The sequence below is a fragment of the Delphinus delphis genome, chromosome 12, assembly GCF_949987515.2.
Source record: "Delphinus delphis chromosome 12, mDelDel1.2, whole genome shotgun sequence".
NCBI lineage: Eukaryota > Metazoa > Chordata > Mammalia > Artiodactyla > Delphinidae > Delphinus > Delphinus delphis.
The window spans coordinates 32,694,037-32,836,309 of record NC_082694.2 but is presented as its reverse complement, the minus strand read 5'-3'; the positions used below and the strand labels follow the sequence as shown (position 1 = coordinate 32,836,309).

Genomic DNA, 142,273 nt, shown 5'->3' with positions numbered 1-142,273 from the left:
GGTGGCGCAGTGGTTGAGAATCTGCCTGCTAATGCAGGCGACACGGGTTCGGGCCCTGGTCTGGGAGGATCCCACATGCCGCGGAGCGACTGGGCCCGTGAGCCACAACTGCTGAGCCTGCGCGTCTGGAGCCTGTGCTCCGCAACGGGAGAGGCCGCGATAGTGAGAGGCCCGCGCACCGCGATGAAGAGTGGCCTCCGCTTGCCACAACTAGAGAAAGCCCTCGCACAGAAACGAAGACCCAACGCAGCAAAAATAAATAAATTAATTTAAAAAATAAAAATAAAAAAAATTTAAAAGTACCTATGGTACTTTTTTAAAAAAAAAAGAATATAGTACAGCTGGCATGGTTGGTAAAGCCTATCCACGTGATAAAACAGGATGGTTAGGAAATAAAGCCACCACTGTGGATACACAAATGCACTGATTCTCAAACTTGCGTGTGCATCAGATTTACCGGGAAGGCTTGCTACAATACAGATCACTGCTCCCTCTCTCCTCCCCGCAGAATTTATGATTCAGCATGTCTGGAGTGGGGAGCTGAGAATTTTCATTTCTGGCAGGTTCCCAGGGGACACTGATACTGCTGGTTCCAGCCTGCATTCTGAGACTCACACAACTCATGGTATTTAACTGAACTCTGGCAATATATGCCGATCGTATTTTAACAGATATAAGTTCATTTGGTTTCAGGATGTAAATAACTTCTCTCCCTGATATTGATTACTATTAAAAATAATGGGGGAGATGTTTTCCGAAAGGCAAATCTTTTTGCCTATCTGAAAAGTTATTTAAAACCAGTCGAAAGACGTGAAGCTCAAACTGCTATCTGGGGACTCCCAGAGCATATATAAGCAGTCATGAAGAAAATGATACACACATTTAATGTTGAATGAGTTACTATTAAAAATCAACCTGTCTTGGGGCTTCCCTGGTGGTCAGTGGTTAGTACCCTACCCTTCCACAGGGGGCCCAAGTTCGATCCCTGGTGGTGGAACTAAGATCCCGCAAGCCACGTGACGTGGCCAAAAAAAAAAATTTTTTTTTTTAAATCAGCCTGTCTTTACCATTTAGCCTTGTCTGGACTAAATATTCCTGGGCTACAATATAACTCAGGCCTGAAATAGATTTTAAAAAGATGAATTACAGGGTTTCCCTGGTGGCGCAGTGGTTGAGAGTCCGCCTGCCGATGCAGGGGACACGGGTTCGTGCCCCGGTCCGGGAAGATCCCACATACCGTGGAGCGGCTGCGCACGTGAGCCATGGCCGCTGAGCCTGTGTGTCCGGAGCCTGTGCTCCGCAACCGGAGAGGCCACAACAGTGAGAGGCCCGCGTACCGCAAAAAAAAAAAAAAAAAAAAAAAGATGAATTACAAATCGAAACTGAAACTTGTTTTATTTCCCCATTTCCATCCCTGTTTATTCACTTCTCATCCTGATGGATCTTTCTTTTTCTGCCCTTTCTTTATTATTATTATTTTTTATTCAATGACTCTACTTTACTAAATACCTACAAATACTTTTTCTCTTTTTGTAGGGCCGCTAAGTACTTCATGTCAAGTGTAACAAGCAGGATCGACTGTACAAAGGAATCTATTCTAAATAGCCAGACTTAGTGGATTTGAACTAAATCCAGTGTGTTCTCTACGCGGCTCCAGATAATTTTTCCAAGCTAATGCTATTATGATGTCAAGTGGAAACGGCTCCCCTGACCCCACTTCATCTTATGAAATTATCACCCTCTGTCCTCATCTAATAATGGGTATAACACAGTTAAGTTTTCTGTGTTTAACCTACCCACTCATTCGAACAGGAATAGTGAAAAGTCATTGGGGCAGGGCTGAGCTATGAAAGAAATATCAATTCCTCGTGTTTAGAGGAGCCCAGAAATGATGTTGATTTGTCAGCGTGAGCTCTAGTGACTGCATTTTCCCATTATCAAAGCCAGCTCACAGAAGCTTAGTCTCTCCTGGGGGAGAGGAGTCACTGAAAATATAATACTTTATTGCTTTCACATATTTGATGTCTATACAGTGACTTGGTGGATTTTATGAGACTCACATTGATGTGATTTGTCAGACTCCAGACAGCTAACTCTTACAGAGCCATGTTGAAACCCAGGCATCTCAGTTTGCTGGAGACGGACGGGGTTCTCGGGATGCAGGACTTTGACTTTTAAAATGGGACAGTCCCAGGTGAACTGGGGCAAGTTGATCATCCTAATAGATCTAGCACATGCGGATGCTAAAGCGTCATTTCTGAAGGTTCAGATGCCTTCTACAGCGCTCTGAAGCCCCACCAGAGGAGATGGCATTCATGTGAAACCCAGAGCACTTGAATAAGGAAGGTAGTTTCTACCTCCTGACTGACCAACCTGAGGACTCTAGCATCACAGTGTCCTCCCAGAGGAGGTGGCTCCTGTCATCCTGTCACTACTTGTGGGTACACAGCTATTTCCTCACAAAGTTTTTAGCCATATTTTAGTCTGCCGTTGGTGCTTCTCACCAGAACCGATGGGGTCAGAACTTCAGCTCCCTCAGTTCTCCCTTGTAAGGTGAGGCTGATAATACCAAACACTTTAGGTTCGCTGTGAGAGTAATGAGGTGACGAATGAAAGCAGCTAGAAGCGTGCCTGGTGCACACGTGTCCTGCAAATGTGAGGTTCACCCTTCTTTGAGTTTCTACTGATACCCATAATGGAGAGGAAAATGAATCTTTTAGAAGAGGCAACCTCTAAATGATCATTTCCTAAAGCCTAGTATTTATTTTTGTCAGCCTCTTTCATCTTTTTTTTAAGTTTTCTTTTCAACAACTTTATTGGAGTATAATTGCTTTACAATGGTGTGTTAGTTTCTGCTGTATAACAAAGTGAATCAGCTATACATATACATATATCCCCATATCTCCTCCCTCTTGCGTCTCCCTCCCACCCTCCCTATGCCATTCCTCTAGGTGGACACAAAGCACCGAGCTGATCTCCCTGTGCTAAGCAGCTGCTTCCCACTAGCTATTTTACATTTGTTAGTGTATATATGTTCATGCCACTCTCTCGCTTCATCCCAGCTTACGCTTCCTCCTCCCCGTGTCCTCAAGTCCATTCTCTATGTCAGCCTCTTTCAATGGAAACATTCTGCGAGAATATTTTAACTAAACTTGTATATTGAAAAGGTGCTGGTTTACTATGGTAACATATTTTTTTCCATCCTACATACATAATCTGAAACAGACCCGAACAGAAGATACAACTTAGGGCACAGAAACCTTGAGATCACTGAGATGACCCAGATTGCACTTAAAGAGTTTGCCTCAAAGCATTAGACATAAGAGACACTCCCTGACTTATTTACTATGAACAATAAATTGGTGCAGTGGGTGGGAAGTTTTTAAAACACCTTTTTCCTATGAAAAATTTCAAACACGCACAAAAACACAATAGTACAATGGAGGGAGTTGTTTTAACATAGCTGAAGTTATATTGCAACACAGGGAGCAGAGTGATTAAAGGAAAATGTTTGAACCTAAGCTTATGCCTCCAGTAATGAAGTAATAATTTATTTAGTAGTCATAGGATTCTTTTTAAAGTGTCATATGGTACTCTCTCTCTCTTTTCTTTTTTTTTGTTTTGTTTTTTTGGGGCGAGGGTGGTAGTGTTTTTTGTATGATACTCTCTTAGCAGTGATTAGCGCAAACCACAGTAAAAAAACAAAACAAAACAAAAAAATTTTACCTCGTGACTCATACTTTATGTATGACCAAGAGAAAAGTTTTCTAAAAGAATCCTTACCATTTGCAATGAACTCTGATTCATTCACTTACTCCTCCATTTGTTCAGTATATGTTTGTAATGTTATATAAAATAGGTGGAATAACATCTGTTTAGAGAACAGGGATGTAGAAAAGAGAACAAATACCCCATTTGTCTCACTTGATCTCCTTTCTGAAGATCTAACTAAAATTATGCAGGAGACATAATTTCTTTTCTGCCATAGGAAGCCCACAAACCTGATGTTCATGTAGCCTGATTATTATAAAGGAAACTTTGAGTATTTTTCTTGAGAACTGGAGAACCTAGGCACATATGTGTCATTTAGATCCTGTGACCTGTCCTGGGTCAAAATGCATAATCCTAAAGGGACTGCAGAACTTCTGCCCCCAGGCAACAGCCTCCACTCCAGTGCTCTCTTATGCCCTCTCCTGGTGGATTTTCTGCAGCAAAGTATACATCCAGGCAGCTCAGAGTCCCAAATCCTAGACAATTAAACATATCCTTTGCTTAAGCAGTGGGCAGACTACTTGAACTTCCGTTCACCCTGGACCCAGCAGAAAAAAGAAAAGGAAAAGGATAAGGAAAAAAGAGAAGAAAACATTTGGCTATGTCTAGCTTTGGTAATTCCAATTAAATTAGAATTATTTCTCATCAACCCATCTACCACTTAGTCTCTTTTTCTTTTCTTTTCCTTTTGTTTCTTTTTCAAGAAATAAACACAAAATAGCGCATCAAAATAGCAATGACTAAGGGGTTGGGAAGAAGGAGCCCAAGTTTGATGTTGCTTTGTTTCTAACAGAATGAAAAAAAAATTCTAAACCCAAACCCTATAATTCAACCCAACTTGTCGTGACCCTCTGATTAAAGCATTTTTTAAAAATAACAGATAGACATAGAGATCTGCACTGAGATAAGGATGGTTAGCATAGATCAAAAGGAATTGTACATATGTCAGTTAGATTAAGTGACAGGATGTGGGGAAGCGGTGGGGTCCATATCCAGTTACTTCATGCAAGAGTACATTTGTTGAATGCAGGTACTCTAACGGGAGCCGCACATAGACGGAAACTGGGGAAATGAATGGAAGGCGACCTATAACGGTTAGAGTGTTTGTTCTAATACGGATCCAGGACCACATTTCTCCTAATTGGTAATATTACTGTAATGTTTTATAACTGTCTATCTTGCCCCGCCCAGGATAGTAAATTATCTTTGAAGCTTTCATCTGGCATTTCTGAGAGGTCAGCATTATGTGGTAAGTACTCTATAGCCCACATATATAAACTTAGTCATCAGATATAGACAGACTACTTCCCCAAGCCTAAGAGAAGGAAAAATATTTAAAATCCTCCCCCTCTCCACACACACACAAAGATTCCATCTATGGCATTTTAGGGAACAAAAGGGGCAAGTAATGTAGAAGAATGTCAATAGCAATGGATCCCGAAAAAGAAGAGTCAGGAGGCTTTATGGTGAGGTGGGGCTGGGAGATGAGAGGATGAGAAGGAGAAATAGTAAAATGGGAAAGTCACGCCGTGTTTATTTTTCTGACAGGGAAATTTGCAATAGAAGAGTGTTGCTAAAGAGTATAGTTAATGCCACGTATTTCTTTGGGATGCCATTCATACATTACATTTTATAATGAAGATGATCTTGGCTAACTGAGGCCAGGCTATAAATCAGAGAAGTTAGAAAGCCATGTTACAGAAATTCTGTGCAGCTTAACATAGGGGTTGCTTCCTTATTTAACTTAGTCACCAAAATCTAAAATTCTAGAGCTGGAAAAGACCTTCTCATTTACCTCCACCACGCTTAACTATTCCTCAGCTTAGTAATACTCAAATCGAATCGCCTTTTAGCTGAAACGATTCCACACCCTTGATAATCCAACAGGTCAGGACTAGAGTGAGGGGACTGAGGTCCTTGCCTGGGGCACAAAATTTAAGCGAGATGCCGCAAACCTCAGTAATCAAGATAGACAAGATTTTAACTTCCTCTACGCAAATCCCATCTCTGTTGGATCCTGTCTTTATTTAAAATTTTGATACACTGTTCATCATGGATTTTTTGCACTGATTTTTAAAAAATATTATTTATCTTGATTACTGAGGTTTTTGACACTCAAATTATGCACCCAGAGGCCAATGCTTCACTCACCCCACAGTAGTCCTGGACCTGTAAACCCATTCCACTACTTATATAACTCCAAGTTCAGAAATTTCTTTCTTACATCAAACCCAGAGTTTCTCAACTTCAACACTATTGACATTTCTGGCTCAGATAATTCTTCGTTGTGGGATTTTTTCCTGTGCATTGTAGGATGTTTAGTGGCATTCTGGGCCTCCACCCACTAGATGCTAGTAGCATCCTCCCTTTTCCGTCTCCTTACCATCATTGCCAAATCACCTCTGGTTGAAAGCCACTGATCTAAGCAAAGTCACCTCATTTCTTCCCGTTCTCAGGAGAGACAGAAAGCAGCTTTTCATCATCCTCTAAATAACAACCCCATGAAAGTCTTTGCTTTGTAGAGTGTGTGTTTAATTTACAACCTGATTAGAGTGACGATAATCATATTAGTGTGTCTAGACTTACGAAGGTCAAACCCCTGGCCTCTGCAAGGTTTATTCCTATCTTATATCTGACATCTCAGTAGACCACTTGGCCATCTGAAGCAGTAGCTTCTTCCAGAAGTTCAGAGATGCCTTGTAATTATAAACCCCTTTGTCAAACGGCAAATTCAACTCTCTCATTGCATTAGGCCAGAGAGATTCGTTACCCGGCAACCACATTTCACTCTCTTCAAAGTGAATTCCATCTTGGAATTTATCAGTAACTTTTTTGTAAGCTATCGTATCTTCTTCCATCTCAGAAGCTAAGCCTCTAATGAGTCAGATTACGTTAAATAATTCAGCAGTTCAACTTCCTCTGTGATCTCAGTTTTGTAAGTACTACAATTTGAGGAAGCCATTTTGCTTATAACAGCAGGAAAGATACGTAGTAATTTTCTTTCTTACTATTCAAAGGCCAAATTCATCACAACATTTTTAAAGCACAGAGTCAGACTTGGAAGTCAATTTACACTTGGAAGGTAAAAGTCCACTTCTGGACACCGGTTTTGTAACAACACGCTGAAAAATCCCGTAATCAGCCATGCACACTGCAACGTGAATCATAAATAGATCAATGAGCTAGAAATCATTCCCAATGATCCACCATCTTCCACCTTCACCCTCTACTCTGTTGAACTTTCATAAAATTCTGGGTCCATGTGTGTTTTTTCTTCCAGGTGGGAATGATGTATGTTGGAGTCAACCTACATTAAAGATAATGAGTCTATATATTATACCAGTCAGGGTTGTTGGCTGCAAGCAACAGAAACTAATTCTGGTTGATTAAGCAGAAAAAAAAGCATTCGTTGGTGACTTGTGAAATAGTTCCAGGACTTTCCAACGCGATTGGAACCAAGCAAGAAAAGGAAACCAGACGAGGGAAGCTTTGCCGCAGGTAGACCCCAGCCAAAAGACATCATCTAACCCACCTAGTAGGGAAACCACCACCACTGATCCACCATTGAAAACTGGAAGCCACAGATTGCCTGGCAACCACAGACACCGGACTTTAGATGATGCTCCTCCTGCTACCACCCCCGTGGCACCTCTGGATTCTCCACTGTCTCTGCCTCTTTAATGTCACCAACTCCCAATTCAGAGTCTCTAGCAGAGGCATCTGTTTAGTCAGGCCTGGGTCACCTGCCTGTATTCTAGCTGCAAGAGAGGATGGGACAATGTCTGGACTTTTCAGCTTCTAAAATAGGAGGCAGGTCGCCAAGGAAATGACAGGTGTCCATTAGAGGTGTGATAAAGGGAGGTGGTTAATAATAACAGATGAAGTTTTGGTCTCTGAAGTCGGACTATCTGTATTTGAATTTATGCTCTATTACTAGTTATGTGACCTTGGGCAAATTACTTAAACCTTTAATCATTTCTCTTTCCTTATGAGGATTAAATTAAACTATCCCTGTATGTACAGTATATGGTACATAGTAAGTAGTTCTATCTATCTGTATATGTGTGTGTGTGTATAGACACATATGTGTGTGTATGTGTGTGTATATGCCAGCATGCAACATTGATAACAGAGATAGAGTTCCTCCACCTCCGTTCCCTTTCCTCTTTTATAAACACCTACCAGATACTGAGACCGAACTTGCCTATCTTAGACTTTTCATTTAGTTTAATGCAGAACAAGGCAATTCAGTTTAACTTTGGTCTCCCCAGTTAAAGCATACGTGATCTAGCAGAGTGACACCAATGAAGGAATAATTATAATTCACCATATGCTATAGTAGCATGAAAATGAAATTTCAGAGAAGGATAGGATTAATTTTATCTGGGGAGCTAGAAAAATCATTATAGAAGGAACTTGCCTGGGAACATAATGAATGGGTAATAAGATTTTTCCAAAGAGTTGAGAGAGAAGGATTTCTACCAGGCAGCGAGAATACCCTCAGCACAGCTGTGTAAGTGCAGGGTGTGCCTGGGAATTGGGAAGAGTTCAGAAGGACAAAAGCAAGGAATTGATGGGAAGGTGGGAAAAGATGAACTGGGAAAGATAGACTGGGGCCAGATGGTCCAAACCCTCAGGGTCACACCAGAGTGGTATCTTTTCTTCTGCTAACACATATGCCAGCAAGACTGCTAAGAACTGATCAAAAGCCCCAGCAATGTGTCTCATCACTGCTACCAATATGTTAGGTCAATATTTATTCCTGGTAAGATTTTTAATTCATTATTCAGAAGTTCAACCTATCAACTGAAAAAAGATGCACAACTAAAAGTTGAGAATTATATTTTATTCAGCAGACTTGCTGAGGACTTAAGCTTGGGATACAGCCCCTCAGATAGCTCTGAGGGAATGTTCCAAAGAGGTAATGGAGGGACCAGGATATATTGGAGGTTTTGCAACAAAAAACGGGTGGTCAGAACATCAAAAATTAATTACTGTTAATTAAAGAGAAAGCAGATATCTCAAAGTAATGAACTTAGCACTTTTCTCTGTATGGGAAGATGCGAGAGTCTGGGCTCATTGAAATCATTCCTTTGATATGCACCTTAACTACCTAGGACCACTATCCTGCTTTTCTCCATCCTGAATCCCCTCAGGGTGGGTGCACAGTCGGGGCGGCTGCAGTGGTTGACAGTTTGATGGTTGTCCCATCCTTTGTTTACTGATATGGCAGGTGACATTTTTCGTCCACAAACCCCAGGGATTAAGGTTGGCTTAAGGGAGACAGGGGAACAGGCAAAGCTTGTCCCAGTTCTTCATTTTGTTAAGTCTTCCTGTCCCTCCTAACCTAGGTCCCCAAGGCCACCTGGAAGCCTCTGCCTGTACAGGACACCCAATGCTATACTGCCAGAGGTTTCAGGCTCTCGCTTGTGCTCCCAGCTCCACGTCCTGCCATTCTTCTTCCCCCACCACTCATCAGAGCCCCGATTTCTGTCCAGGACGAGATTGAGAATGGGCCAAACAGCTAAACCAGCCTCCACGGCAGCCCTGGTCCATGGCCATTCTTAGTAACACATTGTGCTCATCGCACAGGTCTCCCCAGAAACACCATGAACAGTTCTCCAACCTCAATTTCTGTTTGCTCCTAGACGTACATTTTCCCCAACCTCTCTTCCGTCCACCCCTGCCACAGTTAGAACAGATGCTCTCATCAGATAGAAGAACTTCTATCCACCACAAAATAAGGGTGCTCAAAAGAGGATTGCTCCAGAAAGTCTAAAGAGAGTGGCTGCTTCTTCGTTTCTCCTCAGGAAATAGAAGCAGCTTTGGGCTGGGCCTAAATCTGCTCTTTCCTTCTGCACCTAGAGTTTGGTCTCAACTTCTGCAACCCTATGAACCAACAGATCTGAGCCCAGGGGCTCCAGCCTCCGCAGGACTGGAAATGGAAGGGTTTGGCCCCTTGCTATGAACTGGGGCTTCAGCACACTGGTTGCAGAGCCGAGTGGGTTTCTTCCAGCTTTTGTTTCAGCTGCCAAGAGCCCGGGGGCTCATGACCTGGGAGAAGCTCAAGAATGTCAGGGAGGAGGGGTGAGTCCAGCAAAGGCAAGGAGGCCTGGGGCTGAGGGCCATCCCCAGAGCTCAGGCTGAGAGGCCTCTGTGCTGCGGGGCCAGTCTCTTTAGTAACCTATTCTGGTAAGACACGAGGGATGGATAAAAATGAGCCATTATACACGAGACAGATCCGTTCCTCCAGTGGCAATATATTTTCCTCACATGCTTTTCTCTTCACAGCAAGTAAATGCATGTGAAGCCAGTGACTCTGAAGTCGGTCATATTGAATTTACTCAGTTTTCCTCAAGTCTTCAAGCGTGAAGTGTTACAAACCTTCATATGTACACTGGGGAAAGAAAGGATGAAAAAAAAGCTCCAAGGCAAGGCCTAAGGAAAAGCCTGTGAAAGAAAATGGTAAGATAAAGCAACACAATTTCAAATCTTAATCTCTTGAAATGGTGCCTTGAAAGCCACACTTCCCACATTTCTGAGTGGAGCCTTCAAAACTCCGTGTCAAATCACGTTATAACCTTGCTTCTTATCTGTTTGTGAGAGATTTCAAGGGCCAGTAATTCCCCCAGATGTGGCAGAAAAGTTCACGGTAGAGATTTGCACACTTGACTAAGCTTCCTGCATTGCTTTTTGTGAGGACTGGTGAAGGAGAGAGATTTGTTCTCCCTTTCAGAACTAAATCATGCCACCGCCAAGGACACAGTCTCGAAGCCAACTCCCTTGGTCAGATACTCTCCAGGACAATGACTTAATACTATATACTCCCTGCTTTGGTCCAGCAAAACACGTAGCCTGGGAGAATGTCCCTGCATTTTTTTCTACCTCATTTTTTTCTTCTCAAGTAAAAACTAAGAGACAAGACCCCTCCAATGAGGGACGCCTTTGGGTGCCCTCTCCCCAGACACTCTCCTGTGATACCCCATCCCATAACCAGTGATGGCCTGGATATTTGGGTGCTGGCTGGAGGCTGCGGTGATGACAGTGCAGGGGGGCTTAGGAGAGAAGAGTCGCGGAAACACTAATAGCTGTGGAGAGAGGGTGTCACCTGCCATAGGAAGGGCGGGAGACAACTTATCTTGTCTTCTCCTCTACCCGCCTGGTCGCACTCTGACCGGCCTGAGGCTTCCACAGGAAGAGGCAGGCATGATGAGCTCTCAACAGCATCCTCAGGACCAGGGGTCCCAACACAAGCGTCAACTGGGGTCAGGCAGGTAATGTCAGTGAGTGACCCACCTCAGTCGGTGAGGTGTAAGGCTGTAAAGATGGCTGGAGTCTAGAAGAGAAAAGAAAAAAAAGAAACATCTACTGTGTTATTTGTTTGTTTGTTAAAATAAAGATAACTTTCTGAAACAAAACCAAAATTAGTGCTTCTTGGCAAACTAATATACTTTCTTGTAGGCATGACATTCATCATTCCCTTTTCCTCTTGACTGTCCAGAGGCTCAAAGCTATATTTTGTGCTTCTCTTTGATTTTTTGATTTTCCCTTTGATTTTTTTCCCTCTCCTTCCCATCCTCTTCCTCTCCCATACACACACACACACACACACACACACACACACACACACACACACACACCTGCTTGGTAGTCTGTAAAGATGTGACATAGATAACATAGGAGTAATACTGGTTAAGTATTTCAGAGTTCTTAATTCCTTTTTATTAAGCATTAATATATGCCAAGGTCCTGTTTTTTATTTTCTTCTGTTTTATGTATTTTCATGTAAAACTCTCTCCTGAATGTCCAGACAAAATAGAAAAGGCTGTTAGGTTAATTCTAAATTCTGGCTCTGCCAGTGAACTCCAAGGGATTCTAATTTTAAAAACATCCTGTTATCTTCATTTTCAGGACTTAAAGTATCTCCCTTTGGAAGCTTTTTCATTTTGTTGTTGTTGTTGTTGTTTTCTTTCAATCACTATCATCTCTGTCTGCAAGCCAAGATCATGAATAGAGATAATATATTTTAGGGAGGGGCCGTAGATCAAAAATTAATCTCTACCAAAGTTAATTCCTGCATAAATTAAGCTGAATGTGTTTTTCAACACCATAAATCCTGTGTAATAGGTATAAATAAAACGTGAACGTGGGTTTCCTTATTTATAACTTCATATCTATGACACTCCAGTGCAGAAAGGGCAAATTTGTTTTTTCTTTTTTAGAGCTGTGGCGCTAGCCATCTCAAAGGTGGTAGCAGACAGTGTAAAATTAGATTTCCTCTCTATGGCTCAAACAGCTAATAATCAGAAGCTCACAGAAAAATTTCCTCTGTGTACTTGTGCAATACCTCATGACCCTCCTCTCGGAACCAGCAAACCAGTAGAACTGCCAGGGATGATTTGAGAATGAGGTGGGAGAGAAACCAACATCTCTGGGGACTGGGAAGTTTGTTCTGCTCCATGAAGTCGGTGGCCAGGTTGTTGGCTTCAGGTTATTCTGGGACTGTAATTCAGTTCTTAGAGAATCTGTGAGGTAGGATGAAAATAGGGCGTCAGGATAACCCAGTTGATCATCCTGTGACCTGCAGGGGGCGCGCTAGTGCCTCATCCGCTTTACTTGGCCAGAACGCACACCCCACACCCCTCGACTGTCTGAATGTCCACTGCTAACAGTTTTTTTAAAAAATTTTTATAGAAATAGAGTTGATTTACAATGTTGTGCTAGTTTCAGATGTACGGCAAAGTGATTCAGTTATACATATATAAAAATATATATATTCTTTTTTTACATTCTATTCCATTATAAATTATTACAAGATATTGAGTATAGTTCCCTGTGCTATACAGTAGCTCCTTGTTAGTTACCTATTTTATATATAGCAGTGTGTATATTTTAATCTCAAACTCCTAATATAGCCCTCTTCCCTTTCCCCCTTGGTAACCATACGTTTGTTTTCTATAACGTATTTACAAAACATAAATAGACTCACAGACATAGAAAGGATCTGTTGATTAAGAAGAGAAATGTAGAGTGAAAAGCACTGCTAACAGTTTTGCCTGGGAAATTATGCTCTACCTACCCTCCCACCAAAGCCAGGGCAGCCCATAGCCAATGAGAGCACAAGACGCTCACCCCTTCTTCTCAATTCTGATTTGACGTTTATACTCCAGGACTGCGTTGTCCAACAGTAGCCATGACTCTTATGTAACTATTTACATTTTAATTTAATTTAATTAAAAACTGTATGTCAGTTACACCAGCCATATTTCAAATGCTCGATGGTCCTATGTAGATAGTGGTAACTGTACTGGATTGTGCCAATTACATAGAACATTCCCCTCAGTGCAGTAACTTCTACTGAACAGCACTGCTCCAGAGTCTACCCCTATGGATCCCACAAAGGCCCATCCTGCTTCCATATCTGACTTCCCTGCTTCCCTTGTATTTTTTTATTTCTTTTCTTTTTTTTTAATAGTTCACAGATTTTATTCTAACAGCTGTAATTATAGTGCTTGTTTGTCAAAATGAAAACTGAAAACAAGTATACAAAACAGTGGATTATTCATTGTGTATTGAAAGCCGTAAGAGGTTCCATGACGCCAAATAAACCAGTTGGGAGGTTTTCCCCAAGACAAAGTTTAACAGCTCCAGCTTCTTCGGTGTTTATCCAAATACAAAAGAAAAAAGTAGAGGTTATCGTTTTCGATGGCAAATCTGACGTTTGCAGGCTGAGGGAGTGAAAGCACATGTAGACAGGGGCTCCGAGGGGCTGGCGCTCAAGGATGACCACCCGCGCCCCTGCTGGTGAGACCCCAGAGCCCGGAGCAGGCAAGCAAGGGGACTGCAGGGCTCCCGCTCAAACCGGAGCGTTCAACCAACGTGCCCATGCTGACCCAAGAAAAGCCTGGGGTTCCTCCAAGGGGTCTGAGAGTGGTGGATGCAGCCTCCAGCCCATCTCCTGGGAGGCCATGTAAGCACAGATACAAACACAAATGCTGCGGTGTATGGGATGACCCGAGACAGAGCAAATCACAGGGACTCTACTGTGACCATGCAGAATGGATCATGGCTGGTTCTGCCCCGTTTCACGTTCCCAATGGGAAGCAGACCACTGGTGGACTCAGGCCATTACTGCAGAACCTACACTAGGCACATTGCTCCCTTCTGTGTGTTCAAGTCTTCTCCTTATCTTGTATTTGTAACTGTTTTTAAAAATGCACTGCGGGCTTCCCTGGTGGTGCAGTGGTTGAGAGTCCGCCTGCCGATACAGGGGACACGGGTTCGTGCCCTGGTCCGGGAAGATCCCACATGCCGCGGAGCGGCTGGGCCCGTGAGCCATGGCCGCTGAGCCTGCGCGTCCAGAGCCTGTGCTCCGCAACGGGAGAGGCCACAGCAGTGAGAGGCCCGCGTACCACACACACAAAAAAGTTATACAGTTCAATTCAGAGTAGCTGCATTTTTTTTTAATCAACGTGTAGTTGACTTACAATGTTGTGTTAGTTTCAGGTGTACAACAAAGTGATTCAGTTATACATACATATATATCTTTTCTTCTTCTTCAGATTTTTTCCCTTATAGGTTATTACAAAACATTAAGTATAGCTCCCCAGACGAGCCACTTTTCAAGTGCTTGCTGTCACCGTATTGGGTATTGCAGTTCCAACCATGGCCTTAACTTAAAATCTGTCCATCTGTCAGTATATCAGGAATGAGTTCCATGAACAAGGACAAATAAGTTTGTCTTCTGGGGCTTCATGTACAACTACTTGATCTCTAAAAACCCCTCAAGCTCTAAAATTCTTAAGCTCTGTGATGTCTGTTTCCAAAGTCTCCTCCAGCTGATTCAACCAGTGTGACCTACTGCCTATCAAACCAGCAAGATTTGAGGTAGTGAGCTATCCATTCGTGTGTGTGTTTGGGCCTGTGTGCAAAAGCTGGCCCGTTTTCAGATGGCATAGGCTGTCTGCAACTGGGAAAGGAGACTGGCCTGTGAAAAGAGTACAGTTTGGTTCATGGCTTTTAAAGATAATTAAATTAATTTTTAAATCATTTTTTAATTTAGTTTAAAAGCAGTGAGCTTTACCCATCTATGTGTAAAATTTAACTGTATATCCACACAACTATTAAGTAAATATATACATACACACAGGGATATTCATTGCAATAGTTTTTAATATAGCAAAATATTGGAAATTAATTTTGTCTACCCAAAGGTAGCTATTAAAAAAATAATAATAAGAGGCAGTTCTACAAACTAGTGGTTACCAGTGGGGAGGTGGGGAGGGGTAATATAGGAGTGGGGCAGTAGGAGGTACAAACTATTGGGTGTAAGATAAGCTATAAGGATGTATTGGACAACACAGAGACGATAGCCGATATTTTGTAATAACTGTAAATGGAGTGCAACCTTTAAAAATTGTATTAAAAATTGAACATGCATGAAAATAAAGCCATAAATCAACTAAAAAAAATGAGGCAGTTCTAGACTGAAGTGGAAAGATCCCCAAGAAATTTTATAAAGTGAAAAAAACTAGATGCAGTACAATGTATACTCTCACGTATAAGGGGAAAAGAAAATACACGCACATGTTGCAAGTGCATAGAACAGTTCTGGAAAGTTGCAAAATCAACTGGTAACAGTGAACAGGTGGATGTCTGTGAGGAGGGCAACTATATAGTTTCCTAAGGAATAGAAGAGGGGAGAGATTGACTCTTACTCTGCTGTATACTTTTTCATACACCTAAACTTTGTGCATATATTATCTACACAAAATAAAGTGCAAATGATTAATTTTAAGTGAGATTAGAAACAAAATAATTTAGAACAAGTGTTTCCAAACAATTAAACGTGTCCACCTTACAGAGGATTTTAAGGTCAAATAATATTGCTCACGTGGATGCCCTGCACAGACTGCCATGGAGTAGGTGTGAAATAGATCATCAATAAGCGTGAATTAAAACAAGAAAAATTACAGCTACCCTCATTTACATTAAATAGTGAATTCCTTTAAAACCTGTGGCTTTCCAACTGTCATGACACTATTTCTTTGGAAGGAGCGTGATGGGCTGGAAAAAAAGAAGCCGGTGGGATTAGGTGGGCTAGACTGGAATCCCACTCAGCCACTTCCTAGATGGGTCACTTTTGACAAGGTGTTTCACTTCCCTTTAAGCTCCACTCCACATTTGGGAGTGAGGCGGGGAGGGGGGGTGGGAAGTCTGCCAATTTGTAGATTAACCGATTCTGTGCATGGGTTTAAAAAGACAGAGCCACATACAGAAAATCTCACCCTCTCTTAGGAAAGCCAAATGGGACACACTTTAAATGTTCTCAACGTTGCCCAGATATATGCTGCATTCACTTCTCCCTCTTGCTTTCCCTTACTCTTCTCCAGTGGAGCTCCTTTGCCATCAATCAGGCATCCAGCCTGGGGATTTGTATCAGAACAGGACACTCCATCTGTATGATAACGGCTAGGTTTGTCCGTGGAAAGAAGGAAGAAGTAGATAAAGCAAGTGGGGTGAGACAAGGAGGGCAGTGCAGAACCACCAGTTATCTGGACAAGAAACTTCCTAGTCACCAGCCCAGGAGAAAAGAAATCTGGATAGGTGGATAGGACAGTAATGAACTCTCCTCCTGCAGAAAAGCGTAAAGGAAAGCCTCTGGATTCTCTTTTGCAAAAACATTTCATCTGGTTCCGGAGTATCTCCCCTGGGATTTACGATGGCCCTGGGTGTGGTCCCAGGTATGAGAAGCAACCTCACTGCAGAGGCTCTGCCTGTAGACTGGTCCATAAGGTCATGCAAATAAACATATTCTTCAAAGACTGTGGTCTGAGACCACACAAAATGCAAGGTGTTCGCAAATTGGAAATAACTTTAAACAGTCATATTAGTTACTTTTTTAAGAATCAGCTCAGTATGTTTTCAGGTGAAATATCTCTAAATTTAAAGCAATGGGCCCAATTTTTAAAAAATTGCAGTAAGACCTCCATTTTTAATGTGTTTCTCAGACTTGTGAACACCCTTCGGAATTTCTGGAATGTATTCACAGTAGTCCCCCACCTTATCCATGGTTTCTCTTTTTGAGGTTTCAGTTACCTCGGTCACCTGAGGTCTGGAAACGTTAAATGGAGAATCCCAGAAATAAACAATTCCTAAGTTTTAAATTGCATGCCATTCTGAGTAGCATGATGAAATCTCACACCATCCCTCCCCATCCTGCCCAGGGGTCCCCAACCACCAACATCATCTGCTCCTGATATGTAACCATCAACATCATCATGTCTTAATGATCCAGGATCACCCAAAGTCGATGATCCTCCTTGATGTATTTTTATGTTTTGTTTTGTTTTGTTTTTTTGCGGTACGCGGGCCTCTCACTGCTGTGGCCTCTCCCATTGCGGAGCACAGGCTCCGGACGCGCAGGCTCAGCGGCCATGGCTCATGGGCCCAGCCGTTCCGCGGCATGTGGGATCTTCCCGGACCGGAGCACGAACCCGTGTCCCCTGCATCGGCAGGCAGACTCTCAACCACTGTGCCACCAGGGAAGCCCCCGTGATGTATTTTTAGAAGGTCAGTAGTAGCCTAACGCTCCGTCACAATGCCTACATCATTCACCTCACTTTATCTCATCAAGCAAGCATTTTGTCATCTCACAACATCATGAAGTACAGTGAGTCCAGTACAATAAGATATTTTGAGAGACCACATTCACATAACTTTTATTACAGTATATTGTTATAATTGTCCTATTTTATTATTCGTTACTGTTTTAATCTCTAACTGTGCCTAATTTATAAATTAAACTTTATCATAGGTAGGCGTGTATGGGAAAAAACATGGTATAATATATATAGGGTTTGGTACTATCCATGGTCTCAAGCATCCACTAGATAAGGGGGGACGACTATATTACTTTTTTTTTTTTTTTTAGAATTGTGTTGAATTGTCAGGACACCCAGCTGGTGTCTGGAGCATTGCTTGGTGGTGTGGAGGAAACCTCTTCTCATGTTGGAATCGGTAACAATCCTTTTAGTAAATTAACAGTAAGTTTATCCTATAATTCCCAACTTTGCAGATATCCTATTGAACCACTTGGTTAAAAATGCAGACTCCTGTGCCGACTCCAGACCTACTGCAAGCGCGTTTCTGGGAGGGTAAAAATTTGCATCAGTAGCTGTCCTTCTCTCCCAGGTGATTCTTACATATACCCAGGTCTGAGAAAAGGACCCCTCTGGACGGGCTGCACAGGCTACTGCATAGCTGTCAGCTAAGACAGATTCTGAGGGCCGACCGCAGTCCATCACCTTTGATGGGACTCACAGCAGAACGGGCTAAGAGCACCAGCTCTGAAGTCAGATATGCTGGCCTGAATCTTGGCTCTACTGAAACCACACAACTCAGATGGCATTCGAACGCAGCCAGAACTCAGATTGGGACTCAAACCCACTGTCTTTTAATTCAGCCCCCAAACTTTTTGGCACCAGGGATTGGTTTCGTGGAAGACAATTTTTCCACAGATGGGGGGGGTGGGTGGGTTGGGAATAATGCGAGTGGTAATGCGAGCGATGGTTCAGGCGGTAATGCAAGCGATGGGGAGCGATGGGGGCAGGCAGATGAAGCTTTGCTTGCTCGTCTGCCGCTCACCTCCCGCTGGGCGGCGGGATCCCTAACAGGACTTGGACCAGCACCTGTCCTCGGCCCTGGGGTTGGGGACCCCAGGTGTGTAATTGAAATCACACACCTGGTCTTAGGACTTAAGAAGTTCAGGTTCTTTATGTCTCAGCGCGGAAAGAATTCAGCAAGAGGCAAAGTGATAGGTAAGAAGTAGATTTATTGAGAGATAAACGATCCATAGACAGAGTGTGGACCATCTCAAAAGGAGAGAGCGGCCCTGAAATAGGGGGTGGTTAGTTGTTTTATGGGCTGGGTAATTTCATAGACTAATAAGTGGGAGGATTATTCCAACTATGTTGGAGAAGGGGCAGAAATTTCCAGGAATTGGGCCACTGCCCACTTTTAGGCCTTTTATGGTCTGCCTCGGAACGTTCATAGCACCTGTTGATGGGGCATTTAACTAAGGTATTACAATGAGCATATAATGAAGCCAAAGGTCTATTGGAAGTCGAGTCTTCTGCATCTTGGGCCTAATCAGTTCTAACCAGATTTTGTCGTGTTGTCAATGGCTATGTCATCCTTTTCAAGGTTGTGCCCTGCCCCTTCCCTCCTGTCTCACTACAGTTAGTCCACTACATAAGAACCTTCAAGTTGCAAACTTTCAAAGATGCTAATGTGCATTCTTGTGTCCAATCATGGAAGTTAGTTCACGTATCTGGCGTACATTGTCACTTGTGTGCATCCTCGACAAGTGGGGTTGTGTTTTTGTGTACCTTCCTGTACAGTACTATATAGAGTACAGTAGTACAGTGTCTTTATTTCAAGCCCAGGATGTCGGGAAAGAAGCATAAAAGCACAAGTGATGTAGCTGGTACTGCTAAGAAGTGCCAGGTGTTGTACCACACTACTGTACTTTTTAAGGTACTGTAATGTAAGATTAAAAATGTTTTCTTTACTTTTTGTGTTTGTTTTTTATGTAGTATTTGTGTGAAAAGTATTATAAACCTATTACAGTACAGTACTACATAGCCGATTGTGTTTGTTGGGTACCTAGGCTAACATTGTTGGACATACGAACAAATTGGACTTATGAACTCGCTCTCGGAACAGAACTCGTTCGTATGTAGGGGACCTATTGTACCACTTTACAGCTGGGTGACCAAGAGCAAGCTACTTAGACGCTTAACCTTTGTTTCCTCATCTACCAGGTAGGGTTAATGATTGCACCTAACTCGTAGGGTTGTAAGGATGCCATCAAGGGAAGTGACGGTTAATTCTGTGTGTCAACTTGACTGGGTGACAGGATGTCCAAATAGCTGGTAAAACGTTATTTCTGGATGTGTCTGTGAGACTGTTTCTGGAAGAATTGGTAGGCTGAGTAAAAAAGGTCATCCTCACCAGTGCAGGTGGGCACCACCCAATCTGTTGACAGTCTGAATAGAACCAAAGGGCGGAGGGAAGGTCAACTTGCTTTTTCTGCTTGAGCTGGGATGTCCATCTTCTCCTGCCTTTAGACGTCAGTGCTCTTGGCTATTGGGCCTTTGGACTCAGACTGGGACTTTCACCATTGTCTCCCCCCTTTCTCAGGCCTTCGGGTTGGGACTGGAACTACCGCACCAGCTCTTCTGGGCTTCCAGCTTGCAGAGGGTAGATGGTGGGATTTTTCAGTCTCCATAATCATGTGACCCAACCCCTCATTCTAAATCTCTCTCTATCTCTATAGATCCTATTAGTTCGGTTCCTCTGGAGAACCCTGACTAATACAGACTTCAACATATCTTTTTTAGGGGGGCACAGATCAATCATTTATTACATGACACATGGCGACAGCCAGAGAAGATCAAAATCTGAGGAAGAGTTAGGAGCTGGAAGCCATGGACAGAGGACCAAGTCAGGCATCAGGCATCAGGCCGTGGATCGTACTTCCTGAAGTTAAGGGTTTGAAGGAGAGTGAAGGCGGTTAGATATGAGCTGCTATTTCTGTCTGTCTCCAGCCGAGGAAGCCAACTGCAATTCCAAAGAACACAAAGGGAAGCGCTCTAAAATGTGCCGCAAAATGCCCAGTTCCTGAGCCAGACGCTGTACTGGAGCTAAAAAAAGAAGAAAGTGGGGGCAGAGGGTGGCTTTGTACTTATTTTCCTCCAGTCCCAAGGGAACAGACAGTTTTAGCTGGAGACTTTTACTGCCGAGATTCTAGCAAGGTTTTTCAGAATGCCCCAGTCATCGGCACATCCATTATTGCTTGGGAATCCCAATTTCTTAGGCATTTTCCACAACCCATTCAGACTCCGTCAGCAACCAAATCCTCCTACAGGGATGTCTCTTGATTTAATTTCATCAGACCTGAATGACTTGGCTGGAGCCCTCAGGATGCTTCACTTAGACATTACGCATTCAGAGTGAACATCCAAAAACATTCTGACGCACAAGCCACATCTGCTGGGCATTAACACAAAGATTCTGGCCCTTCATACTTAGAATTGGCATCCATATACGTGCTTCTTGGCATCCATATACGTGCTTTTAAATGCTTTGTCGGACAAGCCTTGGCTATCGCTCATGCTGATGCTTGTGAGGGGGGCGTGGAGAGGAGAGGGTCTGGATGCTAGCATTAAAGCTGAGATGCACTGGGGTCCTAGAGGTGAAAATGAGTGGATTACACCCCGACACATGACCGTCGATGAACCTGATTGCACACAGTGACCAGAGGGAGGGAATATCCAGAAATAAAAGTAATAATAATAATTGCTCCTTACATTTTCTGAGCATTTACTAAGTGCTCTACAAGTATTATATAAGCCTCTCAGAGATAGGAACTTATTGCCCCCATTGTAAGGGTGAGAATACTGAGGCTTGAAGGAGCTAAGTGATTTACCCAAGGTCATACAACCAGTTAAGTAGCGGTGACTGAAACACAGACAATCTGACTTTGAAGCCAGCCCTACTCTCACTATTTTTTATTTTGTTCTATAATAATTGATACTTACACATACACACACACACACACACGCACACACATATATGGCACATATGTTACAAAGTGTAGTAGTGACGTAGATACTCATAAACCCACCATGCAACTTAAAAGATGTGTCATTACCAATATCTTTGAAGTGAGCCACATGTTTCCATATGTCCCATCTCCTGCCCACCCCCAGCAGAAACCACCATTCTGGGATTTTGTGTTTATCACTCTCTTTGTGTTGTAAAACAGCTTTTATCTAATAGGTATATATCCTTAAAATTAAGTTTAGTTTGGTTTTGAGCTTCAAAAATGGGGTTATATTATATACAATCTTCTGTGACTTGCCTTTTTTTACTCAACATTATGTTTCTAAATTTCATCCACATTTACTGGTTAGCTGCCCTTTCATCATTTCCACTGTTGGGCTCCGTTTGTTTAAATAGACCACAATTTTTTTTTGGATGAATAAGTGTTTTATTCACATTTTAAATTATAATTCACATTTAATTGCATGGAGAAACAAGGATCGTATATTGAGAAAGATAATTCAGGATAACCTGCTTGAAACTAATTTACTAAGTTCAACCTATAATCTCTATGCGATTTCTTTTTTTATTGAAGTATAGTTGATTTATAATGTTACTGCTATACAGCAAAGTGACTCAATTATACACACATATACATTCTTTTTTATATTCTTTTCCATTATGGTTTATGCCAGGATATTGAATATAGTTCCCTGTGCTATACAGTAGGCTCTTGTTGTTTAGACCACACTTTATTTATACATTCTTCTATCAAGGAACATTTGCATTGTTTCCAGTTTTTGCTGTTACAAACTATGCTGTTATGAACAATTTTGAACTTGTCATCAGGTACACATGTACAAGGATTTCTCTAGATATTGTAGGGCCAAATTATTTTCCAAAATATTTGCATCAAAATACACTCTTCAAGGAGTTCTTGTTTGTCCACATTTTCACCAGTGCTAGGTATCGTCAGTCTTCTTCTTAGTGTTTACTAAGTTGGTGGGTGTGTAAAATGGTGTCTCACTTGGTTTCAATTTGCATTTGTATCTTATTATTATTATAAATCATATTCAGACAATGTTTGTTTACATTTACCTCAATTTAGCCTTCAGGTTTACTAGGTATTTTTGCTCATCACTCCTGCTTATATTTCTGACCTTGCTACTGAGATAAATGTTGCTTCTTCTTGAATTATATCCTTTAGAAGTTCATGTTGTTAAGAGCCATTGGTTGTAAATCCTCTCATTCTTTGCTACTCTGAAGATGCCTCTATTTATTCCTTGTTCTTAAAAAAAAAAAAAATCTCCTGGAACACAATCCTATTTTGACAGTATGTTAACCAACTTGAAGATATTCTTCTATTGTTGTCTGTTTTCCTTTGTTATAATTGAGAAGTTTGCCATCAGCCAATTTGTCTTTACTTTGTGGGTGATCCTTTTTCTCTGGTTATTTTTGAGATCTTCTCTTAGGCTTTGGTATTTGGTAGAATCATACGGATATGTGTCTAGGTGTGGAAATTTTTATCCCGCTTGATACATGTTGGTCTAAACTCCACTTGATCATGGTGTATGATCCATTTAATGTGCTTTCGGATTCTGTTTGCTAGTATTTTGTTGAGGATTTTTGCACCTATGTTCATCAATGATATTGGCTTGTAGTTTTCTTTCTTTTTGATATCTTTGTCTGGTTTTGGTATCAGGGTGATGGTGGCCTCATAGAATGAGTTTGGGAGTGTTCCTCCCTCTGCTATATTTTGGAAGAGTTTGAGGAGGATAGGTATTAGCTCTTCTCTAAATGTTTGCTAAATTCGCCTGTGAAGCCTTCTGGTCCTGGGCTTTTGATTGTTGGAAGATTTTTAATCACAGTTTCAATTTCAGTGCTTCTGATTAGTCTGTTTATAATTTCTCTTTCTTCCTGGTTCAATCTCGGAAGGTTGTGCTTTTCTAAGAATTTGTCCATTTCTTACAAGTTTTCCATTTTATTGGCATATAGTTTCCTGTGGTAATCTCTCATGATTCCTTGTATTTCTGCAGGGTCAGTTGTTACTTCTCCTTTTTCATTTTTAATTCTGTTGGTTTGAGCCTTCTCCCTTTTTTTTCTTGATGATTCTGGCTAATGTTTATCAATTTTGTTTATCTTCTCAAAGAACCAGGTTTTAGTTTTATTCATCTTTGCTACTGTTTCCTTCACTTCTTTTTCATTTATTTCTGATCTGATCTTTAGATTTCTTTCCTTCTGCTAACTTTGGGATGTTTCTGTTCTTATTTCTCTAATTGCTTTAGGTGTAAGGATAGTTGTTTATTTGAGATTTTTCTTGTTTCTTGAGGTAGAATTGTATTGCTATAAACTTCCCTCTTAGAACTGCTTTTACTGCATCCCATAGGTTTTGGGTCATTGTGTTTTCATTGTCATTTGTTTCTAGGTATTTTTTGATTTCCTCTTTGATTTCTTCAGTAATCTCTTGATTATTTAGTAGTGTATTGTTTAGCCTCCAAGTGTTTGTATTTTTTACAGATTTTTTTCCTCTAATTGATATCTAGTGTCATAGTGTTGTTATTGGAAAAGATACTTGATACAATTTCAATTTTCTCAAATTTACCAAGGCTTGATTTGTGACCCAAGATATGATCTATCCTGGAAAACGTTCCATGAGAACTTGAGAAGAAACTGTATTCTGTTGTTTTTGGATGGAATGTCCTATAAATATCAATTAAGTCCACCTTGTTTAATGTGTCATTTAAAGCTTGTGTTTCCTTATTTATTTTCATTTTGGATGATCTGTCCATTGGTGAAAGTGGGGTGTTAAAGTCCCCTACTATTACTGTGTTACTGTCGATTTCACTGTTTATGGCTGTTAGCATTTGCCTTATGTATTGAGGAGCTCCTGTGTTGGGTGCATAAATATTTACAATTGTTATATCTTCTTGGATCGATCCCTTGATCATTATGTAGTGTCCTTCTTTGTCTCTTCTAATAGTCTTTATTTTAAAGTCTATTTTTTCTGATATGAGAATTGCTACTCCAGCTTTCTTTTGAGTTCCATTTGCATGGAGTATCTTTTTCCATCCTCTCACTTTCATTCTGTATGTGTCCCTAGGTCTGAAGTGGGTCTCTTGTCGACCACATATATATGGGTCTTGTTTTTATATCCATTCAGTCAGTCTATGTCTTTTGATTGGAGCATTTAATCCATTTACATTTAAGGTAATTATTGACATGTATGTTCCTATTACCATTTTCTTAATTGTTTTGGCTTTGTTTTTGTAGGTCTTTTCCTTCTCCTGTTCTTCCTGCGTAGAGAAGTTCCTTTAGCATTTGTTGTAAAGCTGGTTTGGTGATGCTGAATTCTCTTAACTTTTGCTTATCTGTAAAGATTTTAATTTCTCTGTCGAATCTGAATGAGATCCTTGCTGGGTAGAGTCATCCTGGTTGTAGGATTTTCCCTTTCATCACTTTAAATATGTCCTGCCAGTCCCTTCTGGCTTGCAGAGTTTCCGCTGAAAGATCAGCTGTTAACCTTATGGGGATTCCCTTGTATGTTATTTGCTGCTTTTCCCTTGTTGCTTTTAATATTTTTTCTTTGTATTTAATTTTGGATAGTTTGATTAATATGTGTTTCTCCATGGATTTTTCCTGTATGGGACTCTCTATGTTTCCTGGAATTGATCGACTATTTCCTTTCTCATGTTAGGGAAGTTTTCAACTATAATCTCTTCAAATATTTTCTCAGACCCTTTCTTTTTCTCTTCTTCTTCTGGGACCCCTATAATTCAAATGTTGGTGCATTTAATGGTGTCCCAGGGGTCTTTGAGACTGTCCTCAATTCTTTTCATTCTTTTTTCTTTATTCTGCTCTGTGGTAGTTATTTCCACTATTTTATCTTCCAGGTCACTTATCCGTTTTCTGCCTCAGTTATTCTGCTATTGATTCCTTCTAGAGAATTTTTAATTTCATTTATCGTGTTATCATTGTTTGTTTGCTCTTTAGTTCTTCTAGGTCCTTGTTAAACATTTCTTGTATTTTCTCCATTCTATTTCCAAGATTTTGGATCATCTTTACTATCATTACTCTGAATTATTTTTCAGGTAGACTGCCTATTTCCTCTTCATTTGTTAGGTCTGGTGGGTTTTTACCTTGCTCCTTCATCTGCTGCATATTTCTCTGTCTTCTCATTTTGCTTAACTTACTGTGTTTGGGGTCTCCTTTTCACAAGTTGCAGGTTCATAGTTCCCGTTGTTTTTTGTGTCTGCCTCCAGTGGGTGAGGTTGGTCCAGTGGCTTGTGTAGGCTTCCTGGTGGAGGGGACTGGTGCCTGTGTTCTGGTGGGTGGGGCTGGATCTTGTCTTTCTGGTGGGCAGGGCCACGTCCAGTGGTGTGTTTTGGGGTGTCTGTGAACTTAGTATGATTTTAGGCAGCCTCTCTGCTAATGGGTGGGGTTGTGTTCCTGTCTTGCTAGTTGATTAGCAAGGGGCGTCCAGCACTGGAGCTTGCCGGCCGTTGGGTGGAGCTGGGTCTTAGTGCTGAGATGGAGATCTCTGGGAGAGCCTTTGCAGTTTGATATTACATGGGGCCGGGAGGTCTCTGGTGGTCTAATGTGCTGAACTCAGCTCTCCCACTTCAGAGGCTCAGGCCTGACACCAGGCCGGAGCACCAAGACCCTGTCAGCCAGGCAGCTCAGAAGAAAATGGAGAAAAAAAGAAAGGAAAAAAAAATTTTTTTAAATTATTAAAATAAAATAATAATAAAAAGAAGAGAGCAACCAAACCAATAAACAAATCCACCAATGATAACAAGTGCTAAAATCTATACTAAGATAAACATAAGATTCAGAATCAGTCACAGACAGCACACCCCAAGTCTACAGTTGCTCCCAAGTCCACCACTTCAATACTGGGATGATTCGTTGTCTATTCAGGTATTCCACAGATGCAGGGTACATCAAGTTGATTGCGGGGATTTAATCCACTGCTTCTGAGGCTGCTGGGAGAAATATCCCTTTCTCTTCTTTGTCCGCACAGCTCCCGGGTTCAGCTTTGGGCCCCGCCTCTGCGTGTAGGTCGCCGGAGGGCGTCTGTTCTTCGCTCAGACAGGACGGGGTTAAAGGAGCCACTAATTCGGGAGCTCTGGCTCACTCAGCCCAGGGGAGGGAGGGACGCGGAGTGCGGGGCGGGCCTGCGGCGGCAGAGGCCGGCGTGACGTTGCACCAGCCTGAGGCGCGCCGTGCGTTCTCCCGGGGCACTTGTCCCTGGATCCGGGGACCCTGGCAGTGGCTGGCAGCACAGGCTCCCCGGAAGGGAGGTGTGGATAGTGACCTGTGCTCGCACACAGGCTTCTTGGTGGCGGCAGCAGCAGCCTTAGCGTCTCATGCCCGTCTCTGGGGCCCGCGCTTTTAGCCTCGGCTCGCGCCCGTCTCTGGAGCTCCTTTAAGCAGCGCTCTTAATCCCCTCTCCTCGCGCACCAGGAAATAAAGAGGGAAGAAAAAGTCTCTTGCCTCTTCGGCAGGTCCAGGCTTTTCCCGGACTCCCTCCCGGCCAGCCGTGGCGCACTAACCCCCTGCAGGCTGTGTTCACGCCGCCAACCCCAGTCCTCTCCCGGCGCTCCGACCGAAGCCCGAGCCTCAGCTCCCAGCCCCGCCCGCCCCGGCGGGTGAGCAGACAAGCCTCTCGGGCTGGTGAGTGCCGGTCGGCCCTGATCCTCTGTGCGGGAATCTCTCCGCTTTGCCCTCCGCACCCCTGTTGCTGTGCTCTCCTCCGCGTCCCTGAAGCTCCCCCCTCTGCCACCCGCAGTCTCCCCCCGCGAAGAGGCTGCCTAGTGTGTAGAAACCTTTCCTCCTTCACAGCTCCCTCCCACTGGTGCAGGTCCCATCCCTGTCCTTTGTCTCTGTTTATTCTTTTTTCTTTTGCCCTACCCAGGTACGTGGGGAGTTTCTTGCCTTTTGGGAGGTCTGAGGTCTTCTGCCAGCGTTCAGTAGGTGTTCTGTAGGAGTTGTTCCACAACTCCTGATGTGTTTGTGGGGAGGAAGGTAATCTCCGCGTCTTACTCCTCCGCCATCTTGAAGGTCCTCTCTCCCAGCAAATGTTTTTAAAGAGAACACGCATGCTCTTCATGCCCTTCCTTCCACCGTGACCTGGAGTGTGCATATCTGGAGCCCTAGCAGTTCTTAGATCATAAGAACAAGGGCCCTAACTGAGATCTCAGAGGATGCACTGACGGGCAGGAAGCAGGTCCCTGACAAATTTGTGTTAAACCTGCTCTGGATACCTGCTTCCTGACTTCTTTTACGTAAAAACAAATAAAACCATGTATGTTTAAGTCACTATGACTTTGGATTCTCTGCCAGGGGTGGCTAAATTTTGTCCTAAGTGACATAATCATTGCATCTTGTTTCCTTGTGTGTTTGGTAATTTCTTATTTTGATCTTTTTTTGGTTTTACATAATCTGTGGGAATCCTGAAAGCCTGAATTAATGACACCTTCCTCCAAAAAGGATTTGCATTTAGTTTTTCCTGGAGTCATGTGTCCTACCAACAGGGAATGGCTTTAAACTTCTTAATGAGGGCATGGGCCCTGGCAGCAGGCTCAGGGCTTAGCTTCCAATCCCTACGTTTGGGGCTGACACTGGCATTGATCCTCCAAGCCTTGCAGTTTGCTTCCCTCTCTTGATTCTAGTTTTAGCTCATTATGCATGTATGTGTATGTTCTATTATTTTGTTTTGTTGTCATTGGAAATTTCCCGCTGTTTCTTGTGAGAGTTCAATGTATTACAAAGCATGTTTCATCTGGATCTAATGCCATTGTAGCAGAATATTACATCAGGGCATCATTCTGCCAGCAGCATCCCAGTTTCACCCTTAAGATGTGCTGCAAAGGCTTCACATCTGCTTGGCCCACCCAACATTTGGGTGCAAATTTGGTCCAAGCAGAACTCTTCTGGAAGCTAGGTTAGTACCACTTTCTCTGACCACAGACTTGACTCTTTTATTTGTATCAGGAGTTCAGCTCAGTCATTAATTATGTTTTTTAGCATTTCTGACAGCTCTTTCAAATTACACAGGCTCATTTCTCTGTCTGCTAAGACTCTGATACATCTCCAGGAACATGTATAATAAAATGTTACTAATGGGATCATATACTTATTACAATATGTATAATATCCTGCAGCTTGCTTCTTGGTTTAAGAACATATCCTAGTCCATCTCAATACTTATGGTCGCCTCATGCTTCTTTCATAGATGCAATACTATTCCATCATATTACCAGTGTTTGAACAATTGGATAATCGATGGACATTTAGGTTGTTTCCAATTTTCTATTATAAATAGTGCTGTGCTGTAATAAACATGTGTGTGTGCGTACGTATGTGAGAGTCATCTGTAGAAAGGATTTCTAAGAATCAAATTTTTGGTTCAAAGAGTATGAATATTTCACATTTTGAGGGATGTCACCAATTTGTCTCCCTCCAAAACTGTGCTAATGTAATGGTGCTTGGGACAGAAACTACTAATGCCAACGCAGTGTCCATTTCCCCCTAATTCCTTAGTAAGAGATTCCCTTTTTCGTTTCAGAGTGGTGTTTTTGCCTAACTAAAAGCTGCATTTCACAGCCGCACTTTCGTTTAAGTGTGACCACGTGACTACCTTCTGGCCACGGAACTGTGAGTGCAAGTGTTTGTGTGGAACATTCTGGAATACTGCTTACTGGAAGTAATGCCGCTTTTGGCCCTTCTGCCTTTATTCCTCCTTCCAACATGCATGGTGGTTGGATGGCTAGCATCCCCCTAGCCATCTTGGACCATGAAGTGATGAGAATAGAAACCATGCACTAGGCATTGTGGAGAAGAAAGAAAGGAGGCAGAATCATGGAGCACCACCCTACAACCCTAGACTGCCTACATCTTGACTTCCATCGTATTGAGAATAAACCCAGGATCTTCTGGGTCTTTGTTACGTGCAACTGAATGCAATTCCTAGATGACACCTTTCCTTCCACACATTTAACCAATAAGCCAGTCTTTACTGAGTACTTGCTATGACGAGCCCAGTCATGTGCTGTGGATTACTATCACAGTGCCCTTGCCCATCCCCAAATTGGGCTGTCATTCTTGGAGGGGTAAGTGCCACCAGGTGTGTGGCCTTGTACATTGACTCCCCATCCTTTCTCCCTCAAAGGTGATCTCAATCCACAGGACTCACTGAGCAAACTTGACATTCTCATCTTTGGCGCAGATCACCTAAGGAAATCAGTCTATGGACGTGCACACACAGACACATACACACAGACACACACAGACACACACACACGCACACACACACACACACACACACACACCAGTGCATACAGAAAACCAAACAGCTTCTCGCAGGATCCACAAAACTTCCTTATCTTCCAGTCTCAGGAGTTTTCCAGAATAACCCTTCAGCACTCTTTAAGACAGGGGTCCTCAAGCCCCAGTACCAGTCCGCGGCCTGTTAGGAACAGGGCCACACAGCAGGAGGTGAGTGGCGGGCGAGCGAAGCTTCATCTGCCGCTCCCCCATCCCTTGCGTTACCGTCTGAACAAACCCTACCCTCCCACCACACACCCCAGCCCGGTCCGTGGAAAGATTGTCTTCCACGAAACTGGTCCCTGGTGCCAAAAAATGTCGGGGACCGCTGCTTTAAGAGACGTCCTGCCTGATGACTAATGTGACACGTCTACGGAATAAAAATGTGCAGAGTTAATAATTCACAACTACTATTGCATCAATGCAATTCTTGTTGGTTTGTCAATATGGACTTTTTCAATTAGACAGTTTTATTGCAGTGATGAATATCAACAGCACAATTAAGAGACTACTGTCCTAACTTAAGGTTGGCTTTGCCTAACAATCCGTATTTGCTATTGAATAAATGTGGTGTCTGTGGCCTTCCAAAGACTGAGGGGCCTTTATCAGCAGCGGAGCCTCTCCTGTCCCTGGTGAGGATCTGGCAGGAGTGACCTTGCCGCCAGGATCCTTCCTGACCGTTGTAGTGGCCCATCACCTCCCCTCCCTCCCGGGGTCTTCTCTACTCTACGTCAGGAGCCCCACCCTGCTGGCGACAGGTGTCACAGAGAGCGCCTGACAAGTAAGCTCTGAGTCCCAAACCAAATCTCACTTTTCCTGGTAAATAAAGACAGCAAATAAAATTCCTTTTCAATCTCCATGGGGTCCTATAGAACTCGTCAAATGGGAATTATGTGTGGCAAAAGCTCAGTCAAACCAAGGGGATCTCTGTTCTGAGTAATCATTCATCGTCACCTGAGTCATTTTGCCTGTTTGTAGGGGAAGGAACAGAAGTCTGGGGACCGAAGCTCACTGGCCTGGCTGGGCCTGGGCTCTCCTGAGCTAATTGGGATGGTCAGAGAGAAGGAGTGCTTCCATCTCATGACCCAGGCTGATAAAAGAAATGATCACATACTGAGGTCTGGGGAAGTCATTCTGGCTTAGCCACGAGTTAACTTGAATTTTATGTCAACAAAAACAGCCCGTTTGGGGTCTGTCAAGCATACGGTGTACATGTGCTTTAATTATTAAAGAAAAGGGCACATTGACCAGAAGTAAAGATGGTCCATGTTAAAAATAAAGATTAAATGCCTCCCTTCTGGGACACCAATGCTGGTACTCCTTCCGTGGTAAGACTTCCTTTCCAGGTGCCAAGGCCATATGGACCCACTGTGTACGTGCCGATGTGGTTTTTTTTTGTTGTTGTTGTTCTGTTTTGTTCTGTCTTTTTGAAACCTTGAAGGAATATATCCCTGACTTGTTCAATGTTCTTTGTTCTGACAACATAGAAAACTGTGCTGGAAGCCATATGCCTCTCCAGAGGACTTCCTCAGTCATCTGAGAGTTTGTCTCCCAGGCTATTGTCCTCCATTGGCTCAAATAAAACTTTCTATTCCTATTATAGATTGTTTATTGATTATTTTCATCAACAAGACCCAATCATAGGTCCACAGATTCTAAGCAACGTGAAGTTTGGTGTGGTTCCCACAGCAAAGTCAGGCTGCACCCTCAGAGAAGCAGGCCTGCAGCTGGGCGGCCGGGACCGCAGATGTGTGTAGAAGGCTGGGTCACAGTCTGCCCTGTGGACACCGAGCTCGGGCATCAGACCTGGGGGCGGCAGCCTTACAGAGACTGCTTAACCAGCTTCCACAAGCTGTAGGGTCACATCCCTGAAACAAGCCCTAGTGACTTCGCTTCTCTGATTGAACACCAACTGATACCCACCCCCAATCCCCCTAATAGAGTCCTCTTTAATATAAGTTATCTAGAGTCTATTTCTGTTGCTTGCAGCCCCCAAATCCCAAACCATACACATTGCATAATGCATGTGAAAATGTTTTCAAATTATAAAGCACTACATACATGCATGTTCCTGTTCCTTTTGCTAGTATAGACTGTGCTAGAAAGATGAAAACTCTAGGGTCAGACGGACAGATGCACATCTGAACTCTGCCAGGTAATACTTGGATGACTTTGGATGAAGATACTTACTCTTTCTGAGCCTGAGTTCCCCTTTGTAAGATGTGGGTGAAAGTCAGTAGTTAGCACGAGTATCCACGCATACAAGAAATTCCCAAGCTGTCTCTGGCTTAAAAAAGAAACAAGTTCATTTGTCTTCAGGCAGCAGTGAAAGTAAACAGGCTGGGGCAGGCCGTTGGCAGAGGGGGGTCTCCCCGGCCATCAGGCCCCAGGCTCCCCACATTCTAGGCTCTACCGTCTTCCTCAGGGTGCCCCCCTCCCCATGGTAGCCACATCTACCTGAAAGGGAGGCCGACAAGTGTAATCTTCATTATGTGTTGTAATAAAGACTGGGCTTCTGTTATTGAGGAAGGGGGAAATCGTGGGCACCGGCTGTCGTTAGGTGTGGTGGAAACCGGTGCCAGTGTACCCGTGAGGGGTAGTTTTCCTTCTCCCCTCCTGCCCTTACAGTGCTCCCTGCTCCCTTATGCTCCCACCAGAATCCCTCCCAAAGTCTCCCTTCACTCTGATAACAGTTTTTTTTTTTTTGGCGGTACATGGGCCTCTCGCTGTTGTGGCCTCTCCCGTTGCGGAGCACAGGCTCCAGACGCGCAGGCTCAGCGGCCATGGCTCACGGGCCCAGCCGCTCCGCTGCATGTGGGATCTTCCCGGACCAGGGCCCGAACCCATGTCCCCTGCATCGTCAGGCGGACTCTCAACCACTGCGCCACCAGGGAAGCCCTGATAACACCTTTTAACAGGACTTATATCCTTAAGTTAAAGGGGCAAAATTGATAGGAAAAAAAAAATGCACCAACAGCTTCCACCAATGTATCAAAGAGGTGAGGTTCAGAGTTTGGGTTCTAGAGATGGACAAACCATGTTTCCACTTCCTGCTTCCTGGCTGTGGGGCTTTGGGCAAACCTCCTAGCCTCTTGAAGACTTTCCCTCAATTGCCAACATCCACAACGACAGTGCTGACCTCAGAGTTCTGTGGTGAGGACTGAAGAATCTAATGCAGAAGGGGAGACACTTAGAATAGTGCACAGTAAATATCACCTGCTATGATTGTCAATATTACTATCTATATATGTTATCTCGGTCAAGTCTTTCTAGAAGCAAGCTAATGGTTTTCCCTCCTCGTTCACCCTTCACGGGCTTCTTCAGTTTCAGTAGCCTGAACAGTGAGAAAGAGAATGAGGCTTCTGACGTTTCTCCTAAGAAGCTTTACCGAGCAGATCTGGGAAATCCAGAGCAAGCCTGATGGCCCTTTGCAGATGAGTAGGGACTGTGGCCGCGAGCACTCCCGAGACTTCTGGGTACGTCCTCTTAGCCTGTGACCACCCCCCCCACAGGAGCTCAGCACCCCCTGGGCGGGTGTTAACATTTCCCCCCATCTATTGTTCCCGAGTCCATCGTTCAGAGCCACTGTTCTGTGGCTGTGAGGACCAGGCCAGCCCCACTCTTACTGCAGGCACAGGCTTCCTCGAGTGTGAATGTTATCTGTCACCAGATAACGGATGTGCTCAGCCCAGGTCAAACACTTGCTTATCTGCAGGCTGCTGAGCGCCAAGTCTCTGCTTCTGTTCCTCCAGGTCGTTTATTTGCTACCCTTATCGCCTCTGACCATGGTGTGGTTTGCACACCGGATCTCAGATTCTGGTTTGTGGCCTGAGAAGGTGCCCTGCTTCTAGGGAACTGGAGTGTGGAGCGGCCTCCTCGGGCAGCGCAGGGAGAAGAGCCCTGGGCCAGGGGTCAGGACACGCAGCACCCAGTCTGTCTCTAAATGATCGGATTGGGCTCAGCGGTCTCTGATGCTTCTTCCAGAGCCAATATGCTGATTTCCTACAAAAGGCCCAGCGTGAGCATTCTTAGGGCCTGTGGATGAGGAGTGTCGCCTGCCGTATCAGTAAACAACGGATGTTGCAGCCATCAAGCCCTCAGCCACCGCAGCTGCCCAGACTATGCACTCTGAGGGGATTCAGGATGGAGAAGGGCAGAATACTGGCCCTAGATACTTAAGGTGCGTGTCAAAGCAATGAGTTCAATAAGCCCAGACTCTTGCACCTTCCCATACAAAAAAAAGTGCTAACTTCATTAATTTGAGATGTCTGGTTTTCTTGAATTAACAGTAGCCTTTTTTTTTTTTTTTGCGGTACGCGGGCCTCTCACTGTTGTGGCCTCTCCCGTTGCGGAGCACAGGCTCCGGACGCGCAGGCTCAGCGGCCATGGCTCACGGGCCCAGCCGCTCCGCGGCATGTGGGATCTTCCCGGACCGGGGCACGAACCCGCGTCCCCTGCATCGGCAGGTGGACTCTCAACCACTGCGCCACCAGGAAAGCCCAACAGTAGCCTTTTGATGCTCCAACGACTGGTCTTTGTTGCAGAACTCCTGTGTATCCTGGCTACTTCCTTACCTCTCGGGGCAGAGTCCCTCAGAGCACGTGAGAGGCTGCCTCCTGGGCTTGAGTCCTCAGAAAGTCCGCCAAATAAAACATCATTCTCCAATTTTAGGTGGTGGGCTTTCTTTCAGTCAACAGGCCAAAGAAGAAAAGTTGAAGAAGATTTAAAATGAGGAGCAGGAAGTGGGAGTGTCTTCAGCCTCCTAGTGAGGGAAAACCGTGAGTTCCTCTTGACCGCACTGTGGATTTGATGTTGCTTGTTTTAGCTTGTGTGGTCCACGGCGCCGAAAGTGGGCAGCTGGAGGCCTCCCGCTCATCGACTTGTTCATTCGGAAATAGCTTGCAGGGAAATTCCCTGGCGGTCCAGTGGTTAGGATTTGGCGCTTTCACTGCCGTGAGCCCGGGTTCAATCCCTGGTTGGGGAACTAAGATCCCGTAAGCCACAAGATGTGGCAAAAAAAAAAAGAAAAGAAAGAAATAGCTTGTAAAAACAATGACTGTATCCCATGCAGATCCCAAACAAGGTGGGGGAAAATTCTAGAACGATTGCAGGAAGTTAAGTAATGGCATAAAGAACTCCTTACTTTAAGAAATACTTCACGTTACAAACAACTTACAGAATGAACTGGTGGGGGGTGGTCGAGGTATATACTATTTATTTACTTTATAAGATGATTCCTCACTTTATAAAAAGCCAGATGTCTCCTCTTGGAAGTCAGCTCTCATGGTGCACTAAAAGTACGGTTGACACTATAATAAAGCTAATTAGACAACTTTTGAGTAATAAACCCATTGTGTAAAACAAACATAGCCATGTTATGCAGTGTTATATATGAAGTGTTTTGGGGTTTTTTGTAATAAACACACTCACATTTGGGGGATAAATTTCTGTTAAGATAATGTCTTTCTCAAGGTCCAATGTGACTTGTGTGCCTACTGTGAATTGAACAGTGAAGATTTTTCAGGTGCATGTGAAGGCAAAATCCATTTTCTTCTGTGATGAAAGGTCTGCAATGCCCACCTTTTTCCACAAGGCGGAAGCGTGCAACAGGGTAGTTAGTTACAGCAAAGGCCTGGGGTTGGGAATGCACAGCCTTGGGCGAGAGTGCCTCCTTCCCCGAGGAAGACAATTCACTAAAAGTTGAGCAGAGGCAGATCTGATGCTGCCTTGGCAAACCGAAAGCCCAAAGTACAATATTTGCCAGGAAACTTTTGGCTGTTCTCCTGCAGAGAAAGGATGAAATCATTTTGTGTGATGGACATTCCTTAGACAGAAACAAATTATTTTTCCTATATAAATACAAAATTTGTCCATCTAAGTCATCAACAAATGTGATTTTAGGTAGATACCAATACACACTGAATCATAAACATATTGTTTTCGCTTCAAGTTTCTTTTGTGAATTTATAGAAATGCATGAGTTAAAATAATTCATTCATGTTCTAGTGCTTGTGTCTTTGGACAAGCCCTGGATGGAAAGAGTACTTAAGACTTGAAGTAAATTGTTAGTAAAAATAAATTCCCAAGGAAAGAAATTTAGGGTAGAAAATTAGAGTTTGGCTCTTTCGTTTTTTTTTAGAGGGAATTTCCCTTTCATATTTTTGTACTGGGCTGTACTTCCATTGAATGTATGTAAAGGATAATAAAATGATTCAACAGGTCAGGAAAACAAGTGATTCTACTGTATCTTGTCTATACCAGCTGAAGGAGAAACCAAAGGGCCTATTAGGTGCCAAGACCCAGATCTGGCCTAAAGCAACATGAATTGATCACTCCATAGTTCTCACTTCATGGGAGAACCTAGCCAGGGGGACTTTATGCTTGACTATGTGGCAGAATCCCATTTCCCTGTCTTCCTCGGTACCAGAGCTCCCAGCTGTCAGCTGAGTATATCACTGCAGAGAATAAAGTCTATGTTTCTCAGACTTACTCTGTAGGTGTAACCAAGCCATGGCCAGTGGGATGAAAGCAGAAGTGGTGTTCTTTAAAGTGGCAGAGCATTACTTTCCTGATGGTTGAAATGTGGATGTGATGGTTGGAGCCGGAGCAGCCACACTGGGTGTTGAGGAGAAAGGTGGATCATGAGGAGGGTGGAAAAACAGGAAGGAGAAACCCAGGTCTCTCATCATTATGGAGCCATCATAGCAGCCTGGACTGCCTACCTAGATTTTTATGAAAAAGAAAAATACAAATATTTTGTGTTCTTAGTTACCTGTAGCTGAACCTCTACATCAATAGAGGTATTTTGAGAAAACAGGTCACAGGTAAGATGGAATTTTTACTCATTTTGTCATTATTTCATAATTTTTATCACCAATCAACGCTTAATTGAACATTGTGTGAAGGACAATGCTGGTGACCTGGTGTTATCCTTAAGGATGGAGGTGGATCAGGACACCATAAGCAAAGGTCAGTTGCTAAAAAAAAATCCTTCAAGAAAATTGCTCCAGCACTACTGTATAAATGCTGCTATATGTGGTCACAGCCATAGCTGTGTTTTCCCTGGGAGCAGAGGTTGTGTTTATCCTGACTTTCTCTTTGTGATCTAAGAACACAAAGTCAAAAGACTGTTCCTCCCTTCAAGGCTGCTGTTTGATGCAAAACATGCAAAACCCATGGATACTGCATTAATAGCTGTGGCATTGTGAGGCCAAGATGCATCTGTTCCCTCTGTGCTGTTCTGATTAAGAACCACTTTTCTGGTTCTAGGTTGAGGATGGGCAGGTTATTTTCCCTCTAGATCCCTAAACAGTGTCACAGATTCTAAATAAATGAGTTCTCGTGCTGTCCCTTGTCCACGCTAGCCCCATAGGGAAGATGGAGTGGGGAGTCCATGGGCCAAAGGATTTCTCACCACTCCAGGGGTGTAACGTCAAGTGGGGCAGGGGACATCTTCTAGCAGCCTTGAGTCCTTAGCAGGCTGGGTGAGGGACAGGACTTCTGTCAGCAAGTCCCAACAGATCTGAGAGCGGCATGTGCCCAATGCCCAGGCGCTCTGAGGAGCAGGGTCAGGCCCTTATAGGGACTTATTATACGACTTAGAGGGCCTGCTGGGTCCAGCCTAGCTCTAAGGGAGAGCTCCGTGCAAACAGGGGCCTAGCAGCCTCATCTCATCCAGAGTAACACGGTGGGGCTGCACAACACGATGACATTCCAGGAGGAGGCTTCCTGGGCAGAAAGCAGCAACCAGTCCCTTTCAGACAGAGCTAAAAGCCAACGGCTCACTTATTTTCCAAACCAGCCATAGCATCTGAATGCAGATGGTGGTATTATACTCACGTTGCACCAGCCAGCTTTATAAAATCCAAAGCCTACATGCTTCACCTACTTCAGGGGACAATCTGGTGACCAAAGGAGAAACATTTCTCCATGAAGCAGCCCTTGCCTGGAAGGGCCTAGGCCCCATGGTGAGAATTATTCCTGGGGTTCCTTACCAAAACATTCCATAATTTACCACCCCACCTAGCAAAGTGCCACATGTTAACACAAAAGAAGAGTGGAGACAAACTTGCAGTAAGAATGTGCCCGATGTCCAAGGGACTCCCTGAAGACAACAGAGAGGCATGTTTTAAAGAAGTGTTCCATCACCAACAATTTGACAATATTATAAGAAAAAACACGAACATTAATGACTCAATTCAAAAATTTCTTCCTCTGAGTAGGAAGAAATTTGAGGAATACCATATGCAATTTATTTTGTATATATTTTCCTTTTAAAGGACGTACAATATAATGAAAAACACCTACATCTAAATAAGTTTAAAAGAACATTCAATGAATATAAAAGAAATGCTAAGCGATAAGAAAGCATTGTATCAGTTTCATTGGCAGTATTTTTCTCAGTGGTATAAGATAACCTCACAATCAATGACATCTTAGATTTAATGAAATTCAAGTGTTTATTGTTTTTGACTTAAGCTTCTCTACTTATATCACCAACTATAAGTGTTCTAAAAGAATTTCACAAATTTTTCATTTTTTCTTTGAAAATTAAAAACAAAACCCATCAGGGATAGGCTTTTTTAAAGTTCAATTTAATTTTTACTTTCATAATTATGTCCATAGTATTGCTCTATAAACACTTTGGGAATTTCTTTTAAAGTTTAATTTTCTGAATTTAATATTCCAAACAAGTGACTTTCCAAGAACTCCCGAAATCACATGAATTTTATGAATGTTTTAGGTGATTCTGTCTCTTGAAAGGGGGGCGGTGCTTAATTAAAGGGTGATGAATTCAATTCCTCTGAGCTTAGCTACAGACATGGTGGGCACTGGAGAAACAAAGTGACTTAAGAGGTACCTATTAAGCATTTATAAAGCAAAAAAAGGGACTGTGTTGGCTTTATTACTCCCGTTAAAAGAATCAAAACTTCTAGGGCTTCCCTGGTGGCGCAGTGGTTAAGAATCCACCTGCCAATGCAGGGGACACAGGTTTAATCCCTAGTCCGGGAAGATCCCACACGCCACGGAGCCACTAAGCCCATGAGCCACAACGGCTGAGCCTGCGTTCTAGAGCCCATGCTCTGCAACAAGAGAAGACACGGCAACGAGAAGCCCGTGCACTGCAACAAAGAGTAGCCCCCGCTCTCCGCAACTAGAGATAGCCCGCGCGTAGCAACGAAGACCCAACGCAGCCAAAAATAAAATAAATAAATTTATAAATAAAAAAAAGAATCAAAACTTCTACAGATTTCAAAAACAAAATTTATTCACAAAATATATTAGAAAGTTTGACAAAAAAACAAGGCTACAAAAGCCCCACAATCTTATACATCTCAAACAACATAACCACAATCAACAACCAGAAAGTCTCAGGAATTCAACTCCTGTTTTTTAAGTTAAAAAAGAGGTCTCTGTCAATCATAGTATTTCATTTTATGAGTTAAATGGTCGAGACCAATGGCCTAAATCTTGGCTGATCATGTCATTTTGGTATTTTATAAAGTAATGTTCTTTACAGAGATTTACTGACACTGAAATGTCTCAAAGTGTATTTATTTATGAAGGTTAATTCACAATAGTCTTACCAAGGCAAACTATTTTAAACCAAATTAAGTCACTGCTACGAAACTGTAAACTCTAAAATGCAACACAAGTATTACTACAGAATATGGAACTTTGGGGATGCAAAATGAATTTAAAATAATTAAATATAGAAAATTTTCAACTTTTTACTAGAAATAGAGGGGAAAGGAACAGAGTTGGCGCTGGAGACTCTGGTGCCCCCATGTGCAACAGCAAACCACCATCCAGTCCGGTCACTGGACACACCATGTGGCCTTCACCCGGAGGGATGCTGGCCCAGAGGTTTGCATCTGGGTCCTTTTTTCATCAGTCAAATCCCACTTTGTTCAATGAGAATCAGAGGATCCCAGAACGTAGTCTAAATTCTCTGAGTGTTGCTTTGGAAGGTTTCAAGTCCAAAGTCTTCAAATCAAATTTTGTTGAGTTTTGTAACAATCAGTACTCTTACCATTTGATCAAATGAACTACAGATGCACAGACCCCTCTTATCTGGACTCCAGTCCAAACTTGAAATGGGCTGGGTAGACAATGTAACATTCTGCAGAAGGCTGACCGAACCTGCAACTCCCATCTCTACACCCTCGGAATCTTTCTTTGACCGCTGAATTGGGTATTCGCTGAAAACAAGATCAAAGTGGTAAGAGGAGATAAGTCTTAGCATCCGTCATTTTATTCTTATACATATACTCCAATAACTATTTTTATTTCTCACTTGACTACTGGAACTGATAAATACTTAAGGCATCTTTCTAATAATGAGTTGTATGGAAATAAGGAGACAATATTTCAACCTCAATCCCAGCCCCCCAAAGTCTCATAAAGAAGCTTTCGATCTACTAAAAACGTTTAAACATCATTTCTGTTCAGCATGAGTAGGTATCTTTTCTTTTACTATGAAAGTCCTAGGTTGATCTAGCATTCTTTAATAAATTGACTTGGTGCTCTAGACGTCATTGCCTCAAAAAAGAAAACAGTGATTCCTAGAACATTTGATTTTCTATCAGCTGAAAATATAAATTTATAAAATGATAAGGGCTGAAGGGTAACAGCTCATAACTATGACTTGGTCTAGATTTGAGAGAGGGAAAAATGGAACACCCCTCCCCCATGGAGGGATACAGGGGTATTCCTCCTCAGAAGGTCTTTTAAAGCCTGTTAGGTATCAACTATGATACTACCTTTATTTCAAAAGTGCTAATAAAGACCAAGACTTTAAAAGGCATGAAGCAACTCAGAAGCAGAACAGAAACAGAAGTAGTGATAAGCAGATAACATTCTATTCTTTCTTCCTCACAGACCCTACACCTTCTTTTGATTTTTTTTTTTTTTTTTTTTTTTTTTTTTGCGGTACTTGGGCCTCTCACTGTCGTGGCCTCTCCCATTGCGGAGCACAGGCTCCAGACGCGCAGGCTCAGCGGCCATGGCTCACGGGCCCGGCCGCTCCGTGGCATGTGGGATCTTCCCGGACCGGGGCACGAACCCGTGTTCCCTGCATTGGCAGGCGGACTCTCAACCACTGCGCCACCAGGGAAGCCCCTTTTGATTTTTAAAAGGAATAACACATTCAGACGGATAAACAGGTTACAGAACATTTTTCATGTCTCTTGGCAGAGGCTGCAGTTATTTAGTATTTAAAAGATAACATCAAGATTTTTTTTCTAATCCTCCATATCATCTATTAAAGTTTTAAGAGCTCACTGAAAACTAACTGGAAACTGGCAGAAGGGCTCCTGTACAACCAGGGCTGCAAGAGAGATACACAGGTAAGTGGGAAGGGAAGAAAAGCGATCAGGTCAGGACCTGTGCCCCTGGGAGGGGACTCAGGAAAAGGGAGAATACACAGGCGGACGCCCGCCCTGGGGAGTGACTGATGAGAGCTACGGATCGGGCACCCCCAGTCCCCAGATCCTACGTTGGGGAGACCAGCCCCCTTGGCTGGTTGGAGGGCCGCTGGGAACAACAGGAAGGCTGTCAGAAGCCCAGGTTCTGTTCGTGAGGAGTGTCCACATGCTGGCTTGCCCCCAAGGCAGGGCGGAAAGGTCTGCCCTAGTGGCTGCTGGATTTCCCACAACTGCCTTGGCGTGTGCCCCAGCCCAAGACAAGCGAACACACCAGCCCCACTGACTCCACGGCACAGCACGGCACAGGATCTGGGGCAGCTATGATCAGGGAAAAGACTCGATCTTGGAACTCAGAGGCGAGCGCCCCAGGGCGGAGGCCGGTGGGGCAGCAGTGCCTCTTGCTGGCTCTTCACTCAAGCAGCACACCAGAAGCAGCCTGTACCTCTGATGGCGGCCGCTGCCCCACACAGCTCACCCCTCCCGACACAGGCCAAGAGTCTACACAGGCCCCTCCCGCCCTGCAGTGTGGCTCCACAACAGCGTGGGGCAGAGGGAGCTGGGGACAGTGCTCAGCTGTGAGGGACAAAGGGGACTTGCACCCGTGGATACACCTGAACAGAGCAAGGGAAAACAACTGTGGGCGCCTACACAGGCAGCGCATTAGAGACAGCTTGGACCCTGGTCCGTGGCCAACACAAGCCGAGAGTCCGCACGGGCCGCACCTGCTTCAGCACCTTCCCACTCCAGGGCAAGGGTGCCGGTGGAGGAAAAAACACACTTAAAGAGCATAAAGCTAGCTTGGGCCGACCCTCCTGGCTTCTGTTCCAGCAACTTGGGATCAGATCCCTACCCTGATAGGGCAACAATGGCCACTGAACAGAGGGGACATCCCACCTCATACGTGGCTCCAGCTCTAGCCCCTCCATCTCCAGCTACATCTCCGACCAGGGTGATAGCTGCCAGCACACCCCAAAGATGTAACTTGCGTCCACGTCAAATCCAGCTCTCTCACCAAAGAGCCTCCCATATGAGAACACCCCTTTAAGACTTAAATAAGTAACTACTTCAACTAAATTCATAGAGGCAGAGAAAGTTAAGCAAAATGAAAAGGCGGAGGAACTGCACTCAACTGAAAAGGCAAGAGAAAACCCCTGAAAAAATAAATAATGAAACAAATAATTTACCAGATAAAGAATTCAAAGCACTAGTAATAAAAATGTTAACTGAATTAGGGAAAAGAATAGATGTACAGTGAAAATTTTAACAAAGAACTAGAAAACATAAAAAGACCCAATCAGGGACTTCCCTGGTGGCACAGTGGTTAAGAATCCACCTGCCAATGCAGGGGACACGGGTTTGATCCCTGGTCCGGGAAGATCCCACATGCCGTGCAGCAACTAAGCCCGTGAGCCACAACTACTGAACCTGCGCTCTACAGTCCGTGCTCCGCAACAAGAGAAGCCACCGCAATGAGAAGCCTGTGCGCAGCAACAAAGGCGCAATGCAGCAAAAAAAAAAAAAAAAGACCCAATCAGAAATTAAGAACTCAATAGGTGAAAAAAAAAAATACAAGAAGGAATGAATAGCAGTAAGTGATACAAAAGAACACATAAATGATCTGGAAAATAGGATAATGAAAATCACCCAATTAGAAGAGCAAAAAGAAAAACAAATCTTAAAAAATGAAAACAGGGACTTCCCTGGTGGCACAGTGGTTAAGAATCCGCTTGCCAATGCAGGGGACACGGGTTCAAGCCCTGGTCCGGGAAGATCCCACATGCCACGGAGCAACTAAGCCCATGCGCCACAACTACTAAGCCTGTGCTCTAGAGCCCATGAGCCACAACTACTGAAGCCCGCATGCCTAGAGCCCATGCTCCGCAACAAGAGAAGCCACCGCAACGAGAAGCCCGTGCACCGCAACAAAGAGTAGCCCCCGCTCACCACAACTAGAGAAAGCCCACGTGCAGCAATGAAGACCCAATGCAGCCAAAAATAAATAAATAAAATAAATAAATTTATTTAAAATAAATGAAAACAGTTTAAGAGATCTCTGGGATAACATTAAGTATACAAACATTCTAAAGGCAGCAAGAGAAAAACAAAAAGCCATATACAAGGGAATCCCCATAAGGCTATCAGCTAATTTTTCTGCAGAAACTTTGCAGGTCAGAAGGGAGTGGCATGATATATTCAAAGTTCTGCAAGGGAAAATTCTGCAACCTAGGATACTCTACCCAGCAAGATTATCATTTAGAATAGAAGGAGAGATAAAAAAACTTCTCAGACAAGGAAAAACTAAAAGAGTTCAATACTAAATCTACCTTAAAAGAAATGTTAAAGGGTCTTTTCTAAGTGGAAAAGAAGAAAGAATCTATAGGAAAGAGAAAAGCCCACTGGAAAAGGCAAATATATAGTAAGGGCTGACGCTCAAACGCAATGACAAGGCTTTTCCTGGAGACCAATTAGGGTCCTCATGCTCTGTGTCCATTCTATCATAGTGATGTTACCTGAACTTGGGCAAGTCAATTATCAGGAACCGAAAATAAGAATTTCAACCCTCTTCCTTTCTTCTAGAGGTACTGCTCTAATGGCTGAATTATAATATTTCACAAAAGCCTTTGGTCAAAGTTTTCCTATTTTTTAAAAAAACTAGCAAAAAGCATGATTTCAAATATATGAAAAGAATTGTTCATAAGCTACTCTAATATATGGAAGATGTCACTAAAATACATATTTGGTGTGTCAAAAGAATGTTAATATTTACAAAGTATAAAATAAGTATATGAGTAAAAAAAAGGCTTAGAGAGTAATGCTTATGTAATACCATGAAATTTAAAATCATATCAAAATGAACCAAGTCAAAGGAGGAAAAACAGACAAAAAGTTTAATCGAATCCTACTTTACACCCACAAGTAACTTAAAAAGGAGCACTGTGCACTGGTAGGAACTTACTACTTCCAGAGGTGCAGGCTGCCGGCGCCTCCCGCTGTCAGGAAGAGCTCTCTGTTCTGTGGTAGGTGTCGGACCTGCCACACAGTCGATTTATGAGCCTGAACAGAATGAGAGGCACACAAGTGGTTTATAAGTTTATATGATAAAGAAAGACTATCCTACACAGAGAACAGATTTGTGGTTGCCAAGGAAGAAGAGGGGTGAGGGAGGGATGGATTGGGAGCTTGGGATTAGCAGATGCAAACTATTATATACAGGATGGTAAACAACAAGGTCCTACTTGTATTGCGCAGGGAACTATATTCAATATCCTGTGATAAACCATAATGGAAAAGAATGTGAAAAATAATGTATACATATGTTAACTGAATCACCTTGCTGTACAGCAGAAATTAACACAACATTGTAAATCAACTACACTTCAATAAAATAGAGGAAAAAAAGACCATCCTAGAAGAGAAGCCTGTAAAAAAAAAAGATTTTTACCTCTATCACTTCAACAACAATTTCAACAGCTTCTATCACTTCAATTATAGTTACTATTATAAAAGTTAACTATTTTCTGGCACTTCTCTTTATAATGGCTACAGAGAGTTACAGGGGCTCATCAGGAATTAGGAAAAGAACCATTCCTCTTTACTGCTTTACAAAACAAAGTTCTGCTGGATTAAAAAGAAAGATTATCAGATTAAAAGTCTTAACATTTAACCTTATAGTATCATACAAATTACACAAATAATTTAAATATCTCTAGCTCACTCTAAGGAGGAAAAAAGCCTCAAAATACAAAGAAATACTTCTTCCTAAAGGGAAAGAAAGGATAGATTGAACTTCTTTTTAATAGACTTTATTTTTTTAGAGCAGTTTTATGGTCACAGCAAAACTGAGTGGAAAGTACTGAGAGTTCCCATAAACAGAATGAATTTTAATGTAAAGCTCTCAGAGTCTTACCTTCAATTTACACTATTTGACTTGTCTAGTCTTCAAAATAAGTACCGGGAGGACTTATAGACGGTGTTTATGGTTATAATAAGCCCAGGCCTTTATCAGTCATATTAAACAAAAGGATAGAAATGGCAACTGGATGAAGGTTAACAGCTTGTAAATCAATCCTAATAATGCTACATTCACTGTGGAGAATTTAACAAGACAGGGAGAGGGAGAGAGAGAGAGGGAAGGAGGGAGGAAGGAAAGACTTCTGCTTTACAGAAGCAATGAGACCAGCCAACTTGAGCTAAGCCACACATAAGACACTTTGCATTTTAGTTGATGATCAGTCTTGACATTTGATTTTAATAGTCTTTTAAGAGAATTACCATTAGCAGAGAAAAACACATATCTCAAAATGCACACTTTAAGTGTGTGAGAGTCCTCAAGTGATTAGGTTCAAGCTGTTAAACCTTAATTTGTTTTGTAGCTTAAACTTCTCTTTTTCTCCTGGAAGTTGATAAAAAGCAAAAAGAGGGGAAATGACTTGTTAAAATATACCAGTCATGTATTTGACAGATTTAGCAATTACTGGATTAACTAAACGTAACAAAAAAATTTTGGAGACACACTATAATTTCCCGTTAATGAGAAATGTGTTGCACTCGTATTTGGAACAATTTAGTAAGTGCTTTATGTTGTGGACAGATACTTCTGAAATGACAAAGGCAAACAATATTATAGTGTATAGTTAGTTATCTTAAGAATATAGTTCATCAGGCAGTAACAGTAACTTACATGCAATAATAATTATTTTAATAATGAAATAAGACAAAATAGGAAGGTCTGGGAAGTACTACTGACTCCACGACATAGGGAAAGGGAGCAAGGGAGTGAATTTTTATTTCCTGAGCAACTTACATATTTTAATCTTATGGAAACTACAAATCTATAACTGATTTTTCTTTATTTTTATATTCAAGAAAGCTCAGAGTGACATTTCCAACCCATCTCTTGCAAATGACAGGATGTTTCAGCACGAATTTTATGCAATGCCCTTACTCCAGACATCAACTTCAGTTTTTTAAACCAGTGTTTTCCATTTGTGCAGCTTTCTTCATCAATTTTTCTAATGTTGTAATACCAAATGTTTCCCTCTAAGCTACCTAAAATACTATTGGGAACAAGGCAAAGTATGCATATATGTATGTATGAATAAATAAATTTGTATTTACATTGCTACTATGTACCAATCACAGTGATTTGCACTTTAAATAATCTCATTTAATATATCAAACTGGAATATAAAAATAAAATGTGATGAAATGACATAATGTATATATGTTGATATACTTTGCAAAGTATATAATTAGTATTGAATATATATTGGCATATACCTAAAAGTATATAATTAGGTATTAATACAAATATATATTTATTAGGAAACACCAGGCTAGGTTTTGTTGACCAAATTCCTAAACCAGCTAGTTTTCTTGCGATTGCTCCTAAACTACAAAATAAGAGTCATTACCAACTGAGGCCTTTATTATAATCAAGAAGTCTAGCAGAGAGTGGCACAACACTGTAAATCAACTACACTTCAATAATAATTAAAAAAAAGGCTAAAATTGACAAACTTTAGAAAAGTACTCTTTGCACAGAAAAGCTTGTCAAGATCCTGCAATATATTAAAAATAGCTCCCTTCATATAAAAACCTGGAAGGAACTTGGTGACTAATTCTATTTATCGTCTAAAACAAGCTATAGCGAATATTCCTCTTCATAGAAAGACATTTCCCTCGTATTTACCTTTTCTGAAACAGAAGCAAAACCTTTGGTTGGATGCTGTGTTCTCATGTCAAAAACATGAAACTTTCCTTCCAGAGACGTAGCTACTAACTTATTCATACTTATGTCTTTTCTGTCAAACTCCAAGCTACATACCTGAAAATAGAGAATATTTATTAGTGATCATTCTTTAATAATGATTAATTCAAGAGGTTCTTTCAAACTAAGTAAAACAACTTTAACATTATCAGTTCATGTGAAAGCATTTTAAACAATCACTTTATCTTTGAATCCATATATCAAATACTTGTAACTATAAAAATTTCTTCTTGGTTAATAAGATCCACAAAATCATCTAGGGTACCCTGTTCTCGTGGGTACATTTGAAAAGCCATAATTTAGCTTTTTACTGTTATTATGTAATTATTTTATAAAGTTAAGTCAAGGCTGACTAGAGAAAACAGGAGGGAACCACATTCTTCACTAAAGATGTACAACCTGGGAACCAAAAACCAGAAAGTACTTGGGAGGCTATTACAAGTTCAAGCTTCCTGATGTTAGCAGAAGGCCTCTTACTAGGTCATTTTAATACCACACTGCATGGTCCACAGGAGTCCACAGATGGACCACAGGCGTAGTGACTCACCTGGTACATCACACCACATCTGGGTGTGTGTTCACTTTCTGATGAGAGCATCCCTGATTTTTATCAGACCCTCCAAGGTTAAGCCCCAAAAGGTTAAAACCATACATGCACAGAGGGGTTTTACTGAAATGAGTTATTAGAGGAGCTTTCCTTTTGTAGTAGTTCAGGGTGGGTAAAAACACATTCAGAGAATCTGGGAAGAATCCAAATGTACATTACCCCATTTTTTATATTTGCCTCCCACCGTAAAGACATATTTCTGAGATCAAACAGCTTGATATCTCCGTTGTCATAGCCAGCACACACTACACGTTCCTCTTGATTGTAAGCACTGCCTGGAAATCAAAACACAACATTTCAGACCTTCATAAATGCTCATATGAAGACTGCTAAAAAAAAACTTACGAAACTACACAGATAACTTGTATCAAATCAGGTGAAGAAATCACATTAGGTAGAATCTCATTTTATTAACCCTGACAGGACATCAAGATTATTAATTTGGTATCTAATATTGTTTACAAGAAAGAGCTCATTCATTGAGATTGTACACTCAAGGGATACATAAAAGTGTTTATTGGATTTCAAATTCTCTCTATTCTCTATTTGCAAAGACTAACAGTTCAAATGGTAGTAGGATTTGGTAGAATAAATACAGCTAGGCTTCCATTGCTTTCTTTGGCAGTAACTATATTTGGATGCCAATAGAAACTACTTTAAACTTATTTATATTTTGCAAAATGTTGTTCTGGTGTTATCTCGTCTTTGCAAGGAAACCTCAGATAAGCTGTGGTGCACTGTGATGTATTTTTAGTTGTATGGATGACTGCACCCAAAGTAAATCTATAATCTGCAGTGAAACACATCCTGCTCGGATCCAGGGATTTTTTTTTCCAGAGTACCTCTTGCTGAGGAAAATGTGTTAGGTGAGAGGGAAGCCCCTGTTAACTGTGCCAGGCTCTGTGGGCATCTTAACCCAATGCCTTTGTTCTCTGCTGCTTGCAACTCCCTTTTTCTTATAAACTCCAGCCCTGCATTTCCACTGTAGGCTCCACCGAGATGACACGACAGCATCTGAAACTCATGATGTCTAAAACTGACCTCACCATCTTCCTTTACAAACCATCATATCCTCTGTGGCACTTCTTCAATTAATAACATCATTCACCCTACATTCAGCCTCAAAATTCAGTCACCTCGGAAATAATCCTTCCCCTTGTTCCTCATCTCAAAAAACCTGCCAAATTTTATTTCTTTTGCCACAATATTATCTTCTGAATCGACCCGCTCTGCTCCCTTCTTATTGCATCTAACCTACGTGTTTCCTGGAATATTGCAAAGAGCTTCGGAACTCATATTCCCTCTGCCACTCACCTCTCTCCCCTACATGACACAAGTTCAGTTTTCCTAAAGCTCTGATCACATCTCATCCTTGCAAAAGCCTCCAAAGGTTTACCACTACCTCCAGACCATCGAAACACCTCTGGCCATGGCCCTGTGCCATCTTTAAGGCTATTCCTACCACCATTCCTTCTCTGTACTTTCCTCCCAATGCTTGCAATCCCCTCCCAATTTCAGTGGTTCAAATGCTACATATCCTTGGTCTGAGGTTAGTATGTTCTTCCTCTCCAGTTATCACTCCCTTGGGATTCCTTCTGCATTTATCCATGCTTCTGTGACCTTTTATCACTCCTACCTCATACTATAATTAATGTAGATAGCATGCCCTCTTTATTAAAATTACAAACTTCTTGAGGCAAGAATATGAGTCTGTTTCACCTTTGTATGACCACAGCTATGCACATACTTGGCATTTACAAAAACAAACAAAAAATGGTCAAATCAATGGATAAATGTTCTTTCTTTAAATTTAATGTCCTACATTTAAAATGGAACTTACGTCCCTTAGATCAATGATAAAAAGCCTTTAATGGACCCAAAGTTAATTACTTTTTAATTACTACATATATTTTTATATGATGATTCTAAACACTAACTCTGAAATTTCTGCACAAGTGTGCATGTCTTCAGTTTATATTATTGCTTGTAATATATATACACACAGAGTAATTTTAATATACACACACAATGAAATCTCCTCTCAATTTCAGTGGTAATTTATTTTTAAAATCGGAAATCTAAAACTTTCCTCTGATTAAATAACAATTCAATTTAAAAATAACATAAAAAGCTAAACAGTTCACATATATCATTTAATCTCACTTTTATGTCTGTTAACTACACTGGATTATATAAGAAAATAAAGGTTTAAAATGAAATATGGCCCATATCCTTTCTTCCTTTTTTTTTTTAAATCTTTGGCTGCACTGTGTGGCATGTAGGATCTTAGTTCATGGACCAGGGGATCAAACCTGTGCCCCCTGCACTGGGAGGGCAGAGTCTTAACCACGGGACCACCAGAGAAGTCCCGGCCCATATCCTTTAGTAGCAAAAATGATTGTAATTTTGGTGCTCAGTAAGAGATACAAGGGCAAACATCAATTAGTCCTACAAGATCAATATTCATTTTAAGTATATTACTAGAGGAACATGGCTAACAACTTTATAAGAAATAATTCTGTAATGGCATAACTATTTTCTAGAAAATAAACATACTCTGTACATAGTAAAATGTAGGATTTGTTAGGTTACCATTCGCATCTGAGGCTCTACTTAGTTTCACTAATGGCATTTGGTTCTAAACTAGGTCAATATTATCAAGTTAAACAGAAGTACACAATAATAGCAAATATTTTTGAGCACTTAATATCTAAGCACTTTACATGTACTAACTGAATCCTCACAACAACACTATTATTTGTTACTTGCATTTTATAAATGAAGCAAGCAAAAAACAGAGAAGCTTGATAACCTGCCCCAGGACACACAACCAATAAATAGCACAGTGAGGATTCAAACCTAGGCCCCAGAGGCTGCCATTAAACACCATGTCTATTTGCCTCAATAAACTGTCAGATAATCCACAAAACAGACTATAAAGAGACTATTAGGACTTTCTTGAAGCACTGTCCTTTTTACCATCTGATACTTCAAATGCAAGGGTACTTTAGTAATTTACCAAATGCCACCGTCCAACAGTCTCTCTTGTTTTCTCCTTGTACAGGTTCCATATTAGCAACAGGATCATCTTTTTGCCTTGGGTCCCACACCTTCACGGTTCCTGACATTAAAAAAAGTGAGTTGGCAAAATTCAATAGTGAATGATGACATTTCCTTCTGCATTCTCTTCATACGGCTTCCTATGTACATGAAGATATTATAGATGTTATAGTATCTGAAAAATATTCACATTCTCTGACTTCCAATTGGGCAAGTTGCACTTAATATCAGAGATATAACCCACATGTTACTGCCTGATTTGGTTTCCGATTAATAGATACACACAAAAGCCAACAACTGTTCCTAAGTCATCATCAACAAGGTATGATTGACAAGGCAAACACAAATGTTATGTAATTCAAATCATGTCTTACTTTCTTGGTTTAAGACTAAAACAAATGTAGTATTTATTTAGAATAAAGCCGGCGTCATTTTAATGCTTTTTCCTTACTACTCATATAATCATTGCCATTTTTCTTATGCAGATGAATAAAGTAATTTTTACGTCTACGATTTCTTATTTGGAGTTTTAGAATACCATTTCATATACAATTAAGTTTAATTTCCCCGTGGCAATAAAGAAGAAAGAAGGAGTTAATAAAAGTAACAAATAATTCTTCTCAATTTAATTTCAACTCCCTCATTTTAATGCAAATTACACGATAACTAACTAGCTAGTGTCACTAACTTTGAGAAACACAAAGACATAATAAAGTGGCTAAAAGGCGTAAGTGAGAACAGGAAAAGGGTAAAAAAATTATTAAAAAAGGATACTAAATCCAGGAAAAGGGAAGATATTCCACTAGACTTATCAGGGATAAAATAAAGTTGGTCATTAAAAAGGCTGCTTCAAGGAGAAATAAATTTCCTACAAATGTGATGAGTTACATCATTCTACAGGGTTCATACAAATTGATAACATTTATATTAAGTCTGTAACAGTTAAATGAGAAAAGAACACAAATAGACAATTCACAAAGCAAAATTAACTAATAAACAAATATAGAAAGAAGTTAACACAAGTCGGAATGGAATACCATTTTATCTCTAAAATTAGGGGGGAAAAAAGGAAATCAATGCTGGTAGGGTAGACTGGAAATCTACCTCATCTACTGTAGCTGATAAGGTAAACAGGTACTTTGGAAAGTTTGACAATTTTTTTAAATCATAAAGTATGATTATTCCAAAAGAGCTATATACATGATAATCTTTTCTTCATTATTTTAAAGTCACTCTCCCAAAATAAACAAAAACTTAAAGCAAATCGAATGCTCATTAACAGGGGCATGGCTAAGGACACTGTGACACATCCACAGGATGGAATATTATGAAGTCATTAAAATGATAATTATGAAAACCACATGGAAACAGCAATATTTACCTAAGGACAAAACATTAAATAAATAAGATACAAAATCGTATTTACACTGATAATACATGTAAAATTGTATCTATGACTGGAAAGGAAAACAAATCTAATAGTTATGCTGGTGTAGCAGACTGTTATTTTTCCTTCTATATTCCACACTGTTTCTATGATTGGAAAAAAAATACCTGATTTCTAAAACACAGCTGCTCTTGAGAAACTATTAGAAAATTAAATTCCACTTTTCTTTGGAAACAATTTCCTCATGGTCTTGAGCAGCCACTAAAAAACTAGCTGAACCAACTAAGGTACCAAATCACTTACATATCCCTTGTGAAGCAACAAAAATTCTGACTCTGTTACATTCAGAACAGCTCAGGACACCGAAAGACCTTCCCTTGTTCGTCACTGCAGGCGGGAAAAGCAGAGTTGGAGCTCTTGGAGCTTTCTACAATGCTCAGCGGAAAGACCACAGAACTGCAGTGTTCAAGCAGCTGTCAATATGACCATTTTCACAAGTACTAATTCTGCTTTGCAAAGAAAGAAAAAAGCTGCCACCCACAGTATATCATCAGCTGCCTCAAAAACCTGTAGAGACATTTTAAATCCTCAAGGTTCAGAGGAAACTATGGTTGTTAATAGTTGAACTAGCTCAAAACTAAAATAGTAAGTGCTATGCCTCTAACTTGAAATACCCCCGAAGTCTGAAACAACTGAGGGATATGCAATCAAACCTGCCTATCAAAAAAGTAGAATGTTAGGTTTAGGGGATCAAGGATTGAGGAAGATTTCCACATAGAATATACTGTTGCACAGAGACTTACCTAAAAATAAAAAAAGTAAAATACACAGCATATTCTGACTTACCGTCTCGGCTGCCGGTCACAATTTCAGGTGCCCCTTCCCCGATTCCGAGTCCACCTACACCATCTATAGTATTTATAATTTCTTTATGGCCCTGTACAGAATATACTGGGATCTCTGGAGCTTCCAAATTCCTAAACAACAGAACACAGCTTCTTACTTACACATGCCCCAAATGTTTAGTATACTACTCAAATTTAAGAATGCATGCCATATTGAGATTTTTGTTTAAAAATAAGGGTTTTGCAGTTAAGGTAATTTACACACTTACGTCCACATTTTCCTCTCCACTTTAGCTTCTTTCAAGGCCTCAATGAGAGTTGTCATCATTCAACTTGGAATTCTAAATCCTGAGCCCACTTTCCTCAGTGGTCCTCAAAGATGATCGATCTAGGACCTCTGCACATGAATTACCACGTATGCTTGTTAATAAATGCAGATTCACGGGCTCCTCCCCAGACATAACGAATAAGTATCTCTGGGATGGGGCCCCAAATCTGCTGACTTTCTGGTACACTGAGGTCTGATAATCACTGCTTTAAATACAGAGTAAATGCAAAGTGATTTAGAATATTTCCAAAGTAGTCTTGGTAGTTTGATCTTGGGATCTTCTGAGAGATTAAAATATGAGCAGTGTTTACTTTGTATACCTTTCTTCCTTAATAATATATTATTTTCTCACTGAGTTCCACACTGATTTTCAACTAGTTATGTTTTTCAGTTTATCATCATGCTGGTCACAATAAATATTACAGTCAAACTGGATGAAGTTTGTCTAATTCTAGGTTAGTTACGTGAAGGGAATGCAGGAAAGTACCCACTCCTATGTGTGTCTGAAGACTACACTACAGGGCTGGGTGAGTGGCTGAAGTAGGTTATGCTAATACACCCTTCTCTTGCCTCCCAGCCCTTGCCCCCCCTCTTCTGCTTTTCTACTGGAGCCTCCTTCCACATTTCTTTTTAACAAGTCAGTTTTTAACAACTTATATTTCTTCTTTTTTAATGAACGTAGCTCTTCATGACACGTAATCCCAATTTATTACTGGGCCCAGATTTATCAGTAAAATCTTGCAAATCAAAATTTGAGAAGTTCAACCTAGTTTAGAGTTGATGTTTATCTTTGTGGCGTAATTGTGAAAGCATCAAGAGACTAAACAGGACTGAGGTTCTATTTAAAAGAACTGTTTCCACAGACTTTGAAACATCACTTCTTTTAACATGAAATTATGACTCACCAATGAAAATAAAGCAGTAATACGTGCACTAGACTAGGAAGCTCTATTAGGGAGATAGTCAACCGTTATATTTGTTGCATATTCTTGTGTTGAAATATATTTATTTTAAAAAATAATACTCAGACTGGTCTCTCTCCCAAGTTCTTTGAAAGTTTATGACAGAGCAGGTAAAAACTAATGCATTCTAATAAATGCTAACTTAATTATTAAGTAGTTAAAGCAAGGGGAATTAAAATAGCTTCATTCTATGTTATATTATGACTCTAAGACAGATAAATATATCAATGTAATTTAATTACAAATAGCAAATTCTAAGTTAGAATCAAGAAAGGTCAGAATAGAAAACATAATGTAGGGAAGACAGCTCCTCTAGAACATTACTGTATACTTTACATGATTAAGAGATATTGCTGAAAAGTAATTACAGAGGAATTTCAATTTATTCAACTCTAATTTAAATATGAGGAAATAACTCTAGGTAAAACACGAAAATTAAAAGCACTTGGGGGATCTCCCTGGTTGCGCAGTGGTTGAGAATCCACCTGCCAATGCAGGGGACACGGGTTCGAGCCCTGGTCTGGGAAGATCCCACATGCCGCAGAGCAACTAAGCCCGAGTGCCGCAACTACTGAGCCTGCGTACCTAGAGCCAGTGCTCCGCAACGAGAGAAGCCAACTTAATGAGAAGCCCGTGCACCGCAACGAAGAGCAGCCCCCCGTCTGCCTCAACTAGAGAAAGCCTGCGCACAGCAACAAACACCCAATGCAGCCAAAAATAAATACATTTATTAAAAAAAGAACATTACAAAAGCATTTGGCACACTTGTGATTTTGCTCATTCGAAACAGGTTTATCTTGATTTACTCAACAGATGTGTTCCTAAAAACTTGTACTCAGCTAAAGCATTAAAAGAAAAAGTTTTAATGAATTGAGAGTTCTATGTTAAAAAATTAAAACATACAAAAATACAGTGTTTCATTCTGTAATGCCAAGTATCTTTTAAAAATGTAAATGATATCTAATGTTTTAGTGTTATACACGAGCATTTTTATATACTGTATCCTTCATGGTGGAGGGGAAGAGCCCTTTATTTACAAATATGGATCTTAAATGCTAGCACCAAACAGCACGTGTGGAAATAAATATTAAAAACATTATCTGAAATAGCTAAAGAAAAATAGGTTAGTATTTTAAAATGGATATTGAACATGAAATCTAAAAATATATATGAGGTAACTGTCATATTCTCATAAATAGTTAAAATTTAACAAAAAACATTTCAAAGTTAGAATTCTTTCAGAGGAAGAGTAACACAACTATCAAAAAAATTGCTTATCTCATGTCTTAACACTGATGAAATAATCTTACCATATATGAAGGTTTCCAGCAAAATCTCCAGTAGCTAAGTATCTCTGCTGTAAAGATGTGGCACCAAATGTTCCACATTTAATGGGTTTGGCCTTTTCAATCTTGATGTAAGGGAAAGAGAGAGGATATATTATTTATGTAAGCAGCTATCCATAATCCACGATATTTATGGCTCTATTATGGGAATTAAATAAGGCACAATAAAAAAGGCAATTAAAACGTTTTCTGATTTAAAAAAATGATCATGCTTTTCCTTTAGTCATTTTTGTATAGTTTAAAAGTACAAGCAGACCTCAGAGATATTGCAAGTTCGGTTCCAGAACACCACAATGAAGCAAATGTTGCAATAAAGCAGGTCACATGACTTTTTAAGTTTCTCAGTGCATGTAAAAGTTATGTTTATTCTATACTGTAGCCGTGCAACAGCATTATGTCTAAAAAGACAATGTACATACCTTAAATAAAAAATACTTTATTGCTAAAAAATGCTAACCACTTTCTTTGCTCATCCATTAAGAAGCAACTCCTTATCCATTAATGTTCTCTCATAAGATTGCAGCAATTCAGTCACATCTTCAGGCTCCATTTCTAATTCTAGTTCTCTTGCTATTTCCACCACAACTGCAATTACTTCCTCCACTGAAGTCCTGAACCCCTCAAGGTCATCCATGAGGGTTGGAATCAACTTCTTTCAAACTCCTGTCCATGTTGAAATTCTGACCTCTTTCCATGAATCACTAACGTTCTTAATGGCATTTAGAATGGTGAATCCTTTCCAGAAGGTTTTCAATTTACTTTGTCCAGATCCATCAGAGGAATCATTAGCTATGGCAGCTATAGCCTTACGAAATGTATTTCTTAAATAATAAGACTTGAAAGTTGGAATTACTCCTTAATCCATGGGCTGCAAAATGGATGTTGTACCAGCAGGCATGAAAATAATGTTAACCTCATGGGTACATCTCTATCAGAGCTCTTGGGTGACCAGGTGAATTGTCAATGAGCAGTAGTATTTTGAAAGGCATTTTTTTCCTGAGCAGTAGGTCTCAACAGTGGGCTTAAAATACTCAGTAAAATATGTTGTAAACAGATGTGCTGTTATCCAGGCTTTATTATCCCATTTATAAAGCACAGCCAGAATAGATTTAGCATAATTCTCAAAGGCACTACGATTTTCAGAATGGTCAATGAGCACTGGCTTAAAATTAGAGTCACCAGCTGTATTAGCCCCTAACAAGAAAGTCAGCTTGTCCTCTGAAGCCAGGCATTGCCTTCTTCTTTCTAGCTATGCAAGTCCTACTTGGCACCTTTTTCCAATAGAATGCTGCTTCATCTGCACTGAAAATCTGTTGTTTAGTGTGCCCTCCCTCATGAATTATCTCAGCTAGACCTTCTGGATAACTTGCTGTAGATTCTACATCAGCACTAGCTGCTTCATCTTGTACTTTTATGTTATGGAGACATTCGTGTGTTCACCGGAGAACTTTTAACTTCCTTCGAGGACTTTTCCTTTGCGTTCACAACTTGGCTAACTGTTTGGTGAAAGAGGCCCAGCTTTTGGCCTATATCGGCTTTCAACATGCCTTCCTCCCTGAGCTTAAACATTCTTAGTTTTTGATTTAAAGTGAGAGACCTATGACTCTTCCTTTCACCTGAACACTTAGAGGCCGTTGAGGGGCTAATTTCAATATTGTTGTGTCTCAGGGAATAAGGAGCCCAAGGAGAAGGAGAGGGAGAGGGACGGGGAAAGGCCAGTCAGTGGAGCAGTCAGAACACATACAACATTTACCAATTAAGTCTGCAGTCTTGTCGGGGTGTGATTCGTGGCACCCCAAAACAATTACAACAGTAACATCAAAGATCACTGATCACAGATCACCAGAACAAATATATTGTGAGAATTACCAAAATGTGACACAGACACAAAGTGAGCAAGTGCTATTGGAAAAATGGCGTCGATAGACTTGGTCAACACAGGGTTACCAAAACCCCGCAATTTGTAAAAAATGTAGTATCTGCGAATGCAATAAAGAGAAGTGCAATAAAAGGAGGTATGCCTGTATGTCCAAAGGATGAGTTTTGCCTTTCCTCTCACCTCGCTAATGAGACATTCAAATGCTGGCACCTCTAACACCTTCACTGGTTTGCAAATATGCAGATTTCAGCATTTAATGTGGTATTCTTCTTTAAGATCCTCAAAGAATAAGGACAAAATGAAGGTATTATTCTTTCCAAGTGACTAAAGAAACAAAAATGCTTATGCGTCTCTTATAGTTTTCCCTGAAAAACCCTATAAACTGAGAATGGTTATGTCCTCTGAGACCCCTTCAGCACACAGAGATTTGTATACCTGTGTGCACCAAAGGCACTGCTATCAGCATGGATTAGCCAATCTTTTGAGGTTTCTTTAATTTGAAAGGCTATTGGGAGTTCCCTGGCAGTCCAGGGGTTAGGACTCTGCGCTTTCACTGCCGAGGGCCCGGGTCCAAACCCTGGTGGAGGAAGTAAGATTCTACAAGCCACACAGTGCGACCAAAAAACAAAAACAAAACTATTGCTCCAAGTATTATATATAACAATTGACCCTTGAACGGCACAGGAGTTAATCCACATATAACTTATAGTCAGCCCTCTGTATCCGAGGTTCCTCTGCAACCGTGGATTCAACCAGCCTTGAACTGTGTAGTACTGTAGTATTTACTCTTAAAAAATACCTGAGTATAAGTGACCCGTGCAGTTCAAACCCATGCTGTACAAGGATCAACTGTAATCACATCAGTAAAACAACCACATGCAAACTCCACCTGCCCAAGTCACTGAATCAGTCAGTCTCTCTTGGAGTCTACCTGTCCGGCTGCCTTGGCCCCCGGAAACTCTAGGCAATATGGAATTGAGGGCTGCCCCACACCACACTCTAGATGTATAATAGCACCTTCCACTTACTGTCAGCCTCAACAGGGCAAAACAATTTCTCTTAGTTTCTTACAATCTTTTTTTTTAATTTTTAATTAATTTATTTTAATTTTTTTATTCCTAACATTCACAGAAGTAATACGTGTTCCCTATAGAAATTCAAACAAAACTGTGGAATCTAGAAAAATGGTACAGATGAACCGGTTTGCAAGGCAGAAATAGAGACACAGATGTAGAGAACAAACATGGACACCAAGGGGGGAAAGCGAGCAAGGGGGAGATGGGAGATTGGGATTGACATATATACACTACTATGTATAAAATAGATAACTGATAAGAACCTGGTATATAAAATAAATAAATAAATAAAATAAAAAAAAATTCAAACAAAACCAAAGACTGAAGGATGAAAAGTGAGTTTCCCTTCGACATGCCTCAGAAGTAATCCCCATTCTTCTAGACCCTTTTCTACACATTGACAACCACATATGGATTTGTTTTAATATGCAGAGGGTCATAATATAGTGTTCGTTAACTTGATGTTTTTTCACTTAGCAGTATATCCGGATGAACTTTTTTCCCCTCCACAGAGTTCCCCAGTTTCTAGGGCACCTCCTCTTGTAACCCTTCAGTTGCTGAGCCCATCTTCAACGCCCCACCCCACCAGGGTGGGTCCGATTCACATACTTTGTGAAAATAATTTCCCCGCCACTTTCAATGTTTGGTTGGGCATTTCCACATAAGATATACATAGCAATTTTCAAAGAAGAAAATAAAATTCACGTAACACAAACTATAACTGAACTTTTCCTTCATGATTCAAAAGACATCAACATATGCTCCAGGGCTTTGGAAACTCCCACCTTGCTGAGCTTTATCACTGTTTGGGATCTGGATAAATTAGCAGTTACTATGTAGCCTGGTCTAAAATAAAGCATTCACAGCCTCCTTGGAATTGTCCAGTAAACTTTGATTAAATTGTGTTTAATCAGTCGCCTATAATAACACGGTTATAAAAGACCGTATTGATGAGAAGCACAAAACCACAGAATGTTATTTTTCTCCTTTTTAATATAGGTGGTCCAAGAGAGCATCAGTTATTCACTACACCAGAAAACTGATATTCATTTATTTCAGCTATTTTTCCAATTTTATGAAAAACCTATCTCACAATGGGGCAGCATGGAGATCAAAATCTTGTCAATTTAACAAAGCAGACAGTTTCCAACTCCAAATCACTTATGTTCTCCTCACCATCCCCTCCCCCAAATAAAAGTACCTGAAATAACATATTAATAGTGATATAGCGGACTTCCCTAGTGGCGCAGTGGTTAAGAATCTGCCTGCCAATGCAGGGGACACAGGTTTGATCCCTAGTCCGGGAAGATCCCACATGCTGCAGAGCAACTAAGCCTGTGCGCCACAACTACTGAGCCTGCGCTCTACAGCCCGTGAGCCACAACTACTGAGCCCACGTGCCACAACTACTGAAGCCCATTGCCTAGAGCCCGTGCTCCGCCACAAGAGAAGCCACCGCAATGAGAAGCCCACGCACCGCAATAAAGAGTAGCCCCCGCTCACCGCAACTAGAGAAAGCCGGCACGTAACAATGAAGAGCCAACACAGCCAAAAATAATTTTTTTAAAAAAGGAAAGCTTTGCTTGAAAAAAAAAAAGTAGTGATATAGCTAATCATTCTTAATTAATTAATTAATCACTGTAGCTAATCACCTAATCACACTATTAGAACACACTTTTTTTTGGCTAAACTAATTCAGACTTCCAACTGAGGCCAACTGATAAAATAGCTACCCACCCCTTCCTCCCATTTGTCTCCCCCAGCACCAAGTCACTGATAATGGCTCCCATGATCTAAGGCAGAGGGTGAAGACAGGCCTCTCAGGCAAGAAACAGGTGGGCCCTGATGGACAGGAATATGCTTCCAGGGATTCGGGTATTAAGAGCTGCAGGAGGGCTTGCACCATACACTGATATAACTCTCTGGGAAAATTCTTCCCCAAGTAGCCCTGGGAAGACTGGTCACCCATTTTCGTCTCTTCCACCAGCTAGAGCATTCTGCTTCCTGTAATTCCACTGCTATCCCCGGGAGCCTCTGATCGGATCTCTATTCTTCTTAGGCCATGGAACAGATAAAAGCTGACCCCTACTTTTCAGTCCCTACAGTAAGCACACAGTTCTAAGAGTTTACTGCTGCTAATAAAAAATTGGGAAGCAAAAGCTTTCCTGTTATGGCTTTACCTAACTTTTGCCTTTAGGCCCTTTGGAATAGAGAAACCATGCAACTGGAACCACTGATCTTCCAGTACCAACATAAATTCTCTTTCTCTCTCTCTCTCTCTCTCTCTCTCACACACACACAGCTAATGGATATGTTTTACTCAAATTTACGTTTTCTTCAGTAACTTTTTTAGCTTGTCTATTAGGAAATACTAGCTAATAAAAACCAATAAGAAAACCTGGAAATGAGGATTAAAAATTTTATGTATGGTTACTTCTTGTGATCTAAAGATCAGAGTATGTATAATACAGTCAGATTTTTCTACTGGGAAAACCCTTCCTTGTGCAGAGATGGAACTGATTATTGCAATATTTCATGGTGTTCTAAAAACAGCACCATAATGTCCAGATGTTCTGACACCTGAACACATCTGAGAATTCCTACCTTAGGAGAAACCAAACTGGGAACCATTCCATTACATGATGGGCCCTATACTAGTTTCACATTTGTCATCGCAGATTCTAAAAGTGGGTTTTATTGCAAATACAATGAATGAAATGAAACAACATGTATCTACATTTAGAGGCACAGACTCACAAGAGTAGTACAAAGGCCTGTGGTATATAAAATGTACAAAGCCCTTTGAAGTCTGACCTTGCCTGTCTCTTTGACCTCATTTCCTGTTTCTCCCCTTCCACACTCCAGCCACACGTGCGGCTTTTTGTTCTTCAGATTCACTGAAGTCATTTCTACCTCAGGGAATTTGCATTTACTGTTCCCACTGCCCCGACTGCTCTTCCCTCAGGTCATCATGTCCTCTCCCAACTCAGATTTCAGTTTAAATGTTACCACCTCTAAGAGGCCTTCCCTACCCTTCCAAATCTGAAGTGAAACCCCCAAATCACTATCACTTGCCCTCTTTAATCTTCATTTCACTTATCAACAAAATTCTTGTATTCATTCAATTACCTATCTCCTCCCTTTCTAGAATGAGTACCAGGGGAATGGGGCCGTGCCCAACTTGTTCAACATGTAGATGGTGCTCAACATTTGTTAAATGAAAGTATAAATGAACATGGATTAATCGCTCAGTCCTAGCGCTGGGGAGAGAGAAACCACTGCCAGAGGTCATGTTCCTATTTCTCCCACCATGTTTTCACCGGACAGACTGTACAGTTTCCGGTGTTGTTTATATGCAATAATGAAAATGGCATCCATACAGGGAACACTAATGTATCAGACACTATTCTGGATGCTCTTCTGTACTAGACCATCCTTTCTCTTTCTAACACATGCAACTGCAAACTAAGTGTTTGAGACACCCCTTTCCAGATGAGGGACAGGCTTGGAGGACTAAGTGACTTGCCCAAGGTCCCCAGAGCCAAGTAGATTCCAAGCTCCTTCTACTAAACTACGTTGTCTCCAGGCCTGTATGTAAATCAATTAAATAAACATTTTCTTATGTAGTCCCCATTCTGTCAACCTGAGTCATCAGAAGTACCAAAGAAATGTTCCAATCCTGAACTAGACTGGTGAAGTAAATGAGGCCTGAATTAAACCTACTTTCAGATTTGTGTCCTTTGGTTTTACCTTCATTCATGTCTTTATTTTTTTTTACATCTTTATTGGAGTATAATTGCTTTACAATGGTGTGTTAGTTTCTGCTTTATAACAAAGTGAATCAGTTATACATATACATATGTTCCCATATCTCTTCCCTCTTGCGTCTCCCTCCCTCCCACCCTCCCTATCCCACCCCTCCAGGCGATCACAAAGCACTGAGCTGACCTCCCTGTGCTATGCGGCTGCTTCCCCCTAGCTATCTACCTTACGTTTGGTAGTGTATACATGTCTTTATAAAATACAAATATATGGTATTCATGCTTCCCTGATTCATCCTTAAATCAAATCTCTTTTATCCTTGTATACTTATATCAAAGATTTATAGGTACTAGTGGTCTGTTCTGCAAGAATCAAATTAAACTCAAAATATAGAAAGCTACTGAAAAATAAACTCAAATGTATAAGCATCTTGTCATCTGCACTGCAGCGAGGGCTGCACTTTGCTCAGAAAGGCTGAGCTATGCTGGCAAGTGGACTTAAAAAAGCAGAGGTGTTTGCTCTTTCCTTAGACATTCATGGAAATCATAATAGTAGCTAAATTAAGAGGACACTGGAATGAAGCTAATTTTTTTTATAGTTCATAAAAGGGCCCCCTCCCTGTCCCTGTTAAATCTTTTACCTTTGGAAAAGGAAAGATGCAAAGAATTCAGCAAACACTTAAAACTTTTCTTGTTGGAAAACTGGGTAAAAAAAATAAAGATCTATTTTGCGAAATTTGTCCCACAAAGAAAATTAGTATATATTAACTTTTGCCATATGATACTGAAAATGACCATCAGTGATGAGCATATTTGACCTAGCTGTTGGTTCTCTTTGCTCTAATAAGTTAACCTGACTAAGGAAGCCCAGGATCCATAATTCCCAGCAGAGCTATTTTTGTTCTGTCTGTGGGTGGGTCTAGTACAGCTTGTCAGTGTCTCCTCCGCCACATCCTGGCACCACTTAATTAACGTTAAAAGGTTTAGTCACCCAAATGTTAACAAGCAGTGAACTCTGCTGCACAGGGACTAAAAAAGCAGAACTTTATTAGCCTATTACTAATTTTTAAAGTGTAACTAACCCCAACTGTGATTCCACTTTGCAGGGCCACCCCTAGTCCTTTGGGCCAATTAGAAAAACAGGTGCCCGCTATGGGCTAAGGGAAGTCTCACACACGCAAGGCTTGATGAGAGACAGAGATGGATTACAGCTCTCTCTTGAACCCTTGGCCAGACACCTGTGTGCACTTCAACAAACTGCTTAACCATATATGAAGGCCCTGCCTTCACTCCCTATCTATCTGCTTAGTAACAAGATAAGGAGGCACCAACAAATACCCATTTGCTTCCTTCATTTTATCTTGGACAAGACTTGAATTCTACAAGGATATAATCAAGTATGGTTCCTAATATTTTAACAAATAATTCATCTAGCCCAATGATAGTCAACCCTAGTACTTATTAGAATCACCTGGTGGAAGTTTAAAAAATACCGATGCAAAAAAAACAAAACAAAAAATCGATGTCCAGGACTCACTCTAGTCTAGAGGCGAGAGTCCCAGTGCATCAGAATTTCTAGGGGTGGGACCAAGGCACGAATATTTTAAAACACACAGACACACACAGACACACACACACACACACACACACACACACACACACACACACACACACACACACCACAATAGCAGCAATACACATTCGGGTGATCCTGATGCACAGTAAGAGTTGAGAATCACTGAGATTGTATTTAACATATATTCTTTCCACTGCATCATCACAGCTAAATACAATGTAAGCTCTCAAATTTGTTTGTGCATTTGTTTTATCCTCTCTTTAGACAGTAGGTTCTTTAGGAGGAGGGACTCACCTTTCAAATATCTTTGGTTCTTCTTTAGCGTAGTACCTTGAAATGACAGGTTCTCAATGGACAGTTTATGGTAGAAAAAGAGAAGAGCCAAAGGATATAGGCAAAAATATAAAAAGTGGTTACTCCTAGTGTTGAGATGGGTGACATTACTTTTCTCCTTTTTCCTATCTATATTTTTGGTATATTCTATCATGAACACACATTACTTTCATTAAAAAGCAAAGTTATTAAAAAAAAAACCTGCTAGAATCTTCCAGAATCTCTAGAATAGACAAAGAGCACTGTTTCTCTTTACATAACAAGTGTATTCCTGAAATGTACCCAAGTCATACAGCCTTATAAAAAGAAGTCAGCAGTCTATAGATACTCTCTGGTTAAGCTTTGACTAGTATTTGTTCCTAATAATTCACTTTTCTTTCTGCAATTCCAATGTTTCCTATTTGTTCCAACTCCTGACCCCAAGTGATTAATGATCATCAATAAACCAATATTTAAATGTCCCAAGTTATATTTTTTTACAGACATAAATTTACTCATTCTTTTAACAAGTAATTTATTGAGCGGCTGCTTCTTACATAACACATTAAAGAAAGAACTACTGTCCTTACTCTCCGGGAGCTTACAATCTAATTAGAGATACATGGGATAGAATGATATATTTCTGGCACAGATAATAAGTACCATAGGAATGCAATGTAAAGAAAAGTTACTTTGTGTTGACTGGGGACTAAGTGATGAACAACATAAGGAAAGGTAGAAAAGAACAAGCCATGTTTAGGAGTAGAGTGCCTGGCTAGAGAAGACAAACTGAACAAGAAAAGTGGCATTCATAGAAATTTAAAGTGGGATGAGCCTTATGTACCTTCGAATGTAATCCTTCCTATTGCAAGTGTATTCACCCTTTACCTACCAGTTTAAGCCCTAAAAGCCGTAACTCCTCCAAGCAGATTCTCTCCATAGCTTTTGGTCCCTGGAGTTACAGACTTCCCTGCAGTCTATTAGGACTCTAAACATCTGAGTATGACTGATCTTTTTTTTTTTTTCAGGCAACCCAAATAAAGACATTTAAAAAACTGTAAACAGGTATAAAAGTGTTATTTAATATAGTTATTCTCCAATTCTTTCACTAGTAATCTTTTACAAAACTTGTAAACCTGATCGTGCCACACCCTGCTTAAAGCCCTTCAGTGATGTCCCATTTTTCTTACAAAGAAAGGCATAAATCTTTTAAATGACCTACAGCTCTTGCAATGTCTGGTCCCTGCTTACTACTCTTTTTGTTTCTGAAGGAGATAAATGTGTCACCTATCGCTGAGCTGCTTCCTCTGGAGCTATCCTCTACTCCTAATTTGGCCTAGTTAGCTTCTACTCAACCCAAATCTGTTTTTTTGTTTTTGCTTACTCTCAAAGAACCGTGTTCCTTTAGGTTAGAGAATTCATCTCGGTTTGTGTTTTATGTATCATTGGTTTGATTCTTTAACTGATTCTCTCTCTCACTAGAAAATAAAGTCCATGATATCGGGGACGTTGTCATTTACATGCCTGGGAATACCAGGCAATCAGCTGATACTTGTTGAATGAATAATTGTTGTTAGATTGTCTCCTCCGATTACATAGCAGGCAGTCCAGTGCCTGCTTTGGCTCTGCTTGTCTGAAAAAGCATTTTACTAACTTGTACCTATTAAGAGACTCTCGACAAACAACTGCGCGCTGCCCAGAAAGGCCTCGAATTTAAACAGGAAGTCGTTACGTCACTTCCACGGGCCTCGCGCTAGACTGGGCGAGTGGCTCTGGGGTGGCTGGAGGAAGGGACCCGCGGCGCGCGGATGAACTAGCCCGACGAGAATTCAAGTCTCCAACCAAAGCGTTTTGCCTGTGAAGCATTCCTCAATCTCGGTCAGCTTAGCTTCTCCCGCGCAGCTCGAGCGGAGCTCTGGGGGGACGCTGAGCAAACGCTTTGGCCAAAAGGAATACAGACTCCCCCCCCCCGACCCCCAAGATCCGCACTCTCCCCCCAACGGCAGTCCCAGATCTTGGAACTGGGCAGTCTCGAGCCGGCACCTACCTCCCGAAGCAGCTTTAGGTCCCCCTGCTGGATCTCATACAGCTGAATGACGCCGGTGCCGCGTGCGAAGTTGCCCATGGTCACAAATTTGGCGCTGCAGGGCACCCACTTACAGTCAAACACCGTGTAATTGAGGCCCTTCTGGATATGGGTGATGATCTGAGGCTTCTCGAAGGCCGACATGGTCCAGCCGATTGATTTCGCCTCCGCCAACAGGCACACTGCCGACAAACCCTGACAAAACACTAACCTGGAAACCAGACTCCAAACGTCAAGAATAGTTTGTCCCTCCCGCTTGCCGTACGCGCCCGCAGACGCCCTAGCAAGTTGGTTTTAGGTGTCTCAGATAATGCCGGATGCTCTACTGAAGGCACAGAAGATTTTTCTTCACCAACAACACAGACTTGTTTATGCCTTTACCTTTTACCTTTAGTACATATACAGGTTAGATATTACAAAAATTTTGGCTGCGAGCGGCGGGGCAGAGGGCGACCATAAGAATCAGTCATATTTTAGGACAGCCCTTCCCCCTGCCCAACAAACACACACAAACTCCTGCTCCAGGTCCCCTGCCTGGGACTTCTTAGGAAAGGGGGCGGAGCCCTAGGGCTGGTTGGCGAAGGCTGGGTCCTGCGAGGCGCGCCTGCGCTGTGCAGCCCAGCACGTGTTCGAGCAGCAAGCTTCCGCTGGAGTTTCTTGAGGATGCAAACCGAGATGGAGGCACAGAGTCCCTTGGCCGAGGCCGGCTTCACCCAGGTCACCCGAAAAGGTGGCCGGCGGGCGAAGAAACGGCAGGCTGAGCAGCTGTCCGCACCGGAGGAGGGCGAGGACGCGTCCCGCATGGACACCGAGGAGGCCCGGCCTGCCAAGAGGCCCGTCTTCCCGCCCCTCTCCGGGGACGGGTTTCTGGTACTGGCGGGGACCGAGGGACAGGAACGGGGCAGGGGCCAGAGGCGGGTCAGGACGGTGGCCTCTGGGTGATGTTGAAGCTTCTTCTGGCATGAAGCTCTTAGAGAGGTGACTCTCCTGATGTTTAATTCGTCCAGTTAAAGGGGTGTTCTTGATAACCAGCTGTTGTTTCATATCTCCACCCACCCCCTATTCCTCCAGACAACTCCTGAGTTGTGTTTTCTTGTATCATAGGGTGGGAAAGAAGAAACCAGAAAAATTCCAGTCCCAGCTAACAGATATACTCCCTTAAAAGAGAACTGGATGAAGATATTTACACCTATTGTGGAGCATTTGGGACTTCAGATACGCTTTAACTTGAAATCGAGGAATATAGAAATCAGGGTGAGGATAATGTTAACTTTTTTCAAATATACTGCGGTTTCTCTTTTCTACGGGGATGAAAAGGTATGAATAGACTTTCCTTAATGAGGCTTATTTTGAATGATTTTCTTCCAGTTTTCTAATATATTTTAGTGTTTGAACCTCTCAAATGCCTTCAAAATTTGCATACAACACAATTATTAGTTGAACTCATAAGTTCGGTCTGAAATCATACTAAAATACCAGCTGTGTCTTAGAAGACTTTTAATAATGTTCTGTTTTAATTGAGAAAAGGCTTAGTAAAGAGGTTGTCATGTTTCAGAAGTATTTAAATAAGCAACCAAAGTATTTGCTGCAGTACAGGTGCTATATATTTTAGTGGTATTTTTTTGAAAAAAAAAAGTATTAAGTGTAAATTATGTATAAGTGTGTTTATTTACTTTTTCATTTGTTCATTCCATGATGTCAGTCTAGGAGTTAGACAAAAGTAGTAAACTTTGGGGTATTTTGGTTTTTTGTTTTTAATTATTTATTTATTTATATTTGGCTGTGTTGGGTCTTCGTTGCTGCATGCAGACTTTCTCTAGTTGCAACGAGCGGGGACTACTCTTCGTTGCAGTGCGCGGGCTTGTCACTGCGGTGGCTTCTCTTGTTGGGGAGCACGGGCTGTAGGCGCGCCGGCTTCAGTAGTTGTGGTGCATGGGCTCAGTAGTTGTGGCACACAGGCTTAGTTGCTGCGCGGCATGTGGGATCTTCCCAGACCAGGGCTCGAACCCGTGTCCCCTGCACTGGCAGGCAGATTCCTAACCACTGTGCCATCAGGGAAGCCGGGGGGGGGTTCAGGGTGCCAATTTTGTATCAAAATCAGTGACCAAAAGTAATTATATCTTCCTTTTTAACGATTCATTATCAGGACTGGTATAGACTCATCTCTGTTGAAGGACTAGAATAATGGAATAAAGCAGGGAGGCACTGGTCTAAATAGTTGGCAAAGTTTAAAATACAGAACTTGACAGTAGAATTCCTCTTTGTTCCCATTGGCACTTTCATTCAGGTTTGTATGGCTTTCTGCCAAAACCTCTTGTTTGCTTATAAGTGTCCTTTACCTCATTGCTTTAAACCTCCTTTCACCACTCCATCCTCTATGCCAGAGCCAGATTAATTTTCTCAGACCACACTGGTTTTATTGATATCTTGGTATCTTCAGTAATTCTGAAAGATAAAAGTTTTTGACTGAATTTGCCTTTCAAGTAGAAGTCTCATTCCCAAGTTCTCTCACCATCTCTTTGAACATTTTTCTGTCCGTCATTATGGATGGATTTGCTCTCTGAAGGCCCTCTCCTCCCTACTCCCTTTTTCTTCCTCAGTTTCATCATCTTTCAGGGTCTAGCTCAAGTTCTTTCTCCTTTACCGTCAGTCCATTTTTCAGTCTTGTCTTCAGGGCCTAAACGTTTATTGTGCTTAACTGTCTTATGAATTGCAGCACCATCAATTTGGATTCCACTGACATTTGTTGATACTGCTTTGTGCCAGACACATAGCAGTGGTTTGGCAGGCACTACGTCATTTTGGTCTTCAGGACAGCCCTATGAGGTAGATGACATACCCCATCTAACAGATGTGAGGAAACTTGCCAAGGAGTTTCTTGGCCAAGGTCATCAGTGCTAGTAGGGACTCTTCCATTCCAACCTCCTTATTTTACAAATGAGAAAACTTAAGACCTAGAGCATTCATGGGACTTGCCTAAAGTCACATATAGAATTGCGACTGGGATCTAGTTTTATATGTGCCATTACACAACCCTGTATGGCTTCAAATTTGTCAAGTATGTGCTCTCCTCAACTCAATTGTGAGTCTGTGTGGGGGAGGAGAAATGATGGTTTTGGAATCAGATCTGTGTTCAAATCTTATTTTTTTACTTTTTGGTACTTGAGTTTCCTCAAATACAAAAGTATTTATCTTACTTAAATTTAGGTTGACACGAAGATTAGGGCTATAGTGTGTCAAGCACCTTTGTAGTACACATCATTTACAGGGATGGGCATTTTATGAATAGCACCTGTATCTGTGATTATGGAATAAACTCTTTGAGGGCAGGATCCCCTGCTTAAACCATTCTTGGTAATTAGTACTAGAGTTGTGGCTTTGGGAAAGAAAAATCAGCACAGGAATGATGGTTGAAGTCGGGAGATTAGATCAGGACTCCCAGGGAGACTGCATTGAAGGAGAAGAGAAGAGGACCAGCTTGGGTGGGATGGGCCGAGGATGGAGGTCCTTCAGAATGGGAGCCATTGGAGGAATCTTGCTGGTAACTCCAGAGTCAGATCAGCCTTGGAGTACAGTAAGTCATTTGACAGTCTTTGGGGGGCACTGCCCAGTTATGGAGTTAGCAAAGTTTTGTTTTGAAAATTAAACACGGTACTTACCAAAAACTGGGTCATAGAGAATATATTGGGGAAGGGTGGTAGTGAAGGAAATTATAATAATTGGAAAGGTCAGTCCTAGTAGTTTGTTAGAATATTATCTTTTTCATTCCGAGCTATAATTTGTGCTCCATAGCCACACCTTTTTTTTTTTTTTTTTTTTTAACAGACTTGTAAAGAAACCAAAGATGTTAGCGCTCTGACAAAAGCAGCTGATTTTGTGAAAGCCTTTCTTCTTGGGTTTCAGGTAGAGGTGAGTGATTTCATGATATCTGAAATGGGGGCTCGGAAAATACGCCATATGACTGTTTTGATGGATTTGGGCTTTTTTATGTTTTGTTTTTTAATTTGAGTGTTGTAGTTCTACAATTTATGAGAGTTAGCTTAACACTCATTCGCAGGTGCCTGAATGGAAGAGCTTCACAGTGTGTATTTCTGTATTGTAGGACGCACTTGCCCTCATTAGGTTGGATGACCTCTTCCTAGAGTCTTTTGAAATTACAGATGGTGAGTGTTTGGTGGTCTTTTCATATGAACTACTGGATGGTACTTTTCTGTTGCTTTGTCTTGTACCTGAGTCTCAGCTTTCCAGTCACATCAGTTGAGTTGTGTTATTAGCAGCTTTTCAAAAATGTGTTTTATGTCTTTCAGTAGGGAAATTTGGCTAATGATTAAACTTCCCATGGAAGTGGGTGATGCTGGGATGGCTTCCCTCCTGAGGTCTTGCTTTTCTCATTTAGTTAAGCCCTTAAAGGGAGACCACCTGTCGAGGGCAATAGGAAGAATCGCTGGCAAAGGAGGAAAAACCAAATTCACCATCGAGAACGTGACACGGACGCGGATAGTTCTGGCTGATGTGTAAGTATGTGATCTTGAGAAAATTATTGTCATAATTTATAGTTGGTCGTTTGCTGGTTTCAGGAAGTGATAAAGATTGTATTTTACATATAACGTAGCCACTAAATCTTTGTCAGGATATGGTTCTGGATGAATAGTTACCTACTTTGAAAACAGATTTCGTTGAGAAAATCTTAGATATTATAGCTTTTTTCTCAATTAGTAATGAAGGAAATGTTTAGGATCACTGTTAAAAGAAATTATATGACAGGTGAAGATTGAAATAGTATCTCAGGAGAATCTATTAAATCAGTAGAGGAGAGCAAGGAGTAGGTGTGTTGAATGCCATCGTGAGACTTTCCTTTAAAAAAGAAAAACATAAATGGATATACACACACATGCACGTCTATATAAAGGCCTTTCATAAAAGGAAGGTGACCATTGCACATTGTGGGAAAAACTAGAGAGCAGTTATATGTGAACATCAATAAGATGATACAGGCTTAAAATAAGGGTGCAGGAAGTCAAGCTGGGATTACCCTTCCCTGCCGGAGGTTGAAGCCGCTCTGTTGCCAGTTTGGGGTTACTGGCAGATGGCGCAGAGATTATATAATGCCGTGAAGTTGGGAAACGAAGCAGTTGACTGAGAGGAGGAGGGACCTGCCTACTGCTAAATCCAGAAATAATTTTATTTAAAATCATCTCATCTTTGCTCTGAACCAAAGTACTCACCATTATTTTCGAATCTGAATTTTAGACTATTTTTTATACTGTAAATAGAAAACTGTTAACACTATATTGGTGGCCCTGTTTACCTGAAGACAGGTGTGTTATAATTTTGACCTTTTATGACTTAAGCCTGGAGTTGGGACCACGGAGCCATGGGAAAAACTCTTTTGAACTAGAAATTTCAAAAATTGAAATGTTTACCACACTTTAAAATATCATAAACAGCCCTAAAAGTTTTTGTTAATTTAGAAATTTTAAAATGTAACTGATTTGCTAGTCCAATTATGGTTAACGCATCATATTAAGTTTATAATTTATAAATGTATCAGTGTATTTCTAAGGGTTAACTTAAAATTTACTCATTGAACTAATTTTTTAAACAGCTGTATTACAGTGTGGTTTACATACAATTAAAGTCACCTGTTTTAGGTATATAATTCAATGGGTTTTTGGCAAATACTCTGCAGTCCTGTGATCCCACTGTGCTCATTTCCATCAACCCAAAAGTTCCTTGTGCATCTTTGCGGCCCCTCCCAATTCCCAGGCAATCACTCATCTCATTTCTGTCACTATGGTTTTGCCTTTTCTCGAAATTCATATGGGTGGAAATACACAATATGTAGTCTTTGATATATGGCTTCTTTTAATTAGCATGTTGTTTCAAGTTTCTCCATTTTGTTGGGGGTTAGTAGTAGGTTTTTTTTCAGTGCCAACTACTGGCAAAGAAATGTACTGTCTTGCAGTTTTTGCTGTAAATAGGCTAATTGGAATCCACATGTTCAACAATTTATATTAGTTGTGATGCAGCCATAAGATGGACTGTTATGTACCCATAAATGTTATTTTTGATGAGATGCTGAAAACCTGGCAAAGATCACAGTAGGATGTGAACAAAATATAAAACTGAAAACCATTTGTTCCAGATACATTCAGGATATCAAATGGGAAAGAATGTGACCTATATGTCCTGGGACCTGTATGCCATTCCAACCACTGCCCCATTGCTTTGGTTGTTTTAGCAGCAAAACTACTCACACTGTATGTATCCTTGCTTCTGTATCTCCTCATCTTTCATGCTGTACTTCACAGAATTTTGTTTTTATCGAAGTTACACATACACATACTTTAAAATAATTCCTCCTGTCTGCTTCCATTTCCCCCTCCTCTGAGGGAGGAAATTTCAAGTCTTCAAGTTCAGCTAGCTGACTTGTAAAAATTATTTTTCCTCTGTATTTCCAAATATCTTTGTATAGCAGCTTAATTTTTCCCCCTCAGATTCACTGTTGCTTTTCTCCTGTGAAAGATGAAGATTCCTCTTTTGGACTTCCCCACCTCCGCCCACATGCTCAACCTTTCCAGCGCTCCCGTTTGCTTGCCCCTCCCTTTACACTGTGGGTTTGGTTCGACTCAAGCTCAGTATTACCTGAGCATGAAATCGGTGCTCAGGGTATTAACAGCTGAGCCAGGTGGTGTACTGTGGTTACTTTATCTGTCCTCTGCAACTTTGTTGTCACATGAAGAAATAATTCTTATGTTTCTGTGTGCTTTCTCAATATTTCAGTGTACTAATTGAATAGAAAGCCATACATTGTCTGTATCTCCGCTTGGTGGACTCAGATGCATCAGACATTTTAGAAATCTCTCCTGGAACCTTCTGTTCCAGAAGCACTGCTACCCTCTGCCTGGCACACAGTTGCCATCCCGGCTCCTTCTTTCACCATTGCCCCTTTGGTGTTTGAATCCCTTGGTTCTTGGATTCTTTGTCCTGCGTCCTCCTTGTTTTGGTGGTAGGTAGTCCTGGAGCTCGCTTAGCACAGGAAGGACATTTTGTGAGACCTGGTTGGGAAGATGTCTTCTATTCTGGCCGAGTATACAAATCTGTTGTAAATCATTCTCATTCAGAATTCCTTCCTGCAACTTCATCTTCTAATCCTTCTATTCAGTTTTCTTAACATCCTGTTGTCAATTCATGAGTGCCTGAAAATTGCTTTTCTAATCTCACTGGTTTGGGGGTTTATTTTGGTTTGTTTTTCTTCTTTTCTCCCTAGAGTTTCTGTTTCTGTACTGCTTTATTCCGCTTGCTGGTTGTGCCTTCTACTCTTTTGCACTGGGTGCTTTCCTCGGATTCTGGTTCCTCAGTGTGGGCGTCATATGTTAAGGGTGGGGCCGTAAGGAGCAGACTAGAAACCTGGGCTCGGGATGCCTGTGGGTGGGCTAGGGGCGGGGGGCTGGTGGCCTGTAGGCTTCACTTAGGATGATTGCCAGCCTGTTTCTTTGGGGAAGCCCCGATGTCAGTATCTTTAGTCTTTCCCAATGAGCAGGCCAGGCTCCCCAGAGAAGTATTCTCCAGTCTCTCTGCTGACAGACTCTGGGAGCCCAGTCACGAAGACAGTTGGAAGTCTCGCGGCTCATCGTGCAGACGTTTGCTTGACATTGCCCCTGTTTTCGTCATGGTGCTCCTACTTCCACTGTGCCTCATGCCCCTGGTCCAGCCCCCAGGGCTTTCACCTTCTGCAGTGAGCAGCCCCACCCCTTAATTTTACCAGAGTTACAGAGGGGTAGTAAGGTGGTTGCCTGGTTGCCCGGAGTGGGGAAGGAAACCTGGGGATCATCCTGAACAGACTTAACTGATTCTCTTGTTTTTAGCCTCGTTTTTACCCCAATTTCAGAAATGCCTGAGCCTTTGGAAGGGAGAGGGTTCTGTTTGACGTCCCCCCTGAAGATTTTGGTGTCAGTTTACTAAGTTTACTGATATTTTGGAAGATGGGCTCAGAAAAGCAAAATGCTATGTTCTCAGTCTAATTCGAACTATTTGGCAAGGAATGCCCAGTAAAAAGGTCTGGATGATCTCCAGAGAGTAGTGAAGAAATTTAGAGAATCTTAAATCTTTTTTCTTTCTTTTAATTTATTTTTATTTATTTATATTTGGCTATGTTGGGTCTTCGTTGCCGCGTGCAGGCTTTCTCTAGGTGCAGCAAACGGGCTTCTCATTGCGGTGGCTTCTCTTGTTGTGGAGCACGGGCTTTAGGCACATGGGCTTAGTAGTTGTGGCTCGTGGGCTCTAGAGCGCAGGAGTTGTGGCGCACAGGCTTAGTTGCTCTGCAGCATGTGGGATCCTCCCGGAGCAGGGCTCGAACCCATGTTCCCTGCAGTGGCAGGCGAATTCTTAACCACTGCGCCACCAGGGAAGTCCCAAAATAATCTTCAGAAAGCTTTGCAGTTAAAATACAAATATGTTTTAACTAAGTACAGTATTACCTGCATCTGGGTACTTTAATATTCCCAGCTCTGCCAGTGCGTCATCTCGGACAGGTGTTTTGATTTCTCACTAACTTGTTTCCTCGTATGTAAAGTGGGAATAGCTTCTGCCTGATAAAGCTCATGCAAGGATTAAATGAGAACATGGATGTAAAGCCCTAGCGTATTGGAGAGCACTCAGTGGATAGGAGCCATTATTCACCAAGGGTCTTAAAGAACTGAGTTGTTTTTTAATTTTTTATGTCTTTCCCTCATAATTTTTTACTGGGATGTAATGCACTTATCATTCCCCTTCAGAGTGGTTTTCGGTATACTTACAGAGTTGTGCGGCCATCACCACCACCTTTATTTAGGCATGTGTATCTATCATGAGTTTCCGGAGTTTCTGGATCATGGGACTTCGTTAAGGAAATGCTTTTTGTTGCTAACCTGTCTCACTTTATCTCTTGCAGGAAAGTTCACATCCTTGGTTCTTTCCAAAACATCAAGATGGCAAGAACTGCTATCTGCAACCTCATCCTGGGTAACAGCAGTTTCTTCCTATGTTGTCTTCTCTGAAGGAAAAGAACAGGGAATTTAGGAACTCAGATCCCATTTGCAGGTCACTTTAGGGTCAGGGTGATGATAAAGGTAGCAAGCAGAAACTCTTGGGGGCTGGCAAATGTGGGCCCAGAGAGAAAGCAGGAATCTTTTTGCTTGGATTCCATCTGCAAACCCGAGAGAAAGGGTTTATTGGATGACATTGCTTACATCGTCACTGCGTCCCCTGATGAGGTGCGCTAGGGAGCCCTTCCAGAATAGCAGGCAGCATTGTTTTAGGTTCAGCCAAAGGGGAGCTGCTGAGCAGCATCAGTCAGTCATCTTAATCGATTGACTTAGTCCCATTTTCAAACCACACTTGCGGTCAGAGCCATGGGTGGTAGCGCGTGCTCGAGAAATGTGTGGGATCCACCGCGGTGGCTGCTTTTCGAAACGTTTTGACAACTCGGAGTCTTTGGCTGTTAGGATTTAAAATGTGCTTTGGAGAATATTTATGTGGTTTCCTTTATGGTTCTTTTGTCGATTTAAGGTAGATCCAGCGGAAAATGTCCCTGTCCTTTGTAGAGTTGCAGACCATTTTCCACGTAGCATCTATATGTATACGTGTGGATAATCTTTTTTATTTTCTCCTGCAGGAAATCCTCCATCAAAGGTTTATGGCAATATCCGTGCTGTGGCTAGCAGAGCGGCAGACCGATTCTGATTTCAAATGAGAGACTTTTTACCTTGTCTTTGAATTCTAGAGAAAATGCCTTTCCCCTCTACAAGTGGTCACCAGACACCATGTGAAGAACTTTTCAGTCGTGGATACCATTATTTATACGAGCACATTAAGTATAATTTATTTTTTCCGTTTTAAATCACATATCGATTTGCATAGTTTATAATCCTCTCATTTGGAGGGAAACTTATTTAAAAAAACAGTTCTATATTAGCTTCCAAGTTTTTTGTTTATAAATTTATAAAAAGTTATTTCTTCTCTATGAGTTGTAATTAAAAGAATTATCTCAGAAAACCTCTCTTGACTTGTGACCCTTAATACTGGATGGTGTGTGAATATTTTAGACCCAGGTCATAGCAGCAGTTTGGATATACTCTGTGGACCAAGGAAGGCTAATATTTGTACCTATTTTTGCAGTTTGTAAAATTAAAGATTACATCACAAGGTTGATGTGAGGAAGTTGTTTTATTTTTTAAATAAGTGTTTAATGAAAGCAGTCAGACCTTACCAGTGTTTGGGTGTACTACTTCTAAGTAGTAAAGGTGAAATATGATAAAAGAATATTTTTACCCCTAAGAAAACTACTATATTCTGCAAATGTAATAGATTGTTTTAACAGGTGTCTGCCTAAATGTTCTGATTTATATTATGCATTTTTTTAATGAAAGGAACCTACTTCATTAAACTGATGTTATTCTCTTGTACATTTCTGCAACCCTTGACCAAAACTTTAATGATAGGAGTATTAGAAAGTACATGTAAGAACTAGAAAAAGTGTTGTTTTAAAGTATTGCTATTAAGCTTTCTATTAGTTACATGTGCCACTATCCCAAACTATTTTGTACATTGCATTGGGATTAGATATACTTAATATTACAGTGGGAATCCAGTGGGAAATTGCTGGAAATGTCCCAGCAGTAATTTTTTTATCCTTTGGCAACACAACAGCATGGAGAGTGTATGTGTATGTTGATATCATTTTACTCACATCCTTTTGAAAAGGAATTTGTCGGGACTGCCTCATTCTGGAGCCTGCAAAGGCTTCAGGAGGTACTTGCCTACCCGCCACGCTTTGTCCGGGAAGTTATATGCAAAATTGTGAGTGCTTAGGGTGTACTTTTCTAAGGAATGGGTCCACAGTTTTAATCAGGTTTCCAAAGCGCTTGGCTGAGATGAACCATCGCTACGTAACCATAAACATTTTGTGCTGATTCTTAAAGAGCATCATTTTGATTGGAAAAACACGGGTTTTCTATGTTAAAGTGAAGTAATCTTCTGGTATTTACTTCCTTTTGAAGATTTCTTACGTAGTTAGAACTATCAGTAATATAAGAGCAAATATATTTCTTGGGCAGTTGCTAAAATTTGGGATACTGAACTTTTACCGTCTTGAGTTTTGGGCCTCTCCCTGGGCAAACATCCCCCAACCCCCAGGGAATCAGCACTGCTTGGGGCTTGAAAGGGAAACAAAATGTTAGAGGAAACCCAGCTAATTCCTGGAATGGAATAATGAAGAAAAAATAGAGGTAATAAATCTGACTATATCACAGTGGTAGTTGCAGTGGGAGTTGATCTTGACCTGGATCAAATCACTTCTTCAAATTCTTCTCTAAGGCCTGGACATGAAATCTAATAACCAAAAACCTCAGCGATGCTTATCCGTATTTCTGTGGCGTCTGTCATGCTAACCTGTGATTATTTTAGTGTCTGCCTCCCACCCTAAAGCCTCCGATCTTTAGATTCTCAGTATCTAGTACAATTTCGGACACATCATGTAACAGTTTATTAACATATTAATTGCTACTTGGCTGGGGAATGGGCATGAAAGAGGAGTATTTTCTTAGATATTCAGTGGCCGGTAAGGGAAGAGAACTTGTTTCCTCCTAGTCGTTCCAGAAGATTTGGACTCCAATTCTCATCCTATCTAGAGAAGAAAGCTCATGTTCATTGAGCATCTGGGAAAGAGACCTGATTTTCCTGATTCCAGAACCATGGGACAGCATGCTTAATGTTAGATTATTGAGTACACGGTGACAGTGTACATAACCATCCTACAGCTTGCAAAATGCTTGGATTATACAAATGTTAATTACTCATTTGGTGAAAGAAATCATTCAGAGACACCAGTAATCTGAAGGAGGTTTGGGAGAGCAAGGACTCGCTAATTTGATCTGGCTAGCTGATAAATTTATAATGCCCAAGGTTAGTAAAAGGTGGAAGTGGCAGTGGACTTTAGCTTAAAATGTGAGCTAATTTAATGAGCGATTTTTGAGCATGTGGGAATTTCTGAAGACTAAGAATTGTTTGAAGAACTTCCCTGGTGGTGCAGTGGTTAAGAATCCGCCTGCCAATGCAGGGGACACCGGTTCGAGCCCTGGTCCGGGAAGAGCCCACATGCCGCACAGCAACTAAGCCAGTGCGCCACAGCCACTGAGCCTGTGCTGTAGAGCCCGTGCGCCACAACTACTGAAGCCCGCACGCCTAGAGCCCATGCTCCGCAGTAAGAGAAGCCTGCACACCGCAGCTAGAGAGAGCCCACGTGCAGCAGCGAAGACCCAATGCAGACAAAACAAAAATCCATTCTATAAAACAAAAATTGTTTCAAGACATATATGAGCTTGAACAGCATTTCTTTCTAAGTCCTGGAAAGTATCCAGAAAGATTTCTACCATCTTGTCTACTCTTTCTTTTAAACTGTGGTAAAATAGACATGATTCACCATTCTAGCCATTTTGAACTGTACCGCTCAGTGACACTAAGTACGTTCTCATGCAACCATCATCCACCATTTCCAGAACTTTTATCTTCCCCATCTGACAGTGTACCCATTCAACACTAACTCTACCTCCCCCTCCTCCTGGCCCTTGGGAACCACCATTCTACTTTCTGTCTCTATGAGCTTGACAACTCCAGGAACTTATATAAAACACACAGTATTGGGCTTCCCTGGTGGCACAGTGGTTGAGAGTCCGCCTGCCGATGCAGGGGACACGGGTTCGTGGCCCGGTCCGGGAAGATCCCACATGCCGCGGAGCGGCTGGGCCCGTGAGCCATGGCCGCTGAGCCTGCGCGTCTGGAGCCTGTGTTCCGCAACGGGAAAGGCCACAACAGTGAGGCCCGCGTACCGCAAAAACCCCCCCAAAAAACAGTATTTGTTCTTTTGTGACCGGCTCTTTTTTCTTAGCATGTCTTCAAAGTTCATGTGTGTTACAGCATGTGTCAAAATTTCCTTTTATGGCTGAGTAACATCCCATTGTATGTATATACCACATTTTGATTATCCATCTGTCATGGATGTTTTGGTTGCTTTCAAGTTTTGGCTACTGTGAATAATGCCGCTATGAACACGGGTGTGCCGACACTTCTAGTCCCTACTGTCACTTCTCTTGGGCAAGTATCCAGAAGTGGAATTTCTGGGTCATATGGTAAATCTGTGTTTAATTTGAGGAACCATTATACCATTTTTCCACAATGACTACACCATTTGATATCCACACCAGCAATGCACAACAAGCCTTCCAGCTGCTTCATATCCTTACCAACACTTTTATTTGGCTGATGGCAGTGCTGACGGGCCTGAAGTGGTATCTTGTTTTAGTTTGCATCTCCATAATGACTAGTGATACTGAGCATCTTTTCACGTGGTGGTGGCAATTTGTGTATCCTTCTGGAGAAATATCTCTTCACGTCCTTTTGCCCACTTTTTAATCAGGTGGTTTTTGAGTCGTAGTCTTGACATATTCTAGATAGCAATCTCTTAGCAGATACACGATTTACAAATGTTTTCTCCCATTCTGTGCATTGCTGTTTCACTTCGTCATCTTTTCTACTCTTAAGACCATTAGAACTAGGTAAAGAAAGGGAGACCTAGGGTTTAAAATGTTAACTATTGGTTTAGGCCTAACTAACCTATACTCCTAGTTCAAAGAGCCAAGGAATCCAGTGCACAGTATCTCATAACTAGTGCATGCCTGACAATATGGGTGTTTTGGGTATAAAACACCGAGAGCCCATAATTCACGTGGGCCAGGTACATCATTTCCCGTCACAAGAACCTCAAGTGCTTATTACAGCGCAGGCATGGCGTGGGAACCCTCCAGAGTTGCTGAATGAATAAAAGTCTCAAAATTATACTAATGCTTACCTTTTATGAAGTGAGAAAGTAGTGGATAGAATTTAACATCACAACCTGTAGAAACAAGGTGTCTCCTATTACCTAATTCATTGATTACGTATTCATTAAACACTAAGAACTAGGCAGAATCTAGACAACCAGGTCTATCAGTGAACAAGGGACAGAAATCCCTGCCCTTGGGGAGCTTTCATTCGTGTCATTTCCATAACCGGGGAAGACAAATACAAAATGCTTAAGTGAATCATGTCAGAAGAGGTTAAATGCTATGGAAGAAAACAGTGGGGTAAAGGAGAGTCAGGTGTATTAGTGTGTTTAAATGGTGGCCAGGAGAGTTCCTGTTGAACCAGGACACGGCTGAAACCCTTGGAAGCATTCCCTGTGGGTAGCCTGGGGGGTGAAGAGACGGTGCACAGGCCTACAGAGGAAGCACGCCAAAGGCTTGGGGAAGCACGGAGGCAAAGGAGGCTGGAAGCAGAGGGAGGGTGACACACCGGGTTCTGCAGGTCACTGTGATGACTTGTGTTTTCACCCAGTGACAGAGCAGACTTACTTATGGCTCATAGTCAAAGATCAAATGTCAACTTACTAGAGTTTTTAAAAAATCTGAAAGAGTGAAAAAAGACTATCCAACGGCCGGGAAAGCCTGAAGACCACTGTGAATACACTCAATCAAGTTTCAAATATTTTATTTTCTTATTCATACAGTATGAAGTTTTCTAAAGATCCCACAACATGATGTTTCATGCAGAAGAAAAACTAAACATTCAACATAAACCATCCCTCCCCACCCACCCACGCACGCTAAAAAAAAAAAAAAAGAAAAAGGAAAAGAAAAAACCCTCAGTCCCCAGTAAGGAAATAATGTTTGCACTATTTTTCTGTAATGCCAGCCAAGATATGCACAAGCAAGAGAAATAGAAAGCATTTGCTAAAATATCTGTAACAAATACTTATGTACAAAAAATTCACAAAAGACTAGTTCCCCCCCTTGAAGCAGAGCACATGGCAGTTGACACTGGAACAGATCAAACCACTGGCTGGGATTATAAGCCACGTACTGATCCAGAGGAAGAAAGTTACATGTAGTGGAGATTTTCAGTTTGAACATTAACATTTCCAAAGTTTGGCAACATTATGTTTTAAAATTATGCAAATTATGTAAACAAGAGGTACATACTTTAAATCGATCTACATGCAAAACTCCATGTCATGCAAGGACACCAAGCACCGGGATTTCTCTCACAGACAGAGCCCATGGCGTGCAGCACTCAGCTGAAGGAACAGCGATGGCAGGCGGGTGTGCCCAAATTAAGATTCTTTCCTCTTGATTCAACCTGCCTTTTCCCACTCATGATTATAAAACCAGTTTTCTAGAAAAACTATATAGGGAAAGACTACAGTCCTACAAAGCTAACCAGAATGTCTTCTTCCAGCCAATAGTACCTTTGCAGAAAAGGGAAGGGATAATATCAAGTGGTGGAACATGGTAAACTACTTTTATATCACACAAATTTATTAAGTTACCTGTTACGTATGTGGGCAAATCAAGAACACCATTATGCACTCTCTATGCCTTGTGGTAAAGAAATTTAAGAGGTATAAGTTTGGATATAATTTTGCTCTTCTGTGGCATATAGATGAGTAAGGTTTCTCCCATGTAAGTCATAAATAAGTATATGTGGGTGTAGAGATACACACATGCACATTAAATATCACCAGTTTTAGATTAGCTGCAAGTCTTTTGAAACAGAGAAAGGAAATTTATGGTTTAAACGTAAGCTTAATGACAATTTACCACCCATGTAATGAAACAAATAAACGGATAGCCTAAGCAGTTACATGATTATTTCAGGAACTCTTCAATAAGTCATGTCCGAGATAAATCAGGATTGCCTCAGATAGCTTCTGTCCTTTGCGAATAAAATCACAACAAACTGACACTTACTCAGGGACATCTAGTGAATGTAATGGCTCCTAGTTATGAAGTAACAGAATGAGGTGGCCATAAGCTCTGTGCTGTTGCTATATGAACACAAGAGCAGCAGCGCTGAACTATACTTTCTGCTCAAGCAGAGACGTCGTCAAAGCTGCGCAGCAATGAGACACAGTCCCTGGAAATATATCACAGGTATAAATAAAGTTACAAACTCCTTTGTTACAAAAATGTAATCAAGGTAAATAATAAGATGTTAACAAATGCTTTGTCAATCTCTCAAAAGAGAAAGGGCAGGACAAGGAAAATAGCTGGCCTAACACCTGGCTCAAATTGTACAATCTTCAATCTATATATAAAACTGTGTGAAATAAAAGTAAGGATGTTGAATGTTCTGCTTGGCACTTTTGTACTCTATCATTTTGCTTCTGAATCAAGTATATTAAATTAAAGCCAACCTACTACACATATAGAAAGCTACATATATCTATATATAAATATTTACATATGTATATATAGATACTTTCTTGTTATAAAAGATGAAGAAAAATAAATTAAAAAGCCAACCCCTTCCCTTTCTTCACCACATTGATATGCTCTTTTCATGCTGCTGTCCTTCAGCTTTAAAGTGCTACACTGAGTTATTGAGAGAATAAGAGTTCAATAACACTTAGTTGGCTTCATGAGGCTCATGTTGGAAAATGTGGCTTCACAGAGAAAAATACTTCCATTTAAATACACAGAGAGCATTGCTGGACGTCTTGAGCAGATCTTCAGAGATGGAGAAGAAAGCAAAAGTGTTGGGTGGTACTCTTTACAGAAGAGTCACACGTCTACCACCATCTTTTTGTGAATATCGAGGCCGCCTACAACCTGCAACAGAGAGAACAAATCAAACTTGACCAGGTTCGACGGACTCCCTTGTACTAGTCTAACCACTTACCAAAACTACAGCTTAAAAAACATACTACTTTAGCCATTTCCAGAAGCTGTTGTTTTTAAAAACCTGCATTGCCTTTTGTTAGAACTTTCGTGGCTTCCTTCTCCTAGGATAACATTTTCTTGTGTTCTAGCACTAGGGCTGGCAAATTTTTCTGTAAAGGGCTAGGCAGTAAATATTTCAAGCTCTGTAGGCCATGTATAGTTTCTCTTGAATTCTCTTCTCCCATTTTTTTTTTTTAAACACCACTTTAAAATGAAAAAACTTTTTTAGTTCAAAAACATACAAAACAGGCCACATGCAGGATTTGGCCCACTCTTTCGTCTGTCGTTTCGACATGGCCTTTAGTAGTTTAATATTAAATGATAACCAGATGTTACCATAAAAACTGTCAGAAACCAAATGCAGGCTTCACTGTCAGTCTGTTCTACAATATATCAAAAAGTAATAAATGAATAAAATTTTCTGCACATTACTTTCAAATACTTGTCAATACAAGTCAAATACTTGTAAAGTTGTTACAGACACCTCAGTGAATACTGACATGGCCATGTGAAGTGCAATTACCTGTATTATTATTTGGGGCATAAGTTTTATTAAGTATAACCTGTATAAAGAAAGTAAACCATAAATGTTCACAGCCTGATGAATTTTCAGAGCGAACACCCAAGTAAACAGCAGCCAGGGAGGGCATCACTGGGGCTCTTCCGTGGCCCCCTTCCCGCACTGGCCACCTCCCTCCTCCCAAGCCACCGCCCGCCAGAGGTGGTCACTATCATGATTTAACACCATAGGTTACTCTGGTCTGCTTTTATACATTTTATAAATGAAATCTTTTGTGTCTGGCTTGTTTCACTCAGCGTTGTTTGTGAGATTCATCCATGTTGTTCTGCATAGCTACATCTGTATTATTTTTAAACCTTAAAAATTTTTTTTTGAAAAAGAAAGCTTAAACAGCCAGCTAGTTCTACAACTTCTGTTATGAAAACAGCAGTTTGCTATCCTGCCCTCAAATTTCTTTTTACTTAGAGGCAATCATTTAGAATTTTCAGCTGATTCTCAGTATTTACCTATAGGTGTCCAAATAACACCCCTACATTGCTTTTTCTTGGATTCAAAGTTTTAGGCATCATCCACTGACTTCCCACCACAGAAGATGAAGATTATACTTTCACACACACCTCTCCCTTCTGTCTCCTACCACATATACTTCCCACCTCTCCCACGCTTCAAAAAATTGTATCTTTTTTTTGATTAGGCAGAAATTCAGCATTTTATTTATGACTATATAGAATACTACTTACAGCAGAAGAGAATTGTGTACTATAGTTACTTTTTCTTTCCTGCACATTTGTTTTGCTACAGTTAATAACTGATCTTTTTCTTTGCCAGGTGTTCTATGTATTTATCATTAATTCAACCCTAAACTTTGTTCTAAACGCACTTAAATATATTATGTAATTCTATCAATTTTACTGTCTTGAAATCACTCCCAGAGCTTTCCAACCTGCTCCCATCCAGGCCTGTCATCTATGGATCCTCCTTCACCATCATCCTAGAGATTTCCTTCTTTCATGTTGGACCTTCTGCTTCCTGGATCCCACATTGTCTTCTTTTTTTGATTTATAACCTTTTTATAGTGGGAGCACATCCTCTAGTAGTTTCCCAGAAAGGGAGGCCTTGCATACCTAAAATGTCTTTATTTCCACCACCTAGTTTGAGTTTACTGAGAGTTCTCACTTGAAAATAACTGTCCCTCAAAATTGTGAAGGCAATGCTTCCATTGCCTTCCAGTTGCCAACTCTGCTGAGAAATTTGCCACCATTATGATTCTTTGTATGACACCCTTCCCCTACCCCTCTACTTTAGCTCTTTGGAAGTTTGTAGAACCATCTGTTTGTTTTAAAATTTCATGACAATGTGCCTAGGCCCACATTTTTATATACTATGCTGGGTACTCAGTAAGTCTTTTTGGTCAAAGAAGCTCATTACTTTTGATTCTGACATATTTTCTTGATTCATTTTTGACATTTCCTTCCTTGCATTTTCTTTCTGGACCCCTAGCATCTGGGTGTTAGACCTCCTAGAATCTACTTCAAAGTTTAAATGTCCGAGAGCTCTTTTATATATTCTCCAATTTTTGTTTCAAAAATCCAATATATTATATCCCTGAGGATAACCATGACAGATTTTTGTTCTACTTTGAAAGTTGTCACTGGCCTTGCATAGCCTGCTTCTCCAAGCTTCTTTTTCAGGTGTTATCTCATCTCTATAATCCATTTTAGAGGCTTTCCTTGAATGTCTGGTGATCCATGGCTCTCTGCTCCTGTGGAAAGGGCACTAGAGCCTCCACATACAAAGTGGGGCTGTTGACTGTGGCCTGCGCTTTGAGTGATCAGTTAAGACCATTTCTGGAGATCAGATTTCCCAAAGAGGGCTGTCCCACCTCTTGCCTGGAGGGTACAAGTCTAGCTGCCAGGGACTCAGGTTAGGGAACTGAGCCTTTCAGGGATTCCACCTTATAAACCAAGTTGCTTCTCAGCTTTCCAAGTTTCTAGCTTAGAATTTTTACTCCTGTCTGCTAAACCAATTAACCATTCAACTTTATAAGTTGCCAAATCTAGTTAACTATCCTCTCTGCTATTCACTTGGTCCTTGTGGGTTTATAACCTTTTGTTTTTAACCCATTTAATTTCAGTGGAGGTTTGAGAGGAAGCAAAAGTAAATAGATGTGTTCAGTCCACCAACTTTAATCCTGTCACTAATCATTTATAATATTTGTGCATGGTAAAGTATTCTGAAAATGTTAAAGTAGGTATGTAGTATGTGATCTTATTTAAAATAACTTCCTTGGGACTTCCCTGGTGGCTCAGTGGTTAAGAATCCGCCTGCCAATACAGGGGACACAAATTCAAGCCCTGGTTCGGGAAGATCCCACATGCCATGGAGCAATTAAGCCCATGCACCACAACTACTGAGCCTGCGCTCTAGAGCCCATGAGCCACAACTACTGAGCCTATGTACCACAACTACTGAAGCCCATGCGCCTAGAACCCATGCTCCGCAACAAGAGAAGCCACTGCAATGAGAAGCCCATGCACCACAATGAAGAGTAGACCCCGCTCGTCGCAACTAGAGAAAGCCCATGGACAGCAATGAAGACCCAATGCAGCCATACATACATACATACATACATACATAAACTGTCTTTCTCTTTCACTGTTATAGCTTAAGAAATCAGAATAAAGAAAAATCAATGAAGCCAAAGTTAAGAGCTTGATAAATGTTCCAAAAAGTTGGCTTAATACACAAAACATTTTTCTTCATTCCTGAACTATGCCCTCCAAAAACACAAGTAAAGGCAATTTATCACAAAATGCTGAAAAACAAACTCAAAGCTTAGCTTATGTCTTCAGTGTAAATAGTACCATTTCTATACCTAGGGATGTATTTTAATTTCCTTTCACTGGTAAGTGATTTACATGCAAGTTTTAGTTTATATTTACTAAATGCAAGTAGTCTTCACTTATATACATCCTTTCCATTAACACTCCAGTCAAGAGTTTCCCTTTTTTGTTTTGTTCCCTCAAGTCTTGGAATTATTTTTTTTTCCTTCTTTCGAAAACTGGCTGCTACCTATGATGCCACTACCAGCATGGTCTCAGGTCGCACACAATGCGATGTCCGTCCACGGGAGTCCTTCAGCAAGTACTGGCAACAGTGAAGGAGGAAGGACTTCCCTGGTGGCGCAGTGGTTAAGAATCCACCTGCTAATGCAGGGGACACGGGTTAGAGTCCTGGTCTGGGAAGATCCCATATGCCGCGGAGCAACTAAGCCCATGCACCACAACTACTCAGCCTTCGCTCTAGAGCCCATGAGGCACAACTACTGAAGCCCAAGTGCCTAGAGCCTGCACTCGGCAACAAGAGAAGTCACCGCAATGAGAAGCTCATGCACCGCAACAAAGAGTAGCCCCCGCTCGCTGCATCTGGAGAAAGCCCGTGCACAGCAACAAAAACTCAACGCAGCCAAAAATAAGTTAATTAATTTATTAAAAAACAGTGAGGGAGGAGACACAACGGAGGGACAGGACACAGAGCAGTACCACCTGGCACGGGTTCCAAATCTCAAGGCTCAAGCCTATCTAATCTCTTCCAAAAAGACCTCGAGTGTTCTTTAAACTAGAGCACCACCCTACTTTTTGAAACAAAATGCAAAGATAGTATTCCCTTGAGATGAAGAAAGATCCTTAAAGGATCACGTGAACTTCTACTTAAATGCTGAAGTAGATACTTAAGTCCTTATATAACACACAAAGTAATTTGTTTTCCCTGGTGTCATCTAAGTAAAAAATGAGAAGAGGAAAGTCTTTTATAGAAAGATTTCCCAGTCATGACTGAAATTTTTCAAAACCTTTTCTTTGTTATCTTTGCCTTTCCTTTGCATTGCTCAGTATCTCTAGCTTACAGTTAAAACTGCTTTTAACACATCAAAAAGTTAGTATCTTTGCTTTAGGGGCAGGAGTAAAGAAGAGAAGTAGTAAACTGGAAGCTAAGCCGTTGCCCCAGTTTCCACCTAGAGCTAGTTGTCGAGGCCTTCCCACAACTGTAGCCCCTGCCTCTGTGGAGCCCTTGCCCCAGCGTACAAGGACTACCCATCAGTAGCTTAGAAAAATAAAATCACCCTTTTACAAGGCCTAGCTGCTGAGTTTAAGATGGACAGGGACTCCATTTCTGTTGTCCTCATGAAACCAAGCCTCTGGATTCCTAGCTGAAACTCATGAACTCATATTTCCCACAAAAGTATTTTCAAACAACCTAGCTGTTCATTTGGGAGGCTACCAATAATAAGTAAAAGTTACTAGTACCATTCTTGTGGCATTTTATCAGACAATCACTGAGAATAAAATCAGTAACACTTACAACAAAGAACATTTCAAAACCTTGAATATGGAGCAATTAGGCAAAATCAAAAGTAGAAATGTCTAGGGCAAAATAAAGGAATTCTCTATTAAGTGGTATTAAAAATGTTTTCATGAAGTGTAACTAATGAATGTACTTACAGCACAGAATTCTTCAAAGGATATTCTTCCATCTCCATCCTTATCTGCATTTATTATGGTTTTGTCCACGATTTGCTGTAACTGTGTATCTTTCAGATTGTTCCCCACCATCATCTTCAGCACCTGGAAGAGTTCCCCATTGGAAATATAGCCATCTTTATCCATGTCATAGATACGGAAAGCAACTAAAAAGAGAGTAAGGAAAATCAATGGCAAAATCAAAGGCAATCACAAACGAATACTTTCAATGAGAGAGAGAACAATAAGCTGCCAAACAATTAGAATTCTACTCTGAGGACAGCTCCTTCCTACACAGAGATGTCTCTAGGTGAAAATGGTTAAGAGTATATGGGCTATGGGACTTCCCTGGTGGTCCAGTGGTTAAGACTTCACCTTCCAATGCAGGCGGTGGGTTTGATCCCTGGTCAGGGAGCTAAGATCTCACATGCCTCATGGCCAAAAAACCAAAACATAAAACAGAAGCAACAAATTCAATAAAGACTTTAAAAATGGTCCACATTGGGCTTCCCTGAATCCGCCTGCCAGTGCAGGAGACACGGGTTCGAGCCCTGGTCCTGGAAGATCCCACATGCCGTGGAGCAGCTAAGCTCGTGCACCACAACTACTGAGTCTGCGTTCTACAGCCCGCGAGCCACAACTACTGAGCCTGTGTGTCACAACTACTGAAGCCTGCGTGCTAGAGCCTGTGCTCCGCAACAAGAGAAGCCACCACAACGAGAAGCCCATGCAGTGCAACAAAGAGTAGCCCCCGCTCGCCGCAACTAGAGAAAGCCCACGCACAGCAACGAAGACCCAATGCAGCCAAAAAATCAAAAAAAAAAAAAAAAAAAAAAAAAGGTCTACATTGAAAAAATCTTAAAAAAAAAAAAGTGTATATGAGCCATGGAATCAAGACTGCTTTGGCCAATTAGTGTAGCCTAGTGGTAAGTTATTTACCCTTCCTAAGCTTCATTTTCTGCACATATTTAATTGGGGCTAATAATAGTTCTAACCTCTCAGGTTCTTTACAGTACCGAATGAGATAATATACAATCAAAGACAGCAAATGCTATTACTATTATTCTCATTTGTATCAAAAAGAGTTCGTTTGCAAAGGATGTTTGCATATAGCCTGCACCTCAGAGAACTGTTATAAATACAACATCTCTCTAGTTAAGAGCTGAATGTTTTAAAAAGATATCAGATGTTCCCTATGATAGAGGCAGCCTATGTAAACCAAAATAGTGGACTTCTGGCTAAATAATTCTGAATACAACGAGTGTAAATAAAGTTAACCTAATCATATTAGAGCATTTCTTCTCACTTTCATGCCAACATTTTATAATAACTATAAATGGAATATAATCTTTAAAATTGTGAATCACTATATTGTACACTTGTAACTTATAAAACACTGTACATCAACTATACTTCAATTAAAAAAAAATCTCTTATCTAAGACATGTAATTCATATGGCTGTAGAAGGAAATTCTATTTTCCTTCTATCCAACTAAAAGCAACAATGACACATCATTAAAAAATGCAAACTGCAAATGTCCAGAAAGGATTTTCTCCAGAATGTAAAATTTTTGTTATGTTTACTAAGGATCTAGAATAAAAGACATCTTTTAGAATATTTTAAAAGGAGGTTATAATGCAGTATGGGGTAGTGGTCTTAAGAGGGAGAATGAACTCAGTGAAGAGAAATACTTACACCTCAACTTCTGTTCCTTATCTCCTTTGACACTGAACTGAGAGACTCCCTCAATGAACTCTGAATAAGAATAAAATATGTTTACAAATCAGAAGTCTCAATTTTTTACAAAGAAAAACAACACATACCCACACACACACACACACACACACACACACAAACCCCTACGTGCTGACAAAAAGATATTTTCTTGCTGCAAAAGAAAATATTACTAGCTGTGTTTAAAACTGAAAAAGCCAAATTTGAAACTTCGTAACAAACGAGGTTCTATATATATACATTTTAATCTGAACCTTGAGTTCTCTAAAGTCAAATCAATTTAAACAAATATTTACTTACGCTACAGAGCATAACACTCAAAAAAAACCCCATATTCTTTAAGCTATTTAACTCTTTTTTCTTAGAATATGACAAAAGGAGGCTTTAAAAAAATTTACATTGTTTGGCAGGAAAAAAAAAAATTTTGGATTTCTGGCTCCAAAATTCAGAATCATTTAAATAAACTGTTGGATGTTTCATTAACAAATGGTCATTTTTCTTCACTGCCTGCTAAACACTAAATCATAACCAGTTTTAAAGCCCTTCACTTCTAATCCAATTCCTCAAACTAAAATAACAAAATCTGTTGATTCCCTGGTGAAATGAAATGTTTATTTACTTTAAAGTGTAGAATCAAATGGTTAATATTAGCAAAAGCGCTACTGTCTTCGTAAAATCTTAGATTAACTAAATTAATCCTTTCTATGATAATACTCATATCCTTATTACTTCAGCTTACTTTTTATTGCTGACTTAGTATTAAGTCTCATTCTTTTATAAAAGGTTTTAAAAATGTAGCTTCTAATATTGTAAGTTTCCCTAAAGTGAGACTAATTTTCGAACAGCAAAAGAAATTCTAAATCCCATTTTTCAGATTACCTTAAAGGGCAATTTGATCATTTATGACCCCAAAAGTAAAAGATCTTATTAGCCCATTAAGGTTCATATATCAGACTTTGAGGTTTTAATGTAATCTATCTTTATAAGAAAACCAGTAATACACATTCAAGAAAAACTAAATTTTTCAGACATTTTTGTACACAGAGCTGTAAGATGCTATTCACAGATTATCTAACTGGTAGTTTAAAAAAAAACTACTTCCTTACCTTTAAAGTCTACTTCTCCATTCCCATCTGTGTCAAATATATCTATTACTCGCTGTACTAAGGGATTCTGTTGTAACTCAGGCAGAGACATGAACTCTTCCACACTCAAAGAACCAGAATTGTCCAAATCGAGCTTCTTAAATCTCTTTCCTAGCCTTTTAATTTCATCAGCATCAACTAAAAGCAAACAAAAAGAGGCAGCAAGATTTAACAAACGATTTTGTGATAATTATAGGAAAAAAATTCACCACTTATCCAAGAGTTTAATTTCCAATTTAAAGAGTTGCATATACGATTGACTAATTTCTTATAACAAAGAAAATATATCATAAAATTTTTTTTGTTACCCTTTTGTTTGTCTGCACCTGCCATAACATACAACCAACTGTATGCTGAGTAAGATATTACAAGATTAACAATGCTAAGCTGATCATGGAAGTCACGTGGTTTTACCAGGCAGACTAAATCAATCTCTATGTACCAGGCACTCTAATTTTCACTTATCTTGTAAAATTTTAATTTAGTTTATTTCTAGCAGTTCGTGGTTCAAAATTTGAACATGGTTTGAACACAGTTCAATATTCAAAGCCTCCCTCCAACGTTGCCAGCTTCTTGAATATTCTTCTAAAGATATTCTTTGCAAATATGAGCAAAGAAAACCCAGCATTTTTAGATTTTAATCCTTTAATTAAATTTTTAAGAAAAAATTTTATAAAGGTTAAATTTTTAAAGGTTACTATCCGTTTACAGTTATTACCAATATCCTAAAAATCAGGCCCAGATCTTTTCAAAACAGATCAAACCCGCCTTGGCAGCACCATCAAGTGCTTCAGCTTTGCACTTCGTACAAGCTAAATATAAAGAATTCCAACTTTTGGCACCAACTTTCATCAAAGATTTTTTTCTGCTACTTGGGATCATACTCCCTTAAAACAGATGAACAAGGAAAAACAAACAAACCTCACCCTTTTGACTCATCTTGTGACTCAGAGATACTGTTTTTCATATGTTTTGCCAAGCTGAAACTCATGTTATTTTTCCACTTTTTGTAAGGATACCTTTGGGAGGATTATCTTTTTTAGTAGTTGGAAGTGCCTACATATTCAATTTACATTATATTATACAAAGTATTGTAATAGTTAATCGTATAGTCATACATATATGTATGTCTCTAAAATTTAAGATATTAAAAACTTAGATATTTTAGTCTGAGTTTATAATATAGGTATATATTATAATAATATAGGTATTACTATGGAATGTTTACATGGAAAACAGCAAATTAAATTGTTGAGACCATACCCAGATCACTGCACCCTTGAATATACTCAGGAATAAATGTGAAATCTAGATGGTTTCCTATTTTAACAAGTGATTTCAAGAATCTTATTAATATTACCACATAAAATAATTAAGAAGTTGCCTTTAGAGAGCTCATGTTGCTACAGTAAGTTTAAATAAATATTTCCAACTGGACATATTAACGCTAGAGAGTATATAATATTAATAGAGATAGAAAGGTTGCTTATTCATTCATCATCTTCTCAGATGAAGAAACATTAACCACCTCTCTTTATTATACATATATTTTTTATCATTTAGAAAAAAAGAATGTAAGAGATTCCCAACAGTAGCAAAGAGATGCAGGCCTCTGGCTCTTCAAGCACTGTTATTACTATACACACACACCAAGCTGCTACTCCACTGTTAGGTGATTTTGAGGTTTCTCAGCATGAAAAGGAAAAGGAATAAGCAGAATGGTAGAAAAATAGATTTTCCTCAAATTTTAGCCAATTCTCCAAATTTGTAAAACAGTAATAAGTAGCAACAAGACTACTCCTTCAGGAAATTCTTTTAATAGCCACTTTATAAATAATTTATTACCTATTAGTCCATAAACAATTTAAAACAAAATAAAGCAAGTCTTATCAAATCCTCCTAGTGATAATCGTATCTTCAAAGAAACAACTAAATGCAATGTGGGATCCTGAATAGAATTCTGGAAAAGAAAAACTTTCCAGTGTCACAATTTCTTTTTTCACTAAAATATACAGTTTAACAGTACTGTAAAAATGTTAATTTCTTGATTTTGATAATGATAATTGCACTTCAAGTCTGTGAGATGTTACCATCAGAGGAAGCTTGGGTGAGTGATATTTGGGAACTCTATGATTTTCGCCACATTTTTGTAATTTTTCCTTAAGCCTCCTCCTATTTGTAACAACTCTTAATTTTTCTCCTTGTGTTTCATGACTTTGAAACTTCTGATCCAGTATTTTGTAAAATATCCCTCAGAGTGAGTTGCTGATGTTTTTTTCATGATTAGAATGCTTTGGGGCAAGAATACCATAGAAATGATATGTCCTTCGCAGTGCATCATTATCAAGGGGTTCATGTCAACATGTCTTTTCACTAGTGATGCTAATTTTGATCACTTGGCCAAGGTGGTTTCTGCCAGATTTCTCCACTATAAATCTACAATCTTTCCCTCTGTATTAAAATATATTGGGAGGGGGTTTCCCTGGTGGCGCAGTGGTTGAGAGTCCGCCTGCCGATGCAGGGGACACGGGTTCGTGCCCCGGTCCGGGAAGATCCCACGTGCCGGGGAGCGGCTGGGCCCGTGAGCCATGGCCGCTGAGCCTGCGTGTCCAGAGCCTGTGCTCCACAACGGGAGAGGCCGCAACAGTGAAAGGCCCGCGTACCGCAAAAAAAAAAAAAAAAAAAAAAAAAATTGGTGGGGGAATACTCTGAGACTATTCAAATATCCTACTTTCTCCTCAAACTCTGATCTAATTGGAGCATCATCTAGGTAGGTCTTGTTTACAAAATTTTATTACTGTGGTATTGCCTAATAATGATTTTCTTTTTCCCTCATTATTAACTGGACTGTTCCTGTCAAAAAACAAAACAAAACAAACCTGTCCCCTTTCCCTATTTGTTTGTTTATTCAATTATTCGTATCAGCATGGATTCATGGGTACTTATTTTATCCTATGGGTTAAAATCCAATGTCACATTACCTGTTAACCAAATTATTCCAGCTTTCTTCTTTAGGTACTACCTCAAGCTGGCTCCTGTGTGACTTTTCAACAATCCCCAATTTGAGCATTTCCTTATTTTCTGGCACCATAAAATGTTCCATTCTCATCCTGACTATGTATTTAAGAAGATATGCCCCAATCTCGTTTGTATGGCAGGATATTTAGAACTATGCTATAGAATGAAAACTATAGATCCCTAATAAGGGATCTTAGAGGTACTGTGGAAAGAGCCCTCAGATATGATAAAATTACCTATGGAGAAACATGTGTTTTTTTTTTTTTAATTTATTTTTATTTCTGGCTGCTTTGGGTCTTCGTTGCCGCACGTGTGGGCTTTCTCTAGTTGTGGCGAGCGGGGGCTACTCTTGTTGCGGTGCGCAGGCTTCCCATTGCGGTGGCTTCTCTTGTTGCGGAGCACAGGCTCTAGGTGCGCGGGCTTCAGCATTTGTGGTGTGTGGGCTTCAGCATTTGTGGTGCGTGGGCTCAGTAATTGTGGCTCGTGGGCTCTAGAGCGCAAGCTCAGTAGTTGTGGCACACGGGCTTAGCTGTTGCACGGCATGTGGGATCTTCCCGGACCAGGGCTCGAACCCGTATCCCCTGCATTGGCAGGAGGATTCTTAACCACTGTACCACCAGAAGCCCCGAGAAACATGTATTGAATAACCTTGTAAAGACTAGCACAAGAATGAAGCCTTATAGTGTTGTCGATAGAAGCTATTGGGTAGTTTTTCAACATAAAGATTAATTTAAAAGTTTTAAAGTCTTCTGTAAAATTCATCTTCTACAAAAGTAATGACTGTATTTCCAATGTTATCCCAAATAAGAAATCAAAACCACTAGGGGGCGCAGATAAAACCTTCATAAGCAGCTCCAAAAAACTGCCTAATTTTATAACAACCTTGTGATTACCCTAGCAGTCTAGTATTTATATTCTACACAGAATACTTTAACAGAACAAAGCAAAGAAAGCTCCCTATTAATACTGAAAGAGAATCAAAAGGGCATATTATGAAAAATGGACATTTGTGCTGTGTCTTTTCCTTACAAATGAAAAACTTTCATCCACTTTAAAAGGTCTAGGTTCTAGAGGTATATCATAATTTTCTAATGCAAGAGGCAACACATGCTCTTGGTGTTTCTAGATTAAAATTATGACACACTTAAAAATTATTAATTATCAAATATACAAGAGCTACACATCAGCACCAACAAAAGAATTATCAAGTTGTAATCAAAACGCTAAAAAGAAATTTTAAACCAACTTTGGGAAATAACTGATATTCCAAAAACGCATTATTAAATATACAATTCTACAGGTTTTGACAAACATATACACCTACGTAAGCAGCACTGCAATCAAGACAGAAGCACATTTCTATCATCCCAAAATGTTTCCTAAGGTCCTTTCCAGTCAATCACAAACACACCGCACCCCCTCCCCACCACAACCCTAGGCAACCACTGTCCTGCTTTCTGTAACTAAATTCTGTCTAGAATTTCACATAAATGGGATCATAGATACGTACTCTTGTGTCCATCTTCCTTTTCTCGTTAAGTTTTTGACACTAATCCAAGTTGTTTCATATGTCAGTAGCTTCTTCCTTTTTATGGCACAGTAGTATATATATAGTCCATTGTACGGATATACTACAATCAGTTTATGCATTCATCTGTTAACAGACATTCCTATTGTTTCGTTTGGGACTATTAGGAATAAAGATTCTAAGAATATTATACTTAAATCTTTTTGTAAACAAATGTTTTCCTGGAATTCCTGGGTCATAGGGTAAGCATACATTTGACTTTCAGAAACTGTTAAAAAGTTTTCCAAAGTGGTGTACCATTTTACACTCCCACTGGCAATATCTGAGAATTCCAGGAGCTCTACACCTCCTTGCCAACTCGTGAAATTGTGAGTCTTTCTAAGTTTAGCCACTCTGCTGGGTGGCAGCACTATGCAATTATAGTTTCAGCCTGCGTTCCTCTGAGGATTAATTATCTTGAGCATCTTTTTCATGTGATTATTGGCAGCTGATATATCTTCATTTAAGTGACTTCAAATATTTTACCCTTTTAAAAGGTGGGCTGTCTTTAAAAAGTTGTCTGATTCTCTCTTTATACTGATTAGTGCAAGTCCTTTGTCAGGTGTAGGCATTTCAAGTATCTTCTCCCAGCTTATAAGCTGCCTTTAAGGAGCAAAAACCTTCAATTTTGATGAAACCCATTTTTTTCTTTTATGATTCATGTTTTACAAATAAACTAAAAATCCTTGCCTATGGTGGTCGTGAAGATTTTCTCTGATGTTTTCTTCTAGAAGTTCCATAGTTGTGGCTTTTATGTTTAAATTTTTGACCCATGTTTTTTGTACAAGTAAGGGTAAACTTTTATTCCAGTTATTTTGTTCAAAAGGCTCCCCTTACACTGGTACCTTTGATGTTTTTGTCAAAAATCAGTTAACTGTATAAAGTAACATGTTGTACACCTTAAATTTACACAATGTTACATGTCAAATATCCAATTAAAAAAAATTTTTTTAATCAATCAATGGACTGCCCTGGTGGCGCAGTGGTTAAGAATCCACCCGCCAATGCAGGCGACACGGGTTCAAGCCCTGGTCCAGGAAGATCCCACATGCTGTGGAGCAACTAAGTCCATGCGCCATAGCTAGTGAGCCTGCGCTCTAGAGCCCGTGTGCCACAGCTACTGAAGCCTGCACGCCTAGAGCCTGTGCTCCACAACAAGAGAAGCCACCGCAATGAGAAACCTGTGCACTGCAACGAAGAGTAGCCCCCGCTTGCAACAACAAGGACCCAACACAGCCAAAAATAAATAATTAATTAAAGAAAAAAATGTTTTTATCGAGTATAGCTGAATAAAAGACTAGAGTTATTTTAAAAAAAAATCAATCGAATACACACACATGGGTTTATACCCTCTACTCTGTTCTACTGATTTATTTATCTTATGCTAATACCACAGTTTTATGTTTTAGTCTTTAAATCAGGGAACACTGTCCTCACACTTCGTTGTTCTTTTTCAAAATTGTGCCAGCTCTTCTAAGACCTGGGTTTTCCCATATAGAATTAACAATTATTTGGTAATTTTTATTAAAACCCTGCTGAAAGTGATTGGGATTGTCTTGAATCTACAGATCAATCTGAGTAGAACTGATACCTTAACAGTATCAAAGTCTTCCAATCTATGAATATGGTACCTCCCTCCATTTACTTAGGTCTTTTTAAGTTTCTCTCAGTGACGTTTCATAGATCGGTGTATAGATCTTACATATATTTGGTTAAATTTACACTTGAATATCCCAATGTTTTTATTCTATTATAAATGGTATCTTTGTCAATTTCTTTTTTTTTTTCAATTGTTCACTGCTGTTATAGAGAGATTCCACTGCTTTTTGTATATTGCCCTTGTATCCTACAATCTTGCTAATAAGTTCACTTCTTATTTCTAGGAACAGGATTTACTACATACACAACCATGTCATCTGAGAATAAAGACAGCTTTACTCCTTCCTTTCCAATCTGAACGTATTACGTTTCTTCTACTGGACTTAATGTACTGGCTAGAACTTCTAGTACAGTTTTGACTACTATTGGTCAGAGTGAAAAACTACTTTTTTCCCCATGGAAAGCATTCAGTCTTTCATCATTAAATAAGTGTGATGTTAGCTATAGGTTTTTGGTAGGTGCCCTTTATCAGGTTGATATAGTTCCCTTCTGTTCCTAATTTGCCAAAACTATTAATCATGAGTGGCTACTGAACTCTGTCAAACAAATGCTTTGCTACAACTATTAAGAAGATGTTTTTTCTCTTTTATTACATCAATATAGTGAATTACATTAATTGATATTTCTAGATAAAATCGTACTCCTGGGATAAACTCCACTTGACCATGCTTTACTGTCCTTTTTACATATAGTTGGATTTGACTTACAAATATTTAAGGATTTTTACACATATGTTCATGGTGAATACTGGTCTACAGTTTTCTATAATGTCTTTGGTACTGCTATTGGTATAACGCTAGCTTCTATTTTCTTAAGGATTCTTTATTTTTTTCCATTAAATGTTTGCTAGAATTTACCAGTAAAGCCATCTAAGCCCTGGAGTTTTCTTTGTGGGAAAGAATTCAATTTTATTAATAGATATAATGCTATTAAGATTTTCTATTTCCTTTTGTGTCAGTTTTAGGAACAGGCATACCTTGAAGATATCGCAGGTTTGGTTCTAGACCACTGCAAAATAGCAAGTCACATGAATTTTTTGGTTTCCCAATGCGTATAAAAGTTATGTTTACACTATACTGTAGTCTATTACGTATGCAACAGCATTGTCTAAAAAAAACAATGTACATACCTTAATTTAAAGGTAAATTAAATTATGCTAAGTTTAATTAATAAATTATGCTAAAAATGCTAACCACCATCTGAGCCTTCAGCAAGTCGTAACAGAAACATCAAAGGGGCTTCCCTGGTGGCGCAGTGGTTGAGAGTCCACCTGCCGATGCAGGGGACACAGGTTCGTGCCCCAGTCCAGGAAGATCCCACGTGCCATGGAGCGGATGGGCCTGTGAGCCATGGCCACTGAGCCTGTGCATCTGGAGCCTGTGCTCCGCAACGGGAGAGGCCACAACAGTGAGAGGCCCGCGTACCGCAAAAAAAAAAAAAAAAAAAAAAAAAAAGAAACATCAAAGATCACTGATCACAGATCACCATAACAAATATGATAACAATAGTGAAAAACTTTGAAATATCGCGAGCATTACCAAAATGTGACAAACAGACGCAAAGTGAGCAGGTGCTGCTGGAACAATGGTATCAATACACTTGCTTTATACAGGGTTGCCACAAACCTCCAGTTTAAGTTTTTAAAAAGCCAAAAAACAGTATCTGTGAAGCACGATAAAGTGAAGTACAATGAAAAGAGGTCTGCCTGTATTCGTTTTTTCAAGGAATTTGTCTTGTTTCATCCAACGTGTAGAACTTATTGGAATAAAACTGTTTATAAAATTCCCTAGTTATTCTTTTAACATCTGTAGGTATGTAAGTGATGTCAGTTGTTTCATTACTAATATTGTTAACTGTGTTTTCTTTCTTTCTTCTAGAATGCTTCTTCAAAATGTGAATGCTATGTACCACTAACTTCCTCCTACCTTAGGTAAAAGATACAGTCAAAAATGATTCACCACCTCAAAACTCACAAAGGCAAATGAATACTGTCCAAAGATGTCACAAAAGAAGCTACACACTTAATCCTAAAAATACATTCTTAGAATTGTCTTCAAAGCTCACTGAGTTTCGGGAGAAAATCTGTAATAGAAAAGCCATGTAATGTAAAAAGTTGGAAGAAACCTTGGAGATGAAAAACTCCAGATGAGGATAAAGACCCAGAGAGTTAAGTAAGTTGCTCAGCCTGTAAAGCTTGATGGCAAAAGCTGGGCGACGGGATTTCTTGAAATACTTTCCGATCTAATTTCTTTCCTTGTTAGTTACATCAGAAGAGTTAACATAGAAGGTTAGGCTAAGAGATACTAAACACTGTTGTTCCTCAACCTGCACTCTTGGGCCAAGTATGGAGAAAAGGGAATAATAAGAATATTTCCACTTCAGATAGATAAAAATCAAACAACATATTTTTAAGATGTTCTCCTACTGGTTTTCCTGCTGAAGGTGTTTGTATTACTGTTGTTCTTCTCTTTTCGGTTTATTTACATTGTGGTTCAAATGAGAATATGCAATAAGCATATATTTATAAGATCATAAAAGCACATCTTCAAGTTTTCTCACTAAGTTATTAATAACCCTGGCTTGAAAGTCACACACTTTTTTTCTTTTAACCTAAGTATACTGTGTAGGTCAGTAACATATCTTAATCAAAAGATATGGCTCTCAAAGAGTTCCACTGTTTTTGTACGTCAAATCCAACCCTAACCCATTATATCACATTCTCCAAGCTTTTCTTTTATCTTTTCCTATGATATGCTGCAGTTAAACATATTAGTTGCACTTTTCTTTAGCTTTGTTATCAGTCCCCACCACCAACTCCCCCCAAAATATGGTATTTTCACAAAAGCATGCATATTCAAGAGTCTTCTTTTACTTTCAGCCCCATTTAGTCAAAAGACTTATTTATGGCTGCTCGAGAGCTCAATCTGGTTTATCGCCAAGAATGTAATACTGCATCCCCAGTCTCTGCTTTTTTCCCTTGCTGCCTTGCCTTTTACCTTAACATTAAGAAATTCCAGCATACAATTTATATAATGACTTTTACTTTCTTCTTGATGACATCTTCCACAGACAATTCTGGCTTCTTGCTCTAATTTGAACCACCTGCTTTCCAGGTCCCTGGCATAGTTGTTATCCCGGGATCTTCACTGGTGTCTTAAGAGATTTAGTTTCTTGGATCTTGTTTCATCTTTTTTCTCTAACTGCTCCTTCATTTTTCTGGGTACATATTCAAGAACGTATGAAAGGTAAATTTCCCAAGTCCTTACATTTCTGGAAATGTCTTTAATTTGGCCTCTCACCTGAGTAATCATTTGGTTGCTATCAAATTCTATATTTAGGAACTCAGAACGAACTTTGAATTAACTGCCCTATTGCTTTCTAATATCTATTGCTGCTGCTAAGAAATCCAATGCCAGTAGACTCTTTTATTCTTTTTGAGGCCAACCTTTTCCCTGTCTAGCAGCTCTTAGGATTTTCTTTTTGCTCTTGGACTTTTAGAACTACAAAAGAGGTTGACACCAAATGGAGATCTTTTTTCATCTAAACTTCCCGAGTATCAGAATGCTCTTTCAATCAGAAAACACGATTTTTTAGGTGAAGAAAATTTTCTCCTACTATTTCACTGATTATTTTTGCTTTTATTTCATGTAATATAACTTTTGAGATGTCTTTTAGACAGATGCTATTACATTCTGTATTTGTTCTCCAAGTTCCTCTTTTCTTGCGTATTTTTCCATCTCTTTTGCTCTAACATTCTGAGGGAGATCCAAGAATTTATACTTTTGCTAAATGGCTAGCTAGGCTTTCTTAAACCAGCTAAAGTAACTGTCTTCTACATACCAGCTACAAAATTAATCAATTTTGTGGTAGACTATGAAATTACTACATGCCACGGACTTCACTGCTGAAACTACCAATTTGTTAAGTGCTACCATGATGCCAAAATTTGACAGTATGGATAAAGAAAACAGAGCTAGCACTTCACTTTTCTTAAGACTACTCATCTAAAAACCTGAAATTTTTAGAATACAGTAAACAATCCAGGCATTGTTTTTTAAAAAGGTACTGTGATGGCAAAACAAGGTAGCAACTTCAAGCCTAGGCGTTCAAGTTTGTGCACTATACTTCATTACTCAGCAATAAAGCTTTACTGAAAGAAAACAGAATATAAGTAATTCTCAGTGCACTAGGTGAAATAAATTAGAGTTCAGGATCACTAATTACTAAGTAAATGATAAATCATGGCTGGTAGATTAAGCAGCATGAATTATTTGATACATTTATGAAGATTTAAACCTAAAGTAACAAGTGTACAAGTCAATTTCAAAGTTAGTGACATAAAATTTTTATGGATATTAAAAGTTTCCTCCAAAGATTTCTGAGATGATAAATAAAGATTTGGGAGTAAACTAGAAATTAGTCTTTAGAACACACATCACTGAAAAATTAAAGTGAACTGGAGGGCAGGAGGCGCTGGCGGGACGTGGGCCTGCAAAACCATGAGCGAAGCGGGTTCGGGCCCTCGACGGTGGACGCGAGTGTCCCGCCTGCTCTCCTTTAGCGCAACCCATCGGCTCCACAGGAGGCGATTATGAAGCCCCTTGATCATAAGAAGCTGGATCTGGATGTGCCATATTTTGTAGATGTCGTAAGATGACAGAAAATGTAGCTGTTTATATCTGGGAAGACCTTCAGAAATTTCTTCCTGCAGGAGTTCTTCATAAAGTAAAAGTATATGAGGGCTTCCCTGGTGGCGCAGTGGTTGAGAGTCCGCCTGCCGATGCAGGGGACACGGGTTCGTGCCCCGGTCTGGGAAGATCCCACATGCCGCGGCGCGGCTGGGCCCGTGAGCCATGGCCGCTGAGCCTGCACGTCCGGAGCCTGTGGTCCGCAACGGGAGAGGCCACAACAGTGAGAGGCCCGCGTACAGCAAAAAAAAAAAAAAGCATATGAAACTGACAATAATATTGTAGTCTATAAAGGAGAATAACTCTTAGAGGTTAGTACTATAGAATGATTTAATTTCTTTCCATATTTGAAGAAGATCTTTATCCCCTTGGACAATTAAGAAGTCATCACATAACTGTTACATCTCCGAATTGTGTTCTGGAGCACTTGATTTACTGGAATCATTGTGAGTAAGACCTGTTTTAAACTCAAATCTATCTTAAAACCAAATTGTAATGTATTCTGAGTATCATTTAAAGAGTGCTTCACCTATAGATTAAAATCATTTCAGCAACAAAAGAAAAAAATTAAAGTGAGTTAAGCTGGTACATATAAGAAAGAAAACATAAAAGAATGCAGAAAAAAATAAATGTAAAATATTTAAAGCAAACTCAAAAAAAAAAGAATGCAGAAATGAAGGAGGAAATCAAATTAACTTTAGATTAACCTTTTCTGTGAAAAAGTTTTCTGTTTTCAAAACAAAGAAAAACCCTAGTCTAAGTAAAAAATATGAACATGTAAACCTCGCTGAGACAACTGACTGTGAGCAGAAATTAACAGCACAAATTGAAGTCAATATCTCTATGTTTTCAAGTCACTTGTAAGTATTTAAACCAGAAACAAAACTGATTGAATGAGACTGTTTACTCAAAATGAGAGCAGTGTCCTAATGGCTAAAGGTGTCTTCAAGGTTTCTACAGATAGTTCATTATGCAAAGGGAAATGTTCCTTCAGAGGCTGCCAAGCTCCTCTTGGTTCACATTCTAACGAAAGAAAATTGAGAAAGCTCTTCAGATAAAAGACTGTTTTAGTCTTTCATCTACATTCAATCTACAAAATAGTCCCTCTGTTCACCAACTTTATCAAAATTATTCAGAATTATACTGGTTTTATCAACAGTAAAAAAATATTAGTTGAATCTGACTTTCCACTCATACTTCCTCCCATGCTCCAATCTAGCCCTCTGCTGAACTATCTAACCTAGTATCTTGCACTCAGCCACTTTTCCAAATTATCATGCCAAGTTACAACCACAGTCTCAACTTTGAGCAAATCACCCCAACAGAGTATACATTTCCTACTCCAGACAGGCTAGCCAACATACAGAAACAAAGTCACAATGGCCTAAAATAATTTAACTCAACAAAAAGCAAACACTCAATTAAGAGACAAAAAAAAATCAGAGAATACCTAACTATGTCTTAGACAAGTCCAGTTTTGCCTAAAATCGTTCATGTAGACAAACATAACATTAAACTTGTAAGAGTTACTATAAGAGAGGCTGTACAGTATTGTGATTAAAAATATAACTCTAGAGCACGACTGCTTGAGATTAAATCATGGTTTTGTTACTCCACCTGCTGCTGTGTGATCTCAGGCCAGTTACTGATGCTTGTTTTCTCATCTATACAATGGGGAAAGTAACAATACCTCTTTCATGAGGCTACTGTGAGGATTAAGAAGGTAAATAAATGTATGTGAAATGCTTAGAACAGTGCCTGGCATGTGTTAATGCCACGTAAGTACTTGTTATTATTTATGAAAACAAGTGGGGTGATTGGTAACTACTGCGTTTTTCTAAAGATACAGCCTTTAAAATTATCCAACTAGCTGTCTCTACAGTCCAGCTCTGAGCTCTTACTAGCTTATTCAGTCAACAGATACTTACTCAGTATCTGCTCTATGCCAGGCATCGCACTTCCACTTCCACTGTCAATACCTCAAACCTTTTACGGGTGAAAATGAGCTCAACCGCCTCTTATTATTAAGGCATGCTATACTGCATGCCATACTTAACTATAATTAAATAACTACTTCTCCTTGATATTACTCTTAGTTATTTCCCGCCTCCTTTTTCCACTCATTAAAAAAAAAAAACAACTTTATAAGGGAAACTTTCAAACACGTACAAAGGTTGAGAGACTCATAAAATGAATCCCACATATCTATCACCCAGTTTCAACCACTGACACATTAGAATCTTATTTATACACCCACTTCAATTATTTTAGAGCAAATCCCAGACGTACCATGTCCTTATAACTGTTCAGTATTTATCATCTATCTCTAAGGTATTCTTTTAAACCACAATATTATTACAACTAAAACATTAATTATTAATAATTAATTCCTTGATATTAAATAATCAGTGCTCAAATTTTCCCAAATAGCACAAATGATTTTACAGGTCTTTCCACTCCATCAGATTTAGCAATTAGGCAATGTGTCAGTAAAATGAAGGTGACCATGGGAATTCTCTGGCGGTCCAGTAGTGAGGACTCTGTGTTCTCACTGCCAAGGGCCCAGGTTCGATCCCTGGTCGGCAAACTAAGATCCCACAAGTCACACGGTGTGGCCCCCCCAAAAAATAACTAAATAAAACAAAATAAATAAATACAAGGAAGGTGACCTTAATAACAACAGTGTCAGCAAAGTAGTAGGAGATGAAAGCCAGATTTGAGCAGGCAGAAATAAGCACTGTATATGCTCATGCAAAGCTCAAATATGAGAAAGAAAGGAGAAGAACGGGGAGGCACGTGCAGGATCAGGATCAAAGGGGAGTTGATTATGTCTGTAACGTGAAGAAAAATGAAGAAGCGGAGACACAGGTAAAAACAAAGAGAAACTAAAAACATAAGGTCCTAGAGATGAGAGGGGATGAGATCAAAAGCACAAGTGCCAAGGCTGACCTTGAATAAGAGAGGTATAACCTAAACTCTGATATTGAAAGGAAGGAGTTATTAAGCATGAGTACGAAAATGGGAAAACTTCCGTGTGTGGCAGGCAGGGGGTGATGGGGTGAGGAGGTAATGAGGTTAACACTTAAAAATGTTCTCGGTTTTCTTAAGCATTCGGAGATGAAAATCACTGATTAAAAGTAGGGTACTGGAGAGAATTATGCAGGGGGTTTAGATAAAATACTGAAGATCTGGATGGAATTTAAGGAAACTGAAAGGGACAAATGACCAGACAGGTGAAAGAATTAATCAGCATTCAAATCTTATGTAGATTTCAAAAAACAATTTCAAACATCACCCCTTCCATGAAGCTTTTCTTAATTTTCTTAACCAAAGGTAATTTTCCCTCCTTGGAACCTTTGCTTCTATTGCTCATAATGGTTTGTTTCCACTGTAAAAATTGATGCATTTCTTCTCTTTATCCCAGTGGCTAGACTGTAAGCATTCTGTGGGTACTTATCTGTGTGTCACAGGGTTAAAAACAGTACTTTACAGCATACAATTTAGAATCTTACTACCGTTTTAAAAAAGAGCATAATTTAAATACTAAAAGAACATATGAGACAGTAACTACTAAGGTGAGAGGACTACTGAAGGCGTCACAGAGAACACAGACCTGAGCTAGGTCTGGAAAGGAAGAGAAAGCACAACTTGAACAGGGGAAGTGTAAAAAGTAAAGTGCCTCAAGGATTGGTTTTAACATTTTATACATGGTAACAGCTGTTTACAAATAACACTAAGCTCTCCCATTAATAAAGAAGTTTTGCAAATGAGCAAAACAAGACTTACTATAATGTGTGGGTGGGGAAAAAAGTGGTGGTTTTAATGTGAATAAGTTCAAATTCATCCAAATCATGTATAAAATATATTATAGTAAACCAATTAGAAAATAGAGGAAAACTACATTTTTACTGGATGACAGAAGAATTCAGACAGATTCATATCTAGTTGAACAATCACTGACAAGTACAGATCTTTAGTGACAAGGCTCAAATTTCATCAAAGCACAGATGAAGTCCTAAGAAAGAAGACTTACTAAGTTCTAAAGATAAAACGGAAAGAGAGAGCTTTTAACACTGTATGAAATCTATTTCAAATACTTACTATTTAAAAAAACTTGGCTTTCACCATCCTGGATGTAGCGAGGGGAACATCCATCTTGCCTTTTGCCCTGGTACATTTTTCTTTGCAATCAGGTAAATGACCCTCAGTCCCAGATCTTAAAGGAGTGCAGAAGGTAAGAACCTGGGACATCTTGCCCCCTTAGGACCTCTGTTCCCTGACCAAGAAACAAAAACTAACCTCCTAGTACCTCATACTTTTCAGAGCTGTACTCCCAACAGCCTACCCAACTCTATTTGCAGCCTGAATCCTAGCTAATTACAGGCTTCTACACCTCCTTCTTGCCACTAGCAACGGGAGGAAAACACCACAGGCTCAAGCTGAACAGTAAGTGGCAAGGCACAATTCTGAGCAGAACTCTTTCAATTCTAAAGAAACTATACAACTGACATGTCAATTATGGCACAGACAAGAATTATAGATCTAGCTAACACTCGGAGCACTAGTCTGTAAGTACTCTATCTTGACCGCATTTCAGAGGTCAAACAAAAACAGCCATAGACAATGTGAGCAAATGGGCATGGCTGTGTTCCAATAAAACTTTATTAAAAAAACTGTAGGTAAGGCAGTAGTTTACCAACCTCTGGTCTAGAGAGTTATAATTAGATTTGGTTTTGGTCAGTTCTAACAATACACTGGATACAACATTTTATCTTCATGTTTAAAACAGAAATACACACCTACACATGATCAAAATTATATAAGAAATTCATAAAGGAAAGCCTGGGAGGAAACAGTAAAATAAAATGTAAATAGTAGTACGGATGGCCAAACTATGGGTCATTGGTCATAGAGTATCACCATAAAAAAAAAGTTTAAAAAACTGTAGAAATTACAAAATGGAAATAAAATGGATTAATAAACAAGTAATTTAAGCTTATGGTAACTGTTCTAAAGAAAATAAACAGGGTACTGCCCATGTTAGAGAGAATCTGAAGAGAGCATAGAAAGAGAAAACATCTCCAAAGAGGGGACATTTTATAGGAGACATTTATGCTGAGATCTGAAAGACGATGAAGTTGCTCAAGAAAAGAGCTGATGGAAGAGCATTTATCCAGAGCTCATAAGCAAGCAAAGGTGTTGATGAGAATGAAAGAAACTGACAAGTGTTCTGGGAAAATAAAGGAGACTAATGAAACAATGAGCAATGGGGAAATGGTTTTAATAAGACAAAAAAGAAGAGACATCTCATTGCAAAGTAAGATGTCTCCAAACAAGGCAGGACCAGCTTCATCAACAGGGATGGCAGAAAGGGCAAGGAAGGTTCAGAAGAGTTTGGGAATTCTGGGACCTCAGGACGGTATCTAAACTTACCAGCGTCCCCATTCCAATTCTCATGACCTCCCTCTTCCTCAATCATTGTACTTTCATACAAGAGACCTTTTGATTTTTATTTAAGCTCCCTGGTCCTCTGATCCTTGAATCAAGAATTTCTAAGATTGTCATTTTCTTTCTTTATGTTCTCCAGTATAGTCAGAACAGCCAGCCCACCCACACTTCTTATACTCCTCCTCCCCAGAAACGTCTTGTACGATAGCTCCTTAGTCTCTCAGTTTTGCCTTCAATAAGCACTTCATTTTACATAACCACAAGTTAAGTAAGTTAACTGTTTACTTGCAGCTTTGTTAATCTAAAAAACTTCAGTTGGGTTAAGCCACTGAGATTTGAGGGTCGGTTTGTAATTACAACATAGTGCAGACACTAATAATAAAGAGGTCTATAAAAAAATCTTTCCCTATTCTGGTAACTCAGAAACACTCTAAGTCAAATTCACTGCCATTTAAAATGGTTAAGGGCTAACTTCGCTATATAAATTTATAGAGGCGTAAGATTTACATACATACATATATAGAATGTGAAAATAAAAGAAGTTCTTGATAAGAATATTTGACTTACAGTGTGAGCACATTTCCAAAGGATAACTTGCCTCATTTCCCTGGAGGAAAAAAAAAAAAAAATTAGTCATAAAATTGGCACAAATGTCTTTAAAAGATTGAACTTAAATATTCTGAGTCACAAAACATCGGGAAATAAGCCATAAACGAAATGTGTCTAGATCTATAAATATTTTTGATGAAAAAATTATACAGTATGATAGAAAGAGCTCTTGCATTAAACAGGCCTGAGTTGTGGCCCTGTCACTTAAGATTTATGCAAAGATTTGATTAAAATTTATTCTAAATATTTTTAACACCCTAAACATACTGTATATCAAATTTTAACACACTACAGACTGTCAGTGCGCTAAGCTGTCTTGCTGGATGAACTCATTTTTGGGTAGAGCTCAGAATAAAGCTTCTCCTGCCATTTCTATTTAATTGAAGAGTTTACTGAGACTGCAAAGCTGTTAAGAAAACAAAAATCCTTTTATACCTGCATTGAAACAGAATGTTCTGTACGCTATGCAACAAAAATAAGAAAAATATTAATAGGAAGGTAGGTCTAATGTAAGACAGACAGCCACTTGAACTCCAAATTTTTCTTTTCATGAGAAGTCTTATCTCATGGATAAACTCTAATATAATTCGCCTGAACTCCTAATTTACAAAAAGTTTACTTAAAAGTGCTCTAGAAAAACTACAGACCTGACCCAATGCCTACATTTAAAATTCTTGATGACTGGGTCCAGGGAGGTCAAGTAAGCTGGTGAAAGATCACACCATTTGATTAGCAATGGAACCAGAAGTAGTTCTAAATCTAAAACTGTAAAAATTCCAAGTATAACAGACTCACACGAAGTAAAAATCATGAAGAAAATCTTTTTAAAAGTCTACAGAATTTAAAGTAATACAAATTGAATTTTTAAAGTTCAACAACAGATTGAGTATACCATGCATCCTATATCCCATCTATCTAATCTTGACCCTGTCTAGCAGCAAGTGTACAATGGGATTAACATTTAAATATTGATATTTGAATATACTTATGTATCCTAAGAAGTTATTGAGTGCCGCCTGAAATAAGAAGTACCATTTTAGTGTGGCTGGCTAGCTTTTAAACTCTTAAAAGTATCTCTTATTCTGAGTAAACTTAAGGTCTGAGAAAAGTTTATCAGTAAATTAGCATCTTTAATTCCTATCTTGCTGACAATAATTAGTCTTTTCCTTGAAAATTATAGCAGATAATTTAACTGGTTAATCTAGTTTTAGGTCACTTTAAACATCAAATATATATTAAAACAGAGACAGGAGTAGCAAACATTAATAAAAATGACATTATTAATTAGCAGAGATGGAGTTCTACTTATTTTGCACCTTACTTAATTGACCTTAAGATTCTTACCATGATTCCTATCTTTTACTGTCTCACATATTCTTTCATGTCTAAATTTTTTAAATACCCTTTAAAAAATATTATTCCAGGGCTTCCCTGGTGGCTCCCTGGTTGAGAGTCCGCCTGCCGATGCAGGGGACAAGGGTTCGTGCCCCAATCCGGGAAGATCCCACGTGCCCCGGAGCGGCTGAGCCTGTGAGCCATGGCCGCTGGGCCTGCGCGTCCGGAGCCTGTGCTCCGCAACGGGAGAGGCCACAACAGTGAGAGGCCCACGTACCGCAAAAAAAAAAAAAAAAAAAAAAAAATTAATCATAAAAATACTCAATCCAAAAAAAGGCAGATAAATAGGAAGGATCAAAAATCAAATGAGGAAAAAAATACAAAGTAACTAGCAAGATGGTAGATTTAAATCCAAGCATTTTGAGAATTATATTAATTACGTTCAACGTAAATGGTCTAATAACTCCAATTCAAAGAAGATACAACTATATACTATCTAAACGAAGTCTACTTTACAGATAGGCTGAAACTAAAAAGACAGGAGGAGATATACCACACAAGTAATAATCAAAAGAAAGATACAGTGGCTAAGAATACTGGACAATGTAGAATTCAGAACAAGGAATATTACCAGGGATAAAGAGGACTATTTCATAACCTTAAAAGAGTCAATTCATTAGGAAGATGTAACAATCCTAAATATATTGTGATATATAATGAGAAATATCCTTGGGTCCTCATTCATTTCTAGCACAAGAGCTCCTTAGAATGTCTCAAGTGTGGAGAGCTATAAAGATTTCTTTTGTTATGTTAATGAGGTGACTACAGGAAAGGACTAAAGGTAGGGGTTGGTGGCCAGGAGAACCAATCGTGTGATTAGAGGTTGGACCTTCCAGTCCCACCTTCCAATCTCTAGGGAAGAGAGATAGGCTGGGGGTTAAACCATTCGCCAATGATTTAAGCTGGTCTGGAGACTGAGCTCAATCACCACTGATAGTGATTTAATCAATCATGCCTATCTAATGAAGCCTCCAGAAAAACCAAAAGGATGGGTTGGAGAGCTTCTTGGTTGGGGGGCATGTGGAGATGCAGGGAGACTGGAGCACCTGGAGAGGGCATGGAAGCTCCACACCCCTTCCATGCACCTTGCCCTAGACATCTCTTCCATCTGGCTGTTCCTGAGTTACATCCTCTTATAGTATGTCAGTGATCTAGGCAGTAAAATGTTTCTCTGAGTTCTGAGTGGCACTAGCAAATTACTCAAACTCAAGGTGGGGGTTGTTGGAACCTCCAATCTATAACCGGTTGGTCAGAACTTCAGGTAACAACCTGGACTTGCAATTCGCATCTAAAGGAGCGGGGGAGGGGGCAGTTTGTAGGACTGAGCCCCTTAACCTGCGGAAGCTGATGCTATCTCTAGATAGTGTCAGAATTGAGTTGAATTGCAGGACACCCAGCTGCTATCTGAGAATTCTGTGGATGTGTAGGGAAAAATACGTTGTAACTGGGTCCCAGAACCCTTTCATATATAGTTATCCCTCAGTATCTACAGGGAATGGGTTCCAGGACCCTGGCAGATACCCAAATCCATGCATTCACTTGGATCATGTAGTATCGATGCTACAGTATTTATTGAAAAAAATCCCTGCATTAGTGGACTCACACAGTTCAAACATCTGTTGCTCAAGGGCCAACTGTATATACTTAATAACAGGGCTTCAAAATTAAATGTGTCAAATACAGAGAACTGAAAGTTAAACAGACAGTCATATTTGGAGATTTTAACATTTCTCTCACAGTAAATAACAGAAAATAAGTAGACCAAAGGAAAAAATAAGTTGTGGAAGATCAGAACAACACACTATCAACCAAGATGTCCTAAAACAACAAAATATTCTTTTCTACTGCACACGAACATTCACGAAGACAGACATTATTCTGAGCCTAAAAAAAAGTCTCAATAAACTTTAAAGGTTTGAAACCATACAGAATATATTTTTTCATTACAATGGAATTAAGCAAGAGAGGTATTTAGAAACATCCAAATATTTGAAAATGAACAACACAATTCTAAATAACCCATGAGTCACAGAAGAAATGATGAGAGAAATCAGAAAATATTCTGAACAGAGTAAAAACAGAAGCTATCAGAATTTAAAGGATGCAGGTTAAGCAGTCTTTTGAGGAAAATGCTATTACAAGGGAAGTCCAAAACCCAGTGATCTGTTCCCACCTTGAAAAGCTAGAAAAAGAATAAATTAAACCCAAGGCAAGGGGAAAAAGAGAAAAAAAAGCAGAAATTAATGAACTAGAAAATGGACAAACAGAAAGAAAAATCAGTAAAACCAAAACTCATTTTTTGGAAAAGGTCAATAACTAACACCCCAGGCAAATCACTAGAGATTTTACAGACATTAAAAGAAAAATAAATGGATATTCAAAAAAAGTATGAAAATAAAATTTATAACTTAGATGAAATGGACAAGTTTCTTGAAAAATAAAATCTACCAAAACTGACTCAAGAAAAAAATAAAGTTGAACAGCTCTATTGCTATTAAAATAAACTGAACTGGAGTTTAAAAAGAACACACAAAACCTTCTTAACAAAGAAAACTAAAGACTTTGATGGCTTCACTGGTCAATTCTATCATATATTCAAAGTCTGAAAAACATACCAATCCTATACAAATTCATTCAGAAAGCAGAAGGGGAAGGAATAGTTCTAACTCATTTTATGAGGCCAGCTTACCCTGACAGCAAAATCAGACAGTGCCATTACAAAAAAGAAAACTCTACTCCAATATTTCTTCATGACCATGGATGGAAAAATCCTTAACAATATTTGATGAAATTAAATCCAGAAAAATATTTTAAAGAATAAAAATCATGACCAACTGAGGATTATCCCAGTAATGCAAGGTTGGTTTAATATTCAAAATTAACATGGTTCATTATACTAACAGAATAAAAAATGCCATACCTATGGTCATCTCAACAGATAGAATAAAAGCATCTGACAAATTTAAATACCCCTTCGCAACAAAACAAGAACTCAGTAAACTAAGAATCTTCCTCAGTCTATAAAGGCTATCTACAAAAAGCCTACAGCTAACATCATACTTAATATCGTGAAGGAATGCCTTCTCCCCAAGATCAGGAACAACATAAAGTTATCTGCACCAGTGCAATAAGGCAAGACAAAAGAAATAAAAGACATACAGATTGGAAAGAGGAAGTTAAACTGCCTTTACTTGCAAATGACATCATTGTACATGTAGACAAATCCTAGACAAACTACAAAAAAGCTATCAGAACTAATAAATGAATGAAACAAGGTCACAGGATACAAGGTCAATATATAAAATCGAATGTACTTCTACATTCTGCAAGCAATGAAAAATGAAATTAGGATCCCGTTCACTTAGAAAATCATCAAAAATACAAAATATTTAGTAAAATATGTGCAAAGATTGTACAATGAAGACCATGAAACATAACTGAGAGAAATTCAAGATGATCTAAAAAAACAGAAAGCTATATCATGTGCATAGATCAGAAGACTCATTAAGATGGCAATTCTTCCCATACTGATTAACAAATAAAAAACAATCCCAATTAAAATCCCAGTAAAATATTTTATAGAAGTCAATACACTGATTCTAAAATGTATATGGAAATGCAAAGGATATAAACAGCAAACAAGCTGAAAAAGAAGAACAATGTTGAAGGACTTAAAACTTGAAGAATTATTATAAATCTAAAGTCATCAACAGAGTAACAGTGGTACAAGAGTAGACATAAAGTTCAATGGAGCAGAATAAAATGAAGAAAAAAATACATAAACACCCAGAGTCAAGTGATATCTAACAAAGATGTCCAGGTAATTCAGTGAGGGAAAACCTCTGCAACAAGTGATGCTAAAACAAATGGATAGCAGTATACAAAAGAAAAAAAAAGAAAAAAACCCCCAAAGATCTGAATAGATATTTTACAACAAAAGATATAACAAACAAACATAACAAATAAGCACACGAAAAGACGTTTCACACCATTAGATATTAGAGAAATGAAAATTTAAACTACAATGTGATACCACTACATGTGCAACTAGTGTGTGTTTGTGTGTGGCTAAAACTTAAAAACAGAGATACCAAGTGTTACTGAAAATGTAGAACAAATGGTTGTGTGCTGCGCAGAATCCCAGGATGTCCTGAAATTTCCAGCCTCTGGTATATAAACATCTCCCAGTTATTCAAACACTAATCTAGGTACCGCTGCAAAGTGATTTTGTATATGTAATTAAGGTTCCAAAACAACTGATCTTAGGATAAGATTATTCAGGTTGATCTGTTCTAGTCATAAGAGCCTTTTAAAAAGAGAGAGGGGAAGTCAGAGATTCAAAGCCAAAGAATTCAACACCAGGGAGATGGAGTGAGTCTCTAAGAGCTGAGAGTGGCCTCCAGCTGACAGTGAGCAAGGAAACAAAGATCTCAATCCTACAACGGCAAAGAACTGAATTCTGCCAATAACGTAAATAAGCTTGGAAACAGAATCTTCCTCAAAACCCCCAGATAAGAACTCAGTCTGGATGTCAGCCCTGTGATCCCTGAAGACCCCATGCTAAATTTCTGACCTACAGAACTATGAAACAATAAATAGGTGCTGTTTTAAGCTACTAGGTTTTTGGTAATTTGTTACTCAGCAATAGAAAACTACCACCCAGACATACAGTACATGTGGCTAAAAGGAAAATGTTGACATATCAAGTGTCAACTAAAAATGAAACTCTTATACATTGCTGGTGGGAACTAAAATGAAAACATGGCCACACAAAGATTTGTACTCATATGTCCATAGAAGCTTTATTGTTAATAGCCTAAACAAGACACAACCTAAATGTCCATCAGCTGTCAAATAGGTAATACTGTGGCGTATCCAAACAACGCAGTGCTACTCACTAATGAATAGGCAAAGACTACTGATACACATAACATAGATAATTCTCAAAAGTTACGTTAAAAGAACGCAGATACAAAAGGTTACATGCAGCATGATTCCATTTATAAATCCTAGAAAAGGCAAACTATAGTTACTGAAAGATCAGGGGTTGCCACGGATCGGAGGGTGAATGCAATGGGGTACCAAGTAACATCTGAGGGTAACAGAAATGTTCTACATCTTGATTGTGGTGATGCTTAAAAAACTATATACATTTATCAGGACACATTAACTGTACACATGAAATTGGTAAACTTTATTATATGGCAAGTTATACCTCAATAAAGGTGATTTTTATAACTTAATAAGGAGTCCCAGGTATAATGGAATTGTTTCAGAACACATAAATTTAAGTCTCTAGTTAAGATAAAAATCTTATCACTTCTTAAAAAATAATAATATAGTTTCCAGTCATGCTATTATTCCAAAACCATATGGGATCTTTAGTTTCATAAGACACATATGCATTTCAAGATAACAAATTATATATTTTTCAGATTATCTTGTAGTATCATGAGGAACCAGAAACTATTTATTAGTAATCTTGACCCTTATAATTTTTTTCATCTGTTATTTAGTCCCTTTCTCAGATTATAAAGTCCAGGATGGCAACAATCTCTTATTATCTTTTCATATCCCTAGCCAGATTTAACATTATCCTAAATTTACTGAAGGAAGAGTTTTACAGGTGCATGTAAAAATCTACATAGCCTTAAAAAACTTGGTTTAAGTGGAATTTTAAGCATCAATGTGTTGAACAGTGAGCCTGTCACTTTGAGGAAAATAACTGACACATGAAACATGAAATATAGAAAACCTCAGCAAAGAAATAAAAGATATAAAAAAGAACCAAATAGCAATTTTAGAACTGAAAAACAATAATTGATACAGTAACGCAGTAAGTAAACTCAACAGAATAGAGCTGACAGAGGAAACAGTCAGTAAACTGGCAGATGGAGGAAAACAAATTACCCAGTCTGAACAACAGAAAGAAAAAAGACTGAAAAAAATAATCTACAGAGCCTCAGGGAACTGTGCGACTATAAAAAAGATTTAACACTTGTCTTCTACTTCTGAGAATAAAGAATATCTGTTTTAAAAGTTACTAAGATGGTCTGATTTTATCCTAGAAAAAAAACTGATTTGTGGTAATTGGCAAACTTTGTCTTTCAGCAAATAAAGACATTTGGATTGATTCTAACTTTTTCCTCAAGTCCATATTATTCAGCATTTTAAAAATAAATTTATTATGCTTATCAATTTTGGTATACAAAAAAAATCAGTAAGAATATGAAAATATGTTCTAAAGAAATTTTCTGGCAAAGAAATGAAAAAAATATTTTTGGATCTTTTTATCTCATTTTGTTTAGAGTTTCTTTGATCTTAAAGTGTCAAGATGTGAGAAAACCAAAATAAATTTTATAGATGCATACTGTAAAGTTTAGAATATTTTCAAAGGGCATGCTGTCAGAATATTTAGACATTCATCTTTATCTAGCAGACTTTAAGAAGTGACAGCATTGTCTTATTTGGTTATAGACTCTCCTTGTGAAGTATAAATATTATTTCAGTAATAAGAGTAACTGCTTGCTTATCTGAAGTGCATATAAATGCTTAAAAGATAAAAGTGAGCATCAAGGAAAGTAAAAATCTAAAGTTTTTTAATAACTGAAATTTTAAGAATTTGATTCTCCCAATACACCATTAAGGATAAGGTAGGTTTTTATAAATGTTCCTTATCTGAGTTAGCTCCTCCTAAGTATCTTTTTCCTAAATGTTTTTTTTTCAAATTATGAATGGGTCCTGAATTTTATCAAATGCTTTTTCTTCATCAACTGATATGATCATGTAATTTTTCTTCTTTAGCATGTTAATATGGTGTATTAGTTGATTTTCAAATAGTGAAGCAGCCCTGCTCCATCCCTGCCTGCAATGAGCCATAAATTCTATTTGCTTATATTTTGTTAAGGACTTTTGCATCTACATTGATATAGTAATACTGACCTACAGTTTTCTTCTTGGGATTTTTTTTTTTTTTTTTGTATCAAGGCAATAGGGCTAAACTACCTAATTCATATTGGGTGAGATGTGGTGGTCTGTATTTTTCAAGAAACTGGTCCATACATCAAAGTTGTCAAATTTATGTTTGTAGGGCTTCCCTGGTGGTGCAGTGGTTGAGAGTCCACCTGCCGATGCAGGGGACATGCGTTCGTGTCCTGGTCCGGGAAGATTCCACATGCAGTGGAGCGGCTAAGCCCGTGAGCCATGGCCGCTGAGCCTGTGTGTCTGGAGCCTGTGCTCCGCAACGGGAGAGGCCACAACAGTGAGAGGCCCACGTACCGGGGGGAAAAAAAAAAAAAAAAGATTTTTAAAATTTATGTTTGTAGAGTTGTTCATAGTATTCCCTTTATTATCTTTTTCATAACTGCAGGGTCTATGGTGATACCTTTCTCTTTTTTAAAAATTTATTTATTATTATTACTTTTTGGCTGCATTGGGTCTTCGTTGCTGCGCGCAGGCTTTCCCTAGCTACGGCGAGCAGGGGCTACTCTTCACTGCAGTGCATGGGCTTCTCATGGTGGTGGCTTCTCTAGTTGCAGAGCACAGGGTCTAGGCACACAGGCTTCAGTAGTTGGGGCTCGCGGGCTCTAGAGCACAGGCTCAGTAGTTGTGAAGCACAGGTTTAGTGCCCCACGGCATGTGGGATCTTCCCGGACCAGGGCTCAAACCCATGTCACCTGCACTGGCAGGCGGAATCTTAACCACTGCGACACCAGGTAAGTCCAATACCTTCTATTTCATTCCTGATACTGATAACTTCGTTTTTTCTTTAATTTCTCTCAGTCTTGCTAAAAGTTTGTCAATTTATTGATCTTTTTGAAGAACCAGCTCTTTCATTGATTTCCTTTACTGTTCTTCTGTTTTCAATTTCACTTTTCTTTATTCCCTTCCTTTGGGTAGATTTTTCTTTCTTTTTGGTTCTTGAGATAGAAGCCCTCTTTCTTCCTCTCTCAGGAATCCAATGAGACAAGTGTTAAATCTTTTTTATAGTCCCACAGTTCCCTGAGGCTCTGTAGATTATTTTTATCAGTCTGTTTTCTTTCTGCTGTTCAGACTGGGTAATTTCTTTTCCTCTATCTGCCAGTTTACTGATTCTTTCCTCTGTCTGTTGAGTTTACACACTGCATCAGTTTACACACTGCATCACTGTATCAATTATTGTTTTTCAGTTCTAAATTGCCATTTGGTTGTTCTTTATATCTTCTATTTCTTTGCTGAGGTCTTCTTTATTTCATGTGTCAGTTATTTTCCTTGAAATGACAGCCTCACTATTCATTTTTGAGAACGTGTCTGTCAAATACTCAAGTGTGAAGGACCAGATTTTGTCAGTTGTTTTCAAGCAATTTTGGTGTTCTATGAAAAAGATAGCTACTTCAGCTTAAAAATCACATAAGTGCTTGTTTTCCCTTAAAACAACCACCATAAATTACATACGCAGAAGTGATGATTTATACATATCATTTCGTCATACAGGGTATTAAAGATACATGTAGTGGTTAGATTTGATAAAATTAATACTTTTTACTGCTTTACCAAGGATATTGTGAAACTGGTATTTTTTAAAACTGCAATTGCATGGCAGTGAATACAATGATTACTGGTACAGTACAGTGTCACTGTTCTGATTCATGCTAAGGTATCAGCAGTTTTACCAGCCAGTGCTTTTGCACCATCAGTGCAAATGTAAACAGAGTGGATTAAACAAATATTATTTTTGTGTTATAATGAAAACATTTTGACCTCATGGACCCCCTGAAAGAGCCTTGGGGATTTCCCGGGTATACATGGACCACTCTGAAAACTACTGATCCAATCCAAAGATCATATTTAAATTTTGCAAATTGAGAGTATTAGCATTTGAAGAGAAATTCACCAGTGAAAAAGAAAGCAATCCAATACAGCAACAAAACCAGTAGACTATGGATCTATTTTCTATTTGTTCTAATACTTTATTATGGTTCCATAATAATATTCTATATTATTCTACAATACATATGTCCCAATAGCATTCTTTATAGAAAAAAGAAATATTGGATCATGTATTGTATTCAATAGTCATGTCTCTCTTTAGCATACTTTAAGTCGGAACAATTCTTCAGTCTGTTTATATCTTTCATGACTTGTGTCCACCGCATCGGCAGGCAGACTCTCAACCACTGCGCCACCAGGGAAGCCCCCTTCAACATTTTTTACTTTGCTTCCTCCTGCAGGGAAAGATTTCTTTTTCCTTCCTATCTATATGTACTTAGGTATTTCAGTATGGACTTAATGGATTTTATTTCAATGGGTTATAATCTTTTATCATTATCTAATTTGATGTTTAAATTGTCCCACATTTGGCCAGTGGGAACCTTCCCCTTCAGGCTGGTTCCTGTGTCCTTTTAATATATTCCCATCATTCTATGGGCCTTCCTAACCTTCTGGCACAAGACGTTCCAAGCATACATTGTACTTTCCCTGCCCCAGTCCTGAAATCAGCTATTTCTCCAAGGAGCCCAAGATTCTTTTAGGGGAGAATGGTTAATGGTACCACTTGATGAGGAAAAGTTCTTAATTTTAATGCAGTCTAACTTATTTATCTCTTATTTTACACTATGACTAATTCATAACACACCAGATTATTCTTTTACTGAGCTGCCTGAATATAAATATAGCTTTACTATATGAATTTATAACTGTTTATATTGCTTTATTAATATTCTGAAATATTTTTCTGCACGTAAAGAGCCTGCTATTTATACCCTTTAACAGAACAATTAGTGAGGAGAGGGGGAAATGCCCATCCATGTGTCATACAACATGCTAGGCACGATCAAAGTATAAACACAGCAGATTCTCAAGTCCCCCAAACATACAATTTTGAAACTGTAAAGGGGCTACGGACATGCAGGTAGATATATCCAGCAAGTACAGAACCTGGGCTCAGGGGCCAGATCGTGACTAGAGATACAATTTTGGAAATATCAGCATACAGATAATAGCCTTCACCACTAAAAGGAGAGTCCATTAAAAAAGGGAAAATGAAATAAAAAATAGGAAAATACTAACACTTAAAAAATTATATGAGAAATTCACTAAGAATAAAGCAAATTATTAAATACAGAAAGAGAATCAGTAGAATACGGATCTATTTTAATAGTTTAATATTCCGTCATGGCTTTATCATAATCTATATTATTCCATAATGTTTTCTTAGACTATAATAGAGCATATATAGTATTTTGTTTCTATTATGGATCATATTCTTATATTGTTCTAGAAAGCATACAAGGAAAAATTTTAAGAGGGAGTTAAGAGTCATAAAGGAGACAAATAACAATTATTCCCATTTTGGGGTGTAGGTTCAGACTTTATAAAGTCATACTATTAAAAGCAAGGTGTAGGACTTCCCTGGTGGCACGGTGGTTAAGAATCCACCTGCCAATGAACCCCAGGGGACACGGGTTCAAGCCCTGGTCCGGGAAGATCCCACATGCCACGGAACAACTAAGCCCATGTACCACAACTACTGAAGCCCACGTGCCTGGAGTGCACGCTACGCAACGAGAAGCCACTGCCGTGAAAAGCCCGCGCACCGCAACAAAGAGCAGCCGCTGCTCGCTGCAACTAGAGAAAGCTCGTGCGCAGCAACGAAGACCCAACACAGTCATAAATAAATAAATAAATACATTTTTTTTTTAAAAGGCAAGGTGTAACCTTAATTTGCTCAGTAACAACTCTTAGTTATGCAGATTGCTACACAAAGAGTAATTACCAACACTAGCCCTACAAAACTATCTCTAAAATGATCTTAATTGAGGGCTCTTTTCATCTGGTTTTATTCTAACAATGAAATTACTTTTCTTCAAATTAAGACAATTTACATGAAGTTCTAAAATCCTTCAGCTACTTTAAATGTACCAATCTAAATTTCAGTAACTACTTTAGCTCAAACTAAACATGCAATTGGGATTTTTTTTTAACTTTAGTTCTTTTAAAATTATTTATTATTTATTTATTATTTACTTATTTATGGCTGCACTGGGTCTTCGTTGCTGTGCATGGGTTTTCTCTAGTTGTGGCGAGAAGGGGCTACTCTTCATTGCGGTGCACGGGCTTCTCATTGCAGTGGCTTCTCTTGTTGCGGAGCATGGGCTCTAGATGTGCAGGCTTCAGTAGTTGTGGCACACGGGCTCAGTAGTTGTGGCTCGCAGGCTCTAGAGTGCAGGCTCAGTAGTTGTGGCACACGGGCTTAGCTGCTCCATGGCATGTGGGATCTTCCTGGACCAGGGCTCAAACCCATGTCCCCTGCATTGGCAGGCAGATTTTTAATTTCCTTTAGAATTATTTTATTAAATCATAAACGTACAACTGCTTCTTAACTCTACACACATACAAAGTTTTTCAAGGAATAACATTCTATCCTATTGCACTACGATCCTGGCTAATATTGTTTCAAAACTTTGAGAAAAACTGTTAAAAGTATTTCACATGTTACCACTTACACATTTAACATTATCTAAGAAGGAATGCTCCTGTTGCAACAAAAAATAGAAATGAGGTTTTTCCTCTCCTGGTAACAAGGAAAATAAAGGGAAGAGTGAACAGGCTAGGGAAGCAGCCTGAAAGAGTTAATCAATCCTAGTTATCTTGTAACTGTTATTAGTCTGTATTATCTGTAACTAGATTTGTCCTTCACAAAGCTAACCTCTAACACTCTGACTCTGTGTGAATTACATCCTGCACCTAACTGCAGGCGGATTCTTAACCACTGCACCACCAGGGAGGTCCCTGCAATTGGGATTGACATGTACACACTGCTGATAAAATGCCTTTCCATGAAAACAAACAAACAAACTAAAAATGCAATACAATAAATGTTGTTACTCTGTCGAGTTCTAATAGATTTTTTTAAAGGTAAAAACTGATGGATCTAGAAAACAATCTTTAAAAGTTAGCTTTGTGAACATAAACATGGATGGAAAAAGGAAAGTTAATATCACAGAATACAAAAAAAAAGTATTATGTGCTGGGTACTCTGTTAGAGACTTTATATACCTTCTCATTTATCCTCCCAACAATCTTCTGGGTAAATGGGATGTCAAGGTTAAACAGTTTGCACAAGGTCACACGGTTGGTAGTGGCAGAGATCAAATTTGAACTCAAGCTAATATAATTCCCATAGTATTCTTACCAATATATCATAAAGCCACATGCTTTCTGTATTATACAAGAGAAGAAGTTAGTGAAACTGTTTTCATCCCAACTTAGAACACTTAAATTCAAGTGGCTTGTTGCTGACAACTCACACAAAGCCATTTAAAAATGTGTTGTTCATATATCTAACACAGTAGTAACAATCACAGAAACATGACAATGAGAGGGTGTGAGATAGGTGGAGACAGCTGAGAAGAGGAGGAGTAAAGGGATGGAATACTTTACATGGAAACAAACTGTCCAACAACTTCTTGTAGAGAACAATACTAATTTGGTACTATATTTTAATTTAAAAACACACACAATCCCAAAACAAAACTCTAAAGTCATAGCATTTTCAGTAATTATAATTGAGAAAATAATCTCAAAACAGGAAATAAAGTCCTAGCTGTGGAAGAGTTCTGGATTATGGTAAGAGACCACCCTGCCTATGGCCATAGGATATAGTTTTAGTAGAGAGAAAGTATATGGGGTTATGGAGGTTAATGTTGCTAAAGCAAGGGTGTACATGAAGACAAAGTGATAGTGGAACCTAGAGGGACAATATGACACAGGTACTTAAATTCTGAATGAAAAACTGTAGTATCCAGAAAGATGTCAGATGATAACAATGAGAAGAAATTAAGGAAGGTTCAGTCAGAAGAAATGACTTTGCAGGAGAAATTAGAAGTAATAATCTGTTAGGTAGCCAAATCAGGCCTACCACCTCAAGTATTTTTTTTTAACTGAGATATAAGTAATTGACATATAACATTATATTAGTTTCAGGTGTATAACACAATGACTCGATATTTGTATATGTTGCAAAATGATCACCACAGTAAGTCTAGTTAACACCCAACACCATATACAGTTAATAATTTTTTTTTCTTATAATGGGAACTTTTAAGATCTACTCTCCCAGAAACTTTTAAATATGCAACACAGTATTAACTATAGTTGCCATGCTGTACATTACATCCCCATGAGTTGTTTATTTTATACCTGGAAGTTTGTACCTTTTGACACCTTTACCCATTTCCCCCACCCACCACCCCTTGCCTCTGGCAAACACCAACTCTTACCTGTTACGGGTAAGTTTGGTTTTGGGGTTTTGTTTCTGTTTCTGAGATTCCACATATAAGTGAGATAAGGTATTTGTTTTTCTCTGACTTATTTTAGCAAAATGCCCTCAGGGTCTGTCCATAATATTGCAAATGGCAAGACTTCCTTCTTTTTCATGGCTAATATTCCATTGCATATACAAATAGATATACCACAATTTCTTCATCCATCCATCCATGGACACTTAGATTGCTTCCATGTCTTGACTACTGTAAATGCTACAATGGATGGGGATGCATATATCTTTTTGAGTTAGTTTTTTCATTTCTTTTGAGTAAATACACAGAAGTGGGATTGCTGGATCATACAGTAGTTCTATTTTTAATTTATTAAGGAAACTCCATACTGTTTTCCATAGTGGCTGTCACAATTTACATTCCTACCAACAGTGCACAAGAGTCCCTTTTTCTCCATATCCTTGTCAACACTTGGTATCTCTTGTCTTTTTGCTAACAGTCATTCTAACAGGTGTAAGGTAATATCTCATTATGGTTTTGATTTGCATTTCCCTGATGATTAGTGATGTTGAGCACATTTTCATGTACCTGTTGGCTATCTGTACGTCTTCTTTGGGAAAATGTCTATTTAGATTCTCTGCCCATTTTTCAATCAGACTGTTTTTATGCTATTGAGCTGTATGAGTTCTTTATATATTTTGGATATTAACTCCTTATTGGATACATAATTTGCAAATACTTTCTCTCATTTGGTAGGTCTCCTTCATTTTGTTGACGGTTCCCTTTGCTGTGCAGAAGCTTTTTAGTAGTCCCACTTGTTTATTTTTGTTTTTGTTGCCTTTGCTTTTGGTGTCATATCCAAAAAAATCACGGCCAAGACTGATGTCAAGGAGCTTATTGCCTATGTTTTCTTCTAGGAATTTTATGGTTTCAGGCTTTATGTTCAAGTCTTTAAACAATTTTGAGTTGATTTTTGTGTATGGTGTAAGATAGTGGTCCAGTTTTCCCAACACCATTTATTGAAGAGACTGTCCTTTCCCCCATTTTATATTCTTGGTTCCTCTGCCATAAATTTATTGACCATGGATGCATAGGTTTATTTCTGGGCTCTCTATTCTGTTCCATTGATCTATGTGTCTGTTTTTATGCCAACACCATACTGTTTTGATTACTACAGATTTGTAAGGGTTTTTTTTTTACATAATAGCTTTATTGAGATATAATTCATATACCATACAATTCAACCATCTAAAGTGTACAATTCAGTGGTTTTTAGTACATTGACAGAGCTCTGCAGCCATTACCACAATTAAATTTAGAGCATTTTCATCTCCCCCAAAACAAAGTCCATATCCACTGGCAGTCACTCCCATTTCCCAGCTTCACCCCAGCCATAGACAATCACTAATCTAACTTTCTGTCTCTTCTACATATTTGCCTATTTTGGATATTATATATTAATGGAATCATACAATATGTGTTCTCTTGTAACTGGTTTCTTTTACTCAGCAGAATATTTTCAAGATTCATCCATGTTGAAGCAAAAATCAATACATTTCTTTTTACGGCCAAATAATGCTTCGTTATATGGATATACCACATTTTATTTATCCATTCATCAGTTAATGGACATTTGAACTGTTCCCATTTTGGGGGCTGTTCTGGAACATTTGTGTACGTGTTTTTCATTTTATGTCTTATGAGTATATACTTAGGAATGGAATTACCAGGTCTTATGGCAACTCCATATTTAACATTTTGAGGAACTGTTTTCTAAAGCAGCTACAACCATTTACATTCCCACCAGCAATGTTATGAGGGTTCCAATTTCTCCACATCTTCAACAGTTACCTGGTCTTTTTGATTACAGCCATGCTAGTGGGGTGTTAAGTGGTATCTCACTGTGGTTTTGATTTGTATTTCCCTAATGACTAATGATGTTGCCCATCTTTTCATGTGTTTACTGGACATTTGTTTGTCTTCTCTGGAGAAATGTCTATTCAAATCCTTTACCCATTTTTTAGTTGGGCTGTCTTTTTATTGTTTAGTTTTAAGAATTTGTTATATATTCTGGGCAAAAGTATCTTATCAGATCTACAATTTTGGTTATGGTAAACTTGGTACAGAAAATATTTGTGTTAATGAGGCTGACAACACGGGGTGGCAGCTATGTATTGGTGAGGGAAGAGGTACAGTATAACATCAGAAGCCAGATATAATTCTCACTGCCAATGTTCCCATCAAAAATCTGGGACTTTTGTTCCAAGTACCAAATAAAATATTGATGAGGCTGTTTTTAGTACTATAAGGCCTATCCTCTGGTGATGTAAAGTAAGCTAGCCAGCTAATAAAAACTCAGCTGCCTGAATAAGGAATTTGGTCTTTTTTGTGGTATGCAAGAAACATGAAAAACACAACGAGACCTAAGAAAGAAATTGCTATGAGACTTGCAAGAAAGTTTTTCCTTTCTAATAAAGAGAACTTGAGGAAGTGTCCCCTGCTCTTCCTCAGCCAGATGGTAGTGTCAAATTATGACAGCCCTCTCCTGACACGCAGAGCTGTAAAGTACACTGGACTTATGTCTCTGATGAAACTGATGAACTGCTAAACTACCCTGTAACTGTCTGGCTCTGGGCTTCTTATTCTGTGAAATAATACATTCCTTATTATTTAGGCCACTTTTAGATGGGAGGATACTGTTACTTGTAATCCAAAACATTCTGATACATTTTCTACTTTGTCAATAAGCACATTACTGGATGGACAGAGCTATACAGAAATTAGAATGAAGTGATTATGAAAGCTAGATCTGCCTAGAACACTACATACTAGTTTTCAGTAGTTTGATTTTTAAAAATGTAAACAGTATTTTGCACTTTATCAAACATCTTAGGTACTAACTTACCCAATACCCACCAGAACTCTAAATCAGGCAGTCTGTGGCTATTTTACAGAGAGAGATATATATATATATATAATCCTCCAGTATAGGTCTTCCAATTCTATATCCCATGTGTGTTCTACCACATCATAGTATGTCTCTTAGTATCAAATACAATGCATTAAAAGCAATATAATCAATAAACCATATGGAAAAGAATATAAAAATAGTATGTCTATACGAGTAGTATAACTGAGTCACTTTGTTGTGCAGCAGAGAGTGGCACAACACTGTAAATCAACTGCACTTCAAAAAAAAGCACCATAATCAACAACAAAATGATTGCAGTATTCTTTCAGCACTTAAATAACTGCTTGACATTATACAACTCTATGAGATGAGTAATGTGACTAAAATGAATAATAAAATGTCCAAAGAGCTGCTATATGTTAAGTTTAAACTGGGCAAGCAGAGTGACCAGAAGAAATCTAGCACCTTCTAATAGCTCTACTGAAGCACTTACAGTGTATTAAAAATTTTCCCTCTACATGCCTGACTCAATCTATGCTGTGAGGTCTCTGGGGCTATTTATTTTTTCCTGACATCTCTGCACCTAACACTATGTTTGACATATGTAGTATGTTTGCTAAATTAAGAAATCAAAGATTTAGAGTCTCAGCCCCCCTTTACCAGCTGTTCTAGAATACATCTAGAAAATGTTAAGATAAATCAGTTTAAGTAAACAAAATTAAACGTTCTTTATAAATTTTGAGTGTTATTTATGAAAAAGTTTGCTTACCATTTAACAAATGAAAGTAACACTCACATATAACTGACACTTTACTCAGATATGTAAAAAGAATCTTAAAGCATAAAAGAGTCCTATAACTTTTAGAATCAACAGCAATTTCCTTTTTGGTAGCTTTCCCGTTGTGCCTCACACACTTGTGCTTTCTAACTGTTTATTCACAGGACTTTCAAAGACCTCCCTATCCCTAGACGACAGATATAACTAATTCAGTTGCACCTCAGCTTCCCAAGCCACCAGGACAAGTGCCTACCTACCCATCCTGCATTAGCATTTACATGCCATGAGAGATACTGCACAGGGAACTGGCTTTACCAAGATGAATAAAAATGCATGCTCTGCCCATGGCTTGGCAGAGGAGGCAATGACACACAATGAAATATGGGGTGTACTATAACGACAGTTACTTACAAATGGCCACTGATTGCCTGGAGGAGCTGGGAAATGCAACTGGGACAGGATCTTGATGTTTGCCAGACAGAGAAAGCAAGCGGAAGGACATTCAGATGGAAAAAAAAGTACATACAAAGGCACCAATAAGTAAAAAATGATGAGGCACTTGAGAACCAAGTAGTTTGACTTGGTTATAGCATAAGCCTGGCTAGAAATAAGGATCAGAACATGAGTGCCATGAAGAGGAGTTTAAATGTTTAATTCTGAAGATATGTCACTGACTTTTAAATAAGGTAGTGACACTAGATTTCCTTTTCAGAAGAAAACCTAGTGGCAGTATGGAAGACAGAATGAAGAAGAACTTGGGAGGTAAAAAGGGCAAAGCCTCAAGTAGGCTATAGAAATAGTCCAGGTGAGAAATAAGTGAAACTGCAATGATGCCAGTGGCAGCGGGGATAAAGAAGAATTTGACTCAAGAGATATTTGGGGATCTAAATGACAGGACACACTTACCATAACATGATACTTATGTTCCTGAAAAATCTCCATGTTCTTAAAACTACACATTAAAACAAACAGTCGCACATTAAAAATAACATGGCTTAAGGAAAAGAGTTGGAAGCAAGACACTCAAAACCTGTGCAACTCTGTAACCAGAGTATTAACAAAACCAACAAGAATCCTAATAAGCATATTAACATAGTTAAAGATGTGCTAAGTAACTAATAAGCCTGGCACTTTCTAAAGGCACAGCTCAAACAAAGTACAGCTGTCCCTCAGTATTCACAGGGATTGCTTCCAGGACCTGCCACAGACACCAAAGTCCGCAGATGCTCCAGCCCCATAGTCGGCCCTCGGTATCCACGGTTCGCATCTGCAGGTTCAACCAACCCCCACGCTCGCAGTACTGTAGTTATTGAAAACAATTCACGTGTTAAGTAAGTAGACACACGTAGTTCAAACCCACGTTGTTTGAGGATCAAATGTAATAGAAAAAAGTGTAAAGGGTATTTGAAGCTAAGTTACAGAAACAAAGAAAAAATGCACAAACATCTGGGGGAAATGTGCAATAAATTCTTTCAACACAGATAAATGGCCAAAATCAGTCAAGAGGAAGAATGTGGTATATGGACAGAGTACACAGAACTCTGTCCTTCAGTAGCTTGCTGCTGTCACCTGTGTTGGTGTACTTTAGATTCAGCTGCCACTGCTTACGGCAGCAAGCATTGATATGCTGGGAACGTTGTTAAGTACATTTTCCTCTTTATGGACAGTATGTGAGCCAGACTGGAATGCCTCAAAAGCCCCTCGAGTGAGTGACTAAGCCTCCCACCTCCAAACCAGGTCAGGAGGTGTTCTGTGTCATACTTTTAGTACAGACTGTAACTGATGATTGCTTTAGGTACTAGTGAAGGGGAGTAAAACATATACACCAGGTTTCCAGATAGGAGTGAATGGACAGATACTGTTTCCATTAAGAAAAATTAGGGAATAATGAAGCATGAATATGAAGATAATATAATGCATGTGGTTTTTGTTATGCTGAGTTTGAGGCGTCTTACAGACATCCTTATTTAGATAAATATCAAGTAAGCAGTTAGAACTCTGGACTAGAGAAGAAGAGAATGATGTGGGCTGAAACTATGAATCATCAGTACACAGGAGATGATGAAACTTTGAGAATAAACAAAGAATTCATGCATTTACTCAATTCACTCATTCAATAAATATTTATATAATATATACGAGCCTACACTGGCAGTTAGGGGGGTATAAGAGGGAAGAAGACAGCCATGATGCCCACTCCCACAGAACTCACATTATATCATGGGGAGACAGAAAACAGCCAAACACCCATAGAGCTAATTAATCATGTGCTACAAAGACATAAAAGGTACTAAAAGAGTATAACACAGGAACATGGCCTGACCTGGCATGGGGGTGGGAGGCTCAGTCACTTGAGGCACTTTGGAGGCATTCCAAACATAGTCCATGCAAAAGGCTCTGAGAGTAGAATAAACAGATGGAAAAACAAACATAGCATAAAATACTGAATAAACGTAAGGTTTAAGTGGCTATAGTATAGAGAAAGCAGAACATGGTGGAAGAAGCTGAAGTAAACAGCAAGTAGAACGAATGAAGTCTACAGGCTATGCTAAGGATTTAGTCTCTACAATGTATGAGATTTTAAATGGGAAAGTGATACAATCATATTTAAGAGGGCCCTGGACCAAAGCCAGATGAAAGGCAAGCAACAAAGATCAAAAATGGTCAGAGAGGTAGAGGAGCCACTAGCAGAAAACGTTACAAAAGCCAGAAGAGGAGAGAATTTTAAGAGTTCCCTACAAGGCCCAACATAACAAAGAAGTCAAGTAAGAAGAATGAAGAACCAAATACATTTAATGAGTGATTTCCAGACACTCTCTATTGTCACCACTATCTCAGGTGCTGTGATTCCCATTTTACACAAGGTCTAGAGTTTATAGCATTTGTTCAAGGTCACTTAGCTAGAAAATGGCAGAACCAGAATCTAACGTCAAATCTTCCCAACTCCCAACCTCATGCTGATAATTAGAAGAGTACTGCCAACATACTAAGTTTCAGTAAAATGCAGATGCGTTATCATTCTAGACCAGTGCTGTCTAACAGACATTCATGCAATGCTGGAAATCTTCTATATCTGCGCTAATGCAGTAACTACTAGCCATAAGCAGCTACTGAGCACTTGAAATGCAGATATTGTGAAGAACTGAATTCACAATTTTATTTCATTTTAATTAAAGTTTAAATAGCCACATGTAGCTAGCAGCTACTGAACTGGACATCACAGATCTAGACTGTAGAAGACTGAAAAACAGAAAGTAAGCAAATACAGATGAGTCAAAAGTATGATGGTAAAGAAAGAATGACAGCTAGACAGGAAGGCAGAGCTGAAGTATACCTGTTCATTCATAAATTCACTATTTGAGAAAGATTACTATGAGCTAGTTTATAATTCATGAAATTCTATTTATTAGGAAAACAGTTGCAACGTGAGCACACATAAAATCACAGATTTCCTTTATTTACCTATTAGCACTTGTTTTTCCTGACATTCTAATTTTTATTAAAGATTACCTTATAAGCAAATAATTAAAGACTGCCTTACAATCTGGCATGCAATAAGCTGGATGCCAGCTTACTGCATGCCTATAATAGGAGGTTGCTTGTGGCACTGCACTCAGGAGCATATGAAAGAAAACCATCCCTGAAACTAGATAAAGTATAAATAAATAAAAGTGCTAACAGACAGCTCTAACAATGCCAATGGTAAAGGTTTGACTCTTTTTGTAGGTGGCTGTGCTTCACACTCTCATCCCTAGGTTTTAAACTGCATACCTAATTCTTTTTTTTTAATTAATAAATGTATGTATGTATGTGTGTATGTATGTATACATGTTTGGCTGCATTGGGCCTTCGCTGTTGCATGCGGGCTTTCGCTAGCTACGGCGAGTGGGGGCTACTCTTCGTTGCGGTGCGCGGGTTCTAGGTGCACGGGCTTCAGTAGTTGTGGCATGCAGCCTCAGTAGTTGGGGCTCGTGGGCTCTAGAGCACAGGCTCAGTAGTTGTGGCGCATGGGCTTAGTTGCTCCGTGGCATGTGGGATCTTCCTGGACCAGGGCTTGAACCTGCGTCCCCTGCATTGGCAGGCGGATTCTTAACCACTGCATCACCAGGGAAGTCCTGCATACCTAATTCTAACATACAAGTAAAAATGAATTCTCTGTATTGTTCACAAAAGTCAAGAGAGACCTGGCTAGAGCACAGTTGAATTTAATAATGCTCCCAGAACACAAGTCAAAGTGCTATCTCATTTACAGAAATGTTTTCTGGGATAGCAATGGGGCTACCACGTGGCCCTCCTGATGATACTGGTAAGAAAGGGCTTTAACTAACAAAACAAAACTCTGAGAAAGTAACCTATAAGAACCTATGACTTGCTGAATTACCTGTACTAAACTTTAAAGGATTTCCTATAGAAATCTTCAAATGTTTTAAATATTTTTATAGTACAAGACTATAAAAACCAAAGACAAACCCAGAAACATTAATTAGTCACATTTCATTTCAAAATTTCATTCCTGCACCAGATCTATACATTAGCTATAATTACTGTCAACCCATGACCACAAAGTGGATATGGGAGTCCAAGGAAAAATCAGGAAAGGGAGAAAGTGAATATGGACTGTTGAATAAAAAGTTTATTTGGAAGGGCAAAAGTGAGGAAGAAATTTTAATCTGGCAAGCTTGAAATAAAATAGATGCTTTCTCCACTACACTTCAGAGATCATTTTCTCTTTTTAATTTAAAAAATTGTTATACATGTTGTTAATAAGGTGCTAAGTGGAAAAGTAAGTACAAAAAATGTTCTAGTAAAATAGTATTTTCCCTAGAGTAATTTCATAAGAATATTGACATAGTTCAGACCCTAGCTGAAGTACCAACCTCAACCATTATGAAACTGCTAACTAATTTAAAAAATTATGCTGAGTTGTTTTTGACTCAATGCTTACCTTGGAATAAAACTGCCTGTAATCTGTAAACTACAGCATGACATCATTAAAAATCTCTTTAAGTCTGACCTTTTTAATCTTAATAAAAGCTAAATTATAAAAGATTAATAAATCCACACACTGGCATAGCTTAAAAAAAAAGGATGGGGGGAACACACCAAAATAAACTTCTTGTAAGAATATACAAGAAACCTAACAATGATCAACACAAGGAGAATGGATGGCCAGGAAAGACTTTCCACTGTATACCTTTCAGTGTGGTATTATTTTTTAAGCAAATGTATTGTGTGCTTAGAACTTTAAAAAAGTTTTAAGAGTATTAACCTTCAACTAGATGTTCCCCTTACCATAAAACCTGAACTCAGAAAACAGTTCCTTTTAGAACTGTAATTTGATCAGAAATTACTAACGCAAAGACTGACAAAGTATTAAGCTATTTTCTTGTTAAAATTCCTGTTTCCTAGATTAATTTCCTAAGTCCTGGGTCCACCTACTATTTAATAAGGTTTACTTAATACCCTGTTAACTGCCTATCAAATCTTTCAAAATCTATACTGTAATCGTTTGTTTTCCATACTCCTCACCCTCAACCTCACCCCATTCACCTCAGCCTCATTCTCAACTTCAGCAGATGATCTTGCCTCAAACTAGCCCCAGTTGCTGAGGTGATTTTAGGTCACCTAGTTTGACCTCCATTATTAAAACATACCTGTCATCATGGCCTACTCTCCTCACCTTGTTTTTTTCCCTCTTTTTTGATGTCCCTCCTTTCCTTTTACCCATCTTCTTTCTACCACTTCTAGGGCTCATTCCACTAATCATCCTCTTCCTCACAGATCCCTCTCCCTGCTTCTCTTCTAACTCTAAAGAATACTGACATTGGGACTTTCCTGGTGGCTCCGTGGTTAAGAATCTGCCTGCCAATGCAGGGGACACGGGTTCGAGCCCTGGTCCGGGAAGATCCCACATGCCACGGAGCAACAAAGCCCGTGTGCCACAACTACTGAGCCTGCGCTCTAGAGCCTGCAAGCCACAACTACTGAGCTTGTGTGCCACAGCTACTGAAGCCCATGTGCCTAGAGCCCGTGCTCTGCAACAAGAGAAGCCACCACAATGAGAAGCCCGTGCACCGCAATGAAGAGTAGCCCTCACTCACCACAACTAGAGAAAGCCCATACGCAGCAACGAAGACCGAACGCAGCCAAAAAATAAAAATAAAAATACTGACATCTCCTATCCTGCAAAGAATTACCTCAACTGTAAACGACTAGAGTTAACTTTTCTTTGTCCATTTTTCCATAAATGTCTCAAAACTGACGCTCACTGCCTCCACTGTCTCATCAGCACTTACTCCTTTATTCTACTTATTTGTCCACATGTTCCTTCTTCAAACGCTACTTAATTATCTATCATATATCAAGTATTTGGAATATAACAATGAAAAGACAAAGACAAGGCCTCTGCATTCTCAGTTTACATTTCTTTGCAATTTTATTTTCATTACCTAGGGCTTAATTGAAGTTGCTGTCTCAAAGATTATAACCTCTATAATAGTTTTCATTTTTATCTCCTTCTCTCCCATGTTAATGGATGAGAAAAATCTCTCTTCTTGTCTAAGGAGACTCATTATACCCTCCTACCTCCCTGGGGCCCTCAAACTATTAAGAATTCCATCTTTTCTCTTTGAGTCTTCAACTGCTCCCTCCTTCCTGGCTTGTTCTCTTAACCCCCAAAATAAATTCTTCCTCAAACCTAAATTTTCTAAATTTCATCATCTCTCCGTAAGTCAAAGCATTAAAGAACAGTCTATACTCAATCTCTGGCCACCCATTTATTACTCAACTCACAGCATCCTGGCTTTCCTTGCTACCAGTACAAAATGGTGTTTTTCTGTACTATTGCCAAAGTCACCAGAACTCTTCTGATCCCTCCAAAAGACACTTTTTTTTTTTTTAAAAAGGGAACCCTAGTACACTGTTAGCGGGAATGTAAATTGGTACAGTCACTATTTATTTATTTATTTGGTGGCATTGGGTCTTTGTTGCTGCGCGTGGGCTTTCTCTAGTTGCAGAGAGCGGGGGCTACTCTTTGTTGCGGTGCGTGGGCTTCTCGTTGCCGTGTCTTCTCTTGTTGCAGAGCACGGGCTCTAGATGCGCGGGCTCTGTAGTTGTGGCGCACGGGCTTAGTTGCTCTGCAGCATGTGGGATCTTCCTGGACCGGGGCTCGAATCCATGTCCCCTGCATTGGCAGGCGGATTCTTAACCACTGCGCCACCAGGGAAGTCCCCAAAAGACACTTTTAAGTTCTTCTCTTTCCTGATCTCTGCAAAATCTAGACACTGCTGACTCCTTCAAATATGACATCACTCTGCTAATTTTCCAACTACCTATTTATTCTCAGACAACACTGACAGGTTCCTCATCTCCTACCTGCCTCTTAAATGCAGTGTTCTTTAGGGTTTGTCCTCTTCTCTTATCGTTTTATATTCTTTCTCTATGGGATTTCATTCAGCTTCATGACTTCAATTACTACCTAGAACAAATACACACAACACTCAAATCTTTAATATAAGCCCAGATTTCTCTTCCAGATCCAGATATAGCCAATTACCTGTTGGTCATATCCACCTAGGTGACCCATGACTACTTTATTTATTTATTTTATATAAATTTTTTTATTTTTATTTTCGGCTGCGTTGGGTCTCCATTGGTGCACGCGGGCTCTCTCCAGCTGTGGCAAGCGGGGGCCACTCCTCGCCGCGGTGCACGGGCCTCCCACCGCTGCGGCCTCTCCTGCTGCGGAGCACGGGCTCCAGGCGCGCGGGCCTCAGCAGTCATGCTGCACGGGCCTAGCCGCTCCACCGCACGTGGGGCCCTCCCAGACCAGGGCCTGAACCCTTGTCCCCCGCATTGGCAGGTGGACTCCCAATCACTGCGCAACCAGGGAAGTCCCCCCATGACTACTTTAAATTCACCATGTCCAAGGTAGAAATCATCACCACTCCTCCAAATCTACTTCTCCTGTATCTCCTAGACAGAGAATGTGCATTTCTAACAAGGTTCCAGATGATGCTGATGCTGCCAGTTCAGGATCCACATTCTGAGAATCACTGCTCAAACATGCTGCCCCTTCCTACCTCCAGGCCGTCAGGTTCCTTCCGCTAGCTCCTAGACCATGGTATCTATGCAGCAGGCACTGTTAATATTTCACAACACTCTATCTTATTGAACTTAGACTCGTGCAACATAGCATTCTAAGCAGTAATTACCAAATGATGAGAGAAGACTAGAGATGAAACAACAGTCAACCTAGAAAGCTGGATGTTTCTTGAGGGCGGAATAGCATTCTAGGGTATCCCTCGAATCAAATCTTACCCAAGTACATAGGTTCTTGATAAATATTTGCTGAGTGGATGGCAGTATTATCTATCCAGTCACCCAAGCCAGAAGCCACAGCAAGATTCACCCCTTCCTTCCCCATAATCCAAGTCACCAAGTCCTATCTTCTGCCTCCTAAATGTGTCTCATACCTTGTCCCTCCTCTCCATCTGCACTGTTATTATGTTCTTTCAGGTCCTTAATATCTCACTTTACAGTAATAATTTTTTAATTGGTCCCCATGTCTACATTCAGCTACCCTATTTTATCCACATGACCATAAGATTGATCCCTCTAAAACAGTAAATGAGACGATGTCATTCTCCTGCTTAAAAACAATAACTTCCCACAGGCTTTAAGGAAAAAAATATTAATTCCCTCATGTGATATGCAAACCCTTCTAGGATCCTGCATCAATCTACCTGACCACTCTGTCTCTCCATTCCACCCTACCCCCCTACCCTCCAGCCATGCTGAACTGGCTTATATATTCATTCCTCAGTGGCTTTAAACATAAAGCTTTCTACCTAGAGTGTCTTTCCCACTGGCTAAATATTCATCCTTTTAAGCCTCAGCTCAGGCACCGTCTCTTCCATGAAGCTTTCTTTGAGTGACATTCCTTCATCTCTCCATCCAATCCCCACCTCAGCTTGGATTACACCTCTCCGCTGCCATGTGCTCTTACAGCACCCCATGTTTAGTCTGTTAATAGCACATATCACACTGCATAATAATTGTCTTGTTCACCTAGTTGATTAAGTTCCTTGGAAACTATAATTATGTCTCCTGTTTGTATGGTCAATGCTAGGTATATTAACAGACACTCAACTAAAATTTAAATAAATACATTCCATGCTATTCTCTAAACAGTGGCTCTCAAAATTTAGCATAGATCAGAGCTACCCAGAGGTATATAAATCTAGACTGCTTGGCCCCAGCCCCGGAGTTATAGATTCAGCTGGTTCAGGGTGGGACGTAACAGGTTCCCAGATGATGCTGATGCTGTCCAGGCATCACAGTTTGAGTGTCAGTGCTCCAAATCTATGTTCTCTCTTCCTAGCTCCAGGATTTAGAGTCTTTTCCTAGCTACCTCCAACTCTGCCTACTGCAATGCTAATCTTTTTAGACCCAGCTCAATTGTCACCTCCTTCATAAAACTTCCCCTAATCCCCAAAGAAACTGATTTTGCTCTTTCCTCAATTTCTGTCCAGCTTTGTGTATATTATTCATATGGTAACATGCTAACTTTCTTTCACACCTATTGGCAGTTGTCTCATGTTCTCTACTTAAATGAAGGCAGGAAACCTGCCTTAATCATTTTGATATCCTCCACAGCCTGGCAGAGTAACCAGTGAAATGCAGACGAAACCTACAAGTATTTGTTCATCTGAACGAATCCCTGCAGACTGCCCCGACTCTGGGCCCACGGTCTGTCTGACTGGCTTAATCCTCCTGGCCCAAGCTGACTTCTTACACTGCCTTGTACTTTTGCTTGCCTTACAACCTATGACAGATGCCTGATCCTCGCACACTTGTCTGTCCCTCTCTCATTGCTGACTGACCCTTAGTCAGTTTCTTTGCCTTGTACTCTGAACGCTTTTATTTTCTTAACCACTACGGGACATAGTAAATGGAGAAATTTTCTCTTTATGATTGATCTGAATTTTAATTCTGCTGGCCATAAGACAGGTTGCTTGCTTTTTTCTGAAGTAGCCTTTCTTGGTCAGAGAATTCAAACTAAAATATGCTGTGTACAACTCCAAGTGCAGTTATTGTAGACAGCAATAAATGTGTTTTAGGTTCTATTTACAGATGGTGGAGATAATTGTAATACAAAGTTTAAAAACACAAAAACATAAAGAAGGTCACTTATGATATGTAAGGTTGGCCTAAGAAACAAAACTTAAAAGAATAGCTAATTATTTATGCACTATGTTCATATATGCATCCAAAACAAAATTTGTATTACCTATTCCAACGAAAAAAAGATACCAAAACACCTGGTCATATTTCTGAGTTACACTAATGACACAGTAAAAACTACATCTGATACATAAAAAGTTAACTGTTTCTAAAAATGCCCCTACAAGATTTACTCCTTCAAAAATTACTGAGAGGCTGTTTTCAATCACACCGATCTAAACATTCTACTTGATTATTTTATTCTTATTTTACCTCTGTGTGTAACACTTAAGTACTCTATCTAAATCTATACATACCTACCTAGAGAAAATATTGATGATATATTTATTTCAATAAATAAACATCCATTTATTTAATCATAGACAACTGACCAGTCATGGTTCAAGAAAAATTCTTTGGAGCTCAGTACTCACATTTTTATATGCATATGCATAATTTTCAGCCCATCTGCTCAACAGTTTAATATGACCCAAATAGAGATGAAGGGATATAACAGGAAAAAAAGAAGTAGGCTACTTTTAAGGTAGCAAGTAAAATTAATACCTGTCAAAAAAGATTCTTGATAGGCTCAATTCAATCTCTAAGCCTTTTTACTTTCCCCTTACTTGAATTAATCACTGATATTCATAAATTAAAATCTGCTGACAAAAATGTATGTCCATAACACTCAGTAAAAGTTATAAAGATTTTCCAAAGGGAATGAAAGTTTTCAGAACTGTATGCCCAATTAACAAGATAAATGAACCAGATCACTCCAAAGTCCAATTTATTTGAATTAATCAATATTCCATATGGCAGAGTTGAGCTACAGTCCTGACACTTTCGAACCAGTGCTATATTCAGCAGACCAACATAATCCTAAAAGTTGAGGGGCCACTGTCACAACAAATTATGTCCTGAAATGTTATTGAGAGGACGGCAGGAAAAAAAGCCAAGAGTGAATCAGAAAATAAATACTAAAAAGGAAACTGTAAAGAAGAGAGAAATAATGACCTGGAAGAAAAAAATCTCATACGGTGATTTTAAAATATTTTTGAAAAATAAGGAAACACTGAGTATCAGGAAGATAAATTTAAGACCTAAAAGAGAATTTTCAAAATTCAGCGTGTTGTTCAAGAAAAAAAAAACTATTTGGAAAGCAGATCATTCTGCTATACACTGCATAAACAACAAGACTAGGTCACTGTTCCTCAAAACGTATCATTTATAAATAAAGGTAAAAACACTGGACAAAGATCTTCAAGATCTGGACCTTCAGGTAAAATACATGTATAGAGAAGTTGTATTAAAGCACTAAAGTTCAATTCATAACTCCGAAAGATTATGCAAAAAAAAAAAAAAAAAAAAGGCTGCACTATGAATGGCTCCGCTCTAACTTGTTTTCTGTAAGTCTCGAAAAGCCTAAGTTTTGACTCGGAAGGCCAAAATCGTCTCTGAGCTGCCTCCGAAGTTGGCAGGGTAAAACTTCCTCTACATATCAAAACCACTAATCATTTATTAAGTCTGCTCCTAATCTGAATTTTAAGGACACTAATAGGTGCGCTTAATCATTTGTCCTGTTTTAAATAAAAGCTGACTTACTTGACTAATGTCACTTTCTTCCCCCCCAATCACACAAATTGATCCCAAGTTGCAGTCCACAGAATTTCTCTCTTCACTCACCCACCGCTCTATTTTGAAATGCTTAATATCTACATACAAGGTGAAATAAATGCAATTACAAGGTGCAAGACATTACGCCAAGCAATCCGTCGAAAAATCTTCGGACAACTGTTCAAAGACTTGTAGAAAAAGCCTAACGACCAAATCACCTGTTCGGATATCTGATATAGATGAAAAAGCACTGCAAACTTTTTCTACTATGCATGCAATTCTTGATTACAAAGAGGAAACTGCACCGGCTAGCCGGAGCGAGAAAACCGGTAGGGTAACAGGCTAAAAGGGCGTCGTTGATTTCTTGGCTACAGTGACAGAGGCGGGAGACACACCCCTAGCGTCGGTCGGAAACACTACAGCAGTGAATTCTACCTAGGGATTAATGTGAGGCTAAGGAAAGACAAATTTAAATCGCCATGATTCAAAAACAATCAGCACAGGAGAGACTTACGAAGGTAACAAAGAAAACGAAAAACCCTTGGCAGTAAGTAAGCACTAAAAAATAAGTATCTCCGTTTATCACAAACCGAATTTAGACTTGTTTTCATGAATCTACACCTTAGACCTCTCCGGTTCGCCACTGCAGAGTAAAGCAGCAGCGAAAAACAACCAAAAAACAAAAAACCTCGTACGTTTGCAAACAGCAGTGAAATAAACACGAACTGGAGAGGGGGAAGTAAGGCAGAATTCCTTCCAAGGCTCGTTGCTTGAAAACAGAGTGTGAGTGGGAGAAAGAGCAGCCCTGGAGAGAAAGTGGGTCTTATATAAAGGGCCATTTGCCACACATGATTTCCACAGGATTCCGGAATCTCCCCGAACTTGAGAGAGTGAGTCTGGGGGTGAGGGGGGGGCTCCACGTGGAAGAGGGTCCGGAGAAAGGGAAGGCAGGCCGATCTGAGGGCTGTCCGGAGCGGACGGCCCGGGCAGCGGGGTGTCGAGGCCGGGGCGGAATCCCGGGGGCGCGGGGGGGTGGTGGTGCGGAGGGGCGCCCCGCGGAGGCCCGGGGGCGGGCGGCGGGGCCCCGCCGTTCTGTCAATAGGCCGCCCGCCGCCCCCGGGCCGCTGGGGCTCTCTCGGGTCTCTCGAATTTTCCACCGGGGGAAGCCGCCCCGGGGCGTCCGGACTCGCCCCCGCCCCTGGAAGCGGCGGGCGGGGAGCGATGGTGCGTGGGGAAGCCAAAGGCTCACCATTTTGCTGGGCGGTCGGCGGCTCGCTCGCGCGGAGGAGTGTCGGCGCTCAGACTGGCTCCCGCAGGAAGCTGCGGCGGCGGCGGCGGCGGCGGCGGCGGCGGCGGCGGCGGCGGCGGCGGCGGCGGCCCAACTACGGTCGGCTGGGGCGGCTGCGGCCCTCGGGACGCCCGCGGGGGAGGGGGTGCGGGCTGGGGGAGGGGAGGCGGCGCCGCGGAGACCGCGCCGGCCGGGTGACTGGGCACACGCGGGATCGGGCAAGGAAAAGAGAAATTAAGGTCGAGATTCAGAGAAGGAGAGCGCGGGAGGAGAGACGGCGAGAAGGGGGAGAGACAGAAACGGGGGGGAAAGGGGGCCAGGAGGCTCGGGGGCTGCAGCCTCGCGCTCGTGCTCGCGCCCGCGCAGGAGCCGTAACGGACTCACTGCAGTGGCTCGCGCTGACCCGCAACCTCAAGGTACGAAAAAGGGGGAGGGCGGGACAGGGAGGGGAAAGCGGAGCGCAGCGGCGCTCTGGGCGGAGGGCGGGGGCGCGCGCGGAGCCGGCAGCGGGGGCGGGGCTTCTGCGAGCGCCGCACATCCGGGAACCCGCGCGCCGGCTCGGCGGCGGCCGCCGTGGCGGCGCTCTGGCGAGCTCTGGTTGGGGAGCTCGGAGCGCGCCGACCACGTTCGCCCCTCCGCCGGTCGCCCCCTGCGTGCGGGGCGGGGGGAGCGCGGGGGCGGGGGCGCGGACGTTGGTGACGTCGTGTGGCGGAGCCCTTCCTGTCATGTGGCTGCAGGCGGGCGGGGTGGGAGGGTGAAGGGGGGAGAGGCAGGGCCGGGAGCAGAAAGAGGAAATACGAGGGTGCCCGGGGAGGGAGGAAATGCAAGGGGTGCGCGAGCATCGGGCGAAGGGAGCCCTGGACCCTGGAGTGGGAGCCTCGTTGGGGAGGAGGAGCAGATGAGCGGCCTTAAGGTCGGAACCACCCAGGTTCCTCACCAAAAAAAAAAAAAGGCAATCCCGGTCCTGGGGCTAGAGGGAATCAGTTTGCACTCGAAGACAGGTATCTTTGCACCAATGTGATGGCTTGGACCCCCTACAGAATGCATGTCGCATCTAGACAGTTGTCACCCCGGTGCAGCACCCGCAGGCCCACACTCCAATATGGGTTGGCAGTCAGGAGCCGGGTTGGAAAGACAGGAGAAGAGCCAGAGTTGGCCGCAGCTTGAGGCGCGGGGAGTCACAGGACAACCGAGTAGAGGGGCTGCTTCCCACTGCCGCAAAGCCCTTGTCACCCAGCTCTGGATTTTCCTTAAACCCTCCAGGCTACCTTTTGACACGGGGAGGCAGTGTTTGTTTTGGAAAAACGCTATAAAACAGATTGACCACTTGTCCCTTTAGTCGTGCTGTATCCACTGTGGTGGCAATTAGCATTCCCGGAAAATTCAGACAGCGGTGGGAAATGGAGTACAGAAAAGCATAAGGAGGAAAGTTATGAAAAAGCTGCCAGGAGAGGTGTGATAAACATAATGAAGAAAACATTTTGCAACAGTTTTAACCACTTCTTTTCAAGTCTGGATAATCTCCTGCGTGTGTGTGTGTGTGTGTGTGTGTGTGCGCGCGTGTGTGTGAGTGAAATAGAGCAAGAGATGTTTACTGAGTGGTCAGAAACTCCTTATCGACAAATCCTTTTGAGTAGTTTTATAAAAAGCTATAGTGTTTTTAAAGGCAGTCTGTTAAAGCTCCTTACGTGAGAGTTTTATTCTTATGCGCTGTGATAAGCACTCATCTTTTGTAACAGAAGCTCAGTGATGTGCGCTAGGTCTCCCCACCCCACCCCCGTTTCTTTAAGAACTACTTTGTTTCCGTGTCAGAATAAATAAGGAAAAGTAACTTTGATGACAAGCTGTATCACACAGTGAATGTATCAAGGAAAGGCCAAGAAATGACCCTGTTTCTTCCACCGTTTAAGAGTCTTGACTTAGATATATTGCAATTTAGATTCTAAAATGTATTCCAAAACGGGGAAATCCCTAAGGCAAATTGTCATTTACGTTTTCTAGGTATATTATTTTTCATTAGTTTTTCATCATATAATTAAGACAGGCTCATTTTTTTTTAAGTGCAATATTTTAAGCATTCCTCCCCCTCAGCTCCACATCTCAGAGATAATATAATCACTGTAACTGCGTTTGTGTGTCCCTCAGACATATTTAGTGAAAATCAAATTTATCATTTTGACTGAGGATTAAATACTAAGAAGGAATTTGAGCTATATGGGATGCAGTAGGTTTAGAGTAACCCATAATTTTGTCATGATTTGAGCCAATTCAGAGTATAATCATTTAACAGATATCTATTGTGAACCTAAATCAGGAATTCAGGAGCTCAGCACTGTGAAAGGTTGGTTAGCCTCTGTGACTGATGAAAGCAAGAGACACAAGGCCAGTTCACTTGTTTCTTCCCATCCTGCAAAGGTACCAGAGTTCACCACTTACATTCTCCCAGCTTTGTGTATACTGCATAAAATACAGACACATAGCAGGTAACATCTCTGACACTGAAACAAATTATTCGGAATCCATTAAGAGAGGTAAATCCAAAATGCACCTTTAATACCCTTGTTTTTCCCCTGAGGTCAAAAAAGAAAGTATGATAAATAATCACTCTCCTTTTGTCATTTTCCACTAAGGCAACAGGTACCAAATAGCCCTGCCAAAAATGCACATGTTTTTAAATAATTAGAAAAGTGAAGAGGCAAAGGACGTATCTAATAAGTGGATTGTTATTCCTAGAAAACTTAGCAACCAAAAGATGATTCTTGGGAAGCATTATGGAGGTGAGTTGGAAGGAGAGACACTTAAGATAGAGTTACCAGTTACAAGAATGGTAACAGCTAGGCATGCAGTAATGAGACGTACCAATGGTGGACAAAGGAAGGGGTCAACAGGAAAGACATGGAGTAAAAATGGACTGACTATGCAACTTAGCAGGTGTAGGGAACAAGAAGAGGGAGAAATATAAGATGACTAGTTTTAGTTTGGA

The 142,273-nt window shown here is 40.1% G+C and overlaps 3 protein-coding genes across 5 annotated transcripts; 1 reads left to right on the top strand and 2 right to left on the bottom strand.

The window, feature by feature from the left end:
• Positions 1-38,802: 38,802 nt before the first annotated feature.
• On the bottom strand, positions 38,803-66,349 carry DNAAF10 (dynein axonemal assembly factor 10). 3 transcript variants are annotated; one of them, XM_069541270.1, is made up of 9 exons: positions 64,021-65,969; positions 55,399-55,499; positions 53,068-53,195; positions 52,800-52,930; positions 50,526-50,627; positions 47,666-47,781; positions 46,822-46,956; positions 44,086-44,183; positions 38,804-39,905 (listed from the first exon to the last, which is right to left on the bottom strand). In XM_069541270.1, the coding sequence occupies exons 3-9, from the start codon at positions 53,124-53,126 to the stop codon at positions 39,698-39,700; spliced, it is 849 nt and encodes a 282-aa protein (XP_069397371.1). In that variant the 5' UTR covers positions 53,127-53,195; positions 55,399-55,499; positions 64,021-65,969; the 3' UTR covers positions 38,804-39,697. The 3 variants fall into 3 exon arrangements, with proteins under 3 accessions (XP_059882450.1, XP_069397371.1, XP_069397370.1); XM_060026467.1 differs by lacking the exons at positions 53,068-53,195; positions 64,021-65,969 and adding an exon at positions 66,086-66,349 and having other exon boundaries at positions 38,803-39,905; XM_069541269.1 differs by lacking the exons at positions 38,804-39,905; positions 53,068-53,195; positions 64,021-65,969 and adding an exon at positions 66,086-66,349 and having other exon boundaries at positions 44,085-44,183.
• A 371-nt stretch (positions 66,350-66,720) lies between these two features.
• PNO1 (partner of NOB1 homolog) lies at positions 66,721-76,548 on the top strand. The gene is made up of 7 exons (XM_060026468.1): positions 66,721-66,994; positions 67,229-67,378; positions 69,950-70,033; positions 70,227-70,287; positions 70,521-70,638; positions 75,057-75,127; positions 75,780-76,548. The coding sequence occupies exons 1-7, from the start codon at positions 66,788-66,790 to the stop codon at positions 75,845-75,847; spliced, it is 759 nt and encodes a 252-aa protein (XP_059882451.1). The 5' UTR covers positions 66,721-66,787; the 3' UTR covers positions 75,848-76,548.
• Positions 76,549-80,666: 4,118 nt separating this feature from the next.
• On the bottom strand, positions 80,667-139,523 carry PPP3R1 (protein phosphatase 3 regulatory subunit B, alpha). Its single transcript, XM_060026469.1, has 6 exons — positions 139,252-139,523; positions 107,783-107,822; positions 90,797-90,973; positions 89,652-89,711; positions 87,937-88,121; positions 80,667-82,806 (listed from the first exon to the last, which is right to left on the bottom strand). The coding sequence occupies exons 1-6, from the start codon at positions 139,252-139,254 to the stop codon at positions 82,759-82,761; spliced, it is 513 nt and encodes a 170-aa protein (XP_059882452.1). The 5' UTR covers positions 139,255-139,523; the 3' UTR covers positions 80,667-82,758.
• Positions 139,524-142,273: the final 2,750 nt, after the last annotated feature.

What these genes read in the sequence shown, in the direction of transcription:
- PPP3R1 (XM_060026469.1), bottom strand. An exon ending in TTTGGAAATGTGCTCACACT is followed by an intron (nt 90,974 to 107,782) that starts GTAAGTCAAATA and finishes GTTTGCTTTTAG; the next exon opens with TTGATGCTGATGAAATTAAA. An exon ending in TGGAGAAGTAGACTTTAAAG is followed by an intron (nt 89,712 to 90,796) that starts GTAAGGAAGTAG and finishes ATTCTTATTCAG; the next exon opens with AGTTCATTGAGGGAGTCTCT.
- DNAAF10 (XM_060026467.1), bottom strand. Translation starts at nt 66,268, where the DNA reads ATGTCGGCCTTCGAGAAGCCTCAGATCATCACCCATATCCAGAAGGGC. An exon ending in ACCTAAAGCTGCTTCGGGAG is followed by an intron (nt 55,500 to 66,085) that starts GTAGGTGCCGGC and finishes CCTTACATCAAG; the next exon opens with ATTGAAAAGGCCAAACCCAT. An exon ending in GCTGGAAACCTTCATATATG is followed by an intron (nt 52,931 to 55,398) that starts GTAAGATTATTT and finishes TCTGTTGTTTAG; the next exon opens with GAATTTGGAAGCTCCAGAGA.
- PNO1 (XM_060026468.1), top strand. Translation starts at nt 66,788, where the DNA reads ATGCAAACCGAGATGGAGGCACAGAGTCCCTTGGCCGAGGCCGGCTTC. An exon ending in TCTCCGGGGACGGGTTTCTG is followed by an intron (nt 66,995 to 67,228) that starts GTACTGGCGGGG and finishes CTTGTATCATAG; the next exon opens with GGTGGGAAAGAAGAAACCAG. An exon ending in TTCTTGGGTTTCAGGTAGAG is followed by an intron (nt 70,034 to 70,226) that starts GTGAGTGATTTC and finishes TCTGTATTGTAG; the next exon opens with GACGCACTTGCCCTCATTAG.